Source organism: Chanos chanos, chromosome 4, assembly GCF_902362185.1.
Source record: "Chanos chanos chromosome 4, fChaCha1.1, whole genome shotgun sequence".
In the NCBI taxonomy this organism is placed as follows: domain Eukaryota; kingdom Metazoa; phylum Chordata; class Actinopteri; order Gonorynchiformes; family Chanidae; genus Chanos; species Chanos chanos.
This window is the reverse complement of record NC_044498.1, coordinates 39,462,398-39,606,576: the sequence shown is the minus strand read 5'-3', so window position 1 is coordinate 39,606,576 and position 144,179 is coordinate 39,462,398. Positions and strand designations below refer to the sequence as shown.

Here is a 144,179-nt window from a genome sequence, read left to right as displayed (position 1 = left end):
GTGTTTTTCCTTTGGTTCAGACTGTAGACTGCCTTCGTCTGTGCTGCCTCGCCGCTAGAATATGAGTTACTAAAAATGCATTTACTCAGGCTATCATGTCTATAAATAGGTTCATTCTGGGCAAGAGAAACACCAGTATAATTTATATGCTAGTGGTATAAGGGTGTCAGACCTCTGTTCTTACCTCCCTCCTCTGCTGGTTGATGAGTGCTCTGTTTCTCTGGAATTAGTCAATTATTCAATTCCTGGTCTCCCCTTGTCTGCCTGGAATGTAACTCACCATCATCCACTCATCTCACTCTGTATAAATACCCCTGTTTGGCTTCAGTTCACTGGAAAGTTTACTCTTTGTTTTGAGCAGAAGCCTGTATCCTTTTTGCGGTCTTGTAATTTCTTGTTTAAGCTTCATTGTGTTAGTCTTAGCTAATCTTGTGTTTGTATCGCGATGTCATGATCCTTGTGCAGTCATTTATTGTTTAAGTTTCTTTGTTAGTCATCTTTTGAACTACACTGTTCTTCCCTTTTGCCTGCCCGTTGTGTTTGTTAATCTCAGTGTACTTTTAAAACTGTCTGCTAACACATGCATCCGGTCTCCCAAAGCAATCATGACAAGAGATAAAGGAAATCTAAGCAAATACATTTTCTCATGCAGTTTACACTTCACATAGCTGACTAGTTTATGTATATATATTTTACTCAGGCTGACTTGCCCCTCTCACAGTCAAAAGAGACTTGGAAAGGATACTTCAGAACTGCGGAATTCAGCAGGGCAATCAGGACTCTATACTTTAGTGACCTAGGGGGGAAAAATGAAATATTTCCTGCATTAAAGATGAAGGCAGTGGATTAAAGACCTTCACATAGAATAACACTTTTCATCTCTCAGGGCTAGAAATATTTCTTCTCTATCAATTCTTTATAAAAACAAAATAACTATGTTTTTGGAACATTACAGAGATTTCTATGATAACCCATTTCTGGAGTGGCCAGATGATGCTCTCTCTAGTATTTCATCTTTTTGTGCTATGTAAAACACAGTCATTCACAACTGCATCACTCTGCCCAGTACTCACCTGCAGAGCAGTCATAAAATACACCGCAGTCACAAACTATCTGAATAAAATTGATTTGAAAAACTTTACCTCTGCCTACTGCTGTCTATGTCACAACAACTTCCCTTTGTAAGTGTTAATTGTATTCATACGTGGGAAATTGCATTCCGTTCTGTTGACCTTGACTACTGAATAAAACAAATGACAAATCACCTCATTTACATAAACCAACATGTCATCATGAGAATAAAGTGTTTATTCATCTATTAATCTGTCACTTATGTTTTAATGAGTTTATACTGCTACACACAAATATAGGTAAACTGTCAAAGAAACAGAATGCAAATTACAAAATGGATGTCTTTGCAGTGCTCCACATGCTTACTACATGATCAAGGAAGCTTAAAATTCATTTAGATCAGGTAGACTAATTATATCATACATTGTAACAGTCAAACAAACATATGATGCAATATGATTACACCTGTGCTACATATGAATAAAAATAAATCATTTATGTGTCTTGTTATATTAGAAAAATCCATTATTTTTAGTTCAGCTTCAAAAAAGTAATGAAAACGTAGCCCGCGACAGGTCTCTTAAATGACTTGATAAAAAAAAACAACAGATCAAAGTTGCTTTAAGTGTTAGGCAGTCATTTCCATGTCATTTTACATTAAAGAAACTCTGTGAGAGGGTAAATTTCCATCAAAGAGTACAGAATTGAACACTTTTAACTATATAATATAATCCTGTCCTCACACGCACCATTCTTGTTTTTCTTTTTTTTCACCTTGTCTTTTCTCTCCTTTTCAGGGTTTCTGTCATTATTTTCACACAGAGACCGTTTTTCAGTCTACACGAGTGGCATTTTTCATTCTGTGTGTGCCATCATTTCCAAACCAGCTTATGTAAAGAGAAATAGACAGCGGGCGGCACATTCATCTTCCGAGTGCTTGTGTACAAGTATTTGTTTCCTCAAGAGAGCTGAACTGAAATGAAATAAGCACACGGGTGTACTGAGCATTTGGACCTGATCAGCAATCCGTAGCATGTCATTTTGAAAAAGACGTTTTGTCCCAACGTGGAGCATCGGAGTACCTGTTTAATACATGTCAGTGTAATTGTATTTATTTTTCACTTTTATTTGTTTGTTGTTCTTGGTCTGTTCTAATCTGTTTTCCAGTGAACTGCCTCAATTTCATTCATCCAAGGGCAGAGTCTGTATCAAAGAGACTAAAGTCATTTTTCCCAATCTGTGAAGTAAGTAATGTTCTCTGAGGGAGCATCAGTGATGTGAGTGTATTTGCTTACTGTTACATTTAAAATGTACCAATGATTGTACATTTGGTATATTGTAACAGTCTTAACACTAAACCTTAATCGCATCCCTTCAAGTTCCTCTCTCTGCCCTGCCTCACATTTCCACTTGATTGTAGAAATTCCCTCTGGCTTTGTGAATGCACAGGAAATCTTCTGTCACAGCTACATTGGACTGGAAGTTCATTACCTTCCAGGTACAATTCTCTGGCCCATTAGTTGAGTAATGGGTCATTTAGAGATATTAAGGTTAAAACACATGGTCCTGTCTGGGTTATTTCATTCATAAGGAAAAAAAAAAACAAATGGTGAAGAGGATGAAGAATTTCATAGCTTTTTCTTAATTTAAATTCTGGACATTAGTCTCACTATTTTATCCTAAATCTTTGAACAAAGTAATAAGGTAGACAAAATCGTGCAAATTTCACATAAAAAATGACTAAGATATAAGTTCATCATTGCAAAGGATATAGTAAGACCTAACATATAAGGTCTTGTATTGGAACAAAGGAGCAGATCAACATTGTGTGAATAATAACATTTTTTCTATCCTTTTACTCTTGAAAGCTCTGGTTATGTAGGAAACTCAATGGTACTTAGCACATATGCGTTATGATTTAGGGATGAAGGCGGTTTGAATCTAACCAAATTGTGAAATCATACTAGACGACGCTTGGTCCTATATAGAATCCTCTCAGACTCGCACCGTTACGTCAGTTCCTCAGTGTATTTGCCACAGTGGTTGCAGTACAATATATTCGTCTTGTTTAGCTTATCTCACCAGCAGATTTGCAAAGTGCCTGTGGAACAAATCACTCGGTAAGGTGGTGTGCAATGCTCCTTCATGTGCCGAAAGCAGAACGTGTGCACTGAACAGAGCATTTCCATTTCATTTCCATATTTTTGGCTTTCAAAAAATATGGTTTGTGAAAAACAGATGCTATTCAGAGATACCGTGCTTGTAGGGCGATCTCGGATGCCCTTTGATCATTTGACAATTAACTTTTGTAAAATGAATACAAATGGATTTAAAGTAAACACTCAGTAATGCACACTGATAGAGATGTGAACAGCAAACCACTAAACATTCTAAAAGGTACTAACATGTTTTGAAATGTGTATACGGTTTTAAATGCATTTGGTATATTATCCCAGCAGGAGACTCTCTGTGCCCAGAAGGTTAGAGGCACTGGTGAGGATTGACTGGACACTTAAATGGATGGGACAGGCAGCAGGGATTCAAACAGTGCCGCTCCAAGTGCATATATGACGTTATCGCAAATCATGAGACCGCAAGTTAACAGACTCCACATGCCACACATTCATCTCTGTGTCACAGTCAATAGGAAAGGTTAGAAAATCTGCCTTCAAAAAAGTCAGGGTCAAACTGATAAGATGACAACGAAGACAATACTTCAACAGTGAGCTGCCGGAAAGCATAGCCATGGTAAGTTTAGAGGTTTCTAAAGGGATAAGTCCACTTTAGCCAAAAAAGACATCTTGATAGATAGATAGATAGATAGATAGATAGATAGATAGATAGATAGATAGATAGATAGATAGATAGATAGATAGGTTTGTGTTTTTTCACTTATGTTAAACATGTTCACTTTGTACCATTTGTCTGTGCTTAGGCAATACAATAAGCACTTTGTCAGGCTAATGAAGAACTTTGAATTGAACTGAAGAGAAAGAGGGTGGCAGATAGATAGAGAGGACGAAGAAAAGGAAGGATGGGAAGAAAGAGACAGAGAGAGAGAGAGAGAGAGAGAGAGAGATAGTTATCATAGGAGAGACTACTTCCTCAGCATGTAAACATGATATTCAGGCAAGACTTTACCATACGGTGCAGGCAGTGAGGAGAGACTCATTCAACAGCACAGTAAATGAACACATCTTTTAACATGCATAGTTGTTCCTGACACCCTCCTCACATCAAAGCTAACCCATGCCTCTCTTGGCAGCTTTAATCATAGTCTTACAATGTGTTTCTCAGGATGCATTCTGTTAATAAAAGCCCACATCACCATAAATCAGCTCCTAGCCATGTTTGTTTAGGAGTGACTCGCATAAAAGAGGCTTTCTCACTATTCATTTATCAACATGCCCAGACCACTGCCAGCTTTAGAATTCCTCTGCGTTCTTCAAACGGAAGAAATGACGGTTTACAGATGAAATTTCCTCTGCACTTTGTGTCTGTTATGTGCCCTTTTAATAACTGTCTCTTTTGGCATTAAAACTCAATGCCCTGGTGACAAGCACTTAGAGATAGAGGGCCAAGACATGTCCTCTGGCTGTCCTCACCCAGGTTGTGAAAACAAATTATAATTTAGCCATATCCACAAATAACCTGCAAAAGAAATGCATTTTGGTCCAGTTCTGATGAGTGCTCTTTTATTAGTTTTGACACAGTTAAGCTCAGCCTTGGCACATCTTGTACGGTTGTTCTGCATGTCTGAATAAGTGTTGTTCATATTTGTTGCTGTTCACACTTACTGCAGCACTGACAGAAAAATACCACATCTCTGAAGAAGAGACAGAGGAACCTTAAGTCCTGGCACCACACCAAACTAAAAATAATTATTTAGTAAGATCAGGTCAAGTAGGGTAAAAGACATAAAAACAAACCATAACAAGTTACAGTTTGACAGAGGGGAAGAGACTGAACATGACCCTCAGCTGTGGTCAGTGTCACTGCTACACAGGGATCTCATTTAAAAGTAGCTTAGGGTCATAAACAAGAAGGGTTTTTCTGTTGTTTATCACTGTCCTCAGTGTTACCTTCTTTTTCAAGAAGAAAATGTACTGTTAACTGGACCACTTGAATAACTTGCACAGAAAAAAATCTTTTGCATACACAACACATTTATCTAGAAGTCATGATTGAGAGGCAGGTGACAGTTGGGTCTTTTGATTTGGGCTATTGTCTACCTCCACTTTGTGGCATTTTACTTTATATATACAATGGAAACCGTTTATAGTGATCATGTCTGTCCGGGTGAAATGGATCACTATAAGCAGTTTCCATTGTATATACAAAGTAAAATGCCAGAGTGGACGATCATTATAACCGTTTTTTTTTTCTTTTTCTTTATTTATCATGCAGATTACCATTTAACTGACATTTGTATTTTTATTACATGAATATAACAGCGTCGCTATTTACGGATTTTTATGGACTCTTTCAAAATACAGTAGGCCTACAGCTGTTTCAAATGCTTTTCAAATTACAGTACTGTACAAATTAATTACTGAACTGTGTATAATTCAACTACACTATAATACAGTACAGTACTGTATATAAAATATAGCTTATTGTAGTTTAAATTATACTAAGGCTGTAGCCTAAAACGTAAAAATATTGTGCAGTTTACAAAATACAGAAGCATCAGTAGTGCAAATACAGGCTAAGCCACAGCATGTGCATTTCTCAATTTTTAACAGAATTGAAAATAAACTGTTGGCTATCAATGCCAAACTGGTCGCAGAGTTTGAAATCAAACTTATCCATAAAATACTCTGAGGAACACTAAGTTTCGGCTGCATCCTGTTGGCTCGTTTTTGGCAATTTGTCATAAGCTTCGATGAGTCTACGTTTGTCACTGAGAAAAAATGGTTTTCTTTTTCCCGCCATGATTTCCGTGCACGCACTTTTAGCCTCAAGTGGCTAGCCGGAAAGCTGCATTTTCCTTTTCATGAGTAGTGCCAGTGTAGCTCATTTTCATGTGCCACATTCCACTCTCTTACCTATGTAGGTCCACACACACAGCGCAACCTACTGTGAATGCCACACTTAGATAAGTCTGCCTTTGCCTCTGCTGACAATGTAAGTAAGTCACAATGCTTCATAAATGCCAGTCAGTCAAGGTTTAACAATAATTACCTTGTAATAATCATACTTAAATACCAACTGTACACTACACTCTGCATCCTAATTTTTGAGGTTATACCACTCTTTTTTATATTTAAGCAATATTCCACTTGAGAGATGTGAGAACTGTGTCCAGAGTCTGTATTCTAGTGGATGTCGAGAATTCCCAGAGCTCAGTGTCAACACACACACACACACAAACACACACAGAGAGAGAGAGAGAGAGAGAGAGAGAGAGAGAGAGAGAGAGCATGAAAAATGTCTCCTTGTTGTATATATGACCCAAAGAGCTTTAGGGAACACAAGAGTATTGGCCGTTGTTCTGCATTTAACGGCTAGCTGCAGTTTGGCTAAAAGCTCCAGGTCTTGAGAGGACCTCCCCTATGTAATGAAAAAGCCTGTGTCTGCAAAGCACAGGGACAAGAGAGAGTTTGTCCCAGATGACCAAGGGAAACCCAGCAGGCTTTGCTATGGTGCTAAAACAGGAACCTTCCCTCCCTCTTTTTGGAGAGCAACACTGAGGACCATGCATGATTTGGGAGAAAGGATTACAGGGATCATGTTTGATAAAAATAAAAAAAAGAATTTTAAAAACCATACCCACTCATTTCCGGTTTATGATCGGCCAAATAAACCCATCATGTTTGATCTATTTTAGTGGAATTAATTAGCGTGATTGGACATGCTAGCCAGAGGAAATAATCTGAGTGGAGGGATCCTTCTCAGGCAGCGTAAAATCATGTCTTGGAGACAAGAATGTGGAACATACATAAAGTTTGTTTATGACTACTACATTATAATTTGCGCTGTTCAGGATTAAGTGTTTAAATTGCTCCCCAAAAAAAGCTGCCAGTTAAATGCATATTTCATTTGCCGTGCTCCAATTCTATAACACGTTCCATTCCGTTGTCTCTCTTCCTTTGTGCCATGCAATTCAACAAGAAAGGTAGATCAAAACAGTGACAAACAAAAGTTGTGCAGGTTTCTTGCATCTCGAACTATTAGGGTGACTACGGATATCAATTTTTAATCGGAAATAAAAATCAGAATTTATCTTTTTTTTTTCCCCTGACAGAAGATAGTTGCAAGACCCTTGTACATCAAATGATCATGTCCATTTTGTGTGTCCGTGTGTGTGTGTGTCCGTGTGTGTGTGTCCGTGTGTGTGTGTGTGTGTCCGTGTGTGTGTGTGTGTGTCCGTGTGTGTGTGTGTGTCCGTGTGTGTGTGCGGGCGCGTGCGGCAGTGGGATCTCAGCCTGTAGCTGTTATGCTTTGATAATTGGGGAGAATTATAGCAAATACAAACTCACTAGCTGCAGAGAAGCTACTTGTCGCCTCTTTCTTCCCTTTCAATACACAGCGTCCATCCTAACCATGAATCAGGCCCGCAGACACCCCTCAGAGGCTGAATGTTGTCGCTCTCATTTTGTGTTTCCCATCAGCCCCTTGTTCCCCGGCAGCTCCACTCGTCTGACTTCATTACACTAATTCCCATCAACCTTTACAAAGAGCCCGTTATACACTGGCTGTCCTACAGCAGTACGTTCCCAAAAATTACTTTAGGGGTCTTGTCACTGTAATTGAATTGCACATTTTCCAACTGGTGCCCTAAACAAAGGACTAGCAGGTACTGCCACATTTGAACGGTTATGGGGTTGTGACTTTAAAAGCTATATTTGAACTTCAGCCATAGTTGGGCCGCTCATGTAATTAATTAGCAATTTAGTAACCAATTAATCCTGTGCAAATGATATTCTCACATTGCAATGGAGAAATAACAGTTTGAAAAAATCCTATGTTCAAGGTTTCATCGTGTCTTATTGGAATGAGCAAAAAGTGCCTTTACAGATGATTTTCAGGGTCTTGATCAGTGGTTGACTGACATGTTATTTTAAAAAAGCTGCAGACACAACAGCCCTCCAAAAAACAGGATTGGACACACGTGTAACTGAGCATACACACACTTGTGGATCCGCTAAATTCCCAGAACCAGAATTATTCTCTCTTTTGAGTATCCATGACAAACTGCACAAAGAGAGATGTGGTCCCAGAGGCCTTTAAACCACCCAGGTGTCTGCAAGAGATGGTACCAAATACAGCCTAAAGAGAGGAAGACAGAGAGAGAAAGAGAGTTAATCCTGTTATACAGGTAATCGCTGTATCCATGAAACTCACAGGAAAAGCATTGCAGATTGCTGGATGCCAGTCGAGGAAGAACCTGCAGCCTTAGCAAGAGGATCAGGCAAAGCCGGAGAGAAGTTGCTCTAGGAGGAGCACGGTCTCACAAAAACGTGCAGATGTTGACACATGCCGATAAGCAGCGATAACTGAGACTTATCTATGGGAAATATGTCAATAGGTCATACTATACAGGTACAAGCACGGCTGCATGTAAAAATTCATTTACGTTTAAGTTTAAGGAGTGTGTTAGGGATTGTGTTAGGGATATGGGTGATAACTAGGGATCTTTTTCACTCCACACACACAGCTTTTTTCGTGATATTTCATACAATTAGGAAACAAAAGCCCTGGTTCGTGTTTTTAATATTGGCACATTGTTTGTTTCATGGGATTCAAATTGCCAGAGAAGCAGACTGGAACCAAAATACAACACAGCTGAAGCCTTTTAACACAGGGACAGAGATATAGACAGATTATCCAATAGAGGCTGGATGGTCAACCTCACAAGCCAAATTAACTTTGATGATATGTGCTGACCTTCCTGACAAGGTTCACTTGAACCACTTGTAATTTTCTATCTTCATTCAGCTGAGTAATGATAACCTGCCTATGACAGATGAACAGAAAATGGGATGGGTTCAGGGATTGATTTTTTTTTTCCCCTCCTCCCTTAGCTTCTTTTAGACATCCAGCTAAAGAAGCCAAGGCTCAGGGACTGTCAGAATAACATTAGCAGAAATTGCATTGAGTAATCATGGTCGTCTCTTGCATAATGAATGACAGACAACAGCTGAAGCTTTGCCAACATTCACATTAGTAAATGTGATCATAGCTCAGTTGAACTGATGAATCATCATCAATTGGCTTACAGACAGTCTTTAGCAATGCTGTAAATTTAAAGCAACAAACATTCTGCCACTTACACAAGGAATTTAATCAGATTTAAAAAAAAAATAGAATTAAGCCATCTAATCAAGCAAACTTACTATTATGATCCTATGCACCTTACATTAAAGAGTGTTTCTAGAGTAATTTGCCATTAATATCAGCATGGTTGATATAGAGGAGGTAAAGGGTGGGCATAAAAAGGCTGCTCTGTCCAAGTAAGAAATACTCATCACTAATAAAAATTCTGCATTAAAAGACAAGTTACAACTGCCACCCTACTGTGGATGTATGGACATAATCATACCACAATGTCCGCCATTAAGTGACACTAGTTATTATATGTTACAGTCTCCACTGAAGTGTCAATGCATTTCCAATTAAGCTGTCAGACCATGTCATCACTGCTATCTGTTATTCTGATAGAAATGAAAGAACATTAGATAAAATTACTCGCTAGGAGAGGGTTGGAGAGAGAAAGGATCGTTTTTGTACAGAAAAAAAAAATGTCCAAGAGTTTCTCTCACGGTTATCTCTCATTTGGAAATGAGAGACGAACGTTTGATTTCATTTTTTGTCTTTCTTGACATTCTTCTGACAGTGATTTTAATTAGTTTTTTATAGACCCTGTAAGTTATGCTACAATACAATGAGAATATTGAGATATTTGTGTTTGGATGAACAAGTAAATTCAAGTTTAAAGCTGTCTTCCTTAATGTATCAAACAGGTTCTCATCCTTTATCCTGTAAGACGGTATCATCAATAAAATTACCACTGACACTTGAGAGTAAAATAGTATCTGGTGAAAGAAGGGTAGAGAGAGAGGTTGGCAATCAATGGATAACTGGAGCGGAATCTTTATTACAGATTCTGGGGACCTGTTAACATCATGATTCAGCCTACCAAATTAAGATGAATTGTCTTTTGTTGTTGAAACTGAAAAAAATTGAGACATCTGTTTCAAAGCTCTCTCTCAGTTTTCTACTGTTTTATGAAGTCAAGACAAAACCTTTGTGTATCTAAATCAACTCATCTAACAGACTACCAAGGACATGCTATCCTCAATCCCTTTTATACAAACCAACAAAGAATCAGCAGTTAAGAATTTCAATAGATAAATTCTAGATATTGTTAAATGTACAGACAGCAGAATTTAATCAAATTTAAGATGCAAGATAGCAGAACCATGTCAAACATTGGTGATTTTCCACAAAATTCTATCTAATGACAAGATTTGTCCACACGTTGATATTTGACATCTGAAAAATATATAGTGATTTCTTTTCCTCACAGGTACTGTGAAATGCATAATGGCTGTAGGATTTTCTCTCCAAATCTGGCCTATACCATGTCCTACTGTCCTACTTGCACTGTAGTTTGTCTTTTACAGTGCAAAAGACAAACTACAGAGGCTTAAATACAAAGCACATCTTAAGATGCCATAAAGATTCACAAAGGGAACAAAAGGCGAGATGCTGATACCATGATGCTGTGTATAAACAGAGGCAAAAAAAAAAAAAAAACTGCATGAAAATTGTTGTGATCCTTTTTAATGTGTAATACAAAATTCTCTCTTTGATGGCCAGAACTATAATCCCCAGACTCATCCCTAACAGTAGCCACGGCCTACCACTGGGGTTTACTGAAAAAGAAAAAATACACACACACACACACATACGCAGAAACACACACACGCCCGTTCTGCCTTGGGTAATTAGAGTAATCCCTGTGCACATATTCTCCCATGAATACACAACTCAGACACTATGGCATCCTCTGATACCTCAAGCTCTTTAGCAACTGAGAGAACGGTCAAAGTGCAGTTCAAACATCACAGCAAAATCAACACTTAAAAGAACTAGGGGAAAAGGGAAAAGTAGCTTACGGAGATTAATCGAGAACCAGAAAAGATTCTCATTAGGGGCCTACACAATTTGATAAGACATACTGCCCCCCCACCCCCGACCCCCCCTCCCCCCCAAAAAACAACTTGGATCTAACACAGAGACACGGCAGTCTGCAAGCCATGAAAATTGTATCTCCACACAACATCTTATACAAACATCATGCACAAACAAGTTACCAAAGCCATGTAAAAGAAAGAGTCATCTGGGGGCTTCAATCCTACAACAAACTGAATGTTTTGGGTCACTGACTCCCCACAAGCCCAGACATGAATCCCTGGGATGCCAAGCTATAGTCTGCATCTCATTAGCGAACGTCTAATGGCGATGCTCACAGCTGCCTCCATAGGACAGGAGAAACAGTAAGCCATATATGTTTTAACAGACATGGCTGGCAAAACTTCTCTTATAACATCAAGACATCTACATTTAAAGATGTAAAATGATCTGAGAAAAGCTAGCTTTGACTGCATCAGAGGATATATTCTTCTCTGACAAGACTGAATGTGAGATGTCTCTGTCTAAATGTCTTGGGGCAAACACGGAATTTGGTAAATAACAAACATCCTAAAACATTTCTTGAGCATTTTTAGACACTGTATCAGTCAAAGGACTGTGTAGGCAGCTGAGGGTTAAGGAAATATTTGGAGGAAGAGAATGGATGGATTGCACAGAGGATGAGCTGAGATAACACGAGTCCCCTTCACTGTCATTTCCAAGGACTAGCCCTGGGGCTAGTTTAGAGATTTCATTACAACTTAAACCATAACAGAAAGAAAACCATTCATTTTAGGTCTTCCTGCCAAAGTTTGTGTCATCAGCTTTCTCTCTCTCTCTTTCTCACAGACACAAGCACACACACACTCACACACACACACACACACACACACACACACACACAAACACACAAACGCACAATATATACTGGCACACCAGTTATCATTACAGTGAATAACAGAATATTATTCAGAATAACATTTACAAATCATATTTTATTTGAGAAAACTGCTTAAAGAGAGAGAATATGTGCAAGAGAGTACCTGAATCCAGAGCTGCAAAGGGGAAAAACCTCATGCCTGGGCTATGAAACAGTGGCCTCCAGTGGCCACAAACAGGTACTATACAGGCTGAGGATTATTCTGTTTACTCGCCTCTGGGCATAATTTAGATAATGGTACGATAGCAGGGAACTGATCATATCTGCCTAATCAATAAATTGAAGGTTTAAGAGAGCATGGCAATTTCTTTTTTATTTGTCCTCATTGTACAGTTTTCTGATTCTTCCAACTGATCAACATGAATAAGCTTCAGGCACACATTAATTATTATTTGGCTATCACTGTTCCTGCTGTGTTTAAATGCCACTTCATTGTTAAAAAACTGAACTGAATTTTAATCAGTTATATTATCAAACAGTAAAAGTAATTTCAAAAGTGTATTGTTTTTTTCACAAACTTTTAAAATGTATTTTGTGGTAGGGTTGTAAATTAAATACAATAACAGAGACACATGGAGTTAGAATTCATTACCCATCAGAAAGACTCACAACTCCTCTGTCACATGATAGGGGTGTGGAATATAAGCTGTATGATATGGGTGTATAGTATAATAAGATGAAAGAGTTGAAATTGCTTTTAACTATGCTTTTCTGGTATTATTTCCCACATACAGCCCAGTTTGTTTTCCAGTGTAAATTGTATCTGATTTAATGTTCTTTACTTTGGTCAAGACATATATCAGTTTCTCTGTTAAGGATCTCTTATTTTAGCTTAGAGCCCAATTACAGACTTGTGTTAGTTTTCTAAGAACTAAGAGGAGTTTCTGTTAGCCTAGACCTGTTTAAAAGAATCTTTGTTTTAGTTGCGTGCTAAGTAAGTGATTTTGAAAAGTCCTCAGAAAAGCTACTCATTGTTATTTGGTTGTATTTCAGGAGTCATGATGATGTATGCTGCTCAGAGATGTAATCTTTTCTTCTCTTTTCTTTTCTTTTTTTCTTCTTTTCTTCTCTTGTCAATCTCAACATATCAGAATAATCTGTTGTTTTGGCAAAAAACTAATAAAAAACTAATACTGAGGTGGTCAAAGTTCCATTGCACTGGCAACTATTTTGAAAGAGCCACTAAACTTTGCATTCATTTTATTGCATTTACTTAATTTCACTGAAGGTTACACTAAACTAGTGCTATGCACTGGAGTCAAATAAGACCACTTTGTAACAGAATACAGGGCTTATAATACCTTCATACCCTCCTCTGTTCCTTCTCTTCAGACAAAGGGTGAGTGTGTCTACTAGGGTAAAAGCCCTATACTTTGATACATGTGTAATTTCAGAACCTTTTTTAGGAACTACAGTGTTATGTTCTCAAATGTTACATTAAAGTTGGTGTCAGTTTTTTATCCAAGTTTGACTCGTGCCCTCTTATATTCATTTTAAAACTGCCTCGAGTGATATTCTCTTAAAAATTCTGTTAATGTTTCTTTTTGTGTGCGATTTTACATATTGTGTTATATTCTAAAGTGTTTAGGAAATATCTGTTTCTTTGCAATGTTGTTTGTAGTTTATTTTCTACTTGATCTCTTTAAATCAGAGCAGAACACAATTGCCATTATCTTCAAACTTAACAGTCTAAAATAAATAGAATTTACAGTTCATTTACTGCATGTCATGTTCAGAAGCATTTTTAGTAACGTAACAGACTTTATTGAATCTGAGTTATTAAAAATATCCAGATATCCATATTTATCGAGTTGACATTTTCATGGACAATAATGTCTTCCACTTTGTGAGTTGTGTTGTAACGATTCATGACAATATTTTCTAACAAGTTCCATGTTATTAGAGAAACCAACAGCCAGCCAACAACCTGGACTGAAATTTGTCAGTGGCTGCTCCACCCAAGTGACTGCACACAGAGCATTGAGAGAGACACTTTAAGATAACTGTTTCGGCTTCCTCCTTCTCCTCATTATTGGCTAAAGGAGGCTCAGTTTAACATATTGCTTAAGCTTCAAGAGAATAGCCAGATGTAATCAAGCAACCAAAGTGGTCCCTTTTAGGCAAGTAGCTATGAGAGAAGAAGGGATGCAGAAAGAAAGGAGGAAAGATAGAGAAGGAGTGGAAAACGTGATACACAGTTACAGCAGTTAACACGCACAGCAGTGTGTCTGTCGCAATCTTAATTAAAATCTCTTATGGACCCTCAGTGTCTGTATGTGCGTGTTTTCTATCTCCTAGTCTCCTTATACATGCTGTGACCAAGCACATGTTATCAAGCTAGAGAGAGTTTTATATAATTACAGTTACAGTAAACCGAGCACTGCATTAGTTAATATGATCAAGAGTTGTAATTTTGAATTGTTCGAATTACCATGAAAGTTATGACAAACAATAAGACCTGAAGAAAATTTTAGAGAATCTGGTGGATAGGAAAAAAGAAAAGAAATCATTGATGGCGATTGACCACAGAAATATAATTAAAATACACAGTACATTTTTGAGTTGACACAGCATTTCAGCTGTAACTTTGCATACTCCCAATTATTACATTTCTTTATGATGGATGATGCATCAAGTCACAGCAGTTTTGCGCATTAACTAACAAAAAGACTAACATAAAATAAAAGACATTGCTGATTGTGCCACACCGTAACATCTGATGTTAGGTAAAAAGTTTCAAGCCATTTTTCTACTGTCTCAAAAAAAAAAAAAAAAAAACTGTTTAAACTACATCCTCTCACAGTAGGTACCAGAGATGTTGTGCCTTTGTTTAGATACTTCTGAGGCATTTTTGTTGTTGTTTTACGTCACACATTTTGGAAGTGATCCTCGTGGCACTAACTGGCACTGGGCTAGGATGGAGCACCATAGCATTCAGTGCTATACTGATGATCCAAAATCTGCTCTGTTAAACAGCGGTAATTGTGAGCAAGTCCATTGTGCACATTTGCCCCCTTTCACTCTCAAATGAGTAGGGGCATGTTTCATAAGTTTCATTTATTTATTCATTGGCATAAACAGAACAAACCAGATTCTGAGATCTTTCAAGCATCTTGATGTGCACTCCTGTGACAACTCTTGGTAGTTGTTTTCAGTGTTGTTGGCTGCACTTTTTTGGCTTCTCTTTTAAACACAACAAATTACTTGAGGGGGGAAACCACCTATTGGGAGCTAGAATCCATGAATTCTTGAAAAACTTTCAGCTTAGATCCCACATCCTGGAAATTTAATGCATGTTCTGTGCTCAGTTTTATATAATCAGAGTGTTCAAGAATGCAAACTGGAACAGCCTTCCTGTTTGTCAGAATTAGGTGTTAAAATGTTCTATGTCAAATGTAGCCTCCTAGATCCCAGTCTCTGTTGGTCTAATCCATCCGACTGATACAGCACATGTCCAACCAGAGCACTGCATGATTAGTGTTTTCATGGAGCACCACAGTTAAGGCAAATGCAGGGATGCATCAAACTTCTGATTGGCTGGTCTTGGCAAATGACAGAGGCCAAAGCAAGCTTGCGGCAGTGGAACAGAATTAAGGTGTATTTAGTTTTTGAGGGCTCACTTTTGTCTGGTATGTTTGTCACAAAACAATTTTGGTAGTTTTGCCAATGAAGTACTTGACACACTCCAACCTAACCATTTTCTGCTGGGAGGGAACGCTGGTTAATCTTCCACTATTCACAACAGGTTACAGAATCCATTCACATCTAACCTCATCCTGTCCAAAAAAGGACATTAATATCCAATAAAATGTCAATCAATTCCAGAGAGTGGGCAGACCTACTTAACATTAAGCAATTACTCTGCTAAAAGCATCCATATAAAAATGGGCTTTTGGGGGGAAATAAATCCAATTAGCAGAGACGCAGAAAAAGTGAGAGGAATGAAAAGTGTGTTAAGATAGTTGATTCAGAGGTAGCCCTTCTTCAACACTCCTGTGAGCACTAGACATGAAGAGATTTGTGCTCAGTTTGGCATGCCATTTTGAACCTCGCTTTAATTCCATCTGTCTCATACTGTTAATGCTAAGAGGATTCTTTTAAAGGATTGAGACTCCCAGTGCAGTTCCATGTCAGGGAGAAGCACTGAGTGAAAAACACACATTAGAGGTTGCAACACTACCGTGGAGTGCAGTAGAAGCAGCAGCATTGACAGGTTAAACACTGAAACTGGGAAGCGTTTTAAAAGAGGGGAGCTGCTGCTGTATTAAAAGAAATATATTGTCCTGTTCATTCAATAGGAGTACATCCAGTCAGGACACATTCTCTTAGGCAAGGACATTCTGAAGTCATCCATAATGGACCATCTCTGGAGAGGCTTGGGGAACTTTCAGTAATTACACAGGATTAATTCTCTGGATTAGGAATATGATTCCATGGACTATAGTCACCACTTACTTTTTGTTCTATGCAAACTGAAGTCTGGACTGAAAAAACAGCCAAGCAAAAATATATCCTCTGAAGGTGTTCATTTAGGGCAAATCTGAGGTCAGCTTTTAGCATCAAGTGCTTCCTGCATAAGAGAGAACAGCATATTATGCATAGTTAGTTTAGAATGAAACTGTTTGAAGAAATATATGGCAGCTAGAAGTAAGAGATATATTTTCCCTGCTAACATGATAAGAATATATATTAATACTGATTTGCTGAAATATTGTTTTTAAAAAAAGGAGGAATTCTGCCTGTTCCGCTTGTCTGTTTGAGAGGGTTTTCATAGGCTAATTAAGATGCTAACTGACATCTTAGCTTAGCTAGTGAGGGCTAGATTGTTTATGTGAATTCCAAAAAAAGTTAGCTGTAAATTGCCAGCTGAGTCAGCCTAGTTTGACTTAAATGGTTTTGAGGTTTAAAAAAAAAAATCTCTAAAAAGCTTATGCTGTCTGATTTTTAAATAGGTGATCACAGTGGAAAATTCATGACCAATGAGCTGTGAAGTTAGCTATCATTACATTACCATGGGCTATTGAAACACTGCAAGACAGCTACAGAACTGGATCACAAGTCGGCATGTGTACAGGCATACCATTAAAATCTCTTTTTCTCCTGTGTAGGATACAACCCTTCTCAGTGCATGGAGAGGAATGTGTTGTTGTCCAAATAATTTTATAACAATTGTTTAATGTGCAGCAAGTAAAACACATACAAAATGACAACAGAATAAAACACGGCTCACAATTAGTACGTAGGACACAATTAACTGCACAACAAAGGTCAGCTACAGACATCTGACTGATTCTTTTCCCATTCTTAACATCTATCATTAACCTCCAGCAAACCCAATATTTTACATTGAAGTGGTCCCCCAATGCCTCTTCAGTATAGTCCACATTCATTCAAACAATAACGTGATTCCTACACGTCCTTCCCCGTTTCCATTATACTTGAACAAATTGGAGGACTGATTGGCCAATCAAATGCTGTGCTCTGCTTTATAAGAATGTGACTATATAAGAACTATATAAAGTACACATAATAAGTTCATGTAAATCAGATGGTCTGTCTCAGAGTGTTGACTGCATCTCTGGAGCAGCTAAATACCCAAAAGAAAACCACAATTATGAACTCACCCTTTTGTCACACCCTGGTTCTCTCTTTCCCCCTCTACTGGCTGGTTTGTGTTACTTCCTGGTTCTTTTGTTCATCTTGTTAATTTAATCATTGGTTCTACCTGTTTTCTGTTAGTTTATTTATAAATACTCCTAGTTTTCCCTTTTGTTCTTTGTGTGGAATTGAGTTGAGTGGCATTGTCAACCTGTTGTGTACGCCTTATGTCTGAATCCTGTTTCAAACCATGTCACTTCGTAGAAGTCTCTTGTGTCATGTTTCCTTCAAATAAAACTGAGAAAACTTCCAGCCTCCTCTGAAAACTGTGACACCTCTGTTTAATTAATTACATTTTGAGAGCTTATGTAACATTACAGTTTTGCCTGTTCATATGTCCCTGATTTGATCAGTTACAGACTTGTCTGTTTGACAGCAGAATTGCTCAAATTTTCAGTGTTTGTTCACACTCACCTTGTGATTCTCTATCTCAAATTGCTATTTGAGATATCATAAATTGACCAAAAAGAGGAAAAAAAACACACACACACAATACAACAGGATACACAAACTGAAAAGGGCATCCAAATGACACAGCCCCCAAAACACACACACACACACACACACACACACACACACACACACACTCACACAACCCACAACAGACTTTCGTTGGTGAAAAGCTTAGTTTAGATGACCTAGATTAAAGGTGTACACCAGAATATTCCACACACCAAAGCTTTAATCCTCACAGTGAAGATGAGACAACAGTTTGTTTCCTCTGACTGACACAGCTTTGTGATTACAGGATGAAAACAAAGTGTTATCACTGTTACACTCATCATATGACTGGGTAAGGTTTTTCTTTTGTATATTTTGATGTCTGCTATTCTCTGAGGAACAAGCTCCATCAGAAAATGAAATGCCAGACCAGAGTACAGCAGTATGTTTTATTATGTGGACAATGAGATACTTACAGCAGTTCTCTCAGAGTCATTGCAGAATCACTGTAAAATAATGTATTGTTGCTGTCCTAGCTATATATGTGTTTGCATTATGTCAGCGCTTTTGTTTGCTTTCAGTGGTTTCAGTAGACTTTTGTCTTATGACATCATTGAGCTGATGTCTCCATAGCGATGTCCTTTGACTGCTCTCAGTGGCTGTTCATTGTTATGGCCATTAGAGAACCAGTTAGACACAGTTCTTAAATCACTGCGGTGAATATAGGCTCAGACTGCCACAACACCCAGGGGAATGACAAGAATCGCTAGGCTGGTATCAGCGGAAACAGCCAAAGAAGCACTAGAGACAAACAAGAGGTCCATTAACAACATTTATTCGGCCATTAATTAATAAAGTAATTCAAAACAAAGATACCTCTGTGGGCCAGAAATAAACACAACACAAACAGCCAGTTCCAAAGGAACTACTACCTTGGCAGAGCTCTCTGCACTGCTGTCCAAATGTCCTCACCCACATGCCTGAGTGGTTCCCTTCAATACTTGGTCTGAAGAGCTACCCAACTGCTCGCACCTGTTGCCCATCAACCCGTGAGAAAATGGGTGGCGCTGCCCGTGACCCGTCACTCGGCCATGTCAAATGTCGTACTGTGTCAAATTTCTAAACCTTGTCCAAGCCATAATGAGGAGAAAGAAAAACAGGGAACTGTTTGTTTGAGAATGCTTGACAGCAAATGGGTGGCTCCTATGTGCTGTGTTGTGTTGAACAAATCTTTGTGCACAAAACCCATGTGTTTGCATGTTCTGGATTGTCTATTTCATTATCACAGTCAAACAATAATCAACAGATTTTGTACACAGGCCTGGAAATGGAAAATCTCATACATAAAAACCTCTCAACATCACATATAAAACTCTAACTACATTATCATAAAAATAATCCATTTCTGAGCTCCTATGGAGACCAAAATGCTATATATATTCCTAAAAGCATCACTTGATTTCAATAGCTTTCATTTCATTATTCATATGTGTTTGTGACATAAAACAGAAAACCAGTTTTTAGAATAAACAGCTAATCAATCCACTCGTGGCCTTTGCAATAAAAGTAGTCCTTTTTTTGTCCTTTGTCATTCACCTGAGGGGGCCTCTGAGATACTCCTACCCAAAAATGACAGCAGCAGTTCTACAGCTCAATTTATTCATGGCACAGCAGTGAGCCGAAATGAAAAAATAAATAAATAAACAAACAAACAGTAATGATAATCATAGTTGTTGAAGTATATTGACAAAACAACAGCGCAATTTTTTGATTTCATCGGAAACAAGCCGTTTCTCATTAGCTGATGCTCTGTTCTGCCACGCGAAACGGCTGTGAAGTCAGAGTGAGGGAACACACACAGATACTCCAGCATGGAGTACCACACTGCGTTGCTGTCTGTGGATAAGAAGTGACACAGCCGTGTAAGGAAGGATGAAGAGCTTTACTCAACAGGCCAGGGGACAGGGCCGCAGAAAATGAAAAGGTCATAATTTTGAAATAACATATCAAAAACCTTGTGTAACAAAATGGCCCCGATGTGATCAATGTTTCTCGTCATTGTCCTGGGGGATATGAAGAGTTATATCCACTTCCTGTCACAATGGGAAATAAACTACACTGACAGTGTCATGCCTCCATCTCCGTGTAGTTTGACCTATCTGCGTTTGGTGAAGCTTGCTCAGCTCACGACGAACTATCATACACACCTGCTCCTTGTTCACGGACTCATTAAGACACTATGTATTCCTCTGTTTCTCTCTGTGCCTTGTGAAGTCTTTCACTCTCTTGTGCTGCTGAGACTTGTTAGTCCTGACTATAGTGTTCAGTTTCTGTGTTTTGACCTTGGATCGTTCTCTTGTTTCTGGTTCTTGTCTCAACTACAAAAGTCTGATATTTCAGACCTGTTTCTGTTATCTGATTCTTAACGTCTCGAATTAAAGTTGGTTCGGCACACCCATGCTGCTTCTCCGGGTCTCTGCAGCAAACACCAAGTGTACAGGTGGTGAGATTAATGACCCATCCTGTTGAGATTCCTGCTGATTTATGCAAAAGAAGCATTTTTTGTTGAAGTTCATCTGAATCATTTTCAGAATCATGTTTCCAGTCTTAGGCTCATCAGTAATCATGTTACTAACACGTCAAAAGTGTCCCTCGCCTTCTCGTTTTTGATTAAAATGTCAGCTAGGAAAGAGTTCATCTAAGGTCTGATTAGGGTTATGCAATCTGATTATTTCCCACTTGTTGAGATAAAGTGTATACGATAAATGATAGGATAGACAGTGCTCTCGGCTTATATTTGGCAATTCACAAAATGTACTTTGGTCTCGGCATCCAGATGGTTGCTTTCCAAAACAGAAAAAGTGGTCTTGCTTTCATGTTGCTAAGGATTTTAATTATAATGCTTCTCGTGTAATAGAGGGTACACTCCAATTGCACTGACCTTTAGAAAAACATGTAAGCCATCACTCTTCATCAAAAAATCATTAGCAATAATTTAATGTCCTTTTTTTTTGTTTGAAAAATAGCTATGTTGACAACCATATTTGTCAGGGGACTGATAAAACTAGTTCCTTTCCTCTCTATATATACAGAGCTCATATAATCACAAAAATACCAATGTTCAGGGTGAACAAAAAGGGTAATCTACAAAAACAAAACGGCATGCTCTTTTCAGCCTTGTGGAAGCAACGACTGAATGTTGTTCTCTGTTGGCTGTTGCCCTCTGTTTGTATCTTCATTTGCAGTGTAAACTGATTGGTGAGTTGGGACGCCAAATACAGAATCAGAGGTTAGATCCGCTGTGCTGGTGCTGACAGCTGCATTTGTTTGTTTCTTTCTTTCATAATTCAGTTTGACTAATAATGGTAAATGGTTGAATGGGAAAATTCATTTATCATCTTTTATCGTAGTGGTAAATCCATATTTGCAACAGTGATTTGTCATTAATACAATCCATGTGAAAAGGATTAAAAAGGGTTCTTTTGTCTATGAAACAAGAAAACATCAAAATTCCTATTCTTGGCAAGAGAAACAAGTTTGCAAATTGATTCACAATCTGCACACTCTGCACTGCTTGGCACCCACTCTTCAAGAAATCAAGCACACCATCTTATCTTGTATCTATCTGTCTTCAAGTGCCAAAAGACACCTAGCTGAGCAATTATCAGATCAGCATGAGTCCCTCTCACACTGGAAATTGTATTGGTTCTTCTGACCCCAGTTTTCTTTTTTATCATACCGTGCCTGCTGTCTGGGGCATAAAGTTTGACGTCTTGTTTAGTGTAAAGTTTAAATCTCTGTCATCACTCTCGAAAAGGCTTTGTAGTGAAAGAAGCTTAAATTGTATGTGAAGCAGTGCCTGTCCTCTTTCTCCTCTCTCGCTAAAAAGCTGCAGAGTTGTGATATGAATACAAAATGAATGGTGCTGTCCTTCCTTTTTATTAATGCAATATCTTATTAACGTTACCTCATATATTCACATAATAACAGACGTCCATACATTATCGTTTTCGTTTATCGCCGTAGCTGTAAAATGGGCACCGACTGACCTCTGACCCGCCACACAGAGATTAGTGCATCGCTTATGACAATGTGTCAGTCGGTAAGGTCTCTATAAGTGAAATCCTCTGTAAAATATAGCAGGAATATACAGCTATTGGTTTTGTGTTATAACCTTCAAACAATCGTGTTCAAACAGTAAAATATTTTCTTGTCATGCTATCCTTAAAATTCCCCCAGCTGATCCTAATAGTTTTTCAAAAGCATATTATACATTTTATATGAATGTTTGAGTAAAAGTGTGTATGCACCTGTGCGTGTGTGTGTGTGTGTGTATTCAACATATCTCAAGGCTGTTTTAATGGTGCTCCTCTTAGGGTGATGCATCTTTCTGACGTACACACAAATCTCAGCTCATGTGTTGACAGGGCGAGAGCAGATAGGGCTATGCGATCTATACATCCCAAGCCCACACACTTAAACTTCTATAATAAGGCAATAATGCTGGAAAGGGTGCCCTTCCACCTCTGGAGTATCTGTCACTAGCACCACAATCAGCTATCTGACCCTGATAAATGTTCCCCTCTTCTCCCCTATCTCTCCTCCTCATTCTCCAATCTGAAAACCTTCCCCGGTGTCTTTTTCTTTTTCTTTTTTTTTCTTTTCTCTTCTCCTCCTCTCTAATTCCCTCTCTCTGCGTGACACAGATGTGGTTGTGGTTCGACGATAACAGTTTCATCGCTGTATTAATTTACGTACCGCTGCTTTTAGCCCAAAGCACGGCAGCTGCAGTGGGACGGGCTGCGTGATGGAGTTTGGGGGAGGTGAGGACAGTTTGTGAAAGGTGGGAGAAGGTCCGATGAGGGATGTGACACTGTTGCTGTGCCACCCACCAGCCGTCCCTGGCCTCCTCCTCCAATTCTCTTTCTCCCACATACCCTCTCCCCGGGAGCTTTCACTGCGTTTATTATTGTCAGTCAGGGAGGCGTTAGGGAGGCGATCCGGAGAAAAAAACGCTAGGGGAGTGTCAGGCAGAGAGAAAGAAGGAGAAGGACAAAAGAGAGGGAGACAGAGAGAGTGAAAGGAGGGGAAAGAGAGAGAGAGGAAGGAAGGAGTATAAAGGTAAGATTAGAGTGTGTGTGTGTGTGTGAGAGAGAGAGAGAAAGAGAGAGAGAGAGAGAGAGAGGGAGAGAGAGAAAAGGAGAGCAAGTCAGAAGCAAAAGCAGAGTGCAGACAGTGCATGTGAGAGGAGCAGGCATCATTATTCAAAGTCTTGTACTAGACTGCGTCCGACAGGTAATGCCAGGCCGGCTGTGGCAGCCTTGACTCTGATTGGTCCTTGTTGCAGGAGAGCCTTGTTCTTTGGTTTTGTCTCAAGAGAATCCTCATGTTCACTGGCTGCCTCTTTATCAGCTCAACACTACCCCCTGTCTGCCAGATTTCAGCATGCTCTGAGAAACTTGTCACGTCTTAGTACCAACATTACAACTTATGTGCAACTGCATGTAGTTTAAGTGGCCATATGCGCATATGTTTCTGGTGCTGTATTCTCCACAGTATCATTGCTACACACTGATTCACTGTTGTCCAGTCTAACTACCCCCTCTTGGAAGGTGCAATGCAGAAAGTTGGACTGAAACGGATTAATCTGAGAGTTTAATAGTGAACCTAAATGGCAGAGGACTGTGGGCTGATGAAAGCGGATGATGAAAGGAGAACCCTGCCGTAAAGTAATGCCATAGCTCATTCTGCCACTTGGGATGCCAGCTCCACATTCTCAGGTCTTACCCTCTGCTCATAACTCTTGCAGTATAATGATCAGAGCCTTATGCGTTTCTTGGAAGAAGTGGAATAAGAGAAATAAAGTGAGTGATGAATGAGATGTGTATTGTGGGAGTCAGAGTCTTCAGCTGGAGATCTTTGTGCTAAGAACTTGAGCAGACATGGACCGTAGCTAGAGGCCCAGAAGAGCAATGACAGCTGCCGCATGAACTCCACGAGAGTGGAAATTCATGCGCTTGCTCGCACCACACACACACACACACACACACACACACACCGACCATATCTCATGCCTCATTACAGCTGGGCTGAGGAGAAAAACAATTTGTTTTGATGTCTGGGACTGGAGCTCACAGGGAGAGAAATTGATTTTTATAAGAGATACTGAACAGGGATGCTGGAGGGTGCAGGTCTGAATCTCCTGTACAGCTCTTGACAGTGGCATTGTTTTGGGTGGGCAAGGAGGGGTATTTTATATGTATAACAAGCACAAATATGTCAAGACTCGAGTCTTCGTGACATCGAGTACGGAGGAAAGTAAACAACAAGATTCATATTTCATAATGTCGTCTCCCCACAAACGGAAACATTAATTGTCGATTCCTCATTATTTGGAAATTGTTCTGTCTATTTTTTTTTTGACAGTTTTGAAGTAGATGATGTTGTCATTTCGAGTGCTGAATTCAGTCACCGCAATTTTATTTTCTGAATTCACATTGAAATGCAGTGAGCATTTGTTTCACAGTATGTGGAAAATTGTGTATTATAATTGGTTTGTTTGTGGCTGGCTTTAAATTCAGTCTAATCATGATTATAGTAATTAAGTGTCATTTCTGCCAATTTCCAACAAGTATTCATGGAGGGTAAATTTTTTTTTTAAATTCTATGATCCTTCAAATTATACATTCAACCCAACACAAAAACACTGAATGACAAATAATACCCGAAGTTTCTTTGAAAAACACCCATTGCCTTGCAACCCCAGAGAGAAAGGGAATGACAAAGAAAAAAGAGGGAGAGAGAGAAATGTTGTATCTAGCTGCTGCTCCAACCCACAACCCCCCACCCCACCTCCCTCTTTCTCTCCCTCTCCCTTCCTAGTAAAATAGATTAGGTATACCAAAGCACCATTCTCAGTTGTTCTCGTTGTTCTCTCACTCCCCCTCCCTCTTTCTCTCTCTCACACACACACACACACACACACACACACAGACACACACACACACACACACATGACCACACAGTGTGTGTTTGTCTTTGTCTGGAACATATGTTTCATTAGTGAGTAGTGAGTCCTACAGAGACTGTCTGGCCACGTTCAGGAGGAAGTTTAGTGCATGCCTGTCGTCTCAGTCTATCATGGGAAGTTTGTGGAAGGATATTGCAGATAGACAAAAAATAGGAAAGAAGCATATGAGACAGAGAAAGAGAGAGAGACACACAGAAAGAGAGAGAGAGAGAGAGAGAGAGAGAGAGAGAGAGAGAGCAGTGAGACTATGCTGAATCATTTTATTTTTCTGTCTCCTGGGGTTAGATTTTAGGGGCCAGAGATATAAAGTATTCTCATATCTTCTGGTATCTGAGACAGCTCTGTAAGGAATTGAAAATGCATACATTATGAAGCATCGAAAATTACCGTAAGTTTAATATGAAAGTGATAAATTGATAAATATTTCAAAACTATATAAATGGAAAACAACACACTTGTCTATACTCTACCATAAAAGAGTTTTTATTTGAATATACTGTGGAAACAATGAGCGGCAGACAGAATCGACTCCAGTTCTTTTGCAAGTGGTAAAGGTTTCCAGTAACACAACAAGTCTTTCTTTCTCTCTCTCTCTCTCTCTCTCTCTCTCTCTCTCTCTCTCTCTGTGTCACACACACACGTACGCATGCACACACTCACACACACACACAGATCTGGTTGCACTGTCTTGCCCCAAATACAACTGTGCTCTGACAGTGGTCTGAGTCTTTTGGCTGGTTGGACACTTCCATTCTGAAGCAAACAGTAGAGTTACTAAAATACCAGTGTTTAACCTTGGAAAAGACATGGCAAAGGATAGGGGTATCCCATTTGATGAAGCTCTAGATTAGCAAAATTATCTGGGGATAAACAAAGAGGTTCAATGCCGGGACAATAGAAAAACAGGAGTTGTGGGACCAGGAATAGATGCCTGGAGATGGCCTATCTGGAAAACAAGTAAGGTGAAAGTAAGTAAGTAGTAGAACAGAAAATTGATATTGTATTTAGTGTTTTATTTCTGTTTTTCTCACTCTGTCTTCTGTTGCTTCTTCTGAATACCCACCATCATTTTCTTCATTTTTCTTCTTCTTCTTCTGCTTCTTCTTCTTCTTCATCTTCTCCTTCTTTTCTTCTCACTATTCAGGCATTAACAGTATTGCTTGTGAATGAAGTTTTGCCAGTCTTACACCCTTGCTTTGAGCTGAGCTGAACTGAATTGAATTGACGAGGCCCTCTGTCTGGCATGTGGTGAAGGAAGAGAAGAAAAGAAACAAGTCAGCATGATGCAGCAGATCCTCAGAGACATGTATGTGGAGCCAGAGCTGCTGGCAGAACTTAACGAAGAACAGAGACAGATCCTATTCTATGAAATCCGACGGGAACAGGTTCGGCGCTGGACCGAACGAGAGAGCAGAGAGGAGAGCTGGGAGAAGAGCCCAGCCTCTCACCAGGGAGATGGTGAGTCCAGCAACAAACATCCAGTTTTTTCTCCTCTCTTTGAGTAACAGCACAGGCTTGTTGCCTGGCTTCTCCCATTAGATTGCTTTCAGAATGAAAATCAAGAAACAGACACTTCTGCTGTAAAATTTCTCACAAATACACATCTGCCCAATTTGAGTGATTTTCAGGTACAGTCAAACAAGCCAGAAAGTTTGGGATGAATTGGATGGTTTTTGTCAGCTGTAAACTGGTGAGCTTGGTCACTCTGGCTTTCTGTAGGGGAAAGGAGAAACGTTCAATGGCTGAAAGGCAGAGATGGAGAAGTTTGGGTATGGGTGATGGGAGAGGCCCCTGGAGACAAACCCTACGAGCAGATTGTGCAGGAGTGGATGGAGGAGAAAGCCAGGCGGCAGGCTCAGCAGGAGGCTGAGGAACAGTGGTGAGTGTGCTGGAACATTCTAGATCATATTAGATCAGAGATAGCATGGAAGTGTTTCTGAGATAGCATGGAGGTATGACTGAAAGAATATAATTTCTCACAAAGCCAAACTAGATTAGAGACAAGTGCTCAGCTCTAATTTCAATTTATGCATTTTGCCCTCACAAAATAGATTTCCCACTTCCCCTTAAGTTCGATGTGTATACTTTCATATAAAATTTATAATACAGGGTAGAGATATAACTTAAGAGAGTTAACCAGCTTTATGTGTTCACTGGCTTTATGTATAAAAGTGTGAGTGCTACTGTTGAACCGCTTCTTCTGTAATGATAAATTAAGGGGGCAAAAAGAGGGGGAGGTAGATTTTCCATTTCCCCTTCAGTTCAATGTGTATACGTTCCTATGAAATTATAATTAAGTGAGGTGATATGATTTAACTGGTTTTGTGTATAAAAGACCTTGTGTTTCTGTTTAACCACTTCCTCTGTAACTAGAAGATTTATGACTTACCGACACAGGTTTGACAGCACCGTTATAAGACCATCTCACTAAAAAGTTTAACGCGTGTGCAATCCAGCACATGTAATGGGAATGATTAAAGAACTGGAACTGAGCTTTAAGACTGAGGCAGGTGTGTAAAATGTGAGAGGTGATAATACATCATGGTAAAGTGAGGACACTTGTCATGGTCACTTTGTAATAATATCACAAAGTCTCCAACTGCAGCCAGACTGGTGTTAGCCTTCTTCATCACACTGCAGAGAGAACAGTATATTGCAGTTATAAAGAAGATTGTAGAGGTTTGCAATGTTTATAAAGGCCAGGTTTTCAATCTAAGATTAAATGTACATGGACAAAATAGGTTCAGGTTTGTTGAATGAAAACTTTTAAATAAATGTTGGATAATAAACTTATACAGGTGAGTGACCAAGGAAATGGTACAAGTTTTCCTCCTTCTCTTTCTCTGAAGGCAGGCTAAGGAAGCGGAGATTAAACAGAAATTCAGGGATGCCATAACTAAAGAGAAGGCTCGCCTCATAGCAGGAAAATGGAAGGAAGAAGCGGAGGACAGGAAAGCAGCCAAGCAAGAGGAGGAACGCATCAGAGAGGAATTAAAGGTGGGAAAATAACATCAACTTCAATCTATACTGCATTTTACAAAAAGAAAATAAAAAGCCCTTCATTGGTGGTTTTTATATTTGACAAGTTTCTGCTGACCTCTTTGGTACCTCCAGTTGAATCCCAAATGTAAATCAAATTATGCAGCTATGATGCATTGTAAAAGTTTTCATTCTGTGTGTATTTTGCACATTCTGCTGCTTAAAAAAATCAAAGTGCACTGCATTTACTTGGAAACAGAGGCTTTTCTGTTTCATAAAAACAACACAAAATACATTTATACTGGTTAACTGACAAACATTAAGGTGGCGTGTCAGTCTTACAGAGGCCAGGGACCGGCCTGTCTATCCACACGCTCTTAAGTGTTCTGTCACTCTGGCAAAGGGAGCAATCTGGCTGTGTGTGAGTGATGGAGACCCAGAGAGATTTTCTTTCACACACAATCCGCATGATCAATGGATTTTAGCGGGCCCTGTGCTGATGTCTAGCTTAAGGGCACAGCATTTGTTTGCTGGACGTACTTGCTGGTACAGCCTTGTCAAATATTTAGGCAGGTAGTGTGACATTGCGCTGGTGGAAGGAGGGACGTTTTTCTGTATCCCAGTTCTCGGTGGAAAATGGAGAGATGCAACCTTAGGATCAAACAATCAATACCCAATCTGGGGCAGAGACCAGCCAAGGGAGAGCTATCCTCAGCTGAGACGGCTAAATGGCAGTGTTTAGGACCCCTCGTTCCTTTGGTAGAGTGTGAACACTGTGTGCCTGTATTCTTTGTGTATTTGTAGAGTCTGTGCATACCACCAACTCTAGGTTTAATCTCCATGTAGATATCCACACATTCTCAGGACCTCATCTCTCATCCTTGAAACCTTATAATAAAGCTGACAAAGAGAAATGATTAAGATGGATTCTGTTGACCATTTAAGAGAAAGAGAAAAATGGGCTCACTTATTCATTTTAGATCAGAAGTCAATTTAGCTGTAGGGCTTTCATTGAGTCAGAGCTGTTTTGTTTTGGATGGGGGGGGGGGGGGGGGGGGGGGCTGCAGAGAAAGTTTTATCTCTGTTAACTTTATAATATTTGGAGAGATAGAAAACAGAGAGAGATAAGAGAAGAACGAGGTCAGGAAAGTCAGCAGGGGCGCATTCTCCAATATCGTTCTCGTCCACAGTACCCCGCAGTGCTTTAGACAGCAAGAAAAGATTTTAAGTCCAGTAATGAGACCTTCTTAAGAAACTCGTCAAATATTAAAGAAGTCGTTTATCAAGGCTGTGTGCTGTCCGGCCTTCCCACCAGGGAACGATGAGTCATTAAAGATCTTAACTGTTCTCTTTCTAGTCTCTTGGAAAAAAGAGAATAGTTGTAGCAACACAAAAGAAGATTAATATTAGACGTTTTAGAGGAAGATACTTCCGAAACCTTCCGTTTTCTGTCCGCGTGGTATTTTTGATATCTTTATGAGCTGTCAACTTCTTACCTTTTATTACCGTCTTACGTATGTGAGTGACTGCCATAAAGTCTGACCGGAATCTTGTGTGGGCCAAGTCAGTCACTCCTGTACACAAACACCGTCATTTCTCCGCTCCTGTAATCCCAGTCTTTATTTCTACTGGACAAAGTGTCTTCTTTTGTCCGTCTTGAGCAAACAGCCTACAGTGGACCAGTCAAAAGGCCACTGCCTCCTCACAATACCGCACTCATAATTACCACATGCCATGCATTACAGCCCTTAAGTGGCTCCGATTACCCAGCCACCTCCAGGTTGTCCCACGGGATAAATTATTCATCAAAATGATTTCCACCTCAGAGCAGATAATGAGCCAAAGGCACATATTAAGAAGAAGTGTATGGATTAGCGCAACATTAACATGGAGAAATCAGTAAGGACACATATAGCAAAGACTAGTCATTCTCATTAAGCCTCATTAAATAGGCTGGCTGAATATGTCTGTGTGTGTGTGTGTGTGTGTGTGTGTGTGTGTGTCACACTCCTTTTCATCTCTGTACATGCAGAAGCAAGAGGAAGAGGAAAGAAAAAGAGGGGAAGAAGAGATTCGATGTGCAGAGGAGAAGAGAGCGAGAGAGTTGTATATTTCCCTGGAGCAGGAACAGAAAAGGAGTGAAAAAGATGACACTGAGTGGGAGGAGCAATGTAAATCTCTCTTTTTTCCACTCAAACTTTCCTCTTACCACAAATTTAATTTCCCTTTATCACCTAGATTTTTCAGTTCGTTTCTCTCCATTGTTTTAAAAATTCCCATTCAGTCCCATTCTTACTTTCCCTGTTGTTACTCCAGTACTTATGCTGCTCAGGAGGTGTTACCAGGGACATGATACAGATCTGAGATCATTTATGCTTCCCTCACCATTGTCTTTAAGGCAATATCCACATTAAAGTTTTTTGGGGTTTTTTTTAAATAGCACATTTATAGCACATTTATTGATTTATGACCATACTTTTCACATGTAAACTCTATTGGAGGTACATAAAAAAAGCGCATGTTGTTTCCTATAAAACACAAAGGCAAAAAAAAAAAAAGATGACTGATCAAACCTCTAAAAGATGAATCAACCAAATAACACTACAGATGAGACTTAGAACTTATTTTCTTGGATCTCCTTGGAACTCTCTCTTTCTCCAAATCCCCCTTTTCTGAAGATGTCTCTTTTGCAAATCCCTCTGCACTGTCTGAGCTCCACTGCCCTACTAACCCTCCACCTCCATACCTCCCATCCTCATTTCTTATCCCTAAGTTCCCTGTCTTTGCCCCCCCCCCCTCCCCTCCCTCAGTGCGGCGCTCTAAGGTGGCTGATGAAGAGATGACGGAGAAGGCTCAAAGGGCCAGAGACGAATATAAACGTCAGTCTCTTCGAGCCATTGAGAAGGGTCGAGTGGCCGGGCTCAGTGGACTGTTCCAGCAGGCCCAGATAAACGGGTCAAGCCAGAAAAGGAGGCACAGCGCTGTGATTGAATCCTCAGTGCAAACAAAAACGAATTGCGAAGGTAGATCCAGGTCCGGCCTCCAACCTGCCGCCCCTCCCCTGTACCGCCGTAGACAGAGTCGCAGACACAGTACCACAGTAGCCCCACCTCTCATGGACAGGTAAGGGAAAAAGGGGAATCGTTTTGTTTCCGCGTGTGAGAACGCACGATGTGTGTTTGGGGGTGGGGGGGTGGGGGGGAGGTCTCTTTGGGGGGCAAATCGTAATATAATGGCAAGATTTCATGGATTTACTCCTGCTGGTGAACTTTAATCATGAGGATCTTCTCCTGTGATCAAAATATTGTCATGACTCAATGGCCACAATATCAAACAAATTTCAAATTCTCACACTTCAACAATTCATAAACAAACCACATCCAACCGTCTCCCTGCCTTGGTGAATATCTTAAACGGAATTTTCCCGAAGGGGGTGGATCATTTGAAATTTGTTTAACAGTATGTGGACCCTAGCTAAATCCAGCTTTCCCTGAAAAATACCATTATTCCTCAGATTCCTGAAAATGAAAGCCAAGGGGAATCATAGCCAAATTAGTTTTTAAATGTGCTGTTATATTTTGAATAATGTTTATTTGTATTTCAAGGGTTGGGAAAGTGGATTCACTTAATTCTTCTATTTCCCCTCACGCCATAATGCCAGCCAACACATGATGAATAGGAACCCTCTTGTTCCCGTCTTAGGCTTCAGTTTCAGTTTCATTCATTTGAATACATGGACCAGCTGTGATATGATTTAACTTTGATCCCTTTTTGCTTGCTTCTTTCTTTTCTTGTTTCTTTCTTTAAATGTCTGCCGTATGTCTGTCTGTGTCTCTCTGTCTCTGTCTCTCTCTCTCTCTCTAGTCCTGCATGGGTGAAGGCTCCTCGTCCTAGCTCCAGAGAGTCTGTCATCCTTTGGTTCAGTAAGGAACAGAAACCTAAACAGGCTGGATATGAGAGGAACAGCCACAATATCGCGCCATGGTTCCATGGTAGTATCCCACACTGCAAGACCTAAAATGCCTATTGTCTTTCTGTCTATTTCAGCATCCAGTAGTGTTCACTTTTCCCCAGTATGACCAAACACAGGCAACACAGTGTAAGCACATGGGTTACACAGTCATAATTCACCACTCAGATTAAGATATATTGAAAGACAGTCATTTATTTATTTAGCATGTGTGCTCAATAGCTTTATACTGACCTTTAGAAATGGTGATCTAGGTTTGACCCTTGGCCTCGGCATGGCCTCTAAATTCACAGTATTATTTAACCTAGTTTCATAGTTCCTGCTTACTCTACCCAACCCTGTACAACAACAATACCCTTTTGCCCTCTCTGTGCATACTATTAGCCCTATTCCACAAAGTGCTGCACAAAGGAGAGTGGAATATCTGCCCTAATTTTGTAACTCAAGAATACCTTGCAGACAGGTCAAAGGGAGTGGTGTGTGAGTGTGTTTGTGTGTGTGTGTGTGTGTGTGTGTGTGAGAGAGAGAGAGAGAGAGAGAGAGAGACAGAGAGGAAGACAAAAGAGATATTGAGAGTACTCCTAAATAATTCAGAGGCTTCACTGGGCTAATTACTGGCACGAAGCCTAGAGCTTTGAATCGTCACACTGGGTTATAGTGTGTTATTCCTGTTTAAATGATTTGAGAGCAGATTAATGGGTCCCTGAGTGGCAGAAATTCCACCGCAACATAGCCACAAAACATAATCCTTTATTATCCTAATGAAGAGAATGCTAAACAACATCACGCATGCACAAATTCTCTCTCTCTCTCTCTCTCTAGCTCTCTCTCGCTCTTTCTCAGACACACACACACACACACACACACACACACACACACATACATACATAACCATGCACGTGCCTGGTAAATGTAATGCAATACCACAGTCCTGAGTACAAAAGAACAGCTGAACTCAGGAGAAGACACCCAAAAAATGTTTCGGTAGTCATCTGAAATGATGGAGGTGGAATCTTACGAACTAGGAAGCAATAATGACCTAAACTCTTCAATAATATTTGACAAGTTAATGATTACTGTTAATGCTAGAGAGTCTTTATGTGTCAACCAAAATCTACTGTCCTGACCAATGCCATGATGTCACAATTTACAATTCTAACTTAGTGAGTTAGTGTACTAACTTGTGTGTTTTTGGTATAAACAGCACACTGAGCACCAAAATAACTCTCAATATTTTTTTATATATATATTTTAAAAAAAAACAAAAAAAAACAGCAAAACTCAGCAACTCAGTGGAATGGCTTAGATAATTGCAGTAATCTGTGAGAATAATCTATGACTTATTTTAATAGCAATGATCCACCTCCATAGGACTCATCTCCAGGCAGGAGTCAGAAGCTCTGCTTATGAATGCGTCTGAGGGTTCCTTCCTTGTGCGGGTGAGTGAGAGGATCTGGGGATATATATTATCCTGCCGCACCGCCAATGGCTTCAAACACTTCCTTATTGATGCCTCTGGGGACCACTACAGCTTCCTGGGAGTTGACCAAAACCGCCACGCCACCCTTGCAGATCTCATCGACTTTCATAAGGTGGGTTTAACCTTGTTACACACTCAGAGGGAAGGTTAGTGAAAGACCTTGTTACACTGTACACAATGAAGGTACATCAAAGAACAGTTACACTAAGGTGACATAGCTGTGACATTATCTTGCTCCACACTGATTAGGTATGTAAGCCAAATTAAAGATTTTGACAATGTACGCATGTCAAAGAACTCATTGACGAGTAAGACTTGTGAATGCCCAGCAAAATTTCAGGAGGTCCACTCATTAACGATTGCGCCATACTACGTGTCAAAAATGCTTCACTTTTAAAAGTCAGATGTGTCAATCACCTGCTACACTATACACGAGGCTAAGAAGACTACACCCTTCTTTCATTAGAGATACTGAGATCTGAGAAAATTTCATTAATGACTTCATAAATGTGGAGTGAATTATATCTAAGTATTTCTCTATGACTACCAAGAGCTGCTATTTGACAATATCCAATGGAAAAACAAGGAGCTATACAAAGATAACTAAATTGTACTGAATTCTCATGCTTAGCTAAATGGTTCTGTGTTGAGGGTACAGCTCTAAAAGAAAAAAAAAATTGCTCTTTTAAGCTTTATTGATTCTGGCAGTATGAATTTTAATAACTACATACACCTATGTAAGGTGAATTAAGCGATCTTGAAATGATAGGACATGATATGAAATTGTGATCCATCTCAATTCAACTGAAAAGCTAAGAGGGACATTATATTTTCATGAAATAATGACTTAAATTTGTGCATAAATGTGGAATGAACTATGTCTCATTATTTCTCTATGACTCTATGACAATATCCACTGGGGGGTAAAGGGTGCTATACAAAAAGTAACTGAATTTAATTGGATCGAATTCTTATGCTAAATAACCAATTTGTTCTGGGTCAAGGATACAGTTTTACAAAACAATTGTAATCTCAAGTTTTGTTTAATATGGCAGTGATTAATATTTAATTACTCCATACACATATATAAGGTTAATTTAGTGGTCTTGAACACAGATATATGAGATTGTGGTGCATCTTAATTCAACTGAAAAGATTGGGGCGACATTACATTTTAATGAAATGATCTGACTTTAATGAAATGATCTCAAAATTGTTTAGACTTTCTTTTCCCAGTGTGAGACTTCAATAGTTTACAAAATCAAACCTTGTGACACAAAACTGAACCAATCAGAAAGCTGAAATAGAAAACAATTCAGCCCAGCATGGTTTGATATGATTTCATTGTAATGTCTGTCATAGTGACTGTTTTAGCATCAGAGATCGTGCTGGGCTACCGTGACATTCCACATTTCCTCTTAGATCTGACAAGGGTAACCATGGAGACACATTCTGCTGTTAGTGCATTGTGGAAAAGATGGAGGCGTAGTGTGTGAAATCTGCGACATTAGTTATATGCTAATTAGCGCAGTATTGTAAGGTTGTCAGCATGGTTTTGCTCTACATGCTTCCCTGATATGGTTAAAATATTCAGAGGGAAGAATTATGATAGGATTTTCAAAAATACTGGAGATCTTCCCTGAGCAGAGAAAATATGCATGAAGAATACTTTGCCCATTAACTCCAGCACTGGGAGAGAAAACAATAACACCTCCTGTTCAGTTCAGACTCATCGCTGTTTTCATTCCCTGCATCACTCTTAAGGGCTGTATCCATCAAAAATCTCATTTTGGTTTAAAGGAGACTGATAGTTATTGTGAACAAAACACTCACAGAATACAGCGGGCTCCAAAATTACTGGCACCCCTGAATGACAATATACAAACAACAATTTAAAAAATGTAAACAATATAATTATAGAGATAAACTCGTAATAGCAACATGTGGGAAATACTGTACTGTATAAATGTTTCAATGGAGCCAAACAAAATCGTAATACAAAATAAAAATAAAATTTCACCAAAACCAAGGTTTCATAAGTATTGGCACTTCTCATTCAGTGCTTAGTGCAACCAACTCTGGCGAGGATAACAGCATGGAGTCTTTTCCTGTAATGTTTGACAAGGTTAAGGAACACACAGTGAGGGATTCTGGACCATTCTTTTGTGCAGATCCCTCGAAGATCCTTCACATTCTTTGGTCTGCACCTATCAACTGCCCTCTTCAACTCAGCCTACAGGTTTTCAATTGGATTGAGGTCCGGCAACTAAGATGGACAGACAGAACATTGATTTTGTTGTCACAGGACCATTTCTCTGTGGTCTTGTTGGAAAGTCCACCTACGGCCAAGTCCCAGCCTTCTGGTAGAAGCAACCAGATTGTAAGCCAAAACTGCCCGATACTTGGTGTAATTCATTATGCCATCAATCTTAACCAGTCCCCCTGGACCTCTGGAATTAAAACAGCCCCAAAACATCATTGACCCACCATCATATTTCACGGTGGGTATGAGGTGCCTCTCCTTGTATGCATCTCTGTTTCAACACCAAACATGCCGATGATGTATCTGACCAAAACGTTCAATTTTGGTCTCATCTGACCAGAGCACCTTCTTCCAGTCATAACTTAATAATGTTTGGCAAACTCCAAGCACTTGCATCTGTATCTTGAAGTCAAAAAAAGCTTTCTTCTGGCAACCCTTCCAAAGAGCCTGTGGTTGTGGAGGTGGCATCTGATGGTGCTTTTTGAAACCTGGTGACCCCAAGACACCACCAAGGCCTGCAATTCTTTCACAGTGATTCTTGGGGATTTTGTTGCTTCTCTCACCATCCTCCTCCCTGTCCTGGGGGGCAAAATGCATTTGCGCCCGCTACCCATGAGGTTTTCAGCTATTCCATATCTTTTGCATTTTTTAATAATTGCCCTGACAATGCTCTGTGGTATATTCAATCATTTGCAGATGTTCTTGTAACCATTACCAGATTTATGAAGGTCTATGACCATCTGTCTCTTTTGAACTGCCAGTTCTTTTGTTTTCTTTGTGATGTTGGACGACAAAGGGATATCGCATGCGTGTTACCTCATTTTTTTACCCTAGTGAAACAGGAAGTGATGTATCTGGAAGTCTTTATTAAGTCTTTATTTTGCTTTCATCATACCAAGCCAAAAAAAAAAAATGATTGCAAATGTGTTTGTCTTACCAAACCACGTTTGTATGTGTGGACCCAGACAAGTCAATTCTGTCACTGGAACTTACTGGAGAAGAGACCAACATGACATTCTTTCCCCTGACAGTTTATCCTATAAGTCAAACACTACAATATGAAAAGACAGACATAAACTTCTCTCTTATGCCAAACTATATCACCGACATTCAGATACACTGGTGATGATTTGCTGCTGGCTGTAAATGCTGTGATATTTTGTTTGTTTTCCACTTTGATGAAAGCTGTTTATGCCGTTATTAGGCTGCCAGTGTGATAGAAGATCTAGCCACACTAATGAGGCTGTTTTATTCTCAGGAGGAAGCTATCACCACCACAGGAGGGGAACTGCTGCAGGAGGCATGCAAGCGAGCGGGGCCCCCAGGAGATTTTGGAGGACTTTTCCTTTAGTTCAGGACAATCTGGAAGCACGAGTGCTGTTGTCTGCAGTCCGAAGCTTCCGTACGTGGTATAAAATGGAAACGCGAAACCACACAAATTACAAATGCCAGTGGTCGGCCAGGGATTCTGCAACGACACAGCAAAGACTGATCAGACTGTTGAAGCGTGACGTCCTGAGCCAAATGTACATCCATACCTGTTTATGGATACAATACATTGTTGCTGGAAAAAGGGGATCAGCGTCAATAGAGGGGTGGTTTTACAGATCAAACGATTGTTTTAACAGCAAGAAAAACTGACAGTAGCTCGATTAATGAGAACCAAGGGAAAGTTACTGAGGGGAAAAAAAAAAAACTACATTGACCTACAAAATGTCTCTTAAAAGGAAACCTGGATCTATGGTAATATTGTTCTTTTTCTGTCTGAAAGGAAAAAAAACACATTACTTCCTGACAGTGGGATATCTGTAATATATACAGAACTAATGCTGCTTATTGATGCAAAGAACAATAGGGCTTTCCAGCTCCCGGTGTGAAATACTCCAGTAAAGCTGTGGTACTAACAGTACTTTCCATTTGGGAGATAGTCTTTCTCTATCTTCAATTGTGTGTAACCCTATCTTCTCTTCTTCCACCGGATATCACCCCTCTTTAGTTCTGTTGGCCAGTGATCTCTTCCTTTCAAGGTTCAAAACATGATTCCCAATCACTGATCAAAAGTTCCTCTAAAGTGTCAGCCACCAGCCACAACCTCAAGAGCCCCATTAGGAGAATGGACAGGAGAATGAAATGAATCAGTATTGAGTTTCAAATTGCACCTGTATCAACCCAGGGCTGCTGCATTGTGCCGGCTGGAAACTGGGCAGTAATGGGAGTTTGTGGGTATACCATCAAGCATTAGGTGTCAATTTATTTTTACCAACAATCACAATGTGTGGGTTTGACAGGGCATGCTGAAGTTTCAGCTGCACGGATATGTAGATGCTTTATTGGAGTTGACGTACCATCACACCATGCCATGGATGCAAGATAAAAACTCGCTTAAACAATGATGTATTGGGTCTATTCTTTTCCCTTCAGAGCAGCCAAATGGTAACGCCAAACCGACTATAAACGTGAGCAAGCTTACATGCCAGGCAACACAATTCCCCTGAAAGCTATACCAGAAGAGTGCCGTTTTTGTCGTGTTCTTTCACATGCATTTACTCAATATTAAAATTTCTGTCTATGTTCTTTCTGTCTATGTTCTTTGGTGGCAATGTAGTCTATAGGAACAGTGACTGCTGAGGAAATGCAGAGGATAAAATACATCTTTACGTGATATTTCAGCAGGTTGGTTTTCATTGACAGATAATGTAATGATTTATATTAAATATAACTTATATTAAAAAAAAAAAAAAACATTAAAGCCTGGGTCAAGACAGGTAAAGCTCAAAATAACCAGAGTGTCAAAATTCTCAAGTTCCTTTTCTGTGTGTATGTTTGTGTGTATATGCATACAACCTAAGGAGTTGTGATCACCTCACATCGAGGAAACTGACAAATGACAAACTTGGTATTTTTATTGTTTATAAAAAGATGAAACTGTTTTAAAGAAAAAAAAATATTTACAAAGCTAACACACATTAACAGACACAACATCTAAAATATTGAACAAGCATCCCTTTACAACAAACAAAACAAAGTCACATTCAAAATACAATCATGTTAAAAGGTCAATACTACATTAAACTGTAACATTACAAAATGGCACAGGCAAAGTGCTCCTTTTATGAAGGCAACACTGTGGTGCAGTTGGTATATGAGTCATATTTTAAATCAGAAGTGTTAATTGTTCATTTATTGATTCATTCATTGACTGAGTTTAAAAATGTTTTTTTTTGTTTTGTTTTGTTTTGTTTTCTTTTTTAAACATCTATTCTCCAAGTGAACAACTCCTGAACAACAAATCCATACAAAACAGCCTGAAGCAGAAATCTAAAGGAAAGGAAAAAGGTGTGGAGCATGGCAGGATCTCTTTGGACTGAAGGAACCACAGATGGGTACCCATATCTTCCACAAACACACGTTATTTCAGCTGATGAAGTTCCTGTGGAGCCCCTGAATAAAGTGTTTGCTAAGAGCTGGAACTAAATCCCGCAAAGAGCAAAGCTTTTGTCAACGTCTGCAACAAGACAACAAGAGTGTGTATGGGGTATTTGCCATCTGTTAGCCCAACAAATAGCACAGAAGAGATCTGGTGCTAGGGGAACAGGTGTGCTACAGAAGAGTCACATCCGGAGAAAGAATTCAGACTAACAGGTGCCAATCTTTGGCCAAAAAAAAAAAAAAAAAAAACGCCCAAAACTTCTTGCCAACTCCAAAAGACAAGTCCTCAGATGACACAGGGATCACTTTCTAATCAGAGAGGAGAAAGTTTAACAAGAGGAAAATGCAGCATACACAGCTTTGCTATGCTCACAGGTGCAGTCTCTTTTGCCAAGAGAGAAGGCACAGTACGCGAGTACAAGACATGGTCGTAAGTAGAAAACTAGAGGTATTGTGTCAAAACAAGTGCTCATGCTCCTCGCTGGGCAAGAAGGAAGGCGAAAAGATACGTTTAGTCTATTTCAAACTACCACAAGCTTTTGAAATACTTACATTTTCCAAAGGCAAGAGACTATTTAAGCTCTGTCTACTGCTCCTCTGAGTAGGCCACGTAAGTGTTCTGACAGGTGAATAAAAGCAAGACTTCAATTTAAGGCCGCACCTACAGTGCTTTACGAAGCAGCAATACCGCATCATAAAACCACTTATAAGCAAATACAAACCTCACATAATGGGCTCATAAAAATATCTAGCCAGTTAAAAAAAATATATATACATAGATATTTGCACGGTGAACTCACAATAAACAACTAAAGAAGTTGCATGCGTTTAATAATGTTACATAATGGGTCCTAACTGCTAGCTTTGCGTATGACTCATTTGAGTGACACAGCTCCTACCTTTACCTTCTCTTTGGCCCTCACTTCCTCTACAACACACACTGCCTCTCGCCTGTCTCTGCTGAATTTGTAGCAGATTCAAACTCTGCAGCAGACATGAAAAGAAATGATCAGAATGACTCAGGCCAATCTTTATCAAGTCAGCTAAGATTTCGACACTTTAACAAGGGATAAGAAAAAAAACTGTGCCATTCGAAATGTCTTACACATTTTTTTTGTTTTTAAAGCTCTTTTCAATCTAATTCTATTCGTCCCTTCTCTTTTTACTTAAACCGCTGTTTTGCAGAGTCTTGGAGGAAACGGGCACGACTCAGAGAGCAGCAGGGCTCAAGGACATCCTGTATGTTTTATACTCCTAACTTCACACTAGTTGAATCAGTGACTCATAGAGAGCTGTTCAGAAGTGTCTTGGCATGCATCAGACACAATCAGACCCTATGGGGAATTCAGGGTGACTACTAGAATAAGGCCTTGAGTTTAAGAGAAGCTGATGTCATGAGCAGTGGTGGTTCTTTAACTGAAGCCTCCTCTGGTAAGTTAGTTCATTTTTGACAGGTCTGAAATGATTAACAGACATCTGCTACTGTAAACTGCACGTGAAGACACCAAAATTCCACCTGTAGAGCTATATACATCCATTCATGATCTTGTGGATCCAATGTAGTATTGTCTTCCATTTTCATCTTTTATTGGATAATGCTGGTCCCAAGGAGAAAAACAACATATATAAGGAAACAGACACACACACACACACAAAACATAGAGACGCCTGAGAGATCTTGACAATTCCACAACTGTCTGACTGCCCCCTAGAGGGGAAAAAAGGCACGTGCTGGGATGTCCAGCTGGAGGAAGGCAGCTTTGTGTATCACTGCTTGGGTGTGTCCAAAGTCTCTGTCCCTTTAGAGTGAGTTAAAGAGGTGATCCAGATATGACGGGAGGTGAATATGGATCTACAGTTTCCAATTCCCCTTTCCTTTTCTTGATGAGCCACAGAAAATGTCACAGAAACTGATGGGAAAGAGGCAGCAGCAGTTTGAAAAGAGATATTTGTCTCTCACAACACCTTCCCCCTTTCAGTCCGTAGGGATGCATCTTATTAATAGTTATATCTGACCTTCTCTATGTCTCCTATCAGCGTCCTGGCCAGGAAGATGCCCATCATCTAAACACAGAGAAGAAATAGAACATTATCACTTTTGCAACAAATCACCGGCTAACAGTACAAATACAGAACACGCAGTTCTTCCAGATAGGACAGAGAAATATTTTCCATGATGAGTCATTTGGGCATAGGGAAACATGGCGAAACACATTCCATTGAAACACCTTGCTAAAAAAAATGTGTGTACCAAGGAAACATTACCTGATAAACATCATAACAGAAACTACTGTGCAACACAGCAACAGTTCATCACTCTGTGGGATATTTAGAGCTGTGGCCTTAAAAAAAAATGCTTAATTAAAAGGAAAATCTACCATCACTTTTCCCTTTAAAATTTAAGAGCAGTACATTAAATGTGTTATGTCAGTCCTCGTGCTTCACTACTGAGAAATCTACCAATGAGCCTGAGGGACAAGAGACTGAGCCGTACAGAAGGTTAGAACAGAACTGTGACGGTCAGTATGCCCCCTAAACAGGAGGGGGGAAAAGACAGGTATATAGGGATGGCTGTTGACATTTCTTACACTTTATGACAAGGGACAGTAAAGCAAAAGTAAAGCAAAAATCTTCTACAAGATTTGTACAGTTAGGTTAGCAATGACTGAACCAATGAGACCTGCTGGTACACAGAACTGAGTTCTTCTATACACTAAAGATCTCAAATTTCTCTTTGACAATGCTCTAGGGAATCTGGATAAACTGCTACGTAAACAGTTCACTTGCTGTGTTGTGAAAAAGTCAGGCAGTGAATGGGTCCTCTCTGCCATTATGCTGCAACAGATATTCATCCAGTTTAAGTGTGTTTATTGTTGATACTGTGACCCAAAACAAATTAAAAATCATAATTGGTTGATCAAAACACATTCAGTTGCTATGCCATCACAGCTGTTGTGCACTGAGCCTTTCCCCAGAGAAGCAGCACTTGAATTAGTGGCAAGACAGGGTGCGTATACATAGACAGCATTTTTGTCATTCTTACCAACAGCTATTTCAGAGCTGTGAATACAGGCTACGTATTAAAGAAAGAGAGGTTACACAGAGAGGTTATATATTAAAGAACACAGACTGGCATGCCACTCTGCGTGCATGCAGCCCTGCACCGAGACCAAGTTTCATATACAAATCAGAGTAAAACCTACAAAGTGATCTTGGGTGCAGGTGTAGCTGTTTGCTGTTCAATGCAAACTTCCTGTCATAAAACACAGACGGGGAGTCGAAAAACAAAAGAAGAAAAGTTAGTGCCCGACTACCTTCATTAACAACTTACCTGGAGCAGAGATATGACGATGAATACTCCAGCCACTATATAGATATTTCTTGGAAGCCAATCCTCCAGGGCTGCGATACAGCCTTTCACATAAATTTTGTTGCTCCAATCATTCTACAAAAAAAGCACAAAACAGCTGGTGAAAAAAACTGGTCCAATTTTTTTTTTATCACTAACCTTTTCAGACCGTTACATAATCCGATTAGGTAATTTCTCAATCATTGTACACTAGAAGGACATATTCCCTACATTCAAGCAATCCATTTTATGTCCAAAATACACAACTTTGGGAGTTCAAATGAGTTTTTGGAGAACAAAAATGCAAAAAGAAAGATGCGCCTCCCTAAAGGAATAATAACTCCACCTATTATAAAAACATAACATCTATAAGACTACAATAAATAAATACATATATATTTAATGTGGTATATATGTGTCATATTGCCGGCTGTTTCAGAGGAGCTGGAGCACTCAGTGCTCTCTGGCTAATGAGTTTAAATGTTTGATTCCTCCTCTACTGTTTAAGTATCATTTTTATCATAGTCACAGATTAAAAGCTATTTGGTCTCCGCTCTTACTGGTGAATCTACAGCCCCATTGGAGAGCGCAATAATGACGATAAATGAGACTACGGGCCAAAGGAGCAGAGCCACAGTAAATATGCTCCAATTTTGTGAAAATGCAATTTTTAAACTGACAGATACAGAGGCCACCATTGGAACAATTGGCGAAAACATATGAGAACTATCTGTCAATGTCTCATGGCCTTGTTCACCGCAGCTGCAGTGTTCTCTGGGGACAGAGGTAACACGCTTTTAATTCCGTAGTTTTATTTCTGATAGTTTTCAATAAAACGGAGCAGGAAAAGTGTGAGGGTTTGAACACAGTAGAAAGACAGATCTTTATTTCTCTATAAGCCATCTGGTTGTCTTTAAAGCAACAACTTTTTAAACCTAAATGAAAAAGCAGCCTTCCTGCATTTGTTTGTGCGTGTGTGTGCGTGTGCTTGCTATGCGTATGCGTGCGTGTGTCCGCTAGCAGTCGTCTTACCATGTTTCCTTTATCCCGGACATCATAACCACATTGTGTGTTCACCACTGTGTCCTGTGGAGAGATGGCGAAACTCACTGAAAATTTCAAGACTGCTAGCACACACTAACTCACTTCATCGCTTGAGGCAATGAGAACTGAAACAGGTCATAAAGAGACTTGTTCTGGCACTACCAGTCTCAGGGAAGCATGAAAGCTGGATAACTAAATAGTTATTTATAGTTAGATAACCACCTCAGCAGTTAACTGGTAAAGACATGCTCGGACAGGGTGTGCTTACAGAAATGCAAAATAACAAAAAATACTTTTGGAAATGGTTTAAAAATAGAGAAGGAAATACACATGAGAAAGCATTAATCTGAGGAAAAAGAAAGAAAAGTAATTGCTGATGGGAATGACAGTAAAACTGGCTCAGTGACTATGAACACAGAACTGCATAATTAGGATAGGGTGTTGACACTGCTTTTGTAGAATGGTAAAGTGCCAAATATTTAACTGTCACAGCCCATGCAGATATAAGGGAGGAGCAAGAGGAAAGCAAAGTCTTAACTCACTGCAGGATCACTGAGGCAGCAAGAGAAAGGCACACCACATCTCTCTCTGCTAGGGTTGAGTTGAGTGCAGTTAAAATACACGTTAAGGTTCCAGTCGTTTGGGTCCTTGGCACCACAGCAATGGTTCTGCAATCAAAGTGATTCGTCAGATAGTGTCACAGAATGGCATGTCACAATCTAAAACGAGTAGTTTAAAATTGGTCTATAATGTTTTGTAACTACATTTGTAACAGGTTAATTAGAGGTAGATCTGGAATGTTATGTCATACTTATGTAATACTTTAATTAGCATTCCACTACATGCTTCCATAAACATAATGTGTTTTCTGTGTCCTTAGCAAGTCAGGTCTCATCCACTTTTTAGTTTTAACAAATGCTCTATTGTTCTGCAGACACAAATGACACAAACACAGTCTTGCGTAATGACACATTTGAATAATGCTGCATCTAAGTGTGAACGTATGGATGTGAGATGAAGACAAACGGCGTTTAAAGAAAACAGATACAAAAGTACCAGTCAGCAAGAGCTGCAACAGTCAACGTTTTCTCGAATACTACGTTCACTTCTCCACTCTCACCAGTTTTTGGAGGGAGTCAATGAGGTTTTGAAGGTCGATATCCTCCCTGTAGGCCTTGACATTGGCCAAGAAGAAATCGTTAATCCACTCCCTCAGTGGATCCTGAAAAACGAACGCCAGCACTGCTGCAGTAAGCTCCAAGAAGAAGATGAACCCAATGACTCCTGAGAACTGCAAAATGCAAGGCAAAGACTAAGAACCAAACATCAACTGCGAATCAGCATTTGACTTCTACAAATATCTGTTGCCCTAAAAAAAAGAATCCAGCAGCTACTGGTCAAAGTCAGCAATACTAACATTAATGAGCATAAGTTCTGTACCCTTATTTGTTGTTTAGACTGCTGTAATAACTGTTAGAACAGCAGCTGGGTGTCTAAGGTGCCTTTGGGAACATCCGTTGCTATGTATTGTTGTATTAGACACTTCTATCTTCAAATGAACAATATCTTCCGTCTTCCGCATCACTTGGGTAATCTCTGAGGTTAAGAGTCTTGCACAAGGGAAGATCAGCAGAGTGCTGTCACACTCACAACCCACTGGGCTGTTTCGATGACTACGAAACTACTGACTTAAATGTTTCAGATGATTTGGCTTTGAACTCACAAATTTGAGAAGGCAGATGTTCTCCCTCAGAGCTCCTACGCAGCCAGCGAAGCCCAAAACAAAGGTGACTGTGCCCACAACCAGCACCACCCAAACCGGGTCAAAACCATGCAACCGTGTCACCTGGGTCAGGTCCAACAACACACCCTGTGGAGAGAAGGAGAGAAGCAAACCAGAACAATTATCAGATGGACTGTTCAGAAACTAGACATTTCCAAGCCAAGAGATTATTCATTTGAGTAGAATGTATTTATTTCCCTTTACTTCAAGCCAGTATGGCTGTCATTTTTACCAAAGTTTCCTATTTGGCATTCAAAGTAAAAAAACTTAATGTTCGAACAAATATTTGTTTCAAATTATTATTGATAATGCAATGGAAGGAGCAAAACAATCTTTGTATACCAACTGATGACGTATTAGCAGAAACACCAGAGCATCAAAAGGAAAAAAGTGATTACACATACATACGAAAATGCACGTAGGTCATTTCACCAAGAATTATGTTCTAAATGGGACTACAGAAACCTTAGAGCTGTTCTAACAACTACTACAGCAGCCTGAAGAACAACAGAAATTTATGCAACCTAAGCACAATCATGTTATTGTTACACAGTGGCTATCAGCTACAGGTTGTTTTATTTTTTTAAGGAAGATCATGCTAATACAGTCTGACAAAAAAAACCTCAACTGATGGAACAGATTTGTGCAGTACATCCTACCATTCTGTAAAATGCAGTTCAAAAAAGACAAGTATCTTCTTAGCTTTTCAAACATGAGTGACAAGAAGTATGATTAAGCTTCATAAATGGTTTTACACCCCCTTTTAACTGCAGGTCTCAGAGTGTCTGGATAACTGAGCGGGATGAAGATGAAGCAGAGGTTGTTTATGGATAACTGTCATTCATATTAGCTTGTCATTTCCCCCCTCTCTCATTTACCACTGGTAAATGTTTGATTTGAGTGACAAGAGGTTTTTTTTTTTTTTTAACCACTTATCAACAGGAAGGCCACAAAGTCTATTGTGTTTCTGGTGAATTACTGTGTGCCATAAACCACATGCTGTTCCTGCACTCGCAAAATGTTTTAACTCAGGCTGAATGTAAGTATACAAGAAAAGGAAAACTTAGAAAAACCTCTCACCTTTTCACTCCAGGCCCAAAAGCCGACAGCAATGAAAGCCGCTCCAGCCAGCTGAAGGTACAAAGCACAAATAAAAGACAAAAAAAGAAAAATTAAAAAAAAAAAAAGAAGCAAAGAGGATTCATGTGTGGCAGGGGAATCAACGGATCAAACTGACACAAAGGCTTAAATTCATGACAAATAAAACAGACGTCAATTTTCAAAATTTAACCTGTACCGTGTCCATCATTTTTTGCTAAACAGATTTAAAGTAACAAGCCAAGATGTTGCAGCTTGCCAGTGCAAAATGTGAGAAATGTGTCTTGGGGGAAAATGACAGCTATGATGTCCACTGTCTAAGTATGCATGTGCTAAACGAAAATTTTAAATCAAAGTATAGAGGCTACACAGTTACTGCTCATGACTGCTTCGTGACAAGATCAACCAGCTGCCGGAAGCTAGCGCGAGTGGTAAAGGACTACACCCATTTCTCTAAAGTCATATGGGCAGAAAATAAAAAAAAAAAAAAAAAAAGGAACCCTCGGGTTAACAGCGGTAACCTACGAGCTCCGCCCACCATCCCTAGAGCAAACATCACAGTTCATATGTCAAAGTATCAGTCTCCGACCGAACACATTTCATGCAACATTTCCTGTTGACGCAGACTAGGGCTATCGGCAGGAAACCAACCGATATAAAGTGGGTCTTCTTTTTGGGCCTAAGAAAACGGGAAGTGTAACCTTTGGGTGTTCGCACAGAAACCAGGTCCAAGGCCAGAGAAACTATGGAAACACTGGCCTAGATTAAAAAAAAAAAGACCACCCTGTTCACAGCCAGGCTTAATTGAGCAAATAAACACGAACAATTGAAGCGGCTGCTCAACTGTTATCTCAACATGGGCTATGGAAAGCGGCTTCTGGGTGGAGAGATAGCAGGGAGGCATGCGGTACGAGGTCCAGCGGTCAGGGAAAATATTAGTTATCTGGATTTAGAGGTGGAAAAACTGATTATTTAATCAGAAGTTGAAGAAGTGGACAGGAATGAAAAAAAGAGTGACTACTTACACTCCAGCACAACATACTGCCAAAGGTTTAGTATTAAGTCAATTGATTATATAAACAATTAATTATCAGATAAAGGACTACAGTGGCATCTTGTCCTTGGGTTGGCAACTGCTAATGTAGGCCTACTTTTAAATGTGTCAGTGTTTACTTACCCAGAAGACGATGTTATAGCTGAACATGAGGTACTTATAGCAACAGCTGACCTCTGCATTTTCATACCTGTAATAGTACATCTTCACACCCGGCTGAAAAAAGACAGGGCCAAAGGGAGTGAAGACATTAAACTGTATCGGTTCATCTTATGCAAATCCTATGGAATGAATACAAATCAGACTTCTTTATTAGTAGAGGCTTTTACATGGTTTGCCATTCCTCACCAGATGTTTGCTTATGATAACCTGAATCTCTTTTGACAAGCCATGAAAGACAGAGAAATCCAAGACAAATAAACTCACATCAGCTGAAGATATAATGGCAGGTATGTTATAGCGTCACTATAGAGGCCAAATACCACAAGAAACAGGTTCTGAGGCACTTTTACTTACCAAAAACAGACAAAACATTATCACTATCAAATTACATTCATACTGTACTGACAAGTTTAAAGCACAGATAGTTCTATTTTTGAAAAAACTTGCGCAACTGCATAACCTAACAGATCTGCCTTATCATAAAATAAAGCTAGAATCCAAACTGCTAAAAAACGCAGACTTAAGAGTTCAATCTGTCTTTAATTAAGGCAAACTGTCAGAATGGCTCTCTTAAATAGAAATCTTAGCAACAACAGAGAGAAGTATTGAGACTCCTATGACAAGTCCAGAGTACACAGTGGTGTACAGAACAGTCCACGACATACCCAAAGTAGCCTAACACCAGGTAAGAGTCTTATTCTTGTAATGATTGCGAGAATGACTTTAATCTTCGTTGAGAGAAGAGATGATTCTCAAAAACGACGGAAGTGTCATTACTCATAAACTAAATACCCCAGAGTTCTTTCCACAGAGACCGTATGACTCAAATGTGAGCAAAATGGCCAAAGAGTACGACCTCCATTTCATCACTTAAAAGAAAAGCATTTTTAATCGGCCACAAAGTCAGTCGAAAACTTAGTTTACTTCTCCCTGTTGGTTTCCCATCTATTGCTACACGCGGTGGTGTTGTGTGCAAACTATTTTAAGACAATGTAGTGTCTGTCTCAGCCTCGAAGTCCCTGAACAAGCAGCTTAATAGTAAATCCGTTGCAGAAGTCGTTCAATCTACGTTTGCCCTTAGTGAGCACAGTGTGCCCTATGAGTAAGCAAGAACATTTCGGTATTATTTTTATTATTATTATGATCGATTTTATGAAGATTTTCCATTTATACCCTGCCATATTATTACATTCCGAGGTGTGTGGTAATAGTTCTGATTCTACGATTCAGCGGATTGGTCTACATCTGATATCGAAGTTCATCATATTATCACAGATAAATAAATATCTGTCCCGTCAGACTATAAGAAATATTATTTTCTACCACTAAAGTTGATGAATTCCGAAGTTAGCAGACTACCTACCTAAACACTGGTTTCGCTATCTATCCATCATTCATGGATAACAACGCTGGTCGTTGCCCCTGCTGTACTAACTAATAAAAATGTCCGTTGCATTGCCGTTATCACTTCACTAGACAAAAATTCCAGTATAAGTAGTGAACTATAGCTAAATCACTTTATTTCACGTTTGCCCGAAAAAGTGTACAATTGTAATAAGTAGCTAGTGTGATCGCTTTCAATTTACCAGCAGTGGCGTTAGAGCTAGCTAGGTTAGCTGGAGCTAGCTAGACAACTTTTTAGTTCTCAAACTTATGCAAAGTTTCACAACTGATAAAAAGTTGGCGTTCCCGATTAACAAAACGTAACGTAAAGTAACTGTATATTATGAGAATATGGTGAAGCTATCAAGATTGTCTTTGTCTTCCCATCGAGAGAGTAATATTGTACACTCAAAGCAAGATAAAGATGGCTATGCTAACGAGCTACACGGGTTGAGTTCATCAATCTAGCTAATCTAAAGTTAGCTTAGAGTCGCTAGAACATTTCCTCATGTAAAAACAAAATCAGGACTTTTCACAAGGATTTCTGCCTGCCAAAACTCAGCTCATGGTAACCTGATTAAACAACGTTTCAATTAACTTATTTTATTCTCATCTCTGTTATTTTGCAATAGTTTCCTGGTGTAAACAGACACAAACAAACAAGCCCAAAAAAACCTGAAAATTTTCCAGCTTTCATCTCATATGTTTCATTTATATCACTTAACATGGTGGGTTGTGGCAATCTGTGTGCCTCAAAGTTACGTTGATTAGTTTAGGCTACAGCAGTAAGCAAGGAAGCTCTACTGCTGACTAGAACATTTAATAAGATGACTTCGTACATTAATCGACAGTTTATTCTCGGTAGTAACATATTTCCAATAAAACACATGTGCTTTAGTGAAACAACATTTTTGTACACAAGTATCAGCAGGCATAGTCCAACGGTTGACTATTCTAAGACACTCACCGCTTTGTTGTTAGCGTCTCCCCCTCCTGATTCTTTATGACTCGACTTTTAAACCTACTGGAATAACTCTTTTGCCGTCCTTCGCCGCCAGAAAAGAGAAACGCCCAGTATGCACACACACACGTACGCAAGCGCGCGCACACGCACACACACACACACACACACACACATTTTGAAAGGAATAAAGACTTGGCAGGCCGAGGGGGATACTATAAAGGATCATTTCAGTGCCCCAGAAACTAAGCATTATTAGGACTTCATTATCTGTGCCTGTTAGACGTGTATTTAATATTCCATGGAGCCCCAACAACGTACATTAGAGCGACTATTTTCAATCAAATACTGTGGATCTACCGCGTTTCTCAGAGAATTTCAGGGCTCCCGATTTGTTTTCTTATAAAACTCTTTGAACAGATAAAGTTGTGTCTTGTGAAATAAATAAAATTATATAAATAAAACAAATCAACCAATTCCGATAATAAGAGTAACTCTATGAAAGTTCTAAAAGACTAAAAGTTCTGAAAAAATAATCTCTGATCAGATCTAATTGCACAAAATGGCATTCAAAGGTTCTCTGACTTACAGTTTATGCAAAACAGCATGGAATTACACAGAATTATCAAACTAAACATGACAGCGTGTCGTAAAATTAATTTCCAATTTGATTTCAGGTCTTTTTTCTCATATATTATTTTTGTTCCTAATTCAAATTACAAATTGGACTTGGTTAAATTTGACCTTAACAAAGGCTGCTAGTCAACAGAGAGCACTAATGCAGAACTCTAGATGATGCAGAGAGTCCCTGTTCACTCTGCTGTTGTCAAAAACCAGCTGCTACTTGACACATGCCCCGTAAACTGGGAAATGAAAACAGTGTAAACGTGACATGACATGCGCGCGCGCGCGCGTGTGTGTGCGTACGCATCTTGAGAAAGAGAGAGAGAGACTCTTAAATAGTTCTAAAATCTCATCTTCCATTTTGCCCCAAATCACTTTACATTCTATGCTGCTTCATAAGGTTAAATGAAACAATCATTTTATATTCATACATACACACACACAAACACACGCTCCTATATGTAGCAGTCTGAGCCACATCTCGTCCCCACTATGTCTGAGGAAAACCTAACAACAGGAATCCCTTCCTCCCTCTGTTTCCTGTCATGTTTGTTCTGAAGAAGGGGATGCACTGTGGATATGAAACTGAACGTATTTTGAATAAGATAAACATCCCTCACAGCCAGCAAACATCCTGCACTTGTTAAAAAAGGAGAGAAAAAAGTAATGCAACACAGTGGAAAAGTTGAGTCTTTTGGCCCGCATAGGAAATATGACCCTAACAGCAATGTGTAATCATCCTTATTGATTATTTTGTCCCTTATTCTAAATATGATTATTACACTTAATTTTCTAAAACACACAAACAGATAGATAGATAGATAGATAGATAGATAGATAGATAGATAGATAGATAGATAGTCTGCCTGGTAACTCAATCCACATTTGCATGAAAAAGATACGACAGGGAGAGATACAGCCACCTGTTACCTTGTTATGCAGCCAGCAACAATCACCAGTAGCCGCAGTCCTCTATTACTGTCTGGGTCAACAGTTGACTCCAATCAATCATCCAGCCATGTCTTACACATCTAAAAGACCTCAAGGTGTCCAGCTAGGACTGACAAATTAGGCAAGTTGCTCTCTCACAGTTTGTCACCTGAACCAATAAATAAATAAAGTTACATAACCAGGGCTATTATTAAAGCTGTCTGAGAGCTCCACTCAGTGGTAAAATTTGTGAAAAACAGAGAGAAAGAGAGTGAGAGACACACAGACAGGCTGAGTGAGAGAGAGACAGACAGACAGACAGACAAACAAACAGAGATGTGCCTTGGCAGGTATATGTAGATGGGCATATGGACAGGGAGAGGACTGTGGTCATTTTGACAGTTTGTAAAAAAAATACCTGGACCCAGACAACAGATGGTGAAAAAAAGCAAAATAAGCACAGCTTAGTCTACATCACAGAGACCATAAAACACATTCAATGGGTTTGAGTCTGATTTCTTCATTCTTGTCCAATCTGGTTGTGTTACCATAGAAACTACCATGTTTCTCTTAAAGACTGATCTTACATTATCCTTAAAGTGAACTGTAATGTTTAATTTTTTGAACAGATTTTTGAATTTGTTTCGTGGAATATGTGGTCAGGCAATATCCAAGAGCCAAAAACATTGCTCGTGCTCTATTGTTTCCCAAAGGTCCAGATTCTGAAACTTGTCTTTGTCCCTTTTCCATTCCAACAAACATGCCTCTGATGCTTGATGAAAGGACTGCAGGCTCAGAGATGACAAAGGGTTTCCACCATTTACTATCTCCTTTATCTTTCTTGCCTTTTACATGTCTCTTTTACAAAACTTTCAGATGAACAAACAGAGAAATGCAGTGACATCCTGACTATCTAACAGAAAGTCTGCCCAAAAGACAGTTAAAGAAGGATCTAAAAGATATGTTATCAATGAGCATATTGACCTCAGGAAGTCAGATAACAGCAGGTTTCCTTGTAAATGAAAGGAGGTCATTTAAGAAACCAAGAATTTAATAGGATGCATATTTGTGAATGTTTCATTAAAACTCATCATCTCTGAGTTTAACACCCATTTTGGCTCAGTTCTAACATCAGGAATCATTTGGACCCTATTTTTGAGCAGATGACTATTCAAAATTCATGTCATCTAACCTTTTGGCCATGTTTGTCATTCACAAAATCTGAGATTCTAAGAGTTAGAAAGCTTCACTATCCTCCATGGCAATGTCTGCATTGTGTATTTTCTTCATGTCATAAATTACAACATAACTAGCTACATTTCACACAGTAGATGTGGCAGTTCAAGGCAAAACAAGATACTGTAATCTCTCCATTCTTAGAGAGAAGTTAACTCTATTTGTTAGGCACTACTCTAACCATTTTGAGAGATTTCGATGCGTTATTTAAAAGGTAAATCCTATAAAAAATATTTTTAAGATGAAAAAAATTACCCACAGTTAAATTTGTCATGTTTTAATAAGTCGGAACTTGTGTTTAAACATCTTCATTGCAAGTGCAAAGATCTAATAAATAATCAGTAAATAACCAAAAAATAAAGATGCCAAATGACTTCGAAGAATTCTTGTACAGGTCAAAGAAAATGAATAAATTATAGTGATAAATAAAACAAACATCCCTCCAACCCTCCAAAAAGTATGAGTGGGTGAGAACAAGCCTGTAATCAAAATTTACATTTATCCTCTTTACATCTAATTACTCACAAAATGCAGTGAGAAACATAACCAACCATACAGTCCAATAAGCATGTTCCACATAATTAATACAATAAACATATAAATACATAAATAAGCAAATAAATAACTAGATTGTCCTCAGCAAAAGACAAGGCTGTCTTCAGCATTGCGGTTCATCATGTTATTCCCCTCCCACCAGTCACCCTCTAATTCCCCCAGGATTTCCTGCAGGGACAAGGCAGGGAGCTCAGGTACTGGACCATGATGTAACCCCCTCTCCTGTTGGCCTGCAGAGTGCTCAGGAGTCTCCACACAGAAGGAACCAGGGCCAGGTGGGGTATTCTCCAACCCTCCTTCCCAGCAGCCTGAATCAGGAGTGGCAGGGGCCAAAGGCTGGAGGTTCCTGGGGGTGTAGGTCTTCTCCAAAGTGGATGGATATAAGAGGACCTGATTTGGGTGGGAGTTACAAGGCTGGGCACTGACTGGAGAGGACTTCCATACAGAATCCACAGGGCACCCCTCTTCATATTTTCTTGCCCAGCTTGGCACCATATGATGCACTGGGCTCTGGAATGGTGGACTGGCACTGCTGCCCACCAGATGGCTCTGGTGAAACTCAAAAGATGGGGTGTAGCAGCCTGATTCATCACCCATGGAGTTTGATGCTGGTGGGCAGTGACTGTAATAGCATTTTTCATCAACCTCTCCTTTAATCTGGGAGGAGTATGAAGAAGGTAGACAGGGAAAAGACTGTTGTGCCAGACTGGATGTGCCTCCATGACTAGCACTGTGCAGATCCAGGAGTGGACTCTGGGGGGCACTGTAGGCCGGTAAGGTAGGGTCTGTTTGCCACAGAGCTTTCTTGGCCCCCTTGCATTTCAAGGTTCGAGCTCTTCTGTTTTGGAACCAAACCTAAGAGAGAGAAAAAAAAAGACAAGAAAAAAGATGGTCCTCATAAGAATACAATAGAGACATCAGAGCTGTCCAAACACATTTGATAAAGGGTTTCGCCATGAGATGTTCAGGTAAATCATTCTCGAATGATATCTGTAAGCAGGCTGGGTGCAGTGTAATCAGAGCATTAAGACTTATCTTTCTCTGATGTCACAGATAACCAGAGAGACTTGTATCATCTCATTGCTATGGCGATAACAAAGGCGCTGATACTAGTATCTGGGGTTCTATGGATGCAGCATTTTCATGCGGTTTCCATTTCAGATCTTGGAATGTTGGCAAATTTGTTTGTATGTGTATGAGCGTGTATGCACATGTGAGTGAGATTTCCTGATAATGAATTTAAAAAGAGGACAGATCGTGATGTGTCTGTGTAATTGTTTCTGTCTAAGAGAGAGGACTTTTATGTATATGCCTGACTGTGCATGGTTTTAGGTGTCTGTATTTTTAAATAGTTATTGTATATAAAGACTACCTGTATGCGAGACTCAGGGAGTCCAGTGGTCTGAGACAAACTCTCCCTCAGACTGATTCCAGGGTAGGGGTCTGTCTCAAATGTAGCTTTCAGCAGTTCCACATGCTCTTTGGAAAAGCTGGTTCTCTTTCTACGGCTAGCACTCCGAGACACAGATCCACCGGTGCCAATCTGTCTGGGAACATCTGTAGGAGGGGGGAAGCAAAGATCAGAACCCAACTGAAATGGGAGGAAAAAAAAGTGCTATCATAGAGAGCTCTTACTGTTCTCAGATCAGTTATTCAGTGATATGATACAGGCCTGTCTGGCTGTGAAGTTTGACATTAACCCATGTCATTACAATACAGTCATAACAACCAGAAAGAGAAGCCTAGTCTGGTGTTTGTTAGATAACTATGCTAACTAAGGTCAAAATAAAGTAAGGCCAAAACATGACAGTAAAGAAGTGGACAGAACACTCCTTGACCTGTCAGACATTACACAGTACAATGGCACAGAGGAGTCCTTGTAGATAAGAGCCCATGAAAAGAAAGTCTTCATTTGAAATAACTCCATACAATATTTTTGTCATACACAACGTAACTTTTTTTTTTCTGCAAACACTGAGGCCTTCTGAGCAGAGGTTCTAAGTTCTTACTAACAGAGATGCAACTGGAGATTTTCTGTTCTTTTCTTTTAAATCCCAAAATAATTGTTTCCTAAACATTCTTTTAAAAAACAGTGAAACTAGGCTATAGGTCTCACATTAAATTTTTACACTATCTAATATTTGTACTCTTTTAGATTTTGCCATAGAGCAGTCAAAGCAAAAGGTGAATACCTTAAATTCTGAATGAAATAACATTATGTAAAGGTATTAATATTGTATAAAATCATTTGCGTTATATGTTGCTAGGTCCACCTTACCTGGGCTGTTGTTCTTCCACATTATGCAGCACCTCGGATTGATTAGAAGGAACTCAGCAGACTACAGATTCCTTATGAGTATGAATGAAGACACTTGCCCACTAGCTTCGTAAACTGTTTTGACTTCTGATCTTTGTAAACCCTATTTATACCTGTCCCCCCACCTGTCCCATATCCCATGACTCCCCATTGTATTCCTCAGAAGTGCTTATTTTGCAGTGTAGCCATGAAGGTGACAGGGATCAGAGTGAGATTGTGGCGTCGGGGGTGTGTATGAGTAGTAGTGTAGTTCTCTGAATCAACAGATCACCCCCCCCCCCCACACACACACACACACACACACACACACACACCCTCTCAGCCTAAAGTAAAGCCATTCACACTAAATAACATGACTGTACATGTGTTGTATAACCCCAACGGAATATGTAAGATTATTTCTTTAAATTTTTAAATGATACTTTCACAGAAAAATTTCATTTCAACAAATATCTTCAGAGTACCAAGTGCTCTTGGGAGCACATTTCTGATGCTAATGTTGATAATGACAGAGGTAAGAAGGTGACTCAGTACCCAGAAGGTCATGGCTTTGGAACCGTAGCATGAGTGGACAATGCTGATGTGCCCCTCAGCAAGAAGCATAACCACACATTTGCTTTCAAAGTGTGTGACCTGACAGAGAACATAATAATTTCCTCTGGAAAAGAACTGACAGCTAAATGAATACATGTATACTGCTTCGGAAGGTGTGAGAGCCAGCCAGTAGAAATACAGACTGTGACACATTACGTAAAATGCACTGACACGCAGAATATTTATTGCGATCATATTTCGTCACTTGTGTTGTTCATTTGTTTATAGCAGAATTGTCGGTGATGTGATTCATCCTGATAGAATGCTAGGGTGCAATGACACAGTGCAAGTGCAAATTTTTACTGCTGGGAATGATCTTTGAGTTTTAAAATACAATATACCTATGCAAGGAAGAACACTGTGCTCAAAATTTACAATACATAATTTCATTTTTAAGGCATAAAATGTATTGCCATGATAACACATAGTGAATATAAACTAAAGGCATGGGGTAAAAACATTTAGGTATGCAAATATTCAGCACACATTCACAGAGAGGTAAATGAGTGTTCTAAACCAAGAGGGAATATTTACCAAACTAACTGAACCAGGAGGAAACATTAATCAAACTTATTGCAGATTCACACTCATAATTAAAGTCCAGTGTTTGGCAGTGTGCCATCTTTTTGTCTTTAATTGCCAAATAATCAAATGTTTTAATCAATAAAACAATGGGCTTAAGAAAATATTAACTTACATGGACATTAGCGAGATACTTAACACCACTCAGTACCAAGCTTATGATTGGAGTTGCATTGCATTTTCAAATCATAAAAGACTGAAGTCACACAAATAGGAAAAACAAGGACAGCCAGTTGCTGATTGATGAATTGGCCCATTAGCAAGTGTGAGATCCCAAACAACACCTCCACCACCACACATACACAGACACTGCATCTAAAATCCCACAATGTAAACCACACCCCCGTTTGGCTATCTAAATCCTATCGCTTCTTATTTCATCGGCCTTATACATATACACACAGTTTCACTCATTTCTGGAACCTTCAAATGTGTATAATAAATATTTTAAAAAATGTTTATTTCTACTTAGTTTTCTCTGATTGTGTTTGTCTATAATCATTGCTTAATCTTCTGACTAGAGTGCTTGGGCTGGTTCCAGATTTTCACTGGCAACCATATATTTGATTGGTAACCAAAATATTTCAAATCTAATATGTGTTACATGTACAGCTCTGTAGCGGGACATTTCCTAGAGAAAGCCCTAACGTACAGATCAAAAACATACCTACATTTTTTTTTTTAACTTAAGTTATATATTGCAAAATGCATACTTAACATAGTCAAAAAGTACTATAAACAATCATCAGCAATTATGAAATGTCAAGAAATGTCTTTTAAAGGTGAATTAAGCATCCTTCATAAATATTCACCAGAAACAGAGCACATTACAATGACTTTTCCTAATGTTTGGTAGTGTTCAAAAGAAGACATCTTACACCCAGAAATGCAGTTTGCCTGAGAAATTGAAACACTACTGAACTCAACACTGAGATCTGAAATCACAACATTTACTTTAGAAAGTGTCATTTTCTCAATAATACAACTTGTGGTCAAACTCATGGGTAAATTTCATCCTCATCTTTGATTCCAGTGGGAAGTTGGGAGCAGAAGGGTTCAGACTGAGCTGCAAGTTTCAGCTGTAATTAGCTCTGCAGGGACGGGGATGGAGATGGCACTTTAATGAGACAGCTGCTTGGTCAACAATGCAACAGCAAAGGCTCTGCTCCGGACATTACATTAATGAAAGCATACCAACGAATCCAAAAGTGCAATCGGACATGAGAGAACAGTGTTCTGTCAACTGGAACACTTTTTTTTTCTTTTTCATCAATACGACCATCAGAGCTCGTATCTGAGGGAAAGCATCGATTATCTTTGACCCTCACCACAAACCAGCTGCAGAGAAACTGAGGTATTTTCATGATTAGTACAAAACAAACTCCTGGAGCTCAGCAGGTGGCGCTGTGCATCACTCCTTATTAAAGCATTAGAAAGATCTGCGCTGAAAGTGACATCTTTTTCACGCTTTCATATTTTCACTTAACTTCTGTTAATTCATCTAAATCCTTTGGCTTAGGGCCAGGTTTCTGTTCTGGAGCACTGCAGTACTCTGTTCCAGACCATGAAAACTGCTACCACAAAACTGTCACAGTAAAGGGCTCACAGGATCCCTGGAACTGCAAATACATCTTTCATGAGCGTGTTGGCCTCTGACTGCTGCATAGATTAAATATACGTGGGACACTGGACTACACTGAAAAGACTTTAGCATTGACTATGGCAGTGTATTGCAGGTAGGCAATCCAGTGGAGAATGACAGAGATGTTCATTTTGAAGCAGTTGATGAATACAGATATTATTTACCTCTGCCCAAGGCACTGACAGGTCTGAATCAGTTTCATCAGTAAAGCAAAGATCATAAGACACATGTCAGCTGAGTTTGTCTACTGTTAAGTGTACATTTCTGTTTCAAATAGCTAGCCCTAACACCTTAAGAACACACATAAAGACAACACTTTCCTTGGACACACAAACAATCCTCTGCTACAGGAAGTAAATTAGCTGGGTTTTTTTTTTTTTTTTTGAGAATAGTCTCTTTTTTCATGAAGCATATTCTCTGCTGATTTCTATTAGGATTTTCATTGTCTGGCCTAGATCGTAAGGACATCACACTAGGGTGACGTTCCCTAAAGAAAACATCCCACAAGGCTTCTACAAGTTAGTTTCCTATGAGAATTACACTGGATTTCCATAGGAATTGGGATCCATGAAATATAGGAATCCCATGAGGGAGAATCCTACAGTGTATTTTTAAGGGGTACCCACTGGGTTTCAGATGGAATCTCCATGGGTACACATAAGATTCCCATGACAAACAGAATCTACATTATGAAATTTTCTTCATTCTGAGATGGGTCTCCCACAGCTTTCCATTGATCACACAAGTCTTTTCCCATGGTGAATTAATACAACTGAGGTATGGAATGGGTTTCAGTGGATGTCTGACTATGGTCTCAAGCGTTTTAAATTAAATTGCACATTATCATAATTCACATATCAAGTGCCGAGTCCATTTTGTAGTTCCATTCTCAATAGGAATGCATTGTTCACAATAATGCAAACAGCTTACTTGGCTGTCCCGTTTGTTTAATTTGGTAAAGAAGTGACAAAAGATCCCTCTGAACACATTTTTATATGTTGTTACCTTGCCATGTGGAATCCCCAAACTACACACTAGTTCTAGCATGTCACAACTGTCGAAGTTTGTTTAGTGTAGCATGTCACACCTCCGCATTAAACTTTTGAGCAAATGAAACCTTTCATGAGGCCATAGAACCATTCCTTCTCCTCATCCAGTCGTTGTGCAGTCAAACATTGTTTCATCACAAGATCTGTTCCTACACCCCTATATTCTTAATAGTATTCTATTCACACATCAGTTTTTCTTCTACTCAACACTTTCCATGTAATGATGTGGAAAGACAAGGTATTTAGATATACAAAACAAGTATTCTTGCTCTCCAATGAGAAACCATTCATCTGATGAAAACTTGACTCTAGCTGTGAATTTTCCCCCCCATGGCAGTCTGTTTCTTTGCAGGTATTTGCAGCAGAAGATCCAAAGAGCAAATGAATTTCAAATATGACCTCAAGCAGTATGAATTTACAGATAGGCAACTACTAAGTCTTCACAACAAAGAATAAAGTCTACGTTTTGATATGCCTCATGTAATGCAGCGTAAGGTCCCCTCAAGACTGAAATATTATCAGTTTGTAAGAAACTACTTCAGAAGTTTTAAAGTTTGATACATAATTGCACCATTCCTACAGGGCTGCATTTTCTAGCCTTTACATGGACTCAAATCACCAAAAAGATAAGAAATGTAAGAGCAAACAGGAGTAATGTGATGGACACTGAAATAAAGAGACTGAAATAATTGGGTGGTGAAAACTTTATTGACTACTGTCCATTTGCTCACTTGTCCTCAGGCTTATTGAAGCAGTAAGTGAGGCAGCACTTTCCGCAGTAGTGCCTATCGAAGTGGCTGGCCATGAAAACTCCAGCACCACATTCGTCTGCTGGGCACTCACGACGGAGACGGTGGATCTTGCCGTTTTCGTCGACCTGTGCGATCATACAAATGGAATTATAACACTGGAAGACTCAATACATCCCCCCCCGCCCCCCGAAGTATCTCATTAGAATTGGACACACAGGACAAGTGATTTAGAGCAAGCCAAAAATCCACAGCACCCTGTAACAACCTTGTTCAACATCATTCCGCTTTAAGCAAATGACTTTCAAAAACAACCCAGATAATGACTCATTTTTCCTCTCCTAGGCCACATGCATAAAATACAGAATCACAGGGCTCACAGATAGCATGCTGTACACTTTTACTACAGTACAAACACTCCCAGCAGCATACGGTGTTTGGCCATTTAGTGAGTGGGTTCTTGTTGGTCTTACCTTGTAGTACTTGAGCACAGCAAGCTTGACCTTCTTCCTCTTGTGCTTGTTCTTCTTGGGAGTGGTGTAGGACTTCTTCTTCCTCTTCTTAGCACCACCACGCAACCTCAGCACCAGGTGCAAAGTGGACTCCTACATAAGCAAAGTGAAGTCAAGTTTACAACTTCTACCCAAGAATGTAATTATAGCACACTATACTGCTTAAGAATGGGGGAAAGGATGCAGGATTACAGGTATTAAGAACTGTCTTGTGCATTGCAGGTCTTTGTGAAAGTTAAATTAAAAACAAAAAAAAAAAAAATGTTGAGACCACTAGACCACTATCAGTTCTTACCTTCTGAATGTTGTAATCAGACAGGGTGCGTCCATCCTCAAGCTGCTTTCCAGCGAAGATCAACCTCTGCTGGTCTGGGGGGATACCTAGAAAACATTGATCACAAATCAATGAACACAAGTTATATTGTGCATGTGTTTGTTGTCAAAGAAACCCATCTGTCATGTCCATCACCTGAAACACTGTTAGAATACTTAAATAACAAATATAGTTAATGTTACCTTCTTTGTCTTGGATCTTGGCCTTGACATTTTCAATGGTATCTGAAGGCTCAACCTGAAATTATTAAGATGGTTCGTTTCAAGTGATTTTTTTACAAATTATCTGAATTGCATTCGGAAACATCGGTTTATCACTCGTTCTACCGGCTGATTGTGAGGACGTTTTCTAAACTTAAAACCAAAACCTAATGTCTGACTTTTACTAATTGTAGTTTGACGAGTATAATCCTTGGTTTAACGGCTGTCGAACCCCCTCTAACACACTTACAGAGGTGCATACAGCACATTTTGACCATTGTTAAACTGTTTTCTTTTTTCCCATGACTGCGACATGGGGAGGGTTACACGTGTTGTCATAAACCCACAAATCAGGCATACTTAATTTCCATGTTAAGGCCTTAAAAACGCTTCATCGGATACAAAGAGCACAAGCAATCAAAAGAGAGAAAATAATTCTGAAAACTATAGTAGACTAACATAACGATTTAACCAGGTTACATTAAGAAAATATCTGGCAATACTGCAAGGCTAACGCTTTAGCATAGCTATCAATGAGCACTACGAGTTAGCCAGACAGGCACCCACCTCAAGGGTTATGGTCTTCCCCGTTAGGGTTTTAACGAAAATCTGCATTTTGGCGTTGAATCCACCTGCATACAAGAAAAAAAGTGTTTACATGACTTTATGGTCATATATTGGATCGGCCGATGCCCAATAATTACTGTAATTATTCACTTATTTTAGGAGCACAAACTCACCACAAGCCTCTTGCTAATGGCGGAACATGAGAAGAGGTCTTCGTAGCTGTGAAACAGGGTTTTCTGAGAGACGTCGCAGGGACTAGTAGTCCTATAATAAGCCTGTTCGAAATACAAATGGTGAACGTTATGTGAAACTACTCGGACATTGCAATTACTGAATGTCGAAGAAAATTGACGGATTTTATTTGACTAGAATTTACATTAAATTTTATCTCACAGAATATTACGAATTGCTACTTTGGTCGAGATTTCAACTACAACACCCATAAACCCCTTACTTCCATAGCAACCAGCAACGCTGCAGTACTGATTACTTGTAACGAACGTTCATGACATAAATTGAACGGTCTGTAAAGCCAGTCACTGTTATAAAGAGCCATGTCCTGGACCAAACACTCGAGATTCCCAAACCGTGATGATATAAGTGGAACGAGAATCTTGCCACCAATTACATCTTTGAGTCATAAGAATTTTCTCCAATCCATACGAGAGTACATAGAGTATGAAAAAGAGCGCTTGGGATGTCCGGAAGAGGGACCTGATGAGCAACGTTTTTTAATTTTCAGCACCGTATTTGATAAGGTAGGAAGGGTTACTTGTGAAACCAGTAAATCTCTGTGACCTGTAAAAAGTGACGTGACGTGATTTTGCAGACTATCTTGTCCTCTTGCCAGGTCATTGACCGTACAAGTGCATACAAGACAATCCTAATTACCATTAAGAAAGCGTATGATGACTTCATTAGTGCTATGAAAAAACAGGAGTGTGATTGCATGCTTGCTCGGAGGAAGCTGAAGGGCTTAATAGCTCAGCCTACCTCACTGATGTACAATCAAAGAAGAGCAGCTCAGCTAAAAGAAAGGTAAGATTTGGCACAGGATTTCTCAGATCACTTTAAGTTACCATATATACCAGGTTTCTGTCAACGATTGACAGGATTCCTGATCTATGGCCCCACGTTGTAGACTCAGTGACTGATATTGTGTGTATGTTGTGTATGTATGTATGTATGTATGTGTGTGTGTGTGAAATAGAGAGAGAGAAAGAGAGAGAGTCCGTGCCCACATGTGTGTCCATTTAACTTGTACATGCTTACCCTGTGTTAGCAACAATCTGTGTTGATTCCCAGGATTGCAGTCATCAAGACGAACACTGCTAAATTACAGGCCGAGCTGAAGAAACTTGATGAGTCCAGGGGAGAGAGAATGCCCTCACAACAAGATAAAAGTTTAGACAACAACATACTGAGACCTGTCGGGCAAATACCAGGCAGGAACTAAATATCCATATGAACCTAATTTGAAAGCTAACTTTTCTTGATTAGAGTACCCTTGAATATGTTAATCATCAGTTAACACTTCACAACTTTAAACTGGTGCTTAATGTAGAGAAAACAGAGTATGTGTTACATGTTGTTCTGTAAGTCCCCTAAAATCACTGATTATAATACTTGCGTGCTGAATGGAGCCCATTTAACTTGTATGTCATTATATACACAACTTGTTACCTGACTATCCTTAACAGCTTACTTTTAAACCTCTTACTTTTAAAATGTAAATGAGTTGACCAAAAAAAACCCCTCAGAACAAGACAGTGTACTCTTTATAGGAAAAAGTCATGTTTTACTTTTAAAAACAGAGGGGGAAAATGTTCAGACTCATCAGTCATTGATTAAGGTGACATTTTTTTAAATCAGCTTTTCTGTTTCAACTCTCAAATGTCTAGATTCTGTTTACCATTGTACCTTTAGGTTATTCTTATTTATTCACTTTTCGAACTTTTTTTGCTTTTATGTGCTTTGTAGCAAGGCCTATCTGCTACTGAAGCTCAGTTAGGTTTGCCTGGATTTGTTTGATTGATTATTGTCCTATGAATTCATCCTGTTGCTCCCAGGTCTGACACTTGATGATTTGGTGAATCCAGTGGCACTGACTAAGCACCAGGAGTATCTGGAGCATAAGAAAGCCAATCTACTGAGGAAAATGAGGAAGCATTATGTGCCTGTACAAATTAAAGCAGACCTGGATAGCAAACTGAAAGCTTGCTTAGATCATATGGATGAGCTGACAGTGGAGAATGACAGACTCCAACTTCGGTGAAAATCTGTTAAAAAATATCTAAGAATTAAAACTCACACACACAGACATATACATACATACTACATACATATCTGTGTGTGTGTGTGTCTGTGTGCATGTATGTATGTATGTATATAATGTATAACAATTTTTTTTTTCAGTTGCAAAAAGTTGAAATTTATGAGTGAAGCCATCACGGCTTGGGAAGGATCTGGGACGGATGTCCCTCTTTTGGAATTTGTGTGCTCTCAGCTGAGGTGCATGGCTGAGCTGAAAGGTATTCACTGGGCATTCATTGTTATGTGCTGCTGCTGTACAGCTGGTATAAGTGCTTTTAGAATTATTCTCTTACTTTACCCGTATGATATCTTTTTGTTTGCGTCTGTTATAAGTTAATGTTATACCAATCAGTAATATGTTCTGTTCTTATGTCTGTATGAATTTATTATAGCATGGGATGCAGACTGCTGCTGGGACAACACTGTGTCATTTGAAGAGGATCATCCTGGTAAAGCTAAAGAATCAGAGCTCTTGGTGAACTATATCGAAAGGTTCGCAGCGTTAATGGTCTCGCTGACTCTTTTTTTCTGCTGGTGTTAACAATGTGTTAGAGAAGCTTCTCTCAGTGCAAGAGCTGCTTTAGAATTGTAATTAGTGTTGCAACCACTAAACCTGGGTCAAATAAATATTTGAAATATTTCATTGACTTTCAATGACAGTCGACTCTCAGTTTTCTTCAGTACTCCTTTTCTTTGTGACCATGCTCTTTTAATCAACATGATACGTTTTGATGAAGGAATCATGTAATATTCATTTGGCATTCCTTTTAATACACTCAATGATATTAGCAGAGGAGCACTCAAGGTTAATCAACTATTTCTGAGTATTGTGACAAGGTCCAGTCATTTAAACAGCCATTTAGTTGAACTACTCACTTGACCCAGGTCTGTTGAGCTGTACAGCATTGCACTGTTATTTTCTGCAGGTTTATGGACCTCATTGAAGGGGGCGAGTATGAGGCGGCTGCCTTTCATGCGGCTAGATCCCCATATGGAATCCTGAGAAATATGGAGACAATGGAGAGATTTAAATGTACGTTCGTCCGTCTCATTTCATAGGTAACCCTGGCTGTCTGTGATCATGATAATTAGACATTGAAGCCACTCCTCTGACTTCCTGTCTTGTTCACTCTTAGCCGTCACCGTGTATGAGGGCGAACTGCCTCCGGTGCTGCTGTTCTTCCAGGCCCTCATGATGTCAGTGCAGGCAGGGAAACAGTTGCCGGGGGAGGATCTGTCTGTGGAAGCTGCACGCTGTGCTCTACAGCACAACTATGTGGAGCTGGTGACTCACTGGGTCACCCAGCATAGGTAAGGCAAGAGTGGATTACACTGTGATTTGTTTCAGCAGAAACCTGTGCTCTCCTTTGTGCAGCGAAGGGGGTGTAATATTGGGCTTAGGTTTGGTTGTGAATGGCAGGTGTGAAACTCAAGTATGTGGGGAGTTTTGGGGGATTTAAAAGGTAAAAGTTAGGGCTTTGTTTGGTCTGGGGCGCTGTGAATAAAGTTATATCAATGAACTCTTCGCTCTCTCTCTACAGGTTGACATTCAGTGAAGCTCTGGGAGATGTGATTAGTTCTCATGAGAGCAGAGATCCACGCGTTACTGACACCTGCATGGCTCTAGCGCACATTGTTTACATGGCCTGTGGTGTGCTCAGGAAGGCCACACTGAGCATGTGCAAACGAGGTCTGATCTACGGAGCTGTTGAGTTTATGTACCAGAATAAAGCCTTCACTGTAGGTGCGTAACATACGTATGGTAAGATATCATGACGCATATATGACTGTGTAGCAACTTTAGAGGGTTTTTTATTAGCTTTATGCATGTGTATTCATTTTGGCTATGACAGACTATTATTATCTGTTGTTTTTGCACTGATTGCCATGAACCTCTGTCTCTTTTGAGCAGATGACTGTATGTTTGTGCTGAAAGGATGTCCCAGTCTTGCTTTACTGGATGCTTTGACACAGGACTGTGATGGCAAGCCTGCACCCCTGTCTGTGGGTTTTGTTTGTCACTCCCTCGTGAAGTCAGACCTCGAGGACCTGGCCTTACAGCTACTGGAGAAGATTCACACAAGAGGAAAAGGTGTCTGCATTTATGCTCCCCAGTCAGTATTAGTTGTGCTGTGCAGGTGTCATGTTTACCGTGAACAGATGCACTCATTAGCACATTATGTTTTTAAAGTGACAGTACAGTTTAACAGGCCTTTAATACAGGCATATAAGGAGGGACTTACCCACTGATATGTGACACTGTCAGTAGCATGTGGATACTAAAAACACTGGCAACTGTACAACAAAAATATTATGCCTCTCCATCTATTTCCTCATGCTTCTGTTTACTGACACACTCAAAACGCACACGCACACACACACACACACACACATACAGACACACACACACCATAAACATTTTCTCAGTTTGTGCAGGTCTCATACTCCAAATATATTTCACAGGTTCCCTGAAGAAGACCATTCTGGAGGATGAGATGTGTCATGCAGAAGGCTGGAGTGAGATTGCTGATTGCTGTGAGAAGAGGAACCTGCCGCAGTTGGCAAAGGAGATAATCTCCTGCCTGCTGTCCCAGTCTGGGGCCATGCGCCTCTCCCCTGGCAGCGATAGTGCCAAACTGATGGAGCATGTGTTTATGTAAAGAGAAGGCCACTAGATGGCAGCCATGAGACAGATCCACCAACGTGAGTCAGCAAAAGCACCAGAGAATAATGTTTGGTCATCCACAATAGTATTAAAGGGATCAGATTATTCAATGCTCACTGGCTAATATTGGATAGCTGAACATGTATTAATAGAACTGTTCTGTTAGTTTCCTATGATTTGTCTGTGTTTGTAATGGAAAGTTAGGCCAGAGTTCAAGTTGTTTAAAACCCAAAAGGGTTACTGTGTTTTCTATATTGGTCCACTGTGCCTACCACCTTAAAGTAAACAAAATCCTCACCCATGGTAAAATTTTATTTGGCTGTCTCATAAGACAAGGCTCTAGTCACTGTCTGTCTTTGTGCTGTTGTCACTGGTAGTTTGAGAAGATAAAGGCAGAGTGACGGTCAGTGTTGTGACCTCCCACACACACAGTGGGCTCTTTGTTGGCTTGTAGGGCCACTATGGTAACAAGGCACATGAAAGCGAACCAAAGCTCCCATAGTGCACAAACAGCACCCACATTCAGTAAACCGCAGCCCTCTGTCTCATCTGAATCACAAATCTCCATTCAACACACTATAAATCTCTTATACACAGGGCACATCCATCTTGTGTGTTGTTTTGTACTGACAGCTCTACAACCCAAAGTTATGATGAAAATCAGTGTTATATTTTAAAGAGATAATAGAGGAAACAAAAGAAACACAGTGTCTATGTGAAAACAACTCATCCCTTTGTGTTTTGTTATCTCAGCATTTGCATAATAGGTGCCATTATTACATATATCAGTTCGATGAGCTGTATTATTTGGGTCATTAGCTTCACTGCTTGTAGCTTTTGAAGCTGATTTATTTTGCTTGTCAGTGTTGGTAGTGTTTGTGTGGGTGGGTGTGGTTGTGTGTTTGTGTTTGCGTTTGTGTGTGACTGTTTATGTTTGTAACGCATGCAACTAGTGCACAGAATTTCACTGAAGAGGACATATAGCCTAAGTGTGTGTTTGTGTCTGTGTGTGTGTGAGAGAGAGAGAGAGAGAGAGTGAGAAAGAGAGACAGAGAAAAGAGCGATAAAAGAGTGATTGTCCAAGATGCTGAGAAATGAATAGAGAGCATGCTGTCTCAGCTTCTGGCGGCCCCACCCGTCCGGCTGTTATTGATCTCCTGCAGTAAGGGGAGCTGGGTTGGCCAGCTGATGGGTCAGTGTGATGCAGACTTCCTACAGTCAAAGTTGTGCTCCTCACATCACAGATCTCTGCCCCACCCACCTGCCCATGGCAAATCAACCGTTTCTCTCTCTCAATTGCTTGTTCTTCATATATTGTACTGAAAACATTTCCAGCTGCTTTATGTTGCCTTAATATCTTTATTCTTATCTTTATCTTAATATCTTCAACATCTTAACCTTTCCATATTAGAAATGTTTTTCTTTATGCTTTTTAATAATAAACACTTACCACAAGCACAATTTTAAATCCTCAATTGCTGTTCTGCTTCTATTTCCAAACGGCAAATAAGCTGTCAGTTTATTGATGGTACGAAATGACCACCAGCAAATGTACTGTTGTCCACCCTCTATTAAACTTAATTTCGTGGCAACTAAATTGCATCAGTAAGCTTTACAAAGATTGTCAGTCCAACGAAAATCTACCACAGCCTTAATAAGCTCTTAATCTCCCAGCGTGGTTGACGAGTATTTCATTTTGTTAAGAGTGACACAGATTTGTGCCCTCTCGTCAGACCCAGCTTCGATATGTGAACTGATGTGACCGTCTAGCAGACGCAGCCTCTGGACAGAGCTCAGTAGGACAGCAGTGAACCGTTGTGTCACGCGTGGTTCACTCACAGACAGAGGCGCGAGTCATTTCCAGGTCTTTACTCCACCAGGAATTAGTTAGGGGGTTACTGAAAAGCCATTTCTTACAGTGTGCCTGCATTTTTTTAACATAGGGAATCCTGCCAGGAATGAACAGCATTGTCAGCTTTCTATTTCTGAGCGATGACTGGACAATCCACTGCGTGTTTACACTGAATCGCTAAGCAACACATGACAGCAGATGACTTGATTGCACAGCCATATCGCAATATTTTGAACAGCTGCCTTTTTTTTTCCTGCCAATTTATGTGTAGCAGTTGTTTAACTCCCATAACGATATTTATTTTTGTTTTTATGGATTTGACCATTGTTACAAATGGGATTGTGCTAGAAATGGAAAGTTCCCCATTGATTCCTGCTGTGTCTATCCTGGTGGCTATAGATGGTTTAGAACTGTTGTTCTCTGAGGGCTTGATATTGCAAACACATAACTTCCTCAGTAACTGAGGCATAACCTATCAAATGTGAAATGTGAAATTTCATGGGTGTGATTATGAAATTCACTTCATGTCAGAATGTTCTGTAATTTTTCTTTCCTTCTCCCATGATGTAATTTCCAAGCATTTTTTGCCTCCATTTTACCTTGTGAAATCCCACGTGTTCTTTCGCTTTGAAAACGAACAGAGGGACTATCTAGTGTGTAATTCGAGATAAACTGTCAAGGGATCAGTAGACATCTGTGACGTTCGAATAAACTGCTGTACGATTTAAAGGCTTTTATGGTTCCACTCTTTTTTTTTTTTTTTTCCATGTGCGTTTTTGATGTGCTGTTGTGAAAAAGAAGGGGATTTCAGTGCGCTGTATACTGAAATATGGCACATCTAAAGAAACTCAGCCAATTAAATGGCTAACTGCCCCGTTTTGTCTCCCATTGAGGGATCAGTTGTTTCTGAGGCATTACATAAGTGGTTCCTGACTCAGTTAGCATTTGTGGGAGTTACAGTGGCTTGCTGTAATCAAAGCAAAGAGGGTATGTTTTTTCAGGGCATGAAATTAGACATTTTATACTGCAATACAGAGACCTCAGCATGGTCGTTTGCATGCTCGCCTTGCTGAAGAACATAAGAATAAAATCCTGCATGGGTTCGGGCATAAACAGATGCTTTAAGATAACATGTTTATAACAGATATATTTTTCCATATCATCAAGATGAGCACTGTAATACACTTTCCAACTACCCATTCCCGAACATTTCATATTAATATACACTGTTAGTAACTATAACGTCTACTGATTATAGTGTTGTATCCACCATCTGTCACAGCCGTGACAGTTCATATGAGGCCAGCTACGGATATCACTGCCTGTCATTTATACTCACTGTGGTAAAATACATAAATCTGTACCTTGTAAACAGGGATGATTGTGCATTTGAGGGTACCTCTTTTGCTCAGGCATATTTGTTTTTAGTTATTGGCGAGGAGCCTGCTCAATGCAGCAGCTGGAGAGGACATTGTGAGCGTGTTCTGCATCTTAGGGATTCTGGACTGATGTGCTTGCCAGAAGTCTTTAGTTGACAGCTCTGTTTTAGACGCTCACCTCTCTCTCTGTCTCTCTCCACCTTTGTATTTCTTTAACTTGGGATGTCTTTTCTTACTCTTCTTCTGTTTTCTCGTCTTTGTCCTTCCCTATCTTTCTGTCTTTTCACACACTTACAGAGCTGTGGTAAATGTCCCTTTTGAGCTCACATGTTCAGAAATGGAGAAATCAACATCGGGCTATTTCAGCAGCTTCATCAATAAAACATTGCAGTAATACTATGTGTTTGAGCTGGAGAGGAGATGTAATATGATACTCACTTTGTCATGCATGTATGCTTAACTCATCCTCCTTAATCCTACAGCTTTTCTTCCCCTTCATCAGAAAGCATGTAGCACATCCCTACTTGCCATTTAGCAAACGTACTCGTAGATTTACATGTTTAAAAAAGACTCAAAGATTTACCCCCAAAACATATTATGTTTTGAGAATAGACATTAACCAGATGAGTATCTGATGCTTACATCAAACACAAATCCTCAAAGCTACCTACTAAGAGGTTATTCTGGGTTACACTCTAATAAATCCATAGCAGAGCAGTACCTCCCCCATCCCTCAGCCACAGTGACTCGGCATATTCAAACACTAGCAGAGTGTCTCATGGGCTACTGAGCCCACGTGAACAATTGTGTATGCTTGTCCTATCTCTCAAGAATGATTACGAATTCCTCTAAAATCCTTTTGTTGTTTGTCCTCCAAAGAAAAGGACACACTACATTAGCAACCTTGTGTTTTTGAGGTATTTGCCATTGTAATGAATCTTTTGGTTATCAGAGCTATGTAAGGTAAAATTCAGTGCATGTATTTTGGGCATTTTTGGTCCTAGGTTTTTTTTTTTATTATATTATTTTTTGTAACTCACAGCAGCAGGAGGAGTAATCCTTCCATGTAGTAGTTGTTATGAACAATCTTGAAAAATATCTGTCTTTGAAGCCCTGTAATAACAACTATTTGTAGAAATTCCTCTCTTTTTCTGCCCTTGTTTCTAGCCTTGGTTCGGATGGCCTTTTACCCATTTATCCCATAGCTGCTTTCTGTCTCGTGGAGTGCTGTGTTTAAAAAAGGGCAAGATCCAGAGCCTGGGTATCCATAGCCTGAGATGACTGACCAGTGACAGCAGCTGTACTGACCCAGAGTGTATAATCATTGCTCATCCTTTGAAATGCTTCACCATTTAGTCATAAGCCACAGTCATGCTCTTATTCACACAATGTCATCAACGCTGGTCACAACACCATCAATTATAGTCCACAGTTTTTAACATCTTCTTTAGTAAATGGACTAATAACCAGCTCTAATAAGCACTCACACCAGGGTCACGATGTCACACTGAAAGCTGTCTTCAGAGGGTAGATGCTTGCCAAGCAGAATTGTGAGCTCTCTTGCTGTCTAAATCAGCTCTCCTCTTCATGAGGGTACTTAACGATCTCTTTACACCCCACAAAAATAAACAGAATTGACTGACTTTATATCACCACCCATGGGAAGCACAGTGGTTTAGAAGTATTAGTAACCATGGAAAACTTTTATTTGTGGCAACCTCTGGTGTTGTTATTAGGTCATCTCGGCTTCAGGAAAATGTAATGTCTTGGAACACAGATGGATGTGCATTTGTATATGTACCTCTGAATATGGCTACCATTGGCTGCTGTGAAACAAACCTTTATTAGACTCACCCAACTTAGTTTAACAGGAACAGCACCGGTCTGGACTTCTAAAAATACCCACATATGGATTAGAATCCATTCAGCTGTGCAGTTTTGCTGTTTTATCTATTATGCAATTTACACTCTAATTTTCCAGTTGCTTCAGAACGTGATCCCCTTTCAAATATGCTACTCATAACATTCCCCCTGCCCTTGTGTCCGAGGTGTGACTATCAGGGGTAGATACTGAGACCCTGAAAGAGTTTTCGTCACACTTGAAAGCTTTGACAGATGCTGGCTGTCTTTTTCTGGACGCTTATCTTACCCCATTTTCAGACTGAGGCCCCATTCCACAGATAGCAACACCACACTAAGCACTGTGTCTGAATCTTATATGGAACAGTGTGACAAGCAAAAAAAAATCTCTGCTAGACATTCACTGTCATTCACACAGATAAAAGTAGAAAATAATCTCCAAAATATGAAAAAAGAAGGTTGTGTAGTTGTTGTTGTGTCTTCAAAATATTGAGAGAAATGATCAGGCTTTCTAAATAAAATGGTGATTAGTCATGTAGACAGTTGGAGCTCTCTTCTAACATCACATGTTTATGTCAGTTATTTAGAAATAGAACTGCATAGCTCAGTCTTGATTGTATATGTTAATATTACTTTTGTAATTACATTTTTAATCACATTGCCTGTACAGTTACATAAATGAGAATGTGTTCTGACTGGTCACACACTTTTTTTCACTGCTCCTGTAAACAGATACAGAGTTTGAATGTGTACTGTGTAACTTCCCTTAAATAATGCAGTTTGTAAGTGCAATGTTACATGATGGCTCTTACGAATGTTAGCTTCAAGTTTAAGGCTGGTGTGGTCTTCATTTGATAAAAAGGAACATGATCCATATGTCAGATATTTCACATATTTAAACACTGCCTTAAGTCCTCACAACATTTGCCTGTCAATAATGACATTAGTGTGTATAGCTAATGTCTTCTCCAAAGGAATGCAGTTACATAATGCACGAACTTCTTTTCACTTCTTCCTCTGTACAAGTCCATAATGGGCTAACTTCTTCAAAACTATCCCTATGAGATACTTCAAGCAGAGTGATTGTAAATAATAATAAGGCAAATTTTTAATGATGGAAAATAAACCATAGCTGTGGTATGCATGTGCCAAAAAATGAATGACATAATAATACAAAACTTAAACCATTACTCTCCTCTGTTCCTCCTTGGTTTTAACATGGGTTTATAATGCAGTACTCACAGAAATAAATTACTGTTTATCTTAGTGACCTGACTGATACAGCAGACTTTAATTATTTCAGTGGTAGATTTCAAACATAAGTGCCAAAAGTCAAAATTCAAAAGATATGACCTGTGTTCACAAAGGAGGGTAGACCTTGATGTATGGTTGAGTGACTGCAACAGGAGCCGATATACATACTTCAGTAATCCAAGAGCTAGGAATTAGCAGTCTAAGCACATTGCAAGGGGTTTCTCATATACAGGATTAACCAATTTAGTGAATAAAACCTACTTAAAGAGAGAAATGTGAAAATATGAAAGAGATTTATGAGTTTACTTTAAATTATTGAATTTTTCTCTTAATTTGTTTGTTGCATCTAAGTTTTCATTCAGTAACAATACAGTCATTTTATGATTGTGTTATAAGATATCTTTCTGTCTTGTGGGGTCTTTTTTTTTTTTTTAAATAAAATGCATTATGTAGTATCTTCATGGTACATTCAAATAATTTAGCCACAAGTAATTTATTCTCTTTTAGTTTAATCACTGTTTGAAAGGAAATTCAAAGTGAATCACTCAGCCATTCATGTGAAAGCCTACACATGACCATAGGGATACGTGACGTGTTCTCATTTTTGTCTAACATGTGACCTTTAAGGCACAAATCTAGCACATGCAGGACAGATAAACTTACATGTATTTTTAGAGACATGTATCCATAGCATGCAGGCCTGTAGCACATGACAATTTATAGGAAAGGAAAGGGCATATGCCGTACTGCCGTAAAGTTAGATATCTCCCTTGAACACAGTACAATTGACCAAGTCCGCAAATTACCTGGCACTGCGCTTATACATGAATGCTGCTCCTCACAAGCTTATAGAAAATTTTGTGGCATAGTTTTTAGTTTACACAGCCACGTAACCACCCATCTGGTCATATAGTATCTGTATGCTGTCAACTTTACGGCACATTCTGTATATCTAATCTTTACCACAGCTGTACAGTTGTACGAAGTGACTTTTGTTGTCTTATCTTAAGGTTGTCTTATTGCTCAACTTTACCTAATTTATGAGAGTCCCCACACAGAAAAAGAGACGCTTTTTGGATCGTACCTTTCAATGGCTGAAATTGCAGTTTCATTGTACTGAGTTCCACAGTATTGATAGTTTCTGCACAGTGCACAAGACTGCTGCATTTACAAGTGTTCGGTTTGAACCTTATGTAAGACTTCTGCATACAAAGTGAACTTTGTCTCACTCCACATAAAAGTTATGTCATCCAACCCATCGCAGTCACACCGTGGTATGCCCCCTCATTTTCTCGACACCAGTGAGTGGGTTTGGGAAAGGGGCGGTGACTTTTTTTTCCAAAAAGTTTTGAACTGGGTGGTGACATCTGATTTTCTCGTTTGTTGATTGGTCGTAGATTGCATCACTCATACCTTTTGGGCAGTAATTGGTCAGTCAATTTTTGCTTCTGTTTCATTATTCTGCTGCATCGGCCGGTAGACTGGGAGTGCTGCCTTGATAGCGTTCAGCTGTTCCGTAGCTATGCTTGTGACGCACTCCACGACTCTGTTCGGATTTTACACATATAACTAAATCAGAAGACTGAGCAGAATCATTTCGGCTGAGGATCAGAGGCACTTGCCATCTGCGATTTTCAAGTTTATTCACTAATCGAACATTGACGATGGCAGATACTGAGCAGGTCTCTTCAACGACCGCTAACGAAGTCGAAGAGGCGCCTAAAGTTCAGGAGTTAGGTACGGGTGACTTCATAGACAATGAGGCTGCAGTTAAAGTTGTTGAAGAGGAAACTGAGATGCCCAGTGAAACTCTGTTGCACTCAGGGAGCACATCAAAACAGTTAACGGAATTGTCTGCTCCACCAGAGGAACCACAGACAGTGGAAGTGATATCAGCACCAGAGCCCGAGGCGCCGGCGTCAGTAACGAGCACTGTGGGGGATGCCACGGAACAGCTGACAAAGGAGGAGGAGGAGGAGGTGGCTGTGACCAGTACTCACAAAGCTGATGCAGTGCCGGAGACATTAGATGTAAAATCCGAACCAGAGAAAAAACAAATAGAAGAATTGGCAGAGAAAGTGATCTCTCTGGAAGCTGAAGTCTCTGAGCAGGTGGTTAGTGCAGCGCCAGTTGTGGAAACAGTTATAACAGCGCCAATTGTGGAACCAGAGGAAACCTTCAAAGCGACCGCCGTTGAAGAACCTTCAGCAGCCCCAGCAAAGGAACCACCTTCAGCTCCAGCACCTTCCTGTGAGTGTTAAATATTGATGTATTTTAGCAAGTCCCGAAGTAATCTGGCTTGATGTTTTATAATTTCGATATCCTTTTAATTCATTCATAAAAATTAAATATTATTATGAAGTAATATTTGGTGGAACTTTGCCAGATTGGTTATGTCATGTCTTGCAGGCTTTGCTATGAATGAGCTCTCGAGGTTAGACAGTTTAACTGCATATCTAACCAGATAATGTAATTCATTCAGTTAGCGTTATCGTAGCTAATTGGCGATAATTCGTTGCTTTAACCTAGGTCTCAGCGTGTACGCCCAGCTAGCGTTTATTTTAGGTGGCAGAAGCTAGCATTCATATCAGGAGTAACAACACAATCTTTTTCATAATATAGATTAGTGTCGTAGTGCAAAATAGTCTTTCATCATTTCAGGTCCACTTAGTAAATAGTTATGTACGTTACGCCCAATTTTAAAATGTTTTTGTTTAACAACTAACCTCATTAGCTAGCATAGCTAGCAGGCAACGAGGCGGGGATGATGCGGCCCACCTGTTCTAAAGCCAAATATCAGCATCAATGAAAGACCTAGTGATTCTTAGTGCCGGAATTTAAGTCAGTCTCCTCAGCTTTTGAGTCGTAATAGTCTAACGTATGTGATCATGCCGTAAACAAAATATGTTCTACTGCATTACACAAACTCACAATAATAAGAGCTACAGAAAATACTCGACCATGTTGTAAGCTAACATCATATTTATAGTGCTAGGTAGCTAGCTGTTGGCGAAGCTTGAACAAAGGAGATGAGGTGGTGTAGCACTTTGCCATTAGATCACGCTGAAGACAGCCAGTGCCTTAATATCGATGTTTATTTCTGACTGTTTCATTTCTCCAACTACAGTCAGCCTTCATGCAAATAAAGTTAAACTGTGAGTCTCTATAATAAGTAAACTAGAGCAGCATGATAATGTTAGGCCGGGCTGTCTGGGATATTTAACTAATTGTTATTGGAGGGCTCCTACGCACTTTTAAAATAGGACCCATAAAAGGATGATGACATTATTTGGGCAGTTCGTTCTTATTATTAAATGAAACATATTAGCGAGCATCATATCACACAGGGCGGGGCTGTGGTAGCGAAAGCACAAAGCAAAAGATTGAATGACGGCTGTAATTGTAATATTTCACGCCCCGTTTGCAAATTAAACCAATCCTCGTAGGTTTACTCGTAGGAGGCGTCGTCCTTGCCTCAGCGAGGGTGTGGTCATTTGTGAGTCAGTAAAAAATAGTGGCGTTGTCTACCTCACTGAGTTGGGCTTCTGTCATACCAAAGTCTTTATTTTTCCCTCATCCTTCCCTCATATCTCTTCTTTCTAATTTAAAGGGAACAGAGCTTTAGGGCAAGGTCCTTTCCTTTTGTGCAGGTCAGAAAAAAACTTTGGTAAAACGGTACACAGTCTAAATAGAACACTGCAGCAATTCTAAGTGTAAATTAACAACATTGTATTTGGGTAGTAAGGATCTGGAGATTTGCCTTAAGTAACACTAATTATTTTGCCAAATATTCTGTATACAGACAGGACTAAATGCTCTTGCGGTGATCTTTCCTGGCTAAAGTCAACTTTTGTTGATTGAACTAAATATAAATATATACAAGGTGTAAGCAAATGCAAGAATCTCTGCCAACTACTTCACCTGTAAATTTTCACTGTGTAGATGGTCACTGTTCGGCCCCCGCTTGTTAGCTCATTTAATAGCACTAAGGCTCCTAATTCAGTTTTCTTGTAATCAAGGCCTTGATTTTCTCATTTGGGTTAAGATCAAGTACAGAATGCTCTGTCTAGTGGAACTGCAGGACTGAGGTTATGGAGTACTGCTCTGGATTAAGCACTCATAGTTGTGGGTCATCATTTGTAATGTGCCTGTGTGACAGAAGAATATAGACCAATATTAAAACTTTTGAGAAAATAGCTTAAGTGGAATATGTATTGCTGTGTTAGTATTATAATAAAAAAAGGATAACTTTAAAAATGATTAAATATTCATTTTTTTCATGGTGAAGGGCAGTTCTGACTATGAGTAAGCCTTTCTGTTTTCCAAAACCGGTGGCCATAGAGATCTAATGCTTTGTTTGCTGTGATCCACTGTTCTGGTGCTGATCCTCCATTTGTCTTAATTTATGGAAGAAACATTGTGCTAAATCAAGTAATAATTTTTCTTTCTTTGGTGTTGCCATAAATGAAGTGTTGAAACAGTACTTGAATGACCAGATGAGAAATAGAATAGGTACTGAAACTACATTAATACACTGACTTAAGTTTGACACGGACAACATCCCTGAATATGTAAATTGTTAATACACAATCATGGTTAGGCCTACATTTTTTCAGCTTTGAGTGTTTTGGGGATTTTCATCCGTTTGACCATTATCTTAGAGAAACTGCATGGTATGCCAGACATTTTGAATTTTACAATGTCAGTGATGACTCGGTGAAACCACACCCCTTACTGCTAGGTTATGTCTCACTACTTGGGGTGAAGTCAAATGATCTACGTTTTGCTTTGTGTGCCTGTATGTTTTCAGTGCCATCACTTAGTAAAAGGTACTTAAGAAATATGGACCAGTGCTTTAGAATAAAATTCAGTGACTGAGCATATAAAATGTTCAGTTCGGCTGCATTGTCACTGGAAACATTGTGCTTTTTGCATTGTATTTTTGTATCTATGGGCTGCTTGATGTCTCAAGAAGTTAATTTCATTAGCTGAATGACTGTGTATTAAGTAAGATTTAATCTTGCATATTAAATCCAGGCTTTTTACTTGGTTCTGATCTGAACCTCTTTTGAAACACATGAGAGTGAAATTAATTATTAATATTTATGCTCCTTTCAATATGAATGTCTTGTATTGAGCCTATAAACTATATATGTAACCTGTTTTACTAATTTTTTTTCTTCTTTGCACAAATTGCTAGCTACTAATTTAACCCACTAATATTCTGTGACTTGTTTGTTTGTTTTTTCCTTTGGTGTCTTTTTCCAGATGAACCTGCCGTTCCCTCTGCTCCCTCTCAGCCTCTTATGCAGTTCTCTTCAGGCAAGTTCTGTCTTCACTGTCTTGCCTTTGTTTCTTTTTGTTCATAGGCTCAGTGCCTCTGATCTAAAACGCTTTTGTGCTTGCTTTTGTATTTCGAGGAATTAGTATGCCTTGCTAACTTTGCTGCAATGCATAAATTCTCTGAGCACTTCAGTTTGTTTTTATGCTCAGAAATATAATCCACTTAACTATCACAGTTAGTGTTTTCATGAAAGATGTAAGCTGATAATCTGACTAACTTGACTAATAGAATTAAAATGACGCTTAGTGCCTACTGAAACTATGTATCTTTATAACTTTATGTAGTGATCAATAGAAACTGGTTAAGGATGCAGTATTGAGTAGTGCTACAGAGTGGGACATTGTCAGATTTATTGCATGCTTCAGTGGAAATTGTCAGCCTTGTTGTAGAGTGTTGGCATGGCCTCTTCAGGAGTGGAATGTGTTTTGATGCGTGTCATTTTCCTCTCTGTTCACTCAAGCACTTGGGCAGAACGATGGTTCTTCTGCCTCCATCTCCCCTCTCTCCTCTCCTCACTCTCCTGACTCTCTGGAGGAACTTTCCCTGTCAGAAAAGCCTAGTTATGCCCTTCTTAAGTGTGTGCCACTGGGTAACGCTGAGTCTCAGGAGGCAGCCGTCACAATTACTTCATGTTTTGGTCAAGACAATGCAGTAGGAATAGATAAAGAGAGCACTGTTACACAGAGCTGCTCTCAGATGGAAATGCAGTCAGTGTCAAGTTCACCTTTAATTTCAGAGGGAGATGTAGGGCCTGAGTCAGAAACCAGATCATTGATTTGTGGAGATGGTAAAGCATTGCCATCTTCCAGCCAGAGGTATTCTAGTTCATTCAGGAATGATAGCCACCAGGAAGTGTTTCAGAGGTATGCAGAATTTGGAACCTCCACCGGACCTCCACCACCCAAGTTATCTATAAAGCCTAACGTAACCTCTGATCTTAATGTTGCCCATGCCTCTAATCCAACAGAGCACTGGGATTCCCAATTTGTAGCTTCACAGGCCAACACAAAGGTTTCCATGGATTCGTTCACAAAGGACACAGCTTCCAGGAGCGCCTCTGGTGTTGATCCAGACATGCTGAGTCATTCAGATGATGACTTTATGTTTGAGACAAAGAAGAATCCCTTCCAGGGTTTTTCTCCCGTTGATAACCCGAGTGATGGCTTTTCACATCTTGAGGAGACTACAACAGACAGCAGAAGATCAAAAATGTCTGAGAGCCCAACCCCAGATTTGGTCCAATATTCTCATGAAGGAGAGATGCTGGATGACCTACTGAAAGAGTCTGAGAAACCATTTCATTCCACGTCAGAGACCATTGACTCACTTAGGCAGCAGCTCATTGCATCTGATCTGTTTACATCTGCCACCAAGGAGGATGATAACCCTGCTGCGCCTACTTCTCTCCCAGACATCTTGAAGTCATATCCACTCAACCCAGAGAAACTGGATTCTGGCTCATCTGAGGGAAGCCCTGACATAAGCCCAGTCCACAGAGAGGGGAGTGATTCACCAAATGCCCCTTTCTCCATGTCTGCTAACAATCCTTTTGCTTTTAACACCAAGATATCTTTGCTGAAGGAGATGGCAGAAGAGACTGAGGCAAGAGCTGCAGAAAATGAAAAGTCAGACGAAAAACCCGCTTCCGAGCAAAGTTTTGGTTCCTTTGACCTTGTTAAAGAGACACAGCCCCCCTTGAAGATCCAAGAACCATTACTTGGAGGCCAGAAAGATGTAAGTCCACCAGGCCAAGGTTCTGCACAGATGGTGGACCGATTTGAATGTCTGAACTTCCCGGCTGGAAAGGCCCAGGAACAGTCTGATTCAGAAAGTCCTTCTGCTGATTCTTTGTCTCCAGTTCTAGAAGCAATGGCAAGAAACCCAGCAAGTTTCCAAGTTGAGTCAGAAAAGAAAGTCCCCAAGGAAGAACCAGAAGCCACAGATGAGGTATCTGAGCAAGAGGTGTCTTCTGAGGAGTTTGAGTTTGTTGAGAAGCCGCCACGAGGTGCCATAGACGAGTTCTTGGAAACATTAGATAACTCCAAGTTTTCCAAAGCATCAGAAATGGTATTGGATAATGATGACTTCGCCTCAAAGTCTGGACAGGGAGAAATAAAGGCTAATACAAGCGAGGAATCTCAAGAAAAGGTTAATCAGAGCTCGTACCTTCTTCTCACCGAACCTTCAGATAAAGCCTCTGCACAGAGAGGTAAGGCAGGTCTGGAGGTATCAGACATCCCGATGCCCGTCTCGCAGCCTTCTGTTGCCCATTCTCCAGCGGCAAAAACAGAAGTGGCCGAACCAGTCACAGAGAAGAAAGAAGAACCTAAAGCTGTTAAGACGCCAAACTTGAACGCAGAAGCAGGTAATTTCACCAAGGAGCTTCAGCAGTGTTTGGCTTATTATCATTTCATCTCCCCAGGGAACATGTTTTGGCCTTTTTTTTTTTTTTTTTTTTGGCTATTCATTCTCATCGACTCATTTTCATCCTTTTCACCAGCCTTACCTTTTGTTTGTGATCTCTACCTCATCCCTTTGCATGGCCTTGTGGTTATGATGCATGCTGTGGATTTGTGTACATGGATTTGCTTTGTGTTTGCATGACCATATCAACCCAGTTTATTTATTTTTCTGCTATATCGTCTTTTACTGTTCTGCCGTTCATTTATACCACATACTTTAATTTCTAGAGCAAGAAATTGATTCACAGAACTGAAATCCAAGAACATTTATAATACCGAAACCTAAAATAAAGTAGAACTGTGTCAGTGCCCTGCACTATATATATGTCATTATATAAGGTTTACGGGCTTAGTAGTACAGGAAACAGATTAGGAACTGCAGCGTTTGTTGTTTCAAATGTCAAGCATGACGGTTCACCACTGATGTACTCCTGAACAAGGCACTTAACCCCAAGGCTGGTCTAGAGGCAGGTGACCTCTGACACAGAAAGTCATAATTCTTAGTCACTCTGGGTATTGGCTAAAAGAATGAATGTATGTATGTTCGGAGCATTTTCTAGCCATGTTCTTCCTTTCGTTTTTAAATGAATCCTTGCTGTGGTATTTGGAATGAAATGATTTTGGCAGTTGTCATCAGTAATGGTGAGAACACAGCTTTGCTGTATTAAGCTGCAAATAATTCACATGTCACTGACCTCAGTGCTAGAGTGTCTTTTTTTGTTTTTTTTAGAGGGAATAGCAGTACTGGCAGAGAGGTGCTTTTCTTTGACGCCCATTCATATTCTGAGAGACTTGGGTTAATAAATGATCTATGCTTACGTGCCTGATGGAAGGGTGTCATTCTGAGTGATATGTTCAAAGGTTATTTTCAGCCTTTGAATGAACAGGACTGGTTTTCTGTTGGTATAAATATATTACTAGTCTTAACTATTTTTTGTTTAACTTACAAGCCATGAGGATTTTTTTTTAACACTGGCTGGGATTTTATGTGAGCTGTTAGCTGTTTGGTCCTCTTGTTTTAACAAGTTCTGCTACAGGCCAACAGTTCCCAGAGTACCGCAAGTCATTATTTAAGTCATTCCAGAGCAGATTCCTCAGAGCTAGACCAAGTCAAAGGGTAGTAACGTTTTTTTTAATCTTGCCCTCCTTGCCTTTGAATTGAGTTTAGGCATGCTTGTCCTGTTGTTTTTAGAGTTTATCCTGTTGCTGTTAGGATTGTATGTTGTGACAGGTTGGTAGAGCATGAAGAATCCCTGGTCCTGCATTGCGACACTGGCCCATTGAGAACAGATAGTATATCAGCAGCATTGCCTCATTTGTTTGACATAAAATGCGGCGCTGTCCTTTGGTGGCAATAACACTTTGTACAAGATTGTTTTCAGTTTGAATTTACTGTTGTTGGGCAAGTAATATCAGGTCACTTCTGTACAATTAGTTTGTATCTCTTCACAGGCTGCACCCTTCTGTTCACAAAGTGAACCTTGTTCCTCTATTTGTTTAAAATAACATGAACGCTAATGCTACATGAAAACAGACAAGGAAAGCTTTGACTAAACAACCAGCTTGACCGTTTACCACCAGTAAAATTAAATTCTTTATGGTTTTGGATTAAAATGAAATTGCCTAACATTTTCTTTATGGCTTATGATGAAGAACCATTACACTGAATTAACTATTCTACTTCTGATAAATTTGATTGACATGCCCCCTAGTGGACTATTCTGACAGAAACTGCGACATCTGTCCAAGTTCATCTTCAGCTTGACATGTGTGAGCTTTGTCTCCATTGCGCTTGGTGTTATTTGTGCTTCTAAAATTCCTTTTATCCAAATTCATATACTAAACTGTTCAGTTATGCTTTAAGTCTGCAGATAGACAGACATGCCCAGTGTCCAACTCTCATCTCAGTAACGATATGCAGTTTTGATATTTCACTCTCCTCTTACAGTCTTGGTAAGTGCCCTCATTAAATTAATGGATTGTTTTGCCCCGAGGGGTAGTAGCAGTAAAGTCTGATCTACAGAAGAGAACATGATTGAATGTGGCTATGGGGCATTTTGAAACGCCTTTGTGAGGGCAAAAGAGAGAGAGAGAGAGAGAGAGAGAGAGAGAGAGAGAGTGGGTGTGTATATATGTGAGAATCTAGGTAGGCTGGGGTGTGTGTGTTTGGCTGTGGGGGAGGGAGAATGAGAGGTTGGCACAAGGGAACGTTTTATAGTTGCTGCGTCAGTGCGTTAGTGGTTCTACCAGCCAGCAGACAGTCAGCTGACCCACTCTAGCCCTGCAGCCTGAGAGAGGCAGTGATCGCTGCAGTCGACTCACCAGTGGGAGTCTTCCATCCCCTCCTCCTTCTCAGCCTGGTCCCCATCGCCCCACCCGCCTCTGCAGCCCAGTGCTCCACACGCTGCTTGGAATGCCCAGCTGATCCCCTGCAGATCTGCCTTATCAACCACAAGGGAAAATATGGACAATATGGAAAATAAAGACTCCCCGTCCCCGAAAAACTGGAAGGAGAAGGGTATAACATTAATTTAATGCTATGGAAAGACTGTTCTGTGCAAGTATGATGGAGGGTTTTTTTTTTTTCAGTTTTGTGAGGTTCATGGGTTTGGAAAATTGTAGAGATTAACATTGGGTTTTTTTTGTTAGTTTGTTTTTTTTTTTTTACTTTGGATTGATTTGGGCACACTTAGAGTACAGGTCCAGTGTTTGACTACCTTGTTGCATATTTTTATTCTTCTGGTTTAGTGCTTTTGGATTTACACTATCTTATATTTGTAAAAATATATTCCTCAGCTCTGTGTCCTGAAATAGGACTGCATGCTAGAGGAACCTTTGGACCTCTCTCTACTTTGCTATGGTGACAGAGGTGATCTGTACAAAGGTTTTGGGTGAGGTATGATAGTTCTTACCGAAAGAGTCTACATTTTCATGATGTGCTCTGGTATAGAATTTTGACAAGTATTATGTGTTCAGAAAGAAGTGTAATGGCCATCTATTATTGTACATTGGCCTATGCTTTGCTGACCACTTTTCTGTAAACAGGCCTGTTATTCCTGGACTTACAACCTGTGGTGGATGTGATGGTAGTTTTTGGATTTTTTTTTTTTTTTTTTGTGTGCGTGTGTGACTCTTGATTCAGCCTCATTTTGTGTCGATCTCATTGTAAGGTTACTCATTTACTGTTGATCTGTTCCCTCCCAGAGGAAAACTTGAGAAATGCTTATTTCTCCGCCATCAGAGGGATCTCTGAGATGTTTCATTCACACGCTCCTCTAGCCGTGTACATGCCTGCTGATGATCATGCGCGTTGCCTTTGCTACAGAAGGGAGATGCTGTGACATAGTAGCAGCACATTGCAACAGAGAGGGCATTGTGTAAAGGATCACCCCTATCAGCTTGACTGAGATAATTACCAAATAGTAGACTGAGTCACATAAGGACTAAGCACTATACAGCTCTGTCACATTAATTGAATACAGCCTTGTTTACCTAGTCCTTTGCCCGGCTGTGACATATACATTGTCTGATCAAAATGTTTGCTCTACCTTTTAGATTAAGTAAGAGAATTGCATTAGCACCTCAGGCCTGTTAAGCTAGGTAAGCTTTAATCAATACCAAAATGAAACAACCCTATGAATAGAACCCCACTTTTATCAAACCCAGAAAATGAGAGTTCATTGTTTTCAGGAAATGGAGTTATGGACCTTGAGACCTGTGACTAAGTAGATCCAGAAAACCAGTGAGCTGTTGTGTTGAACACACAGAGGGTTCAGTCTATGTTTAGAGCTGACAACGTTTACTGTCCTGTGACGGTTGTTCTTTATGATATTTAATATATTTTGGTAATCTATGAATAAAAGTAGATAAGAGTAAAATGCACAAAATAAGTCTTAACTATTATAGAAACTGACAGACTATAAATGTTATTTATAGCACAGACAGATTTTCGATATCAACTCAAAACCAATCCCCGTCTTGTATTTGTCTGTTTTTACACACGTCTTCATCTTAACAAACGCCATAAAAGGATGCTACCGTTCCGTTATTGTAGCTAACAGTGTCTTGTTCCGATATTTTGTACGGGGTTTATACATTTTATAGATAAAAAAAAAAAGTGATATCAACCTTTAAATGTTCATAACTTTTCCAAACAACCGACGTCATTTGAATGTCTCTGGTAAATATTGTGCATGCCGTCGGGAGCGTCTGAACCTCCCTCCGTGTCAGTAGCCTACTCTGTTTTGTCAACCAATGCCTGTCTTAAAGAAATGGTAATAGTGTCAGTTTGTTTTGGTCAGCACATTGCTCTCTGCGTGTAACTGCATTGTCAGTGAGCCTCATAGCGACCTCGCAGGAAGTGAAACAATCTCTCTCCCCAAAGCCTTTCACATAGAAAAAGGCTTAGCTCTTGCTCGGCAGAGCCAGGAGCTGGTGCATGCTAGGCGGCGCAAGATGGATGCCAAGCGGGGTCAGTTCTCATTATCTTTTGTTTATCTTTATGCTTTCCCTTTCTGTTTGGTAGTTTTCTTGAAAATTACATGTTGTCTATTATTTCACCGTGCTATTTCTGTGATTTTTTTTATTGCATCGGTCGACTTGTTGTTGTGTAACTTAGTAGCGGTCTGGTTCGGTCAAACCGCACGTAGTCCGCTTTATTGTATTGGGAAATAGCAGATGACAAGTGTTGACGCCATAGGAGTCGCCTTTCCTTGTTGCGATTATACACATAATTATTTACGGAAATGTTCAAGGGAGAAGGTCTGTAGTTTTAACATGACTTGTAATTGGATGAGCGCAGTTGATAGTGGTGAGCTATTTTTAGACTGTAGAAGCTAGTTCGTGCTTACCATATGTAGACAGCCGTATTCGGAATGAATAAGCCCCCTCAGCATACTGCAGGCCATTACTATTATTATACATCATGGACAATGAACTATGCAAAGCCACGACCTAATTTGCTATGTATAACTAACGTTAAAATGGTGTCGCTGTTTAATTCTTTAGTCGATTTAAAACAAGGGACAAGCTATAACGTCATCACCACTCAATCCTCTATTTACCGAGCTTGTTTTGTACTTGGTAGTCGATTGCAGTGCAGATTAGTCTGGCTACATTTCCACACCGTATGTGTTCAGTTGTCGATTTCATAAAACTGAATGCTTATATTTATTTGCAGTTAGGCTGATTTCTGAATAAGCATTTGCAATAAGTTCGGGTACTTGACAATGTAGCATGACGTTGGTTGTCATTTTACGCATTTGCCGTTGGCGCTAAGATACATGTAGGCCTACTTCTTGTTAATTAGTTTAACCACAGGATGTTATCCTTAGAAATCCTTATTTTAACATTTGCTGTCCTATTTATCCAGGAGTCGTTTTGATCCTCCCAAGCCCAAGGACATCCCTCAATTTTAAACTGGTTTCCTATTTTCAGTTTTTAGATGTGTCAGTTTGTCAGGAATGTGTCACATTCAGATCTAAATGTGGAATAGCCTGCTTGGAGTAGCTGTTCACGGTACTGAAGCTTTGTGTCTCTTCAAGCGCTCAATCTTTACTTGGTTAACACAGTTAAGATGGAGTTCCATATGGCTCTGAGGTGTCCTGGTGCGGAACAGTACACGGCTACTGTATGGATTAACCCAATATGTTCTGACTGGCTATTCTGGAAGTGGAGTTTTGAACATGTCATCTGTTTGGGAGTCTGTGTCAGCTGATGAAGATGCCTCTGAGTGAGGTGATAAACACACAGTGATTAAGTCAGGACAGGGTCTAGGCACATTTGGAGAGAGGAGGGGGTTTGTAACTAAGAACTACAGGGCTCTGACCAATTTACTTTTAGGGGCAATCCGTAGTCCTAATCAGGGCATTGGGTGTAGATCTGCAAACACACTCAAGGTTAAAAATATGGATGTGTTGCTTGTTTGCTTTATGGCTTAAAAAGCATCAGTGAGGCAGAACAACTTAATTCAGTTCACTTTCTACATCTTTAACTACGTAGAAGTTCGTTTTAGGCTAATTATGATGAACTGGATTAGTTAGTTGGCCTCAATGGCAGTTTAGAAGGGTTCTGTACTCTCTATACTGAAGTTTTTAACTGCATTTTTATTGGAATGAAAGTAAATGAATGTGTTGGAAAATGGAAGGTTATTTTTGTTCCGCGGTTTCACGCTTGGCTTTTAATCCATCCAGAAGCATTATCAGTTTCTGTGTCACAATCACTGCTTGGCTAGTACTAAAACTCTGACATTCAAGGTTTCTCTCACTTCCTACTAGGATGGGAAAGGTATGGTTCAAGCAAGGCTTAAAAAATAAAATGGGCAGCAAGAATTAGGCTAGGTTGTACCCGATAACGGAACTGTTTTTTCCCCCATGATATTTGATGTTATTTTCCACATTCCACAGGAATGCCAGCCTGTTGTACAGATTGAACAGGGCGGTGTTTTTGATGGAGATGCTTTGAGGAGCACGTTTGTATCAGGAAGCTCTGTTAATTCTTGACCCAGTTTTGTTTCAGTTTTGATATCCCATTACTCTTTACATTAATTTTCTTCTCTTTGTGATCAGCCTGTATTGTCTGTAGATTAACTGAATACTGGTCTTATATTACATAGTATATTAAGTTCCATTTAAGTGATGAGGTGGGGTAACACTCCTTTACTATGCTTTGGTTTTTACCGTTGAGGTCATAAAACTCCAGTGACCTTGATCACATTTTGAGATTGCACATCGTGGTGAATTCGCTTGCAAAAATACCCAAAATATTCCAGCAATTCATAAACTGTTTTGCCCTTTTCCCCCCCCATGCTCCATCTTTCTCACCACTCTACATAACTCACTTTTTTGAGACAGAACAGGGGTGTTGACTTTGATCCTGGATGGCCGGCAGTCGACCTCAAAAAAGAATAAAAAAAAAAATATCACTTGAGTGGTTTACAATACACTTGAAATAATTCTAATTTCCAGCACAAGAGAAAAGCACTGATGTTTTACACACAGGCTACGCTATTACATTGAGTAACACATGTAGGCCCATGGTGTTACTATCTTTGTCTCAGTGCCACTTGATTGTATGCGGAAAACACAGGGTTGAAAGATATCTTTCCCTCTTAGCTGTCCGGGACTCAAAAAGTGACACCCCTAAAATTGACATTTTAGCCTCTTTTTTTTGAAGGTCCTCATTCCCCCTGTCCTTTCTTCCTCTGCAGTGGTAGACCTCCTGTACTGGCGTGATGTGAAGACCACTGGGGTGGTGTTTGGGGCCAGCCTTTTGCTTCTGCTCTCCCTGTCTGTGTGCAGCATCATCAGCGTCTTCTCCTATGTTGCCCTGGCTCTCCTCTCCGTGACCATCATCTTCAGAATATACAAGGGAATCCTGCAGGCCATCCAGAAATCCGATGAAGGGCACCCATTTAAGTAAGCACTGAAGTAGAGTTAGTATCACAAAGAGCTTTCATCATAAGGCCAGTTGGTTATGTTTAGTCCTTTATTCAGAGAGATTGTTTATTGTAATTGTTGTGACTTCTGCTGGTGGTCAGATCTGTGTGTCTGTGTGAATGCGAAACATGCAGAGAGATCTAGAGATTTACATGGCTTAGCCATGTTCCTGGCATTGTAAGCCTCCCCTTGGCTTCTCACGGGCCACTCGTTAAGATCAAATAATCTACCTTTAGCCTTCGGCGAAAGTGACTGGCCCTAAGACATGACTAAGTAGTTTTAGTGTGCCTTGTCGTCATGTATTTTCTCTCTTCTCCTCTCTTCTCCTCTTGAACAGGTTTCTCTGTTTCGTTAACAACTTTAACATCTGATCATTTTAGGGGTCTTCAACTTGCTCTAATTTAAATTTTGTATCTTGATTTTTCTTGAATTTAACTTAAATCTGTGCCAATTTTGTCTTTTGTGAAAATGAAAGATCTTAAAGCTTTTCCAAAAAAACGATCCCAAATATTGTCATATTTAAGGTCTGACAAGTCAATTTTGCGGTCGCCTGTTGAGCTAACCGATGCTAAGTCAAGACTCTACTTGGCATCAAAAAAAAAAATCAGTGGCATGACATTAAGCGGTGACTTGTCTATGCAGACTTTACCTGGACCAGGATTTGGCTTTGTCTGAGGATCTTGTCCACAAGTATAGTGACTTGGCCCTTGGCCGAATCAACAGTAGCATCCGTGAACTTCGCCGCCTCTTCCTGGTTGAGGACTTGGTAGATTCTCTCAAGGTAAGTTTGACTTTATGTGTATCTTTATTGGTGAATTATGTGTAGGTGGTGTAGTCTGTGATTCCTTTATGCCATAAGCTGTAGCAACAATGCCACAGCTGTACTAAATGAAAAATCATTTAAAAAAACAAAACAAAAAAGAAAACATGATACTTATTTCATCATTTAACAAAACCCTTTTGAGAGACTTGTAATGGTTTACTTTGGACATTTGTAGCCAGGCGAGTCCTGCGTGTTTAGACAGAATGCTAATATGGATGTAAGACCTGGAAGCTGTAGTGTTCTGGTGCTAACCTGCTGCTGATACTGGGCACATTGCATGTGTTCATATCCTGTTCATGTTGTGAGATGTCTCAGCATTGAAGATTTCCTAATCGTTAACAATTTTGGTCAAACTGGTTCATTAGTAAATAGGTGATTAATAAAATGAGGACAGTTTATTTGAATCATTGTTCACCCTACTTGATGTAATGTGGTTAGGTTTAAATTATGTATCGACTTCAGTTTTACATACATCGAGGAGCCATCGAGGCATAAGAATGTCTCAATAAATCAGTTGTACTGTAAAATGAGAACTGATGGCCATTATGTACCATCAAAGAAAGATATTCTGGGAGACGGTTATCATACTAACAAAATGTAATACAGAGACATCCTGACTTGCGCGTCCTGTTGAATAACAGAGGCTGTGACGACAGTTTTGGCCGGAGTCTGGCCTGCCTTTTACAGACAGCAGCTGTCGAGATTCATGTGACAGTCACATACCTGTCAGCACCCCTATCCTTCTCCCAAGCCCACAGCACCCGCTCCCCTTCACCCCGAGACCTGTGGCCTGAGGATGTTGTGCAGCCCAGGGACTCCTCTTTTTTTTGTTTTTTCCTCCTGGTTATTAACATGACTTCTTTTTTGTTGTTTTTTTTATAAATACAGAGCACTTAGCTCACTTGAAACTCAGGCTAAGTATAGCATGCTACGAACATCATACAGATTTCCAGCATTAGAGACGCAGTGTCTTAAAAGTCAAGGAATTTTAATCGGAGAGAGAGCTGGAATCTGGTGATAGATCTGCCAATCAGTTAAATCTACAGTTATATCGACAATACTCAAATACTGTGAAATGAGTTTGCTTGGTTTTGAAAGCTGGATTTTTGTCTCATCTGTTTTTAGTTTGCTGTATTTATGTGGATTCTGACCTACGTTGGTGCCTTGTTCAATGGACTTACTCTTCTCATTCTAGGTAAGTGTGTGTTTAAAATACACTACATTATAGGGAATCATTGGTTAAAATGGTGTATTCGGTTTAGGGGAATGACTTGCATCTACAGTCTGAACTAGGGCTTATTTGAATAACAGATGAATGAACAGAATAGGTAATTGTTTAACAGATATCTGTTTAATGTGGCAGACTAAGCTGCTATAATTTGAGTTTTTTTATTTCTACTCTGTATTCCCTACTGAAAGTGAATTTGTGTTCTCCTGCATTTTTAACCTGTTTCCCTTCAACTTTCAGGTCTGGTTAGTGCATTCAGCCTCCCCATAATCTACGAGAAGCACCAGGTCTGTAACAGTGGTAATTAATAAATGTGATGTTGCACTGTAGATAACCACAAATTCAGCTTTAAACAGCTGGTGACCTTGTTTATGGTCTTACATGGGCAGTGTCACACACAAAAAGTCCTGAAGGCCTTATTTTAAATGTGTAGAAAGACCTTATCAGCAGTGGCACATTAAATGCCAAATGCTCTGATGAACACACCACAGATGTTAGGTTTTTTTTTCTTAATTTGATTATCTGAAGCATGTACAAGAGGTTTTTTTTTTGTTGTTGTTTGTTTTTTTTATGGCATTTTGCATTGCAAGCAAAATGTGCCGAAGCCTGCTCAAGGAATTGGTCTCAAGAAGACTGATTTTTTTTGTGTGTGTGTGTGTGTGTCCCTTTTAGACACAGATTGACCAGTACATCGCCCTGGTAAACAACCAGATTAAAGACATCATTGGAAAGTAAGTTTTGATTTTTTAATTCTTGATGGTCAGAAAGTTTTAAAGTTTTAAGATGACTCAGTAAATTTTATAGATCCTCATGCTCACTGTTTCATTGTTTACATGCTGTGTCTAACTCAAAATTTGTAAGTGACGGTAATTAATCTTAATTCTAGTGTCAGATGTGAGCTTTAAGATATTCTGATATTACCTGCCTCACATGCAAGCGTCCTCTTGATGCTGATTGATGGTCTGTCCTCTGACAGGATCCAGGCTAAAGTGCCTGGTCTGAAGAAGAAGACGGAGTAAAGAAGAATAGCTTTCTGAAGTGAGGCAGTCCTGTTGTTTGATGGGGTCGTTTTGGAATCCTCCTCATCACTGTTGTTTTCACAAATCTCTTTTTCCAGTGCAGAATTCCTCATGCCCTGTGGACACCCTTGGTTTATAAACCCCCCCTTTTTGTTTTTGACAACACCTTATACCCCCTTCCCCTCATCAGCTCGTTAGAATATGAAACTAATTCTCTTCAATTGCTTTCATTTGGAATGAGTGAATAAAATCCCCACATTAATAATGAAGCAGAGATGATTCTGGGGGAAATAATCTTGCTTCAGTGTTAATCTCTAGACAGAAGTGTTCTATGAGCTGGTTTTGTTTTGTTTTTTTTTTCTAGTTTCCCTTGTGGTAAGATGATAAGGTATGAAAATTATATATATATATATACATATGTTTTTCTTTTTTAAAAAAGGGAGGGTTGAATGGCATCATTTTGGGGGAAGAAAACTCAGTATCTGTCCATATTTTGGTTTTAAGTTAGTGGTGTTGTGATTTTACTGTTTTATTGGATGACTGTGTAGAGTTTCACCAAGCTTCTAGCTCTACAGTGGCTCTTGTGTTATACTAGCAGAGAGTTGCTCCGTGGCACTTCATGCTTTCTGGTATTTCTAGAAATATAGGAATTTGCAAGAAAAGCGCATCAATTAAAGCCATCACTTCACCTCATTGCAGCTACATAGTGAACTCTGGAAGAACATGTTTACCAACATTATTAATAGTAATAATCTGTTTATCTGTGGACCCAATGCCTAAAGCTGCAAAATGTAACATTAAAAAATTTCAAGCATTGTTTGTTATGCAAGTATTTGTGAATGATACTTCATACAGTTGTGATGAACTCTCTGTGGAATGCATTGTGAAATGTAAACAAAGTACCAATAAATAAAGCTTCTAGATGAATCCACTGTGTTCCTTTGATGAGGATGACTACAGTTGATCAAAATGGTACAACACAGGCAAATACATACATTTTTATTTAATATGTATTCCATTTCATACGTCCATTTCATATATAGCATATTTAAGCAGATACTGTCACACATTCATGATCAGTTATATGTCTGGTATAAAAAAGAAAAAAATGATTGTCATTCGTACAGTAAATTCTTGTCACACACAGACCATCTGATTTTAAAAAATAAACTCATGCATTAAGCAGTTTCATTGAATTTACATTATGGTACAAATAACTTAAACTAAATCAACGTATGTGATTAATGGCTAGAAAACAGAACGCGGGATGAACAGATGAGCATTGAGCACAAACAGTGATATTTTGAATGTATTGCTGCCACACTGATGAAGTTAAGGTTACAGTGATGCCGAAGTACAAGCAGAAAACAGGAAGGCAAGGCTCAAAAGTCCAATGACAAAAACTGAAGAAACAAAGACTATTCCACAGTTTCACAAAGCTAGCTTTAAAAAAAAGTGAAAATGATCAGCCAGAAAACTCACAAAACAGATTTTTAAACAGCACCACCCAAAAATGTCCCACTTGGTTAACTAGTCAGCAGTCCATTTCAATGCAGCTTTGAGAATTTCTTTAAACTTTTGGAGTAAGACTGCATAGTCAGCTTTGGTGTTTAAAGAACACAGCTCTCTCCCTTTGTTAAAGTTTTTAAAAAAAAAAAAAAAAAAAAACATTCCATGGCCAGCTCACACCAATGGGTATTCTCAAATTAACCCTTCACAGCCTGATCTGACGGAGACAACACGCATTAACAAAACACAGCTCCTCGAGCTCTACACAGAGATTCAGATTCAAGTCATCTTACTGTGATTTTTTTTATTGATTTTGATTGAAACCATGAATTTTCAATGTGTTTTTAAATGTAATTTACTTTACCCTCAACATAATCTTTTATTTTATTTCGCCAATAAGCAGTGACCTCTCAGGTTTTTTTTTTTTTTTCTGGAATGAGAAAACAAATTTTAGATTTCTGTTTGAATAATTTTCCTCCATGTTTCCAGAAAGTAAACGATTGACTCTCCAATTCGAACAATTTGGCTGTGCCCAAAGTTTTTTGAATTATGTGCCTTAAAGCCTAAATAATTCCCTTTTAAATAAATTTACATTAGATTAAAAGACTGTTGAAAGCACATGGTCTGGTATGCAATCCAGTCGAGTCTTTTGCTAATAAATGAAGCTGAAATATTACATGCATTAAATCACTAATAATCACTCACATTACTGTGAATTGTCATGAACAACGATGAAGTCATACATAAAGGAAGATTGTGAAAAAATGCATAGTTAACATGTATTACCACTGACAGACTCGAAACTTCACAATTGAATAGCACCATAAGTTTACAAAACAGAACAAAACAAACTGAAAAAGTAAAAACACTAATAAAGGCACTTATGTTTTGTGATGGTAAACCGATAAGAGCTATCTTGTGTGGTGGCTTGAAAAAAAGAAAAAAAAAAAAGGAACATTACACTCAGTTGGTATAAATGCTTTGATTAGAAAATAAACATACATATGTCGTGGTAATCTGTACCCCACTTGACTTGAATTGAAACAGATTACATTGTAAACAGAAGTAACAATTACTTCTTACGAGGCTTTCATAAATACTCCAGATTTTGATGGACGTATCAAGCTGGAGAAATATCTGCTTCACTGTGGTCTAATTTATGTGATAGTTATGCCAGCTCTGCTAATATCTATTACATATTTTTTCCCCCAAAAGGTTTGAAAAGCTTTAATGAAAAGAGAATTAGAATAACCCAACACTGAATCCACGCCCCATTTTTAACACTGCCTCTAATCAGCCTTTTTCATACCATTGAGAAAAAGAGTTGCAGCATGTTTAGCAGGTTGCTAGGGACCATAGACTTTCACTTTGGGAGATCCCGGTTTCTTCGTATATGGTCTGTTAGAGGCATTTCCACACAAACACGCTGAGAGGGAGAGAAAAAAGAGCATTTCAATAAAATAGTGCAAAAACATAAATATAATTGTTTTTATCAAGCTTCAGCAGAATGACATCCAGCAAGAAGGATATACAACCTATCAAACTTCCTTTTCATGAGAACAAATTCTTTATAAAATCTAGATTATTTAGAATGATATTTAATATTTTAATTTGTTAAAGAGAGTCTTTTCAGTTTAGTTCCACTGTACCTGCAATCATCTCCTCCAGTGCTGATCACGTGCTTGTCATCATGGGAAAATCTTACGTTGGTCACATGAGCAGAATGTCCGAAGTACCGCTTATGTTTGGCCTGCAGAGAATCCAGGGAAATCCCCACCCAAATTTTTACGTTTTTCTCAGCCTCAGTTATTATTTTGTCATTCTATTTTTGATATTATTATAATGTACTTGTCATTAGCTATGTAACTTTTTCATTGGACACGATCACTTACAAATTTCTCAGGGCAGGGAAAATCAAAGAGTTTGACCAGTCCAAAGTCGTCTCCCGTGACAACATTCAGGCCAGAATGTGAGACGCAGGCACAGTTGACATCAGCTTTGTCTGCATTCCTCGGCCAAATTCCCAAAACTTCATCTCCAAGGATGCTGAAAAACAAAAATGAAAAGTTAAAGCTCTGAAGAGTACTTCAAATATAATCCATCAAAAGCCATAAGGCATTTATACAAACAGGTAAAATTATGCTGTACCTTGTCCATGTGGCCCAGGTTATCCTATCGATAAGCGACTGTTCTGTCACCAACTTTCCTGAGGGCACTTCGTGCACCTGACGCTTATAGGCACCTGTGGACACCTGCAGAATCACAGCCATGAATGCATCAGCTGCACTAATGCAATCTATGAACAACAAAGCAAAAAACTGGACAATTTATTTTCTCAGGAAAACAACTTTATCTCTCTTAAGTCTTAAGTCTGCTTCTAAGAGAAAGAGATTCAGCATTTTAAAAATGTTATCCCAAAAATATGAAGAAAAACATGTTGAACTAAAAGAGTTAAATTCGATATAATCAGGAAACAGTAACATTTGTACTGTAAAAGTCTGCAAGACAGTTTTCTGCCAGCTGCTAATGTGAAAGGGCTTCCCTGCTATAAATAGTGTTGTCCTGTCACGTATGCATCCATCTAAAAACAAGCCCCACTCAACATGTTACGTAATACAGGTCTATGTGTCTATCAGTGAATCGAATCAAAGAATTTCCATGTCATACAAAAAGGAAATCTATATTCCTCCAATAGCTAAATTTGCCATATGCCCAAATAGGATGCCAGGGCATTGCTCTATTCTTGCATCTTGAATTGACCATTTATGCAAGTAATGGCACATCTTTCATTTCTACCTCAATGTATTTGCTGTCTGCTGAGAAGTCCATCTGGATGACGAAACTGGGAATGTCCTTGCAGTAGCCAATGCGGTTGAGGGAGGGTCCCTGTGTCAGATCATACAGATCCACTGTGCACTCCACCGAGCCAACCGCCAAAAGATGCTTATCCGGACTGAACCTAACAACAACAAACCGCTTTATTAAAACCCTCTCATCTCCCTAAACTTAAAAGGATTCAGAAAGGGACTTGCTGGCTTTTTTTAAAGATATGATTAAGAAGTCCCCTTATTCCTGAGGTTCATAATGTGCTCTGTTATCTTATTAAAAACCTATTCTTAGTTTATAAGAGACAGGCTGCGGCCAAGAGATGAGGATCATCAGAGGTGTTTAGAGTATAAACTCTGGGCTATTCCGGTCTTAGCAGTATGCTCTGTTTTACCGAATGTCCTGTATGGCCGAGCTTCTGTCACGCTTCTTGCCCCACATCTTCAGCGAGTTTGTGAGGAGAATGATAAACTCTCCATTTTTCATGCCCACGGACACCATCTCTCCATCGGGGCTGTAGCTCGCACATTTGGCTGGATGACCCAGGCTTACTTTATTCAACAGTTTCTGTTGAGAGACAAGTCAAAGCAGTCAGTCTGTAAGTGTTGGGGAAAAAAAATAGTTCTTTCCTCATTGCTTCCTCTCTTAGCCCCCAAAAAATAAGGTAAATGGTTTTGCGCGGAATGGAAGGAAGTCAATTATATGTTAAAAAAAAAAAAAAGGACAGGAAAGCAGTCAGAGGGATTTTAACAAACACAAAGGAGTCTCTCATGACAAATATTTAGAGTGGGAGATGTATGCAACAGACCGGCCTGTTTAAATATCCAGCAAACATCTATGAAATGAGTCTCACCATGTAAGATATTTACCTTAATCATTAGACTAGTATCTCTGGGATATTAAACATTGGTCTAGGTCATCATGGTTATTTTAAAATGTTGCTGTGTGGATGTTTATTGACCTTGTCCACCAGGTCCCATATCCGAATGGTTCCATCATCACTGGCAGAGATGAAAATGTCTTTGCTGGGGTGTGTCGCCAGACCCCAGATCTCTCCTTTCATGTGCCCATTTATCAGGATGTTAGAGGCAGCGTTCTTCTCTCCAACTTCAATGATCTCTCCATCTTTGGTTCCAACCAAGATTTTACCCTTAAACAGCAGAGCAAAACATTCAACACTGAGCCATCACAGAAATTAATGGTCAGTATGCACATGTCAAAAAGTGTCAGAAATTTCACATTCCGTGATATAGTGATGCCTAATGACTAATACTTCTGCTTAACACTATACACTACTTTTCTACCAACTAAATCATACTTTTTTACAATACTGTGGGGGAAAGCAAATGAATAAATAAGACACAAACTACCCATACATTTTTGCTACCACATTCACATTACCTTTTTTTTTTAACCCTTATTATCTTTACAATTTTTCTTTCAGTTGACAGAGAGCTTGTAGAACGGGAAGGAGAGTAAGAGATATTTAATAAAAACACACAGCACAACTGTCCTCAAGGGGAAAAGAAAACATTTAATGCTTTTTAAAGTATTTTAATGCACAACGCCTCTCAGCCCTGCTCCTGGAGAGCCACAGTTCTGCACATTTCAGGTGTAATTTCATCTTGATAGGTCTTGCTAATCAGCTGATGAGTTGTATGAGGTGTCAGAGAAGTGGGGGGGGGGGGGGGTCTAAAATATACAGTGCCTTCAGGAGCAGGATGGGGAAATACTGTTCTTGTATATGATAACCTTGGAAACAACCTGGAATATTCAAACTGTAAAAATGTACAGAAGTTCTTCATAGACTTGAAAACATGTTGACACAGCCTAACACAAACTGGTATCATTCCAAAAAGTCTCAATGCCAAGTACTTTTTTAAAAAAATGGTGGCAGAGAGTGTGCAAGCAGGATGCACAATACTGACCTTTCCCCGACAGACAGATCTGACACACTCAACCATCTGACCCGTCTCCAGCTGGAAAGCCCGACAACGCTTCATCTCCTGATCCCACAGTTTTACCGCACCTCCTTCTTTTGTCCTGGAGCACACAAACACACACACACACACACACACACACACAAATACATTTATAGAACAAGCACTTAAATAACAGTTCATTGAATTAACATAAATATCTCGCTGAATCTCTAAGCAGTTGTGCTATGTGTCTTTATTCAAGCAGTGGGTCTAACTCACGGTCTTTCCTTCCCTCCAGTGACAATAAGCCCATCTCTCAGCGTAGTGTACATGGTAAACACCGGTCCAGTGTGAGCTTTGGCAACCACTCTCACCAGATGGTGATCCCTCCAAACATACACATCCCCGTTTATGGCACCCGTGAACGTCAGGTTATTCTAGGAAGACAAATGTTCCAGAAACACCTGATCAGTCAGAAGACAGCTTCCAATTAACAGTACTTAAGATTTCAGTTATTTTCTAAAAACTTTCATGGGATAGCATTTTCAATATCTGCTGAAATGACCAAGTCAGGTGATAGAAAGCCTAAAAACTGGTCTTTCAGTTCTGTTACAAAATATGTTGGACGAAGGCAGTGCTGTTAGTATCCATTGTGTACTTACAGCACCAAAAGCCACAGACAGCATGGTCTGCATTCTGGCATCTTCCACTGACCCCACAACACCTTTCTTATACATCAGAGAGCCTCCTGCTAGTGTCCAAAACTTAATATGTTTGATCCCCACCGAGACAAACTGGGAGTCTGAGTCTGGCCGAAACTCCACAACAAAGATGCGTTCAGTGTGGCCCCCTTTACTGGTCACTTTGGCCCCTGGAACATTGGGTACAGAGAGAGAGAGAGTGAGGACTGTAAGCAGATAGAGAGCTGAGGCTGAGGGCTAATGTGTTCTAATAACATAACAGCTCTTCTAGTTCTGAACAGGTCATTAAGAAACAAGCCACTCTAGTGTCAAGACTATAAACCTTCAAAGCCTAAAAAACAGCAAATTCTGCAATGTAACATTAACTCTGAGAGTGTTTATATAAGGAGTACAAAACTCAGGCTCTCAAGTCTATGACTCCTGGTGGATTTTGTTTCCTCCAACCAAGTCTCTGAAAAGTTGTGGAGTTTACATGCGTCTCAGGTAGAAAAATCTGCCTCTGATTATGTGGTCCTATGAGGTGTGTTAGTATCCCTTTGGATTCATGTCTGATAACATCAACACCAGCAGAGTCTGAAATTCACTATATGCGTCTTTCATACTCGTGCAACCCAGTGTTAGAGGTAATAAAATGCAATCTAGACGGTTTCTCTTGAATCTGTGTAAGATATGTCTGTTTCAGGGCCTTCCATCTCTATGCTATTAGAACAGCTTACCCTCCTGCCAACGCCACACCGTGATGGTGTGCTCTGGATCCACCCCCACAGAGAGCAGCAGTTTGCCTGTGGCACTGAAGTTGACATAGCCGACACCCTTCCCGTGGGAGCAGCGCAGGATGGACAGAGTTTGTTTGCTCATGGCATCCCATACGTGGATACAGGGAGTAGTCCCTGGAAGAGAACAAGAAACACACACATCTTCATAATGAGGCAGAGAATTACACTAAGACACTGAAAAGAGTAAACAGCATACACAGGTGAAAACACATTACCACTGTCAGACCAATTCAAAACAAAGGAGGTTTTCCACAAAGGAAGATTTTTCAGTTAGCCAGGTAATTTGAGCCAAAAGTGTCCAATAGAACTGTGCCTTAGGTGTACTCCAGTTGGAACATTTTTACTTTTGGCTAACGTTACATGACCGAGAACCAGAAAACTGAGAAAACCTGCTTCATGGAAAACCCCCCCAGTCGGGTGCAGCTCCACAAGAAACAAATACTGTACAATCCAAGTAGGATACAGTGGTGGGATAAAGCAAAACACCACAATATGAACCGTACCGTGAACACTGTGACTGACTACTGTTACAGTGCAGTACACTACCAATGAAGAAACGACAAAAACATAACAGCCTGCAATCAGCACAAACTGGACCTGATAATTTAACATACTACATAAAAGATCAAGGTGAACATACAGCTGTACAGACTATTTGAAGGACTGGGGCACTTTCCAATACATTTACTCCTTAACCTTGTGTTCTAAAGTTACTAAAAGAGAGTTCGAATCCAGGATTGAATATGTTGAAACAATGTAACACCACATGAATGACTTAGAGAGACTTTATCATTGTTTCCATCATGCAGTAAGATTAGTGGCCTGGTGTAGAAGGACACAAGGAAAGAAAGCACTGAAATGTAATTGGACAGGGTCAGTCGTTCAAATACAGCAAATGAACACTTGCCCCCAGTTTGGTACACGAATGTGAACGAACATTATACTGAGTGAAAGATAAAAAAAAAAAGCAACTGTACAGAGCTAAAAGTCCACTGCTTCACGAAACCTAACAGTAACATAAAGTATAGAAACCTAACAGTAACATAAGGTATAGAAACCTAACAGTAATATAAAGTATAAAAACCTAACAGTAACATAAGGTATAGAAACCTAACAGTAACATAAAGTATAGAAACCTAACAGTAATATAAAGTATGGAAATACAGTGTAAGAATTTTGGAAAATACTGTATATATTGTATATATATATAATACTGTATATATTTGAAAATACTGTTTGAATACTTTAAATCATATTTGAGTGTTGTGTTCTTCAACCAGTTAAAATAAATGACAGTTAAAAGATAAAACTATAAAGAAACATCCAACACAAAAGCAAACTTTAAGCTCTGCAGTGTGAATGAACAGATCCACGCCCAAATCCCTGATGAAGATCCACAGACTCACACAGATGAGGAAGAGGAGGGTGAGGATCTCCGTGGTCTTACCTGGCAGTTCAGTCACATCGCCTGTGTTGTGTGTGCAATGAGAAAATGAAGCAGCAAAAGAACAGAAGCTGCTATGAGTCATCTCTCTGATGACATCGCTCAGGAGAACGAAATGAGCGGCCAGAGAAATGCCACCGAACGCAGCACTCGAGAACCACATGCAGAGCCAAAAAAAAAAAAAAAAAATGCCACTACTAAAATGTTAAGTGTTTATTTGACACTCACATTCTCATAATTTCTATCATGCATCAACTCATGCCTGAATTACGCATGTAATATGTACACATTCCTTTTATAAGCCTGCACTCACTCACTCACACGCACAGACACACACACAGCACTTACCAATCTGTCCGGTGGCGATGACATTTTTGTATTTAGGATGTTGATTGACAGTTAAACAGAGAATGTCGTCGGTGTGCTCCAGGTAGAAACTCTGTGTGCCTTGGGAGAGACAACAGTTTTTCTCTTACCGAAACTGGACAGAATTTCATCAAAAAAGAAAACTCAGGTGTAATACAAGTACAAGGCAGCGTTTTGAGGCATTCTGCAGTGTACCTGTGGTGAGGCTGTGAACCAAAGCAGTGGCAGCAGTATGGAAGACGATGTCAGCACCGTCATTGAGGTAGTGAAGATTGTTTCGACAATCAAATCCTCTGAACCCAAACACATGGTCCAACACCAGGTCCTGAAACATACATACAAACAGTAGGTGATTTGTTATTTTTAAACAGGGGGGCTGGCCCAATGGCCAGCAGGGGGGATGGCCCAATGGTCACTGACTCTATAGAGTATATAGGCGGGATGGCAGGTTAACAAGGGGGATGCATTTTGGTCTTTTTTCTAACAAGGGGGATGGCATCCCCCCTCATCGCCTACTGCATACAAGACCAATAGTTCTTTTCATGATCGTGATTTATGAAACTGGGACTCACTAAGTATCCATGCTTGTCCTCCAGCAGTCGCCTACCACCAAGACTGTCAGAGTTTGGTCTCAAGAGGCCATGGAGGTCTGTACAGGGCTGTTTTAACTCCATGAACTAGTATGTATTCTACAGTTTACATAGCGTGGACATAGATGGGCTAGCAGACTGTGTCTCTGACAACATCAGTTTCTGTAAAGACAATACAATGCCCACCAAGATGGTTCACTGCTTTTCCAATAACAGATTGTGGATTATCAGAAGCATTAAACTCCCTCTGAACAACAAGAAGTGGGCTTTTATTACAAGGGACAGGGATGAGCTCAATTGTAAACAGAGAGAGCTTAGGAAAAGGATACATAGAAGAAGAAAGTGGAGGACAAACTGTGGCAGAGATCTGTGGTAGAACATAACGTCTGCAGCAGTATGACGTCCATCACTGGCCTCAAACAGCCAGGGCCCAGGATGGAGGAAAGGTGTGAGAGAACAAATGAGTCAAACCAGTTTTTTACAGGTTTGACTCAGGAGCTCCCTCGCAGCCCCTGCTGACCAACAACTTTTCTGCCGCTGCCAACCTGCTTGTCCTCCACCCTCACACCACTGCCTTCCTCCCTGCAATTCACCCTCATGCCTCTGGTCACTCGTCAACACACAGAGGATGATACAGCAAAAACCAAGGACACCCCTCATCTCACACCAGCATATCAATAACCATCAGCCAGGTGAAGAGGGAGCTTTGATTGTTTCAATCCAGGCAAGGCTAGTGGCCTGGAAAGGTTTGGTCTCAGAGTCATAAAAGGATGTGCTGGCCAGATTGCAGGTACTCCAGCACCAACAACCTCTCCTACAACCTGTTTGAAGGACCGAGGAGGGCCTGTTCCCTTGAAAACCACCTGCATTATTCCAGTGTCCAAAAATAGCTGCCCCAGCACTCTCAACGACAACAGACCAAGGGCACTAATATTGCATATCGCAAAGACCTTCGAGAGGCTGATTCTGCAACACCTGGGCACCTAACGAAGGACGAACTAGATCCTCAGCAGTTTGTCAACTAGGTACACATAGGAGCAGAGGATGTCACCATCCACCTACTCCACTGAGTCTATATCCACCCTGATGACTCTTCAACTGTGGCCTGAATTAGCAATGATTATGAGCAGGACTACCTGAATCTAGTGAAGAGCCTCACTGAATGGTGCAACTACAACAACCTAAAGCTCAGCAAGGCCAAGAAGCTGATGGTGGACTTCCAGTGAAGCAGGAAGCCACTGACACCTGCCACCATCCAGGGTGAGGAGGTTTAGCTGGTGGAGACATACATACTCCTAGGTGTGCACTTGAACAATAAACTGGACGAGTCGCAAAATACCAAGGCAGTCTACAGGTTGTGACAGAGCAGGATGTTTATTCCTGAGGAAGCTAAGGACCTTTAACGTACGCAACAAGCTCCTCTTTTACCAGTCCGTCGTAGCCAGTGAACTTTTCTTTGCTGTAGTGTGCAGGAAAGGTAGGGTTAAGACTGCTGAAGCCAACAAGTTGAACAAGCTAGTGAAGAAAGCCAAATCTGTTGTTGGGCTTCAAACTGGACAGTTTGGGAGTGGTTGCAGAGAGGGGAATGAGGGGAAAGATCAACTCCATCCTGAATGACCTCAGCCCTCCCTTCTACCATGAGCTGAGGCAGCACACCCTGTGATTTCAACCCCAGCTTCAGTCAGCTGTGACCCACCCACCTTACCAATATATTAAATCTCCTCTTCCAACATTCATACTGGACCACACAGACTTTTCATCATATGTTAACTTACACACCTGAATAAACACATGGTGACTTTATTCACATGGCCACTTTTCACAGGGTCAATTTATGATTTGTTTTGTCACTTACATACTTACTTGCTTGCTTTTGACATGTTTACTGTTTTTATGTGGTCATTTTTTCATTATATGTTTACCTTCTTTTTCCTTCTCTCTGCACTGTACTATTAATTTTTGCACCGGACATTTTCCTGCAACAAAGTGAATTTGCCCAAGGGATTAAGGAAGTGCCATCTTATTTTATTTTATCTTAAATCTATCCCTGATAAAGAGATACAGACCTCCACCAACTTCCTCTTCTTAGAAATGTTGTTCTTCTGCAGTTTCTCTGGCAGGGGAGCAGCTCGACTGACAGGAGGTCTATGGGAATAATACAAGTAACTACTTTTGCAACAACATGCACAACAAACAAACATTGTCACCTGAAACCCACAAGGCCTACAACTGTGTTACCGTGCACAAATACTCATCTAACACCTTAGCATATACAGTATTATTATTGTGGAGTTATTCAGACAACAAAGAAATATAGATGATAGAAAAATAAAAACCAGATTCTCCTGTAGGATGATGTTTTGAGATATAAGTAATACAATCTAGTACATGTTCATGAAAGGAACAGAAATAAAACCTGGTGTAAAAGAAGAGAAGTAAAAGCTGATCTGACTCCTAATAATTCCATACTGATCACATGTGTAAACACACACATACGATGAAGCATCGAGGAATCTAATTCCACAACGAAAACACCACAGCAATGGGAGGATGTTACACATTTATGACAGTGTGTAAAAGAACGATATTTTCCATCATGCCCTGTCTCTACCACTGTTATTCTTTTACCTGATCTGTTTAATTTTCTCCCAAAAATCACCATTATACCTCACTGACTGGGCTCAGGTCTGTTCTCAGCGAGTTATTCTTTCATAACTCAGAGAGAACTGAATTGGAATCTTAACCTTCCTGTCCTTGTCATCTACGTCATCAGCTGCTTTCAGTACGGTTCACAAGGCTGCTTCTATTAAATGTGTCAGAGTGGAAAGTGTGTGGGGGAAAAAATGTCAAAGTTGGCAGAATGAGAAAGAGCCAAAGTGAAAAGCAGTGATGATAGCACTCATAAACTCCACCCAAAGTAAACACAATGAATTTCTTCTTGGGTCTTCGGCATGTCTTGTAAGAACACCACCAAAGAAACAAAAAAAAAGAAGAAGAAGAAGAAGAAAAACAATATTGCATTAAGCTATTGCATGTATAATCTCACACACACACACACACACACGCAGAAGGAGAAAAGTCAGGTTGCCAGTGGTACAGACTAAAGAGAAAAGGATGTAAAATGAAGCTATGTCATGATGAAGGCATATCAGTAATGCAGTGTGTCAGTGGTTATGGTGTGAAAGTGCAGTCTTATCAGGCAAAAAGCAAGATCCAAAGTCTCTGGTAAAGCACTAGCCCAATCAGTACACATCAGTACAATATGGCATATACAGCCTTATTGTAAATCATCAACGAGGTTATGGCTATTAAATGGATGAGGAATATCTCCCATCAGGATAGCATTTTACCAGCTGTGAGCTCTGATTTTTTTCAGCATCTATTGTCTCCTGTTCCGAGCTGCAGTAGACACTCTGTGCCAGAGATCCTAATCCATCAGCCTTTAATGGGGGTACTGCACATGATTCAGTTTGGAACAGAGTTCAGACAGGAAATCCAATAAGGGTTAGGCAAGTGTCTCCTTTCAAAACAGTCTAATTAGCATTGTTGTGACAGCTAAAAATATCATGATAACAACCACTGGCATCATGGTTATGATCATGAATACTGATAAGATGAACGGTATCTATTAACAGGTTTTTTTGAAACGAGGAAGAAACTGAACAGTCCTTCAGGAAAATATCTGAAACAGAATGTTCCACGCGCCAGACTGAAACAGGACATGAAAGGATGACAACATCCGTTCAGCCCATTGTATTTTTTTTTTCTTTTTTTTTTTGTTTACATCCATTTGGATGCAAATATGAGTGAAGTAATGAGCGAGTCAGATGAGCCTGTTATGAGTCATCAGGGACACGACAAAAGACACAAGAACGGAGACAATCAAACCTGGAGGCACAGCCAAAACACACATCAAAAGTCTCACTTTACCTGGATCCCCTTGAGCGCAGCAGACAAAGCCAAGGGAGAGATTTAGTGGAATGTGGTTACCCTGTGGAAGGGCCTTTGAGTCTAAAGAGCTCATGCACAAGCAATCTAAAGAGCTAGAGTGGGCTGTTCATTCACTGCCTGGCTCAGCAAACCAACCATGCTCCTGCCTTTCAGCATGCTCAGTGAGACAGAGCTCAGAACGAGACAGAAAGAGAAAGGCAGAGAGAAAAAGAGAGAGAGGGAGAGAGAGAGAGACAGAGAGAGAGAGAGAGAGAGGGAGAGAGAGAGAGAGAGGAAGAGTGCTGGAGGGACAGTGCACCAGTCTACAGATTGATAATGGGGATCATACCCTGGCGTCCCTGTGCAAAGTGTGCACTATTGCTCCTATGAGGAGGGGGGAGGGAGAGGGGGCCAAGGCAACAGGGAGAAAAACACGCGTCAGTCGCCTCCTCAACAACAACAGACATTTTGGGAAAAGAAAAGTCATGTGAGGGTTATGGTCCTGAGGATGTGTGTGTGTGTGACAGAGAGAGAGAGAGAGAGAGAGAGAGAGAGAGACAGAGAGACAGAGAGAGAGAGAGAGAGTTCTTAGGATAGAATTGAGGGATGGAATTTTGTTGACAGAATGTTTATGATCCGCATTCTAGTGCCATTTGAGCATCACAGAATTTTTGCATGAGTTCGTATTCTGTTTAATTCTGTTTAATTAGAATTTGATGTGAGCAAAAGTACACTGTGGGGTTGCCACAATATGTAATGTAGAGATGACTGATGGGGAAAAATCATGGATGTTACAAGACAAGAGGAGGGATGAAGCACAGGCTTTAGATCAAGGGGATCTGTTGGCTTATTTGTAAGATTATAAACCCTTCTAGTTTACAACAAAACAATGTTTCTCTGTACAATATCCAACACAAAACACAAAATCAAAAACCTGCATTAGTATTCAAACTTATCTGACATAATTCTTTAAAAAAAAATGCAGTCTCAATCGACTATCACTATAAAAATAACCTACTTTAAGTAAACTGAAAAAGAAATTGTGAATGATTCTAAAATTATGCCTTAAATGTCAAGTAAGCGGAAAAAAAGTCCAATCAATGTGCATCAACCCGCACATCCAGCTTGTACTAGTTTGTCTCTATATTAAAGTCTCCTAGCTAAACTTGTAACATGACCGCCTCATAATAGCTGTAATCTTCACAATACAGAAGCTGAACAAAGATCTTCCTTTACAAAAAAAAAACAAACTCTCAACAGGAAAGAAGGTAAGCAGGAGATACTTACTTGACAATGCCCTGCCTCCAAAGGAATGCAAGGTAAAATACAACAGAGATATTAAGAGCTTCTGCAGTGCTCCAGTGCATTTTAGGAGAATGAAATTATGGACCACTGAGAATAAAATGATACAATATCATGACACATCACAATATGGGGTCTGTGACAGGAGCAAACCTTTGTATGTTACAAAAGCAGATTTCTTTCACTGAAGACAGTTACCTAACTGAGCAGCCATGCATGAGTATTAATGTGTTTTCACCCTCACTTTTGTATGACAGACATACTGCGATGGTGTAACTACATTAAGTGCAAAAATAATCCATCCCCTTTCACCAAGGTCACACCATGTCAAACATGCATTCAACCAAAAGAGTACATAGCAACACAGTAACAAAATAAACAGAAAAATGGAACACACACCAGACGACTCTAACAGAGATGATATGTGATATGAACGGAACAGTGCACAGTATCATAGCAACGGAGACTCCACCCATGGTACATGCAAAACACAGTAAAGAGGGGAAAGCTTATCAAAAGAAAACCAGTGTACTCGACCGAGCCTCCACAGAGTTATATTTGAGTAGCTGTCTTGCAGCAAATGCATGGTACCATGTCAAAACAGTTTATGATATGCAAGAGTGAAAATGTTCAACTGGGCAGACACTCATATTCATAATAGAGATAAAACTGTATGTGAAGCTTAAGACTTGATTACATGATTTACAGAGCCATTTTTACAGAGTTTTAAAAATGAGAGGGAACAAAGTTTATCCACTGAAGGCATTAGGAAATCTAAAAACTAGACCCATTAACATATCCTACAACACTAAACCTGTTAAAACAAGCTTTGTTGACAGTCTAAGACTTCCTTAAACTGTCCACAAAGCTTGGTTTATGAAATGACTGTGACTGAAAAAAGTTTCAAAAGTACCAGTTACAAAGTACTATAGCACAAAATGCTACAACACAGAAAATATTACATCAGTAAACCTAGTAACCAGAATCAGAGGCTTGAAAAGCTATCACGGCAGAAGATGACAGTTGGATTCTGTACCAGTAGAGGGCAGTATAAGCACACTAGACACAACAACAGTCCCTGCAATTATGGTCCAGCTTAGTTATAACACCTGAGCTCTTAAATGGAAGAACCACATGAGTGCAATTTAGCAATTTCCTCTAAAATAAAATAAAAAAAGAGGGCTATAGTGAGTACAGTTCTTGACTGGTTCTCTTCTAATTTTCAGAGCAGCTCTTCAAATGAGGAGCACAGAGCTGCTCACAAGACAAAACATTAACAAAGACTGACTTTTTCCAAAACCTCTTTATCTCAGTTGTTTACCTGCACTTAATTGTCTCTGATACTTCAGCCCAGACAAAACTGACTGGAAACTGCGTATATTACTACTGACCAGAGAGAGGGGATGGTGGAATGGAACAGGGACATTGGGGTGTACCTCTCTTCTGCTGACGCCTCTTTCTGCTGCTGGTGGGGTTTGGTGCCAGACATTTCCCGGATGCTCAAAGCGTAGATCTTAGTCGTGTAGTCAATGCTTTTCTCTCTGGCAACATCACTGTCATACCCTGTACAGACATTAAATTGCAGCCAGTCACAGTAATGACCAATGAAAACTCTTTCAGCCACGAATGTCATCTCTTCAGCGTGAAGATAACTATGAATGCTATGTTTGTTTCTATTTCATTCTCAGAGAAAAGAGCTCTCCTAACAATGTTATGTAATAATTTATCTATCTGTTCCATATTTATGTAAGAGCCACATGAACACCATGCAGATGTCTCCTCCTTGAAGAATGAAGAGCAGAATATTACCCCCGTCTTCCTCTGTGTCCTCCTCAGACTCCTCACTATCAACTGGACGGCTCTCTCTGCTCCCATCAGTATCCAGCACCCAGATCATTAGTGCAGTGTCGGCCCCGCCCACAGTCAGTAACGTGACATCATCCTGTGCCCAACGCACATTAGTCACATGGGCACTGTGGCCCATGTACCGTTTAAACCTGGCATATTGACCCTGCACACAGGAGAGAGCTGAGCTTTAACTTTTCTTTTTTTGTTTGTTTGTTTGTTTTCAAAGACTTTGGTGAGCAGTGGTCATGCTGAACAGGATTATCTGATTTAAAATGAACCACTCAAACTCTCACCCTAGCTGGATAACTGAAGAGTTTAAGGAAACCAAAGTCATCTCCAGTTGCTAGCAGCTTTCTGTCTTTGGTGAGGGAAGAGGCGTTAACGTCAGTGATGTCACTGTGAGTGGGCCAGATGCCCTCACAGGTCGGACCCAGTACACAAGTCCAAGTGGCCCATTCAATCTTCTCAATCTTATAGATGCACAACACCCACACACACACACACAGAGACAGAGAGAAAGAGAGAGAGAGAGAAATCTGTCGTTATTTTCATACTAAAAACTTTAATTTAGAAGATTGATATTACTGCCTGGTGGGGGAAAAAAACTAATGAAAAACCGAAAATGAGTAAATCTCTTTATCTAGTAACAGTGTGTTTGATATGGCTCTTTTACCTCGGAATTGCGTATAATTTGTCTCTTCCCCCTTGGGGCCTCGAAGAATAATTGCTCTTTGGCACCAGAATTAACTTGCAGCAATTTACCTGTATAACAGCGATATTATAATGAATCACTTGCCCCTCCCCCTCATCATGAGAGCATTTCTGATTAATAACATTCTCTGTTTTAATTAGTTTGACAAAACCAGGTCAAATATGATGTATCATGGTGATATCTGGTGATATGAAGAAAACGACTGAAGAGTTAAGTTCATTGACGGTTAGTTCCAGTTCAAATACATGAGTGCTACTGTTTCATAGATCACAAGGATGGAAAAAGGAAGAAAAATGGTCGTGCCAAAGAGTCTAATGGTGAATGATTGAACAATCTGCACTAAACAGATGATGGTAATGTCCCAGAATAACTGTGCCAATTTGTCTGGAGAGATATCAGTCAGTCTGTGGCCATACAAAGACTCTGGACCCGATCTGTCATACTCACCACGAGTGTCCCAGTCTATGTGTGTGATGTAGCTGGAGGCTCCTTTACAGATTCCCACTCTTTTACTGGTCAGGACATTGTAAATATCCACAAAGTTATCATGAGAGGCTACAGCAAGGTATTTACCAGCATCTGATGAGAAACACATACCCACATACACCAAACACAACACAGAGAAAGAATTCAGCAAAAAAAACCACACAATCCGCTTCTCATTTTAGAGGTTTCTCCTCAGTTCAGAGTGCAAACGCGTTAATGCAACCCAGTGTCATCTCACTGCATAAATTACCATGGAAACAGTAAAATGGTGTCATAAATACAGCTCCTCCAGCTCCAAGGTCTTTTCAGTATGAAAACAGCTACTCAGTATGACATTCAACAATCAACAGGAATTCAACATCGTCATGCCAATGACTGTCACCTGGTGAAAATCTCACGTCGGAGATGACTTCTTTCCTGTGATGGAAAGACACCAAATCTTCCAGTGTGTCCGCATTCACCACCAGAAAACTTCCATCATTGAGGCCCACTGCTAAGGCTTTCCCATCAGGGGAGAAGGCACAGCATCTTCCACCTGATAAACACACATACGCACATGCATGCGGGTGCACATGGATGCACAACACACACATACACGCATACCCACAAACACACACACACACACACACACACACACACACAGAAAGATCAGATCCTGGGCCTGACAGACGGCAGGTCGTTGCGATTTAGCTGATTTAGGTAAGACTGGTGTTGAGACAGGACGCAGTACCTTTCTTAAGTTTGCGGACGGCCACCATGCGGTGGTTGGCAGAAAGCTCCCATATTCTCAGGGTTTTGTCATCGCTCACTGTGGCACAAACGGGGAGTAGAGGATGAGCAGCCAGCCCCCATACCTCCCCCTCCATATGACCCTGTAAGCACACATACAATCAGCAGCAATGTCCTCACAGTGCCCATTCACTGTCATGCGTTCACCTGTCTGTCATATTTCTGTCATGCTATCATTTAACAGTCATATTGACTCAAGCTTGTACTAGTTCTTTATGACCCTATTTATACACAGCAACAGGCAACTGTAGTGAACCTCGGATTCAAATACCCTTCTGGAGTCATTCCTTTCTGAATGACCGGACTCTGTCTCATTTAGCTTACTTGGCTCCCTCACCTTGTTTTCCTTTTTAGTGAGTTTATTATTTAAAATTCAAATGGGACTTTGTGTTGTAAGTCACTCTGGACAAAATCACCCACCAAATAACTAAATATGAATTTAAACATTAGCGAAAGCAAACAAATATTACATTAATGCATTGCAGCCTTCCTCAAAACTGCCATTTGTCCTGCTCATTGACACATTAACTTCACAAGGAAGGCAGAATATTCAAATATTTCATTCAGTCATTAAAATATTTCAAATACATATTTAACCTTGGTGTGGTGGATTTCCACCATGCCAACAAAACTTCTGAACTTACACGATAACTGTCAAGATAAAAATACGCCCTGCTTCCATCAAACAATACTGGGTTCAGGGAATTTATTGCACGAGATTTTCAACAAAAGCCGAGAGAGAGAGAGAGAAAGAGAGAGAGAGAGAGAGGGAGAGAGAGAGGGAGAGAGAGAGAGGGGGAGAGAGAGAAAGAGAGAGAGAGAGAGAGGGAGAGAGAGAGGGAGAGAGAGAGAGGGGGAGAGAGAGGGAGAGAGAGAGAGAGAGAGAGAGAGAGAGAAAGAGAGAGAGAGGGAGAAAGAGAGAGAGAGAGAGAGAGAGAGAGAGAGAGGGAGCACGGCAGTAGAGGCGGCAAGGTTGTTCACCATGGCTACAGAGCTGCTGTGCTTAGGGCTGAGAATCCCTGTGCACTCTGAGAGTGAAGCTGCTCCCACAGGAGCCAACTGCTTTATTCATGAGCCGTGGCCAAACACAGCAGTCAGATAAACAAAGACAGGGTTTCTAAAGCTAGACTTCAGGCCTGTGGGCTGTTCAAAATCAAATTACGCTTCAACTGATCGAATTTGAGATAATCAAATTTTAATAATTGTTATTGGCAGGTGAGTATCGTGTTAAGAAGGAAGGGGGAAAAAAGCTATTTCACGCTTTGTAAGAGTGTGATTCTAATTTAATTGCAAATTCTGAAGTATAGACAAATTTATAAGCATACATTTGGATTTACAACACGAACTGCAAATGACTCTGAATCTCTGACATATGTCTGAAGCTGTTTACGAATAAGACTTAAGAATGAAATGAAACCAGGGGAAATAGGGACATGAATGTCTTACTGTTGGTCTCTAATCATCACACACACACACACGAACACACACACACACACACACACACACCTGAACCAGCAGGGTCATTGGGCCAGTCTTGTCTATTTCAAGTATCTCTCCATTCTTTGTTCCCACCAGGATGTGTCCGTGTCCCAAAGCAATGGCACGAATAGAAGGGTTATCTTCCAGAAGCAGCCCTGCAGAGCAAAGAAAAAACACCCAAAACATTTATCATCCTCACACAGACTTCTCAGAGATGTTACCTCCTATTTCTGGTGGGAATTAGGATATTGGGAATTAATTGGACCATCTGCTCTAATGGGTTTTCTGAGGAAACCGTGGAGGTTTCATGTGCTTGGTGAGAAAAACCAACAGGGGGCAGCACTAAATCAGGTTGAGTCTTAACAGCAATGTTATAAATAACAGTTGCACTGACTTGTTAAATGTAACAAAGTTAAATACTGAAAAAGTTTCCACTCAAGCTAGTAAACTGCAATGGTCTTCAACCTGTACGATGCTATAGATACATTTGGTTAAGATGTCTCTCATATTAAAATATTCTTATTTATGTTTTCATACTGGAATATACCAGTTAGACCAAGAATCATAACTGTGTAAAAGAGTCATTACAGAGCCCTTAATGAAAGGCCTGCTGAGGACGGTTGTGGTAGTTAGCTCAGTACCTTTGGATCCTGGAGACAGACTGGCTCTCTTGATGGCGTAGGTTTTAAGACATCTCTCAAACATGTCATCCCAGAGCTCCACTACTCCGTCTTTTCCTCCTGTCACAAATCCCTGTAGGGCAGAGAGCCACCATTAAACACAAACACACACACACACACACACACACAGATTTCCCGATGGGTCACTCGACCCGACAGCAAACGTGCAACCTGAGAAATGAGGGGAAGTACTGCATCTCCAGAGAGCCTGCAGTCACCTTGTCTAAAGAGAACATGGCAAAAACAGGTCCGTCGTGTGCTTTGACAGTCTTCAGAAGCATGGGCTCTTTCCAAATGTACACATCTCCAGTGGCAGCACCAGAGAAAACCAGCTCTTCTGTTCGCCCGTAACAAACCGACATCATCGTCTCCGGCTTCCCCAAGTTTCCAAAACTCCCCCGCTTGAACGTAAGGCCACCACCTGAGAGAGTATCAGTGTAAAAATTAACTCTGAAAATGTTTCATTCATTACTAAAACAAATACACGTAGACAAACACACACACACACACACAGTCACATACAGAAAAAAATGACAATCTGATCAATACTAAAAGAAAACAGAAAGGTTTAATTACGGGATGAAATATTAATTCCTGGGCTTACGGTTTAGGTTAACGAGCTAGAGTCACCTCCTAATGAGCATTCTCATAAACAATGTAGCCGACAGCGGCGTTAAACAGAGCAGAGACACCTGTGCAGAACAAGGTGTACACCAGACAGACAGTAGGGAGCAGAGAGAGAAACAAAGAGGCCACTGTGTACCTGCATGCTGCCAGAACTTTATATGCTTCATGCCCACTGTCACAAGCTTGTCCATGAGTAAAGGATTGCATTTTACAACAAAGAGTTTGTCTTTATGTCCCCTAGACAGGGAGAAGGAGAGAGAGAGAGAGAGAGAGAGAGAGAGAGAGAGAGGGGGAGAGAGGGGGAGAGAAAGAGAGACAACATTTAATAATTACTGTCAGCCGAGCTGACTCAAACATAAACCACAGATTTATAGTTGTTGAGCTAAAGCCCTGAGCTTTTTATTACCTAGCAGTTGCCAGTTTTTCCCCTTTCTTCCAGTCCCAGACGATGATGGAGTGGTCGTCATCAATGCCAACCGAAACCAGGCACTTCCCATCCGCTGTAAAACGGAGAAAAATTGGCCTTTTTGTTCAAACACTGTTACAGACATGCATCAGTTTTCATTAAGATGAATGCAATGTTTATATGCAAAAATGAGTGCGTGATCACCTTTGTAATACTGTAATTTCAAAGAACACTTCTGTAAATCACGCTCATTTCCTTAGACTTCGATGACAAAAAAAAAAAAAAAAACTATAATGTTATAGGTGGGTTTCTAAATATAAAATCTAGGTACACAAGGGCCGAGTTAAATTCAACCTCACTTGTTCTGAATTTATGACCCTGTCTGATTGTAATGAACTCATTCTTTTTGTACTGGTCATGGGTGTCTAGGTGGCGGGATGGCCTTACCAGAGAAGTCAAGGGCACAGACTCCTCTCTGGTGATGGCCTTTCAACAGAGAGAGGCACTTCAGGGTTTGAATGTCCCACACGTGTACAGCTGGGTCCCTGCCAACCTGGACATTGTGACAAAAAAAGGATCACACAAGACATTCATTAATGTTGTAGACAACCTTGTTTTTTTTTTGTGTGTGTGTGTTTTTTTTTTTTCACACTGCTTCAAAGAAAAGACAACACAAGGCTATTTAGGAGTGGAGCTGCTCTCTCATGGTATTCCTTTATAATGAAGCTGGGCTGTACCTGGCCTGTGGCGACAAAGTCTTTGATTGGATGAACAGTTAGGCAGAGGATGTCATCATCATGTCCCAGATAAAAGCGTTGGGTGTGCTGTTGCCTGTTATAAACCACCCCCACAGCGGCCACATGGTATACCACCTCACCGGTCTGAGTGTAAAACAGGTTATTCCTGCAGTCATATCCCCTGTAACTGCAAATGCACATACACACACACACACAAACACACATGCGTGCGCACACACAACACGCATCGACACACACATGCACACGTCACATGTGCACATGCACACAAACACACACACACACACACACACACCCATGTGTACAAACAAACACATGCGTGCGCGCACACACACAGACACACACACACACACACAACCACGCACAACCACACACACACACACACACACACACACACACACACACACACACACACACACACACACACAAGGGTTACACAGAGGAGAGACACACAGACACAGGGCTCCAAGAGATGAAATTCTAATTAACATGTAAAACACACACACACACACAAACGCACAAACATACACACCACACCACACCACACACACACACACACACACACACACACATGCAAATGCGAGCACATAAATGAATTTTATTTTGTAAAAAGGCTGAAAAATTTACAAGAAAAATATGTTTTTCAAGATAAGTTGGCCCTTAAGATGAAGCATTAATCCAGCGTGGTGTAACATCTTATAAACAATTCAAATAAACAAGACGGAGCGCTCTTTATTTGCTCTCTGCTGGCCAATCTGTTTCAACTGCCCTTCATTAAACACATGCTGTGAGTGGAATTCTAATTGGGGAACGCAGTATGTGTGGAGTATTTTCCATTCTCCCAATACACGGACTGCAGACACTTTTATGATTTTCCTATGACTGTAGCTGAGAGTGGAGCACAGGGAATTTTAAGCCCATGTGAGGTGAAAATAAAACCTTTCAACAAAATAAGACATTTTACAGAACAAGAGATACAGGAACATGAAAGCTCCTCAAATTTTCTTTGGGGAGGTGAAAATAATTTCATTTAATCTAGTAACAGAACTTTGTAAAACACATAATTGATTAGTGAATCACTGTGGTATTACTAACATTTCCAGAAGCACAGTAGGCTTCAGAACCAAATTGAGCCAGTAAAATGGTTCAATGCTTTATGATCCCTCATGATTTGACAGTGGAAATGAAACTACCATTATGATTAACCATTACAAATGACCTACAGCCATCTACACAGAGTCCAGAGGACACAAGAGGACAAACTCTTCACATACGTTTATGGAGACACATTAAGTACATTATGCTGACGAGGTGGACACATTCCTCAGAGATATTAATTAGGGTATCACTCATTATGTGAAGTCACACAGACGTACTGTTACCAATGAGAATGCATGAAGACACATTACCCATGGACAAACTGCAGTCTGAGTCCCACGTCAGGGCCTCTTTGGCGTTTAAGAGACCCAATTAACTGTTTCTTCTCTCTGCTCTGCTGCTTAAGCTGAGGTAGATCCTCCTTATACACCTGAGACCCAGACAAACAAAGAGTTGAAACTTTAAAAAGCAAACCTGCTTCTTTGTTTTGACAAGGTTACATTTTTTTTTTCCGGGTAAATTACATTATTTAATAAGATGTGAATATTTCATGACCTCCACAGACAAATATTTCTACTGAGTTCATTGAGCTGAGCAGTGAACAAAACGAAGAAGAGCTTAATTGGCTCTGCATTATGTGAAATCCAATGACAACCTCAGTTAACTAAGTAGACAGAGCTGTCTAGATGGGGCAGACCCTTTGCTGAATAAATTCTCCTCACGATGTGCTCAGTTAACATTGAACACGGAGAGTTTCATTAACGTGACGATATTACGCTTGTCAAACAATGTTTTTCTCAACTTTCTTTCTATTTCCATTTCTTAATCAAAGCCGACCCATTCTGACAGCAATGAGCCACGCAGCGCGCACAGTTCGCAACACGCAACCAGGCGTGCAAATCCCCCGTGCGTCTCGGAAAGTGGAAAGTGTTACATGAGGACTGAGCCGAAGTGTTAGAAGAGTCTAGAGTGTTTAAAGTTTAAATGGGTGCCTCATTGATCAGTCATGAGGACGAAGCCGGGCTCATATCTGCTCAGAACACATGGCAGCATTCACGGCAGCACAGCAGCCGCGTTGTCACGGTGACAGATGCAGACACAGCTGCCGGTGAAGATAAAGTATGCGACGGATGCCATGGAAGAAAAAGAAAAAAAAAAAAAAAAACAGCAGGTGATGAAAAATGAAGTCTCTCTCCTTGTGCCAATCCCACACAGAATGTGTCAGAAAGACCGCAACATTTGACTATCTTATCTCTCTCTTTCACCACCTCTCTCAGCTGGCCTTTTCACAGACTTAAACCCGTAACACCAACAATCCAAATTCTATTCTTAACCCAACAATGAGAGCACATCATATGTTGTTTTTAAACAGTTTTTCTATTTTGCATAAATCAAAAAGCGCATTCATCCCTCTGGTCAATATCTCTGTGTCTTAATAAATGAGAGTAAATTTGTTATGGGTGGTCTACAATAAAGCAGCTTTCTCAGCTGACTGAATGAGCAAATTTAAATGTCAAGAATATCCAGCAGGAATGCTCCTTGGCTGTTCTTCTATTGGACAGTTTTGACTTCTGACTAAACTTACCTGGAAAATTAAAATTACCTGGTTTGTGGAATACTACCCGATGTACAGTCACGATATCCTAAAGCAGACACAGGTCTCCTTAAGAGCCACTTTGAATGCAAACTTTTGTTTCAAACACACCTGACTAATCTCATGAAGGTGACCATGAATCTTGGATGATCAGACTCCTGTGCATTAGATTAGACTATTCCTGTTCTAAAACCCCTTCAACTTGGACCTTTATGTAGCCGTGTCTCGAATGAGCTTCATTTACCACATGAAAAAAGATCTTCTAAAATGGGCAAAAGGCACAGAAATTGCTTTCTTCGTGTAACTTTAATAAATGGCAGTGAGCGTCACTCATAAATGTCATGATCCAATGTGAATGAAGCTTGCTGAAAAGCTTGAAGCCATTTTATGAATACCTAAGGAAACGTTGCTTACCTGGCGGTCATAGTTGATCTGGGTCTCCTGTTCAATATCAGAGTCCAGCTCTGGAACATCAGAAACATCTGAGTCTGACTCCTCACTGTTGGAGTCTACATATCCATCTGGACAGAAGAGGATCAGGTGACATTCTTTAGACATTTATGTCTAGACTACACTGATACGTAAGACATCCAAACTCTTACCCACAAGAAGACTTTCAGTGGGAGTCATTCAATATATGCCTCTGTGGCTTTACCACAGAGACATGTGGCAGACAAGAATGAGCCTTAATGACATAAAATTAATTACATAAAAAGCTTGGTCTGTATTAGAACAATACCATCAAAGTAGTTACCACTACTGTACCTCGTCACAAGACAAGGTTTAACCATCGTCCACTGATATTAAATGAGAATGAGAATGAGAATGAGCTAATGAGAATGCCTGTTTAAGCATCAGTACACCTGCAACCACACCCACATCACGAGGGCTCTCACACCAGTGTGTTCCCTAGTGGGTACACACATACCTTGGAGGAGGGGCTCAAGGACACCATTAATGACACCCTCTGGCAGGAACCTCCACTGGAATATCGAGTGATCCGCCCCTCCTGTCGTCAACACCCACTGGAGGTCATGTGACCAGTGCACATTGGTCACATGAGCAGAATGGCCAATGTATTTCTTGAATTTTGCTCCTGTGTGCACAAGCAGTATGTGCAAATTGTCAGGATTTGGAAAAGAACAATCAGTTTCATGATCGAAGTATTATGGAAAACTGACCTTTCTTCAGGCAAGGGAACCGGAATAATTTGACAAGGCCGAAGTCGTCGCCGGTAACCAGAACAGCACTGCTATAGTTAGCATCCACAGCATTAATGTCGTTGATGTTGCTGTACTTTGGCCAGATGCCACTCACCTCTGGGCCAATAACACAAGTCCAGGTTACCCAGTGGATCCCTTTGACCTCCTCTTTGGTGGTTAAGTGCTTTCCAGCTAAGGGAGAATAACAGTTTCAGAAACTGTCATATTAACATCTACTTTAAGGTTAGGAAAGACATGAACCCAAGGTAAAGCATTTCTCTAAGGACCTAAGACTAGAAATGGTTTAAGCGTTTAAAGACAGCCACTGAAGCAACAAAACAATAACACATTAAACATAAATTAATGTTTGGAATAATGTCTACCTCACTGTCTTGACAAAACAGGGATCAGTGTACAACACATTGTAAATTATATTGTAAACTGATTTTATAATTAGCACAAAGGGTTCAGAGTATAATGTGCGCAAATAAGACAAGTGTGAGTAATCTTCCAAACAGTTTGGTAGAATTTAGTGGCAGCTCTTGCCAACTCTTCTGAGACAGGGGATGCAGCGACTCACTTGGCATTCGATAGAAGAAGCGTTCGCCTGCTCCATCATTGGTCTGTAAAAACTTGCTGTCGATGGACCAGTCTAGGTGTGTGATGAAGCTGGAGGATCTGTTGCACTCTCCCACCTTTTTGTAGCGTTGTGCTACGGCGTAAATATCCACAAGTCCGTCATTAGAGCCCACGGCCAAATAGGCTCCATCAGGAGAAAATTTCATCTCATGGATCACCTCCTTCCTGTCTTTGATGTGTACCACCTCCGTCATGTCCCTGGGGTTTGCAAAAGTGGGAACCAAAGGAGGAGAGAGGAACAGGCAGTATTGCTTAATGCAAAACCGCAGACAGCCAGTAACTTGCCCCAAGGAAAAGAATACTAAATCAGTTCAGTTCAGAACAAAATAATTTCATTTATGAAGATCTTATTTTCAATTCTTTTTGATATGAGGCAGATTGACAGTGTGCCCTGGCCTAAGCCACCGAAACGAGCATGGGACAAAACCTCCAGGAGGCACCGAACAACAGCCACTAATGGACTGATACTGCTTCCCTGGAACACCTACTTAACGATCTCTGAACAGCGCCAGATGGAAACGGATCATTCATTCCTTTAATGATTCTCTTAGCTTGGCTGAAATATCATTTCCGTCCTTGTCAGCGTCAACTTCCGCGGTAATTCTCTGTTTGGTGGAGGGTGGAGGGGGAGGCTACCAAATTAAAGCAGTAGCATCTCATCAGGCTTGTTTGTTTCAGTGAAAAAGCAATTCCACCAGCTGACACTTGATAATGTCTTTCTGATGGATCCTTCCTCTACGTAATGACCAGTGTCACTGTTTGGAGAGATGGCTATTCTGTTTGTATTTTGATAAATGAATGTTTGAGGAAAAAATAAATACTATATCAGAGCCAGTGTGCAGGTGAGACTCCAACACCTCAAAAATTTTGTTAGATAAAATTAATATGCCCTATCAGCCAGGTTATAGCTTAAGTAATCCTACTTAAGAACACAAGAGGCACTATAACTAAGATGTCTTCTTTCAGTATCCATGTTATTATGAGGCATCTGCTTATGAACTAATGTGAATCTTACACTTTAGAATGATCTTAGAAGAGTTGGTAAAATTTTTGTGGCGAAGGGTCACTTACACATAGATTTTATAAAGCTATTTTGTAAAATTGGTTGCTTTCCGAAGGATCTACCTAATTGTCAAAAACAAACAAACCAACCAACAAGCGAAAACAACCTGACACTAATCCCTATGAAGAGTAAAGACCTCTGGGAAAATCCCCCGCGACACAGCACTGGAATCCAAACATGAAATCGAATAATTCATAACCCCACTCTAAGAAGTAAGCTCCATTCATTCTTTATGGGGATGGAGTAAACACCAGACGCTCACTTCAAAGTACATTGAGGGGATTAGCCACTTCTAAAGGTATTGATTAACAGCACTTTGGTCAAATTTACAATGACATAAGGGAAATGGAGGCCCACGAACTGGCTTCCTGGGTGAAGTAAATTAAACCAAGCTTTCAATCAGAGTTAAAACACAATTCTCTGAAGTGCTGCTAATATCATAAAGAACTCAACACACAGTATGGCCCAATAGTGAAAGCACTTCCTATTTCTGCCTAAGCAAAGATATGTGAATAGCTACGGCATATTCCTTGTCCACTAATGCTTACATAACCAGCAAGGAGCATTAAAATGTTTCAGAAGGGAAACATAGTGGTATAATACAGAGCACAAAAGGCAGGAGAGATAGATGCTAGCAGAGCTGCTGGCTACCTGACGCGAAGCACAGTAAAGGAGCCATCCTTCATGCCCAGGGCTAGCTGGGAGCCGTCACTGCTAAAAGCCACGCTGCGAACTGCCTCTTCCATGTTACAGCGCGCAATCAGAGCATGGTCTGCCAGGCTCCACAACCTGAGCATAATGAGAAAGAAAGGAGAAAATTCACTCCAATATCGTAATCAATCCTACACCACTGAGAGAAATGGCTGGAAAAAAAAACATCTAAGTTGCAGGTGTGTCTACCATTTTAAAGGTACATCACAAGGCCTTTGACATAATGCTAAATGAGACGCTCAGAGTTACACTGTCTGGTATCTTTTGGAATGTTCCGCTGTCGAAAAAATAACCAATGTAAAATACTCTTAAAGGTAATTTATTAACTGAACCAAAGGTTTTTTTTTTTGAAGGGTGTTCAGCTGTGCATCATTTTGACAGAACCATTCAACAAATGTTGAAGAAACAAACATGCAGTCGGATTTATTCCATTCCCACTTGATGAGTCACTGCATGAGTCGAGTAATATCAGGCGGTCCCTGTGGCATCAGGCCTGGCCTGCTGTTGCTTTGACAGATGTGGCTGTCACCCAGTGCCCCACACATCTCTATAGCAAGGCTGACTGGAGGCTGAGCCTGGCTCACCGTGAAATCGTGCCGAGGCAGAAACTGGCTGCGTATACACCGCATGGTGGAGGAGTGCCATTATCAGTGACCCTGTCATAGGCTTTAACTGGCATATTGGCTCATTACTACAGTACCATTGTGCATGTCAGCTGCTGCTTTGATTGGGAATCTGCTTTTGGCCCAAATACTGCAGGGAGTGTTTGGAGCAACGGTTCATTAAGAAAGTGGAGAGAGAGAGAGAGAAGCAGAGAGAGAGAGAGAGAGAGAGAATGTGTGTGTGTGTGTGTGTGTGTGTCTGTGTCTGTGTGTGTGTGTGTGAGAGAGAGAGAGAGAGAGAGAGAGAGAGAGAATGTATGTGTATGTGCATGTATATGTGAGAAAAAGGGAAGGAGAGAGACAGAGAGAGAGAGAAAGACAGAGAGAGCCACTGACCGGACAGAGCGGTCGTCACTGCCGGTCACTGCGAGCGGTTTCTTGGGGTGGACATGCAAAGCCCAGAGCTCGCCCTCAGAGTGGCCCTGCATGATCAGCAGCGGCTTGTCCCTGTCACGCACCATCACTTCAAAGATCTCACTGTCCTGAGTCCCTGCCAGGATGCGGTCTGCTTTCCAACACACACTGCGGATAGATAGTCCTGAAAGGACAGAGAGAGAGAGTGAGAGAGAGAGAGAGAGAGAGAGAGAGAGAGGGAGAGAGAGAGAGAGAGAGAGAGAGAGAGAGAGAGAGATTGTAAGAAAAAGAGCACAAGGATATTGTACTTACTGTTGTTAAGTATAGTTAATTATAGTTATCAAAGACGAGGACGAGTTTGAGAAAATGTTCAGAATGCTGTTGTTTGAGTAAATATAAAAGCACAGGTCTCCAAAGTTGGTGCACATGCTACTTCACCATGACATCAAGACTTAATAAGTCATTTTGTCTGGCACCTCCCTGGAATCACACCTGCTCATCAACTTTAAATGAAAAGTGTCATCCAATCTAATTCATCATTGCATTCCACCACATTGCAAGCCACTTTCAATTTGCCAAAGCAAATTGCTATAGGAGTGTCTGTGACAGAGATAGGACAGTTTTCATTTAGGGCAAATACAGAGAGAACAGACACACATGAGCAGAGAAGACGTGCCACCCACATGCAGTAAAGAAACTCGCACAAAGTAAAGTGACAATGTCCTTTCCATGGGCACTGCAATGACTTCTGTCTGTGACCAGCTGGGAGTCCTCAGAGAGGATTTCATTACATTCTTCCCACACACCAGTTATCTCAAAGACTGCTATTTTAACACAATACATCACACCTGCCAAACAATAACATCACTGTCAATGCAGAAAATACTCCTCTGATGATAGGGCACCCGCTGAAGTGTTTTATCACATACTCTGTGTACAAATAACCCAAATAAGCACCTGGCAACTGAACAACCTCATGTGACGCATCTCACCGTGTACAAACACTACGAGGGCTTCAAACCTAGTTACCTCAGGTAGGCAAACATTTGAGATCACTCAAATATGTAAATTTCTTCGCAAACAGCCCCAACAGAATCACTGGGCTATCACAAAAGTCTCTACAGCTTGGTCAACTTAGGCTGCTATGGTAACCAAATGGTGCATATAGTCACCAAGAGTTGACCAGGTCCCTCCAAACAGAGGAATTAAATGAAAGAAAACATCACCACATGAACCTATCTAAAAACAAAATGAACAGTTAATCACAACTGTGACACATCTTTCTGAAAGGCTGGCAGAGCAGCAGGTGTGTAGGTGGCAGTGGAATCTAAACCCTTCACAGGGGCTATACTGAAACCATCAATTTCTGTGAAACCACAGAGTAACTCAGACTTGACGACAACACTCATACATATGTTAAATGTTGTCACACAGCACTCACGTTCATTGTCAACCATAATATATACTTATAAAATATACTTAGTTACATGGTAGCATTTGTCTCCTATCACAATAACCCTGGTGACCCAGGCTTGACTGATAGGTGCTATCAAAAAGGGATTGATCAGAGGGCAACACATCAGCAGAGCCTGCTGGGCTCTAAATGACACTGAGAAAGGCCAGGGATTTAATTAATCCTGCACTCTATTTAAAAGGTCAGGCATTAGCATTCATCTGCTTGCCGCCTTTACTTATCTCATCTTTGATGTGCATTTACTGAGCGTCTTAGAATATCACAATCCTCCACAGAGACATCAGTGGTAATATATATATCGTGAAATGCACAAACTGGTCCTAGACCAGAAATGATATATATATATATATATATATATATCATTTCTGGTCTAGGACCAGTTTGTGCATTTCACGATCCTAATGAATAGGATGACATGCATTGATGGCAGCTGATCTTGGATCAATAGTCTTACTCTGAGATGCCTTGTGTATAAGGGCACAGGATTAATGTTCTGAAAGAAGCTCTGAGCTCTGTGTCTGTGAAATATGTTGAGCTAGATGACAACCTGTTTGTCTCCAGAAAATGTACTGCAGCCTATTTTTCTCCATCTGACAGCAGACAGAGGAAGGTCTGAGGAAAAGTGAGGATGAAGAAATAAAGCAGCTCTGTCTCCTTCATTCTGCTCACTCAGAGCACACCTGTCACTCTCTCTCTTCAAAGTCTCGTCACTAGACGTGTGTTGACGTTACACAGATCCATTAGGAGTAGGAGAGCATAATTAACTATAATCCCATTCCAAAGCGAGGATGTATAGAGCTCTCCACTGATGAGTAACACCTGCAAACACTCCTCAGTGCCTAAGCCCATCATGTGCAGACACACCCAAATCAGAGTCTCGCCCTGTTCCCATCCCTCCAGTGCCACTCCATGCTCCCATCACTTCAAGTATTATCCTGGCCTCACTTAATCACTGTCTGTCTGTAAGACTCAGCCCTCACTGGGTGGGCACTCCACATGAACCCTATTACACAAAGCTTTATTTGTAATGTTTGATACATCCTGAGGAAAATCCGTATCTCTCGCTGTACCTTTGTATCCCTGTTCGGTTTCTCGAAGGTCAATTTTTGTAATGGGTTTAAAATCGATGTCCCACAGTCGAATGCAACCATCCCGGCCTCCGGTGGCAAAACCCTCCTCGCAGGAATACATACTGAATATGCCTGCCTGTACAAAGAAACACACACACACACACACACACACACATACACACACACACATGCATGTGAACAAACACACACACACACACACACACACACACACACACATACACACAAACAGCAATGTCATTCAGCTTATACAAAATGTGTACTACACTGCTTATGACAACATTTGTACAAGAATTTTTTGCAGTTTCTAAACATAGACAAAGAGACAGAACAAATGCTCAGATTCCGCAAAAATCATTTTTACACATTACATACACAGACCTCAAGCTGTGTTTGCTGAGATATTTTATAGAAGGCACTGGTGAAAAAAAAATGATAATTAAGAGAGAGAGAGGAATTAAATATCAGCCAGAAAATGGGTCGCATATCTTATTTTTGCTCTGAAGTGTTTCCTGTCGACACAAAGGGAAAAAAAGACAATAGACTTTCTCCACCCACATCCTCGTCAGGTTGAGGCTCCAGTTTTTGATGTTCTGGCATGACTCTCAGGAGTACTCTGATTTAAAACCATGTGGACTGGGCTATGCTAATTCAGCTTAGTTGGGGTGGGTGTAGGAGTTAGGGAGAGAGAGAGAGTGATTAACTGAGACTAAATAAAGCTTGTCGCTAGTGAAACTACATATGAATAGGAGGTGGTGTGACAAGTGACTGGAAGTGTGTTTGTGTGTGTGTGTGTGTGTTGAGGAATGCTTCATTTACCCCATGGGCTGCCTGTATGGTGCGAATCAGGTTCAGTCCTTTCCATACATAAATATCTCCATTCAATGCTCCTGAGTATGTGATGTCATCCTTCGCTGATGCCACGCAAAGAATGGTTTGTAAATCTCCTGTTTTCCCAAATATTCCCCGTTTGGGTGTCAAGGCATTCCCACACATTGACCAGAACTGGAAAGTCAAAGAAGGAGAGAAAAGATGAGGTGTGTGTGTGTGTGTGGGGGGGGGGGGTGTTATGGAAGCATTTTCAAAATGATTTTCAATCATACGATCACAGCTGATTAAGTGCCAATGCTCTCACCTTAATGTGCTTTACCCCACAACTCACTAGCCGATTCTGCTGGAACGGGTCCCAGGTAATGTCAAATATCTACAAGTTAAAATACAAACACACAGTATTAAAAGAAAAACAGTGCACCACTCAATATTATGACTTCATATGATGATTTTAAAGACTCCATACCCTGTCTGAATGTCCGGTTGCTGTGGCCAGAACTTTGCCTTTTTTCCAATCCCATACACACACAGTATTTTTAGCATCAAGCCCCACAGAAACCAACCGCTACAAAAAGAATGAAAAAAAAAGAGATCCAACATGTTCATTACACAAGAAATAGCCACTTCATTTGGAATTCAGGAAAAAAAACACTGTGATATGTCTTTCCTGAACGAGATGCAGCTGTCCATGTCAGAGCAGAAGGGAAAAATTTCACCAAAAAAAAAAATAAAGGTTGAATATGAGAAGATACGGTTCATAAGATATTATGAATAAGAGACCTCCATCAGCAGAAATCACATCACTGATGCATCACTCAATATTTTGGAGCATTTTGGAAGGATAATATACATGATCCACTCATGTCTGGATTAAGCTTTACTACATACATTTTGAAAAGGCTATCTCGGGCTGTTCCTAACATTCCAAACGCTAAAAAAATAATCTCATATCGCATTGAGAATAACAATATATATCATTTTTTCTTTATCTCTGAGATCATCTGGTCTGTAGATGGTCACAGCCTGACTAAGGCTTTCACAGGTCCCCAGTCATTCTTTTTCAGAGCATCTTTTAAAATCAATAGCTAATGGCCTGACCGTGTTTTTCAGAGCCTGTGTAAGTGATGTTCTTGGCCTCGGGTTCATTAAACAACGCCTGCTGGCTCCGGTTGCCAGGAGAGCTGTCTTTTTTTTGTGAGAGAGAGTGGAAGGCTGGATTATATTCAGAACCACAAATTCATTTTCATTCAGTCTGAACCAGTTACCAGTCTGATCCCTATGACACCAACCAGAGCTTTTTATTCCTCATACTCTACAAGGCTTAGTAGGAGAAGCCAAACAAATCCATTTGGGATGGAATAAATAAAACTGATAACGGGCCAGAATGATATTAGAACTGATGCTTCTGTCCCTGTGAGATCCTTTCTTGATTTGATAAAAAAAAAGAGAAGGGAAAAAAAAAAAAACTCTGGCCATTGCAGGTTTTTCCGGTAAGCTTTTCACTTAAATTTGAGACCAAAAAGAAACTGTTAACCTTATCTGACTTTAGTTCTGTAAAAACAAATGAGTGACAAGTAGCTGAAAAACACAAACTCTCTCTTTCTCTCTCTCTCTCTCTCTCTCTCTCTCTCTCCCCCACTATCCCTCTTTCCAGCCACGTGAAGAAACACTGATGCATTAATGCTGGCTCTCCTCACCTACCCAATTACTTAGCGAGAGGCAGGAGCAATTCCTCAGCCGCTGCAGTCTCTGACACAGCGCCGCATTTGTCAGCTCTAAACCAGAGAGAACCCAGCAGGAACATTCCTCTCTAATCCCTAACAATCCACACATGCAGCCACACACCCACATCATATCATCCTCAATTCTGCAATGCCAAATACTTTTTTTTTAATGACCAATACGATCTAATTTGCTTGTTGTGCTCACATATGAAAGACGGCTCAAATGTTACAAATCGAGTTTTCATCTGTTAAAACGAAAAATTGTGCTTGTAAAATCGACATCATTTTATAATCGTTAACCAAAATATTTTGTTTTATATTTTGCAAAATGAAAGCATCTCTACAATAAGTTAGTGTGTTTCAATGCTTTACCAAGGAAGCCATAGCACAGCACATTTCAGATCTCTGCCTGCTCTAACACATCAGACTCTACACATCAGGTAATTATCAAGCCCCTCATTAGCTGAATCAGGTGCGTTAGAGCAGAGCTGTGGGCTCCCAGCAGCACCAAGATTGGGAAAAACTGACATAAGCAGAAATCTGTGTGAAGTGTTGGAAATTAATGGCGGATATCAAAGAGTATCTACAGAATCCTGTGAGTTTCAGCACTAAGGACAGCTCCAAGGTCACCTCCAGACTCAAGGCCCAGTGAATGGGATCAGTTTAGGCTACACACTCAGGAGATTTCCCCGGTCTACACATCAAACATAGTTGCCATGGAAACTGAGTAATTGTCCATTCAGTGAGAAGCATCACCTGTCCATCTGCGCTGAAGGCCAAACAGGCGACTCCATGGGAGTGGGTGTCCTTCAGGATGGAGACAGTCTGCACACTGAACGTGTCCCACACACAAATGTAAGGGTCTTTGCCCACCTGCCCTGTGGCTACGAGAGATTTCTCTGGATGCAAGGCCAAGCTGCAAATGGAAAAAAAAACATGCAGAAAAAAAGACAGTGCATTTAATAAAAGCCCAATCCACCACTATTCACAAATACTAAGAGGAAGCTAAGCAGAAGATATGTCAATATTTCTATATAGAGTCTGTTTAAATCTTTATATGAACCAACAGGTTTGCAGACAGACATAATGAGGTTTCAGAGAGGTATGACAACGAGAACTCAGTTGGGAAATAATCTTTGTCAGCTATTAAGAATGAAGCAGTCCCAGTTTTGAAGTTCAATACAGAGGGTCCCAACAAACAAAGATCCAGGTGGCTTAACATCCCATTAAATGCATGGCTTGAGCATAATCAACAAATGACTAAGCAAGAACAAACACCAGCAGACTTGTCTGTGCTTGTTTAAACATGTAAATGTTCTGCAAACAGTTGTATTTTCCATAAAGGAAATGGTGGATGTTCTGGTGATAAAACCTAGTGTGGATAGCACTTCAGCCATGTCAAGTCAAGGTCAAACCCACAATACACACAGAGATAGACAGACACAGCCATAACATCTCCTCAGAGTCAAAGGAGTAGAGTAGTCTTCTTCTAAACAAGAGTTTGTCATGGCATGAACACAGAGTAAAACCAGTTCTGTCTGGTGATCTCACTGTAACTGTGTGACCTTTTTGAAGGCTGTTCCTCCTCCTTCTCCACCTCCTCCTGCCTCTTTGGGAGGAGCACATTAAGACGTAGCGATGCCAGTCAAAGCAAGAGCCGACTGGTCATTGCCTCAGTGTACTATAAATACGTCTGGATAATAGCATCATTACCGCGGGCCACTGAACTAGAGTGGCAGACGTGAGTGCGTCAGAGCCAGGGGGAGGGTCAGGTACTATTAAACAGGCAATGAGCTGAGAAGAGGGGCTGGGACACTTCACAGTGACCTTGACCACATGCCCTCCCTCTCTTCTGCGAGACAAACATGCATCACAGCGCACTCTTACAGAGCAAACACAGCGCAGCCTCTTACAAAAACACATCCATCATCTTGCACACTGCACAGAACGCGTGTGCGTGTGTGTGTGTGTGTGTGTGTGTGTGTGTAGGTGTGGGTGTGGGTGTGGGTGTGGATGTGGGTGTGTGTGTGTGTGGGGGGGGGGGGGGGGGGTATGTATTTGTGTGTATAGGAAGTTGGTTACAATGACAAATTCTTCACACTGAATGCCTGACTCTACGCCAGGCATTGTGAGTATTGGGTTTTTTAATAATCTCCCTCTTTGTGATCGATAGACCATCCACTGCTCCTTTACTCTGAGCCATTGTGAGGGATAAGATATGGGGTTGTTATTGTGTAAGGAGTTTGGCAATGTCAAACTCCCACCACACGGCTCAGCAGTCGGCAGGCACAGGCGCGTCCCTGGAGAGGGGTAATGGAATAGCAAAGCCAAACCGGATAAGCAGGTGAGAGAGTTTCCATCTCTCATGTCCTCATAACATTGCCTGCAGGATTTTCACCATTTACAACTGACATGCTCAGACACCAAAAGTCATGGATTTCCAGTAGACTGAAAAAAAAAAAAAAAAAACTCCGAGTGGCCAAAAAATCCTATTTTGGGTTGTTTTTGTTTGTTTTTCAAATATGTGACGCAAAGTATACAATGCACTTTATCTAAAAAGATACATTAAAAATTACAAAATTTGTACAAAATTAGAGTATTAGGCAATTTGATACTGCATTATAATGATATTTACCCTGTTTCTAAAATTTGTGGTAAAATCATTCACACAATTATGAAAAATTAAGATGTTCAAACATCATACTCTCATCACGTTTGCAACTCCCCATTCAGCCCTAGAATGAGGGCCACTATGACTAATACTCTTACACAGATTCATTTCTTCAGGTCTTTCCCATCCAGCTAGACTGAGCTAATGCCTTGTTGAAGGAGAAAAAAAACCCTAGTGCTGCAGCCAAGAACACATCCAATCAGTTCATAGTTTGGTTTCCCTGACAACTGGACCGTAGCCTGGGGATCTGGCATTCACATTCTGAATGGAGCCACAGATAGGTCAAACTTCAATGGATCAACACAACTAACAGAGGTCAAGGCTATGAAAAGCGCTCAGACGTTGTTCTACACTGTACCTGCATGACGGCCATATTACTGCACTCACTACCGCAGTCTTTTTGAAAACATTTGCTCTGGTCAATGGTACAGCTGTCTGACTTATGTGTGAAGTCTGGGTGAAACTGCGTGGTTTGACATTTTAGTAAACATAACGGTGTGACACATGGATTTATGTCTAAATTTGGCAAAAAGTTACCCCATCGTGATACGCTTTCGCTGTTTCTGTATATCACCACACTGGCTAAAGCTGAAGAACACTGGTACATCCTATGTCTTTGCTACCCACCTGATCTGAATACAGAGTCCTCTCCTCTCAATGTACAGACACTCTCACAATGGGAAGTCATCAAGTCATTTTGAAACCCCTACAGGCACATGATAAATGGAACAGAAATGGGGCTAATGCACTCTTCCCCATGCTGCTCTTATCATCTTCAGCCTGAGTGTCCTGGCTTGCTTTCTCTCTCTCTCTCTCTCTCTCTCTCTCTCTCTCTCTCTCTCTCTTTCTCTGAACAGCTGTACATTCTCTGGGCTTCTCTCCTCTGTCCTCTGTATGGGAATCAGAGCAGCAGCACGTGACTATGTGCGAGAAACACAGGGAAAGCCTCTCGCTCACTCATACTGCACTCTGGATTGCCCGATGAGTCATTCCCACTGAATTCATGGAAAATTCACTTTCAACAGAAAGACATACATATGAACACAAATACAGATACACACTGTTAGCCAAAGTATTTATTTATATATCTACATATGTATGCGTGTGTATGTGCATGTATGTGTCTATTTCTAGCACAAATGTGCCGTAAATTGTGTAGTATACATTTTGCATGACCTACAAAACATTGAGTAACACTGTTATTTGTGTGTGTGTGTATGTATGTGTGTGTGTGTGTGTGTGTGTGTGTGTAATATCCCTCTAAATTACTCACCCAATCTCCCAGCTCTGACCCTACTACTAACCTTGCTATTCTCCGACTCTCATTAAACCTATCACACAACCTCATTACTAACAATATAACTGACACTCTATAGCCAAGGTGTAAGTTCTTATCTTTTCATAATTAGTACGAATTCTTAATCAGTCCAAGCTGAACTCCTCCAGGCTACCAACATCTGCTCCACTCAAACAATAGCAATACAACCTCCATCTATTCTTAGCAGGCACGAAATTCAGTGCATGCTAAAAATAGCTCAGAGGGGCCCTGCTGCGTATGAGGTAGCTTCCACTGTAGAAAGCAATAACCCAATTCATAAATTCAGCAGCTTTACATGGGGAAAGAGACATGGAGTAAACACATGACAGAATGAGATGTGACTCTGTTTGTTTAGCCTCAGTGGGCTTAAAATAACTCTCTACCATGGGGAAATATGATTACTTCCTGCACAGATGCCAAGACACATATATACAACATGCACTCACATACACAACACATGCAGCATGCAGACACACATGCACACACACACACACACACACACACACACACACACACACACACACAAATACACACAAATTACTCACATTTTAAATACAATTTCATCGCCTTTCATACCAGCTGTTGAAAGTCTTGAAAAATTAACTGCTTTTGTTAATCTGTAATGAATCCAGTTTTTCTTCAGAACATTTTAAATGTCCTCATGAATAATAAATCAGACCAATTTGCCACTACCACAAGAGTTAAGGAGGGAAGAAAGCCTGAAGGCTATCACCATTCATTACTGTAAAGCAGAGTCCCAGTAAAGATAACTTATCGAAACAATTCATTAGACGGACACTGATTCATTGGTCTGGAGACTAATCAAATATCCTGAAGTGATGTTAGTGAAAACAATGTGGTAGCTAGGGTGAGTACTTTCATGAATCTATGTTGTTAACTCAACCAAATTATAGTAATAACACAATAAACATAATACACTTCTTCTCAGTGACCGTGGTTGATTTTTGTTACAGAATATTTCCTGTCGAGATTTTCAGCACTCACGCACGCGCACACACACACACACACACACACACACACACACACACACACAACACACACATACACACACTCACACTCACACACACAGACAAGAAATACTATCCTGCCAAAATACCCATTTTCTAAAATTCCAAGTGCATTTTAAAGTCCCTGGATCTAATGTATAAAAGAATAAAACTGCTTTTACTTCCAACTTGCAACTCCAGTGACAATGCATATCCAATAAATTCCTCACCTCATCTCATATTTTATGTCATCAAAACTACATCACAATGTCAAAACAGCACAACAAAGTGAGAAATGAATTTGAAAGAAGCAGCAGGCAATCAGAGTATCATTATCCTTAAGCACTGAAAAACAGTGCTTTGGCTTCACACATGAATGTTCTCACTCATAACTAAATGTAATGTGTAGACACATCACAGCATATAGAAACACAGACACAGATGTGCAGAAGTGACCTCTGTCAATATGATACCACAACATGTAAAATTACAGGTGTATTGGTTTTATAATCCTGTATATTTCCATCACATGAATGATATGCTTTTCTAAAAAATCTATACATAATATTTATGTCCAAGATCACAGAACAGTTAAATAACTTACATGTAGGTGGTTTTGTTTCGAGTAGCAAATCAGATATAATGATGATGGCTTATCAACATTTGTGGTCTTGTTAATGCAAAAATGACTGAACTTTGGAGACAAAAAATGTCCAGGAAGTGTTTACTGTGAAGACTGCTTTGCTTGCTGTGTTCTCTGCTTGAAAAAACTACAACAGAAGCTGATAAAAATTATCAGAACAATCAAAAGAAAATGGCAATAATTACAATGAGTATCAGATCATGTAAATAAACAGCTTACAGCATTTTTTTAAAAAACAGAAACAAACAAATCTTTTATGGGAGAGTGAAAAAAAAGAAAAAAAAAATAGCTCCGCTGTCACTGACATTTTTAATGTTTCTGCAATTTGTCTCAATTAACATCAGAAAAACACTTGAGCGTGCCATGAATATTTATCATTTCATTCCTTCAAACAAGTAGTCTTCCCACACAGAGCTGATTACCATATTCAACACAGTCAATCACGTGAGCATTATCAGCGCTGCTCTAGTTTGCTAAGAAGATCACACTTCAAAATGCACTAGGCCTGTCAGAATACCAGCACTGAAGCTAGCAGCCAGAAGAAGTCAAACATTTCCAGTTCTGTTTACAGTGAAATACATAGGCAAGTGAGAGCCGTGTTTATTGTAACAAAAGAAACATAAAAAGCATGTTCACAATGTAGGCAAAGATAGTTACACACAGAAAAATTGAATCCTTTAAAATATAACCAAAACCCCAGTCTCTCTTAAGTGTGATTTTAGTAACAGAATAACATGAGGTAAATACTGCAACAACAAATGAATTATTGAATATACTGCTAAATAAACCACTGAATAAATCCTTAAGGACCAGCCCCTAGTTGAGAAAAGGAAGGTACAGCCAGACGATCATGAATATTCTATTCGTTTACTTTTTTGTGTGTATGTGACTTCGTTATTATTTTACGTTAAATACAAAGTACTTTCACAGTAGGCATTTCAAATGATCCCTGTGCTGTAATAGCACGACAAACCAGACTAATGTGACATTGTGATGTAACCTGTGAAGCAATGCTTCCTTTGTACAGCGATATAGATCTAGAAAAGGGAGAAAATCTGAGAACTGTATTTGTGGGTAGTTTTCCCATAAAAAATTCCCACTCATAAATGAGTGGAAAGACTTGAGGCTTGAAACATCCTACAGCACACTTTGTTCCTAAGTCTAGAATGCTGGAGGGGATTCCTATGCCCCGAGAGGCTGTCTGCTTCCTCTTCATTAGCTTGATAAAGCCTTTCTCTGAGAAGGAGAGAAGGAACGGGAGAGAGAGAATTGAAACCTCCCTTTGGGCCAGACTTTCCACACGGTTTGTTTCCACGCCAAATCTTCAAGGCCGTCGGTGTCACGGCAAACCACACGCGCTGGCGGGACAAGCACGAACCTCGCTCTCTCTCGGTCTCGACACGAGAACACGCCACATACGATCAATGAAATTCCAGACAAACACGCAACAAACGGAGCGAGAGGGCCGATCTGTTAAACTGATCTGGCTAATGAGCTTTCCCTTTACCTTGTAATGGATTATGCAAATGGCTCAATCTATAATGCAAATGTTTTACACCAGGTTCTGGCATCATTTTTGCAAATTTTCATTCCTCCGAAAGGTTACTAGTAGGCTAATTCTTTGGGCTCTGCTTATAAATAAATGCCGCTTTAAATTTCAGCTGCTGTCTTTCAAACATAAGGTTCAGTCATTTCCACTGCTTTCTGTTCTTCTAGTTCGATATTCTATATAACTGTATGCCTATATTTGCATATCTCTCCTGTATTCCCACATAGCATAGTTCACTGGTCTATCATCATGTTTGTATTACACTTTCTAAAATATTTACATCATGACTTACACTAACAACACAATTTACTGGATTCAGTAAAAGACTGAATGGGTGCTTGTCAATTGTCTTTAAAAAATATTTACCTTTTATCAAATGTTATAAACAGAACAACTCGGCTGTTTCAGATTTGGCAAAATCCAATACAACTCACAAAGCCCAAACAACACCTCCCTCCATCTTCATGACTCCCACGCAAGCCCTGTGATTTCATCTTATTTATTTATTTATTTATTTATTTATTTTTAGAATGACTTATTTTAAAGGTCATAGCCTCATTTGAAGTCTTTAGATCCATGAAATCATGACCACTTAAGGCACAGCCTGGTGTTAATGACCCTGGAACAGAGCAGTTGAAGTCAGCCTCTGATCCAACCATTATCCATGATTAATGTGGACAGCCAAGAACCCTGTCACATCTTAACACACAAACACACATCTCCATTTCACGCCATATCTGTATAGTGAAGAAGATGAAGAGACTTTGCCCTCCATATCTGTCACTGTCCAAGCTAATTTTACTGTCACGCTATCAGCAAAGAGAAGGATGAAACATCAGAAACAAACGAGGGACTGGCTAGATCACAGCAACACCAAAAAACATTCACAGCTCCAAAACAACTTACATATTGACTCCAGCAAGAATTTCTTGAAATGCTTCAATAGCCAAAGGGAGTTTTTCTTTGACATTGACACCTCGGGCTTACTCACCTTAGGGTTTCTCAAAGCTTGTATTCTACAAAGCTACTTTGTGGCAAAGGTTATTATAAAAAAAAATATTTTACATGTAAAGTTGAATGGAACTGAACTGAACTGATTTCTTTCACGACCCAAACTACAAATTTTTGCTCCAAAACACAGATGAGCAGTAACAATATCAGAGAGCTAAGTTGTACAAAGAACTGCTGAACTGCATAGCCATGCAATGCAGTAGAACTAAACCAAATGCCCAGTCTATCCAGCACATTAAAAGAGAACAGCTAGACCCCTGAGCATAAGAGCCATTAAGGGATACTGGGCATTGTAGTGGAGGTTTTTGTTTTTTTTTTCCTGTCTGAGAGTTCGGTAATGACCCGGTTCTTCCTTAATCCTGCTGTCCTTCAAGTGGCTTTCCCATGGCACTTTTCCATGGCACTGACGAATGATTTTGGAACCATGTGCAACCCTAAAGCACAGTTGCAAATGGGACAGCCAATACAGGACAGCCAGAGAAAAACAGAGACTGAAGACAGAGATAAGCAGAACAAGGACATAAGAGCCAATAAAACATAGCAGGGACAAATCAGTAAACAAACCAAGGGCACTCCAAAATGAGGAAAAACATAACAGAGCCTCTTTAAAACACCCCAGGTAAATCAGTCACAGTGCTTCATATCCCATTTTAACTAGTCACAAAAATGCTCTTTTGCATAACAATTGTGCAGCACACTGTGGACTCATATCTGTGCCAAAAATCTAACCAGAATCATCTTGTACCTACGAAAAAGCAGCACAGATTTGCTTGTGTGCGTGGCTGTCAGCTCAGAGATTGAAAATGATATAAAGAACACAGTGCACGAACAGCAGTTGAATGTAATCTTATAAACTCATTCCTGTTGCTGTTCTGAGGTCACGTTAAGGGCAGTGAGTCAGACAGGGGGGAATGATCCACCTCTTAGAAAACTCAAGCCATATCCTGTTCTCTTCCATTGACTGAAGCTTGGCATTCATTGCCAGAAGGATTAAAATTCTTGAGTGGCATTCAGGTAGAACTGAGCAATCATTTGATCAAAAGTTCACACAAAAAGGTCAAGAAAGCTTTAAATAACAATCATACCCTTTTTTCTCTCATGTCGTCATGTATGCAATGTCGCTTAATATGCCCTCTTGAAGCAAAATCAGTTAAACAATTAGCCAAAATGGTTTAAAACGAAACACATGATGGAATATACGTTTGATAGCATGTAAGCCGTATATATAAAAAACACAGCATGCCTTGGTGAGGCAGAATGCGAGCACTGGTTATTCAGGAATTTGAGGAAGCAGAGGACTCATGGGTATCCTTTGGAAAAGGTCCTGAGGACCTGTATCAGACAAATCACAGCATGAGGACCGGAGACTTCAATTATAACGACCAGACAGCAAAGCACCCACACATGAAGGGGTAATTACTCCATATCTAAACTGGGAACACCAATGACCTTGTGGGACGTGAGTGCGTTTGGATGTGTGCACATGCATGTAATGAGCATTCTGCTCACCTGCTGTGTGATACTCAAACGTGAGCAGTTTACTGAGATAGCATTTCTCTCATTCATTGACCAAAGCAAAAAAAAAAACACAGCAAGAAAGACTCAGTTGCACACACACAAAAAGCACACTGCATATAGAAAGCACATCTACAGAAACCAGTGCACTAAAAAAAAAAAAAAAAAACAGAAAATAAAAACAACTCAAAAAAAATTTACATTATCATGAGGACAAAAGTACAGTAAATTTTTACACAGATATTTGTCTCACAGGCCATGCAGAGAGTTCCTTGCTTCAAACCGTCAAGGACATGCTTTCCTTTTGGAAAGATGTTTTGATAATTATTGATGGCATTTCAGGTCATGCACAACAACGTGTTTGTTTTCATTTTTTCGAGTACAATTTCACGCTTAGAGATCACCTGCCCTCATGGAATCCTACAGTATTCAATGGCACAGAAAAACACCCTATGTGTCAACAAACATAATTATTGTACCACAGATGCATGTTTATGCAGCTACAGCTGAATCTTCTCTCTCAAAATGTGCAGACCTGCCACCATTCATTGTAATATTAACTTGTGATGCAAATAATGAGACTTGATAGCCTCAGACCATTTTCCGCGACTGTCTAAAAAGGTAAGAATTTGACACTTGAATGGTAATAAGTGCCGTAAAAAGGTCTAGGGTTTTGATATTAACGTGTAACTCTGAGGCATAAAAGGGAGACACGGTGGCTCAAGACTATTTTCTGTGATGGCCTAAAAGGCCAAAAATTGACACTTTAATAGTGGGGAAGGGAAAAAACATCAGACAGAATCATCTACGGTTACAGAGCTTCTACAATAATGACATGATAGTGATATTGACCACAAGTCCTTTGACAACATGGAAAGAATGTGTAACGATCAATCTTTGAAACTTGTTCAAAGGCAAAGCTGATTTCATCCTTAACCCTGATACAGACTGCTTTCAACACCACCAACACCCATACATGGAATTTCAAGGATTTACTGAGCATAATCAATTGTTAAAACAAGTTCTCTTTAGTACACATGCATCATAGGCTCTGTTCTTTAAATGAGCATAGATGCATTTAATTGTGACAGCAATGTAAACAACTCTGATATCTCCTCTGAGATGCTGCATATACAGTAGAAGTGTTCGATCAACAGTTCAACCAACAGTCACTGCACAAAGAATGAGGAATATTCACAGTCATTTAGGGATCAATAGTGGGAGAAGATGCTCGCAGACACGTTCACCTTGGTATGGAGGTTGAGCTGAATAGAGTCTCGTGTTTCAGAATTCGTTACCATGGTAGATGGCATCAGCTTCATTTGGCATAGCACTATTATAGCAGCAAGGTGTCAAAAAGCTTCTGAGGCAACCACAGTGCTGCACAATGCCAGCACAATGGTTCAGACATAGAATAAGGAGCTGAGATCCAAAATTAAGCCAGGAAAAACATGTAATCAGTCAATGGCAGGTTCTAAGGAGGTTCTGAAAAGGTTCAAGCAGGCTGCTTCTGAAATGTATTCCAGACAGAAAAAGCACAATTCTAATACTGCGTGATTCTGATATTGAATCAGATTCTGTTCTACTTTCCTAGGTGATGAAATATGAGTACCAGAATGTTAAAGAGGAAATAGAGGAACAAGTGGCTGACAATGGAAATCCTATACCCCACCTAACACAATGCAGTGAAAGCTGCTTCCCGCTAAGTAGCCACTGAGGCAACAGGTTTATTGTGCCATACCTCCTCTGGCCAATTATAGCTGCTCCAAAACTGATTGAGAGATTGAGGGATATGTATATGTATCACTGGATGGATAAAAAAAGATAACAGAGGAAGATACAATACATTTATAAAAGAAATACATGATTCTCAATATTAACTGAATATGTGATAAGGAGATGCAGTAACAAATGTGTAATAAATGAACATTTATTTTGTCACAATCTACAACGGAGACAAGACATTACTTTTCAGCAAGACGTTACAATTTAGCTGTTATTTTCTTCTAAAACCTTGGGTCCAGTTAGTACTTATGTAATGGACAGTGTCTGGCATAAACGTGTTATAATAAGATTACTTGATTATCTAAGATTAAACAGATTAAAAAATAAGGTCTTTATTATTTAGAGAAGGTGATGTGGATGATAGCGATAACAGGAGTAAAATTATAATAATAATAAAACATACAGTAGTGATAATGAGACACTAAGAATATATCGTTTGCTTTCACCCCAGCCACTCAAAAGGGTGCGTCCGTAGCCAGTGTGGTAGTGCGCCCAGTTTGGGTAATACGCACCACAACCCATTAGTATCGTCAGTTTGTGTTTATTCAGGCATGAAACAAATTTACAGAGAATAAAGTCTTTACATTTAAGACCTCTGTCTAATTTCTGTGACTCACTTGAATTAGGCGATAACGTAACTTAACTTACCTGATAACGTCGTCGTTATGACCAAGAAAGAACTTCTGTGTGTGCTCTCTTGTATTATAAACGACGCCAACTCCAGCTACGAAGTAAACCACTTCTTTGCCAGCTGTGTAGTACAGGTTGTTGCGGCACTGATGCCCTCTGTATCCGTAGATCCATTCTAATCTCAACTGGCAGCGGGGAGCAGTCCGATCCGCCATGATTTTTTGACAACTTCTTCTAGTTGTTGATTATGTTCACCACAGACTCAATGTTTTCCAGCCGTGGAATGCAGAAATATAGCTATCAGACCATGATAACCTACGTTTTTACAATTACAGCAGTCGAAATTTGACAGGCTGCTCAGATAGGCTACAGACCAAAATGAACTTCGAATTACATGCTTCTGGGTACCCATTCATTTTGAACTACTATTCTGCAAATGAGACTATCTTGCATTTCCCTTCTGCATTTCCGAGAGTGCATGTGCAGTAACTTTTTCACTCTTATACGCGTATTGATGTACAGTATCATTTAATTTGAACGCTGCAAAAATCACAAAATAGCTTTAAAAAAGAGGATATATTATAAAAATTATATTTAAATTAAAAATATGTGACAGGCGGAACAAAACAATTGGGAAATGAACAAAACTGGTAGAGAATTCGGCCGCTGACAATTATAATCCCCGCTCTAATCCTCCAGCGCATCTCCAGCCATAGTTTCTACAGTTTTCATACAAACCCCAGGCAAAATTTGATAGTTATTCTCATGAACAGGCAAGAAAAACCGCTAGGGTGTAAAAATCAAGCTGCCATTCACAAATCTAATCTGAGTAAATCCCGGAGTCCTACAACTGCGACGGCCAGAGGATTTCCGTGTTAAATCATCATTTAGAGTGCAGGTTATCTTTAGGACCACTGTTCTCACTCCCCCCGCAGTTCGTGGTCCTTCCAACGAGGCAACCCCAGATGCAATCTGCTGCTAACTTCCCTCAAAATGCATGTGACTGATGGGATTCCAAATGCAGCCACTGTCAACGCGTCTCAATCGTTTAGTCCGCATCTCAAGTGAACTGGTGAAATAAATTGACGAGATTCCAGATTGCGAGTTAACGTTCTGCGTTTGTCACCGCTTTCAATGCACTATGTCAGTGTATTAAATAAAAATCGGACAGATGACTATCGAACCGAACTGACGTTCTTCGACAAATACAGCCACAGCCAGCACGATAAAACCAATCTATTTGAGTGTTATGGATTATATTTGCTAGTACCGCAGCCCTAGTTTCTAGGTGATAGTTACCACGACGCTCTCAACAGCGCCGCTCCCTCAGAATGAAAAACGGCCTGCTGCAAAGGTTCATGGGCAATGGAGGTTTTGGACGATTTTCTGCTAATAGCACGTAGGAATGTCATTTTAAAAACTACATCAACCGACAAGCGAGTAAAAACGTTGTCCATGGTCCTTAACCTGGATGAGACAGCAGTGCGGAGAATCGAGAAACTGGCCGAGCGCGGAAAGTGACAGTAAAAACAAATGAATAAAATTAAACGAAATAAAGTGACCCAGTTTGTTTTCTATAATCCTATCACCACGAGCAATTCAGTTTCATCCTGTTTTCGTTCCATACTGCTGTTCCTATCTTGCCAACTTGTATTGTACAGTGTGTTGGAACCACTGTAAACCATTAATTACACTTACTGAATGAAAGAGTAGGCTATTAAGGGGAATCATGGCAAGGTGTTGCTACTTACACAGCAACAAAAATTTGCAACATAATGTTACGAAGCTTGAAAACTTAACTACAAAGCTCAATGATAGTTACTTGTAACGTGAGTCCTTGAATAGTCCTTCTCATACCTGTGTACCGGTAGAGGTCCCCATTGCTTTACTTAAAAACTTTATTTATTTATTTATTTAAGTAGATAACTCTAGAGTGCCATCAGCAAGGTAGAGCCTACTATTGTAATACTGTGTTGCAACTTATGAGTACTAGCTATATCACACCCATTTCTGAGACATCCACAGGTAAATGCAAAGGAAATTCGGTTATAAGGTTTAAACTTGTTCACAAGGGTTTTGCTGATACATAATTTGCAGTTGTGCTAACCATCTCAATAGTTGCAGTTAGATCCACTGGTTAAGTGTGCTAATAAGTCTAATTTACAAGGTTGGAACATTTTATACATTACAAAAAGTATATTTGCTTGTTTTCACATACGTCTCTGCACCAAGATGTTACCTGATCTGATCCAGCAGAACTTACCTTTCAAGGGGGTAGGTCAGCACCACGTTTTGTGGTGCTGCCATGGGCTACAGGTGATATTAGATGTCTCAGGACTCTGCTGATATTGAATATTACAAATATGATTCAGCTGATCGATATTTCTTCATTAAACTTGTGTGTGTGTGCTGGGAGAGTGGTTACTTTTAATGATATCAGTGTTGAGGCTTAAACAAACTCTGTACAATGTGGAGCTTCTGTTTCTATCAGTCATGGCTTTGACCAGCTGACTTCATGGATCAAGTTTACCATACTTTTAGAAAATATTTGACAATTCCATGAAAGTGAAGGAATGGAGTGAAAAATACCTCTATAATACTGTTATTTGTTTAAATGGGCGTTGTCAAATCAATGCGACCATACAACAGTGTCACCCTAGGAAATGTCTCACAGTCTGGATACTCACTACTAACAGAGGAAGACATAAAGATGTAATCATTTTAAAAGCATTTAATGACTTTGCACATATTTAACAGAGAGGGTAAAAGGCTACAGGTTCAGATCCATCCGTTTGAGGGCCAGGTCCGTGTTTCACTAAATACCAGCAGGCCCTATTGGCTTTATGGCATTTTTGATTGTGCAATAATGATGAAAATTTATCATTACAATAGTTACAGTGACAGAGAGATGCACACTATTTATCAAATAGCCAGAGAATGTTGCAAAATGAGGACACGCAGTGCTATAGCCAACAAGCAAGCAGTCATTTTACAGTCAAATCATCGCTTTTCCAGTAAATGTCACACTTCAAGCTTTCTACATAACATCAATGCCTTAAAGTGTTTATAATACATCTATACTCATACTTCTTCTCTAAATAAACTTAAACATACAATAAACTGCAACATAACAGGAAGAGGAAAACAAAACAATGAATTTGTTTTGCTTTTTTTTTCGGTAAAATTAGTCCATCGTGGATATCCAACATTCGGACTGGTCACAATCATTTCTTAGGGCCTCCAGCATTATGTTAATATTCGCCACTATAGAAGTTTGGCATTCAAATTAAATTTATTTTACACTACATTTTAGCAAAGACACTGTATGTTTATTGAAGCTTATGATTTATTAGTAACAAAAATTAAACAGGTTAAACAATACAATTCAACATAATACATAATGTTGAGTTCAAAGCACCACTGCCTCTTGCCTTTCATCTGATGAGGAAAGGAAGCCTCACAAAACTGAGGGTAGAAACTGCATACGATTACAAAAAAAAAAAAAAAAACAACAACAAGGGGAGAAAAGGAAAAAAAAAACAGAGATGAAAGAGCAAAAGAGCAAGCAAGAGAAAGAGAAAAGAAAGAAAAGGAAAAAGTTGAAGAAACCCCTATCTGAGACCTGTCTCTGGGACTTAAGAACGATTTAAAATGGAAGCTGCCCAAAGCATCACACACCCTTAAGTATTACTCTTCATTTTTTTATTTAATAAAAAAAAGAAAGAAAGATAGAAAAAAAAGGATGCTGCAGGACACCTCGGAAGCCATCCAGAGGAATGTTAGGCACAGAGTGTGGAATTTTGGCTCTGAGCTTGCATGCTGGAGTCTCGCTTCAGGAAGAGGATGAGAGAGACAAAATGAGTGCCAGAGGAAGGTCTACTTCTTTTTGCTAAAAAGGCTGAAGCGTTTCTCTTTGTCCTTCTCCCGTTTGCCTGGGCTTGCCTCGGTTGCCGGGCCGACGGCAGCGGGCAGGGTGTGGGCTCGACTTGATGCCGGAGTGCTATGGCTGCTGGGGGTTACTTCAGTGGGCGTGGCGCTTGAGATTGCCTGGATCCATGAGTTCATCTCCTCCTGAGGTCCAGGAAGAGATTACATGGAAATTGAATACCCAACACTCAAGCGTATACTGAGTTTTATGTATATGCACTAAAACAAACACACACACACACACACACACACAAACAGACATCTAGGGTCATAAACACTAACATGCCACGCTCAGAGATAAACAGCAACATTCAGATAAGACTTACATCATCTTTGGCTTGGAAGAGATACTCATTCCCATCTGAAATTCTGTGAAAGAGAAGCAAACTAAGATTCAATACGAGCGCATTTCATACTGTTTAATACTTCTCCAATAACCACATCAGATTTTGTCCATATATTAATATGTCATAATAAAAGGTTAAACAGTGCTCGTGTTTCTCACCTGAGTTTGAATACATGCTTCTTCTTCTTGTAGTCAACAGCCACCTCACACACAGCGTCCTTCAGGCTGATGGGTATCTCTCCATGGTATGGGATGCCTTGACTGGCACTCTTAGCATCTTTGTAAAAGCCCATCTCTAGATTGTTTATGACACAATACACATTGTGCCAGGACCTGCAATTAAGCAGTAAAGTTTAAAGTTAGCACATCAGGTTGGAAAAATGTGTGTATGGAGGTCGCATTTGAAATAATTGTGAATATTCAACATG

The 144,179-nt window shown here is 40.1% G+C and overlaps 8 protein-coding genes across 14 annotated transcripts in view; 3 read left to right on the top strand and 5 right to left on the bottom strand.

Moving 5' to 3' along the window:
- Positions 1–26,560: 26,560 nt before the first annotated feature.
- On the top strand, positions 26,561–37,323 carry sh2d4ba (SH2 domain containing 4Ba). The gene is made up of 8 exons (XM_030772317.1): positions 26,561–26,738; positions 27,000–27,159; positions 28,130–28,277; positions 30,292–30,430; positions 31,070–31,382; positions 32,124–32,251; positions 33,601–33,821; positions 37,231–37,323. Exons 1-8 carry the CDS (start codon positions 26,561–26,563, stop codon positions 37,321–37,323), a joined length of 1,380 nt encoding a protein of 459 aa, XP_030628177.1.
- A 2,311-nt stretch (positions 37,324–39,634) lies between these two features.
- Positions 39,635–50,256, bottom strand: tspan14 (tetraspanin 14). The gene is made up of 9 exons (XM_030771905.1): positions 50,242–50,256; positions 47,853–47,945; positions 46,658–46,708; positions 45,518–45,664; positions 44,915–45,085; positions 44,337–44,462; positions 43,783–43,836; positions 42,733–42,846; positions 39,635–41,465 (listed from the first exon to the last, which is right to left on the bottom strand). Exons 2-9 carry the CDS (start codon positions 47,931–47,933, stop codon positions 41,400–41,402), a joined length of 810 nt encoding a protein of 269 aa, XP_030627765.1. The 5' UTR covers positions 47,934–47,945; positions 50,242–50,256; the 3' UTR covers positions 39,635–41,399.
- Positions 50,257–53,661: 3,405 nt separating this feature from the next.
- On the bottom strand, positions 53,662–55,880 carry mxtx1 (mix-type homeobox gene 1). Its single transcript, XM_030772316.1, has 3 exons — positions 55,859–55,880; positions 54,953–55,137; positions 53,662–54,435 (listed from the first exon to the last, which is right to left on the bottom strand). Exons 1-3 carry the CDS (start codon positions 55,878–55,880, stop codon positions 53,662–53,664), a joined length of 981 nt encoding a protein of 326 aa, XP_030628176.1.
- Positions 55,881–60,450: 4,570 nt separating this feature from the next.
- Positions 60,451–62,346, bottom strand: LOC115809346 (ubiquitin-40S ribosomal protein S27a). The gene is made up of 6 exons (XM_030770947.1): positions 62,300–62,346; positions 62,127–62,191; positions 61,542–61,596; positions 61,321–61,406; positions 60,987–61,118; positions 60,451–60,641 (listed from the first exon to the last, which is right to left on the bottom strand). Exons 2-6 carry the CDS (start codon positions 62,172–62,174, stop codon positions 60,492–60,494), a joined length of 471 nt encoding a protein of 156 aa, XP_030626807.1. The 5' UTR covers positions 62,175–62,191; positions 62,300–62,346; the 3' UTR covers positions 60,451–60,491.
- Positions 62,347–62,680: 334 nt separating this feature from the next.
- Positions 62,681–67,099, top strand: LOC115810384 (clathrin heavy chain linker domain-containing protein 1-like). Its single transcript, XM_030772315.1, has 11 exons — positions 62,681–62,884; positions 62,977–63,164; positions 63,432–63,571; positions 64,196–64,397; positions 64,542–64,657; positions 64,832–64,931; positions 65,366–65,472; positions 65,576–65,750; positions 65,981–66,183; positions 66,352–66,531; positions 66,903–67,099. The coding sequence occupies exons 1-11, from the start codon at positions 62,681–62,683 to the stop codon at positions 67,097–67,099; spliced, it is 1,812 nt and encodes a 603-aa protein (XP_030628175.1).
- A 7,838-nt stretch (positions 67,100–74,937) lies between these two features.
- On the top strand, positions 74,938–92,688 carry rtn4b (reticulon 4b). 5 transcript variants are annotated; one of them, XM_030771990.1, is made up of 9 exons: positions 74,938–75,699; positions 78,718–78,771; positions 79,761–81,158; positions 88,463–88,670; positions 89,334–89,472; positions 90,640–90,709; positions 90,983–91,029; positions 91,415–91,473; positions 91,719–92,688. In XM_030771990.1, the coding sequence occupies exons 1-9, from the start codon at positions 75,114–75,116 to the stop codon at positions 91,759–91,761; spliced, it is 2,604 nt and encodes an 867-aa protein (XP_030627850.1). In that variant the 5' UTR covers positions 74,938–75,113; the 3' UTR covers positions 91,762–92,688. The 5 variants fall into 5 exon arrangements, with proteins under 5 accessions (XP_030627850.1, XP_030627851.1, XP_030627852.1 ...); XM_030771991.1 differs by lacking the exon at positions 79,761–81,158; XM_030771992.1 differs by lacking the exons at positions 78,718–78,771; positions 79,761–81,158.
- Positions 92,689–94,671: 1,983 nt separating this feature from the next.
- Positions 94,672–139,693, bottom strand: LOC115809771 (echinoderm microtubule-associated protein-like 6). 2 transcript variants are annotated; one of them, XM_030771581.1, is made up of 43 exons: positions 139,497–139,693; positions 128,106–128,265; positions 126,092–126,190; positions 125,930–125,998; positions 125,614–125,799; positions 124,777–124,912; positions 122,215–122,416; positions 121,157–121,294; positions 119,384–119,640; positions 118,783–118,995; positions 118,530–118,697; positions 118,016–118,122; positions 116,319–116,437; positions 114,892–115,078; positions 114,602–114,707; positions 114,155–114,248; positions 113,885–113,985; positions 113,340–113,542; positions 113,083–113,194; positions 112,469–112,596; positions 110,904–111,045; positions 110,556–110,708; positions 110,135–110,266; positions 109,649–109,737; positions 109,269–109,445; positions 108,937–109,138; positions 108,564–108,690; positions 107,113–107,127; positions 105,826–105,834; positions 103,962–104,040; positions 101,501–101,630; positions 101,288–101,386; positions 99,436–99,609; positions 98,681–98,889; positions 98,298–98,455; positions 98,025–98,139; positions 97,058–97,246; positions 96,491–96,663; positions 96,067–96,229; positions 95,419–95,522; positions 95,163–95,316; positions 94,920–95,020; positions 94,672–94,696 (listed from the first exon to the last, which is right to left on the bottom strand). In XM_030771581.1, the coding sequence occupies exons 1-43, from the start codon at positions 139,691–139,693 to the stop codon at positions 94,672–94,674; spliced, it is 5,901 nt and encodes a 1,966-aa protein (XP_030627441.1). The 2 variants fall into 2 exon arrangements, with proteins under 2 accessions (XP_030627441.1, XP_030627440.1); XM_030771580.1 differs by lacking the exons at positions 105,826–105,834; positions 107,113–107,127.
- Positions 139,694–143,239: 3,546 nt separating this feature from the next.
- Positions 143,240–144,179, bottom strand: part of LOC115809017 (spectrin beta chain, non-erythrocytic 1-like) — a 55,414-nt gene continuing 54,474 nt past the window's right edge. For both annotated transcript variants that reach the window (XM_030770460.1, XM_030770461.1), the window contains exons 34-36: positions 143,911–144,084; positions 143,732–143,774; positions 143,240–143,549 (exon numbers count right to left, since the gene is read on the bottom strand). In XM_030770460.1, coding sequence (XP_030626320.1) covers positions 143,355–143,549; positions 143,732–143,774; positions 143,911–144,084 — 412 coding nt within the window. In that variant the 3' untranslated portion in view covers positions 143,240–143,354. The remainder of the gene's footprint in view (positions 143,550–143,731; positions 143,775–143,910; positions 144,085–144,179) is intronic.

Excerpts from the sequence above, each read along its gene's own strand:
- LOC115809771 (XM_030771581.1), bottom strand. The coding sequence starts at position 139,693 with ATGGCGGATCGGACTGCTCCCCGCTGCCAGTTGAGATTAGAATGGATC. Across the intron at positions 121,295-122,214 it reads AGTGACGACCGCTCTGTCCG|GTTGTGGAGCCTGGCAGACC; the intron begins GTCAGTGGCTCT and ends CATTATGCTCAG. Across the intron at positions 112,597-113,082 it reads TCTGTCTCCAGGATCCAAAG|GGCTGCTTCTGGAAGATAAC; the intron begins GTACTGAGCTAA and ends TTTGCTCTGCAG.
- tspan14 (XM_030771905.1), bottom strand. The coding sequence starts at position 47,933 with ATGTACTATTACAGGTATGAAAATGCAGAGGTCAGCTGTTGCTATAAG. Across the intron at positions 46,709-47,852 it reads GCTATAACATCGTCTTCTGG|CTGGCTGGAGCGGCTTTCAT; the intron begins GTAAGTAAACAC and ends TTGTACCTTCAG. Across the intron at positions 44,463-44,914 it reads TTGACTCCCTCCAAAAACTG|AACCATTGCTGTGGTGCCAA; the intron begins GTGAGAGTGGAG and ends CTTTGATTGCAG.
- LOC115810384 (XM_030772315.1), top strand. The coding sequence starts at position 62,681 with ATGTCCTGGACCAAACACTCGAGATTCCCAAACCGTGATGATATAAGT. Across the intron at positions 63,572-64,195 it reads ACCTGTCGGGCAAATACCAG|GTCTGACACTTGATGATTTG; the intron begins GCAGGAACTAAA and ends TGTTGCTCCCAG. Across the intron at positions 64,398-64,541 it reads AATGACAGACTCCAACTTCG|TTGCAAAAAGTTGAAATTTA; the intron begins GTGAAAATCTGT and ends TTTTTTTTTCAG.
- mxtx1 (XM_030772316.1), bottom strand. The coding sequence starts at position 55,880 with ATGTGGAAGAACAACAGCCCAG. Across the intron at positions 55,138-55,858 it reads GTGGAAGAACAACAGCCCAG|ATGTTCCCAGACAGATTGGC; the intron begins GTAAGGTGGACC and ends CCCCTCCTACAG. Across the intron at positions 54,436-54,952 it reads TCCCTGAGTCTCGCATACAG|GTTTGGTTCCAAAACAGAAG; the intron begins GTAGTCTTTATA and ends TCTCTCTCTTAG.
- LOC115809346 (XM_030770947.1), bottom strand. The coding sequence starts at position 62,174 with ATGCAGATTTTCGTTAAAACCCTAACGGGGAAGACCATAACCCTTGAG. Across the intron at positions 61,407-61,541 it reads CAAGATCCAAGACAAAGAAG|GTATCCCCCCAGACCAGCAG; the intron begins GTAACATTAACT and ends AATGTTTTCTAG. Across the intron at positions 60,642-60,986 it reads CTGTGCTCAAGTACTACAAG|GTCGACGAAAACGGCAAGAT; the intron begins GTAAGACCAACA and ends ATGATCGCACAG.
- rtn4b (XM_030771990.1), top strand. The coding sequence starts at position 75,114 with ATGGCAGATACTGAGCAGGTCTCTTCAACGACCGCTAACGAAGTCGAA. Across the intron at positions 75,700-78,717 it reads TTCAGCTCCAGCACCTTCCT|ATGAACCTGCCGTTCCCTCT; the intron begins GTGAGTGTTAAA and ends GTCTTTTTCCAG. Across the intron at positions 91,474-91,718 it reads ATTAAAGACATCATTGGAAA|GATCCAGGCTAAAGTGCCTG; the intron begins GTAAGTTTTGAT and ends GTCCTCTGACAG.
- sh2d4ba (XM_030772317.1), top strand. The coding sequence starts at position 26,561 with ATGATGCAGCAGATCCTCAGAGACATGTATGTGGAGCCAGAGCTGCTG. Across the intron at positions 30,431-31,069 it reads CACTGAGTGGGAGGAGCAAT|TGCGGCGCTCTAAGGTGGCT; the intron begins GTAAATCTCTCT and ends CCCCTCCCTCAG. Across the intron at positions 31,383-32,123 it reads GCCCCACCTCTCATGGACAG|TCCTGCATGGGTGAAGGCTC; the intron begins GTAAGGGAAAAA and ends CTCTCTCTCTAG.